The 142,950-nt window shown below is 45.0% G+C and overlaps 9 protein-coding genes across 13 annotated transcripts in view; 6 read left to right on the top strand and 3 right to left on the bottom strand.

Moving 5' to 3' along the window:
• Positions 1 to 912: 912 nt before the first annotated feature.
• LOC311365294 (IgGFc-binding protein-like) lies at positions 913 to 8,902 on the bottom strand (the record flags this gene model as incomplete). The annotated part of the gene is made up of 13 exons (XM_084484812.1): positions 913 to 943; positions 2,818 to 3,107; positions 3,202 to 3,576; positions 4,222 to 4,421; positions 4,542 to 5,109; positions 5,206 to 5,550; positions 5,688 to 5,947; positions 6,042 to 6,609; positions 6,718 to 7,316; positions 7,410 to 7,989; positions 8,128 to 8,414; positions 8,621 to 8,681; positions 8,894 to 8,902. 13 exons carry the CDS (start codon positions 8,900 to 8,902, stop codon positions 913 to 915), a joined length of 4,173 nt encoding a protein of 1,390 aa, XP_084340938.1.
• Positions 8,903 to 36,391: 27,489 nt separating this feature from the next.
• Positions 36,392 to 53,170, bottom strand: LOC311365293 (cytosolic phospholipase A2 gamma-like; the record flags this gene model as incomplete). The annotated part of the gene is made up of 15 exons (XM_084484811.1): positions 36,392 to 36,549; positions 36,638 to 36,803; positions 37,259 to 37,413; positions 37,544 to 37,648; positions 37,756 to 37,902; positions 38,167 to 38,295; positions 39,311 to 39,445; positions 39,540 to 39,605; positions 39,684 to 39,824; positions 40,091 to 40,196; positions 40,306 to 40,504; positions 41,001 to 41,143; positions 41,222 to 41,321; positions 52,134 to 52,601; positions 52,722 to 53,170. 15 exons carry the CDS (start codon positions 53,168 to 53,170, stop codon positions 36,392 to 36,394), a joined length of 2,667 nt encoding a protein of 888 aa, XP_084340937.1.
• A 5,821-nt stretch (positions 53,171 to 58,991) lies between these two features.
• hcn3 (hyperpolarization activated cyclic nucleotide-gated potassium channel 3) lies at positions 58,992 to 65,931 on the top strand (the record flags this gene model as incomplete). Its single annotated transcript, XM_084484810.1, has 7 exons — positions 58,992 to 59,521; positions 61,623 to 62,052; positions 63,036 to 63,197; positions 63,548 to 63,766; positions 64,407 to 64,553; positions 65,059 to 65,299; positions 65,753 to 65,931. 7 exons carry the CDS (start codon positions 58,992 to 58,994, stop codon positions 65,929 to 65,931), a joined length of 1,908 nt encoding a protein of 635 aa, XP_084340936.1.
• Positions 65,932 to 69,416: 3,485 nt separating this feature from the next.
• Positions 69,417 to 74,410, top strand: ndufv1 (NADH:ubiquinone oxidoreductase core subunit V1). 2 transcript variants are annotated; one of them, XM_084484942.1, is made up of 11 exons: positions 69,417 to 69,465; positions 70,213 to 70,322; positions 70,469 to 70,551; positions 70,665 to 70,835; positions 71,201 to 71,384; positions 71,800 to 71,989; positions 72,294 to 72,506; positions 72,721 to 72,887; positions 73,089 to 73,170; positions 73,470 to 73,615; positions 74,143 to 74,410. In XM_084484942.1, exons 2-11 carry the CDS (start codon positions 70,218 to 70,220, stop codon positions 74,218 to 74,220), a joined length of 1,419 nt encoding a protein of 472 aa, XP_084341068.1. In that variant the 5' UTR covers positions 69,417 to 69,465; positions 70,213 to 70,217; the 3' UTR covers positions 74,221 to 74,410. The 2 variants fall into 2 exon arrangements, with proteins under 2 accessions (XP_084341068.1, XP_084341069.1); XM_084484943.1 differs by having other exon boundaries at positions 69,432 to 69,465; positions 70,216 to 70,322.
• Positions 74,411 to 74,634: 224 nt separating this feature from the next.
• LOC311365415 (uncharacterized protein) lies at positions 74,635 to 79,077 on the top strand. The gene is made up of 5 exons (XM_084484944.1): positions 74,635 to 74,662; positions 75,078 to 75,203; positions 75,900 to 76,012; positions 76,212 to 76,355; positions 77,435 to 79,077. The coding sequence occupies exons 2-5, from the start codon at positions 75,185 to 75,187 to the stop codon at positions 78,524 to 78,526; spliced, it is 1,368 nt and encodes a 455-aa protein (XP_084341070.1). The 5' UTR covers positions 74,635 to 74,662; positions 75,078 to 75,184; the 3' UTR covers positions 78,527 to 79,077.
• A 407-nt stretch (positions 79,078 to 79,484) lies between these two features.
• kmt2ba (lysine (K)-specific methyltransferase 2Ba) lies at positions 79,485 to 106,943 on the top strand. Of its 4 annotated transcripts, none has more exons than XM_084485147.1 (36): positions 79,485 to 79,835; positions 81,986 to 83,309; positions 83,853 to 84,022; positions 84,262 to 84,348; positions 84,670 to 84,826; positions 84,983 to 85,199; positions 85,579 to 85,640; positions 85,794 to 86,171; positions 86,544 to 86,656; positions 89,097 to 89,201; positions 89,301 to 89,414; positions 90,327 to 90,473; positions 90,772 to 90,864; positions 91,138 to 91,255; positions 91,528 to 91,638; positions 91,814 to 92,004; positions 92,617 to 92,721; positions 92,848 to 92,958; positions 93,156 to 93,232; positions 93,415 to 93,581; positions 93,805 to 93,890; positions 94,247 to 94,381; positions 94,510 to 94,668; positions 94,769 to 94,886; positions 94,997 to 95,075; positions 95,326 to 95,486; positions 95,875 to 96,027; positions 96,284 to 98,597; positions 100,041 to 100,154; positions 100,433 to 100,578; positions 102,154 to 102,279; positions 102,743 to 102,995; positions 103,231 to 103,341; positions 103,547 to 103,630; positions 103,734 to 103,863; positions 104,692 to 106,943. In XM_084485147.1, exons 1-36 carry the CDS (start codon positions 79,533 to 79,535, stop codon positions 104,965 to 104,967), a joined length of 8,595 nt encoding a protein of 2,864 aa, XP_084341273.1. In that variant the 5' UTR covers positions 79,485 to 79,532; the 3' UTR covers positions 104,968 to 106,943. The 4 variants fall into 4 exon arrangements, with proteins under 4 accessions (XP_084341273.1, XP_084341271.1, XP_084341272.1 ...); XM_084485145.1 differs by having other exon boundaries at positions 88,020 to 89,201; XM_084485146.1 differs by having other exon boundaries at positions 88,002 to 89,201; positions 100,433 to 100,515.
• A 4,607-nt stretch (positions 106,944 to 111,550) lies between these two features.
• Positions 111,551 to 114,062, top strand: LOC311365210 (trypsin-3-like; the record flags this gene model as incomplete). Its single annotated transcript, XM_084484733.1, has 5 exons — positions 111,551 to 111,590; positions 112,401 to 112,551; positions 112,861 to 113,114; positions 113,577 to 113,713; positions 113,913 to 114,062. 5 exons carry the CDS (start codon positions 111,551 to 111,553, stop codon positions 114,060 to 114,062), a joined length of 732 nt encoding a protein of 243 aa, XP_084340859.1.
• A 538-nt stretch (positions 114,063 to 114,600) lies between these two features.
• Positions 114,601 to 123,167, bottom strand: LOC311365554 (small ribosomal subunit protein eS19-like; the record flags this gene model as incomplete). The annotated part of the gene is given in 7 exon segments (XM_084485115.1): positions 114,601 to 114,627; positions 114,807 to 114,861; positions 115,426 to 115,609; positions 116,151 to 116,251; positions 116,631 to 116,701; positions 123,020 to 123,148; positions 123,150 to 123,167. Coding segments are annotated over 7 exon segments (585 nt in total).
• An 18,814-nt stretch (positions 123,168 to 141,981) lies between these two features.
• LOC311365224 (uncharacterized protein) overlaps positions 141,982 to 142,950 on the top strand; it is a 3,022-nt gene continuing 2,053 nt past the window's right edge. The window contains exons 1-2 of the mRNA XM_084484753.1: positions 141,982 to 142,094; positions 142,632 to 142,950. The exon at positions 142,632 to 142,950 is cut by the window's right edge and continues 2,053 nt beyond it. Of these exons, the coding sequence (XP_084340879.1) occupies positions 142,690 to 142,950 (261 nt within the window). The 5' untranslated portion in view covers positions 141,982 to 142,094; positions 142,632 to 142,689. The remainder of the gene's footprint in view (positions 142,095 to 142,631) is intronic.

Here is a 142,950-nt window from a genome sequence, read left to right as displayed (position 1 = left end):
TGGAAGGGAGAATTGAGGTTTGGCCTTTTTTCAAATAATGCAATCCCCCTGAAGCATTTCACTCAAGAAGATCATGCACACTTTGTAGAACCCCATATAGGGAATTTTCTGTCTGAAAATGTTTTTACAATTTTGTTAGAAAATAAGTATGTTTAAAGGGACACTTCACCCATTTGCATTAAGCTTTGTATCATTAGAAACCCAGTCATATTTTTGAATGGTCGTGCATCATTCCCTCATTTTCCCCTGAGACGGGAGAGATCCGTATCTACCTCTAACACTTCCTGCTTTAAGTGACGCAAAATGAAGATTATTGCGTCATTTAAAACAGGAAGTGTAATGGAGGGGGGGGGGGCTCTAAAAAACTACAAGCACTAGTTCAAGTGGGTGGGACTTAGGGGTGTATGGTATAAACGGTATATAGAGAGTACACCGGTGTGAATTTGCGCTACGGTATGGATTTTGACGTTACCGTGTGACCGGTAAATCACACAAAGGCTAAAGAAGCATTGATGTAGTAGCCTACGCAGTCGTTTATTCATAATATGATGCGGCGCACACAGATTTTTGCCGTTGATATTCTAGAACACTCCGGGAGCTCCGGTGGTAGACCAGGAGCTCTATATCTAAATGATATAATATAATATATAGACATCTATAATACATCCAAAAGCTGTGCGCCTCCGGTCCGGATGATATTATGAATAAACGACTGCGTCGGGTTCTCCGACATCTCTGGTCCTTTCACATCAATCTGAAGTCACGGTTCAATCTGGGCTTCATAGAGTCAAAGCCAACGTTTCTTCCCCCAATTCCTTCTCCACCATGGCCGAGAATCAATACACTGGCCTTATTTTGCAAACCCGCACCTGCCCGTACCCGCAAATTACATTCCGCACCTGACCAGACCCGCTATAAATTGATATCGACGCCTGACCCACACCTGAAGGAAAATTAGACACATTAGATGGAACGCCGGGGAATTACACTACCTGGTGTTGGCATGGTGCTTTAGATTGCTGTGCAAAAAAAAAAAGCTAACTGTAGACGGTTTTAGTAGTCTCACTCACAATTGCAAAACCCGCGCTGTTCAGGCGTCCGACCCGACCTGCATCCGTGTCCGACACATTACATTATTTTTCATCAGTTTCATCCAAATTGTGCCGCGGGTCGCGGGTACCCGAGCCCATGCAGGACTCTGGCTGAGATAACCCTCACGAGTCTTTACTTCTTGTGGAAGGACCAGAGACGTCAGAGAACCCGACACAGTCTTTAATTCATAATATCATCCAGAGGCGCACACAGCTTTTGGCTGTGATATTATATATTATATAATATTATATTATAAAGTTACCTATATATTATATAATATTATATTATTTAAATATAGAGCTCCGGGAATCCGCAAACGGCAACAATCACTTCTCCTCCTGCTGCAGTTCTCTGGACTGCAGGGAGTGAACGCTGATTGGCTGTTATGTTACGTCCCTCAGGGAGTGAACGCTGATTGGCATTGTGGGAGTTGTCGTCTTCAACCTACAAGTGCCAAAAAGTCATTGTCTGCCTTTTCTCGGTCAAGAAGGCACCAAATTGGAAATTTATGCTACTATTTGACTACATATATGACCCACTTTCAATACAGATTCATGTCTTCAACGGTGAAATTCCCCTTTAATCTATTCACTTACTGTCATCCATCTCAGGGATGCATTAAAAAAACTGCATCAAAATCTAAAAAAAGACAGGTCTGATTGAAGCAAGTCTGCTATACTTTAACGTCTTCATCCCGAGTGTGCCCCTCCCCGAAATGCGAAAACGTCGTAAGGCACATGACAGAAATCAGTCTTCGAAAATAACACACCCATAGAACATATTAGATTCTCAACTTTTAGTCTATCATAACTATTGCTAAACTAAACAAAATTCAAACCCCAAAGTAAGAAGCATGTCACAACAAGAGATGTATAGTATAACTGTGCACATGCACATGCAGAGTAATAGCATTCTTTTTCACATCATGTGATATACACATCCATTGGATTAACTATTTTTATTTGGGGATTCCGTCTAAAAATACCTCTTCTAAAATCTTTGCTCTACTTTATTTGCATCAAATATTGACCCTGGTGCTCATCAGATATTGTACTATGGCCCTATAGTATTATAGGGCTACCAACTAATAATGCAGTAGGTGATATTGACACACATTTATTTCATTATTGCCCTTGTAGTTTTGGAATCACTTTTGGTATTTTCAGATATTGAAAAAGGGTGATGAGGAGGCTAAGATCCTTCACTTTATTTAAGGCTCTATCCCCAATTCGTTCAAATATATGTTATATTTAACTGCTGTTATACAGCACTGGGACTTTTAAGCAAAAGTAAAAAATGTAAAAACAAACAAACAAACAAGTAAAAATGTTATTAAATACAAACATTGTTTAATGCACCATTTATTGAAGATAACTTATTCCCAAGCAGAAGGTCAATGATATCATATGTTGCACACAGATGCCAAATGTTTCTTTTTTATTATGCTTTAAAAATTAGTTTTTACAATATATAAATAGTTAATTGCACCGGTTAAGGATTTGTGAGGCCTATAATCAATGGACCTCTTCTTCGTTATTGATGAAGGATCTGGATTGGTTGCGGTTGTAGGATTTTGAATGCTGTTCTTTACATTCAACTAAAAAAAAAGATAGTTACAGGTCATAATTAGAACATTGACTTAAGTATTACAATTTTCCCCTTTGGTTCTGAATTGTCCATGATTATGTTTTTTAGATCCACGTCACCATTCATCGTATCACTCACCATTCCGGGAAATCAGGAGCCCTCCATTTGTCAGTGTTCACAGCGATGGTGCCTCCTCCCAGAACCAGCATCCCTACCAGGGACTGTTTGTCTTTTAAAGTCATGAGGCTACCGCATGCGCCACAAACCTGCTCTGCCATGTCACCGCTGATGCTCATCGTGAGCTCATTAAAAGCATTAAAAGACAACTGAAGACTATTGTCCTTGTCGATTGTAACTGTATTGCCAGAGACCGTCAGGGCTATGTTGCTCTTTTTGAAACTGCTTCCAATCATGGCCTTTCCATTTACCTGCACACAAAGATGGTTTGATTACAAATCACCAGTAAGGGAGTGGTATCTATTATCAGTAAAGTTTCTGAATCTGCTCTGTAAAGATACTCACCCAAATGCCATGGTGGTTTGTGATAGTAAACGTTATGTCGGTGAAGTACACATAAACCCCCACAATGGAGTTGACTGCAGGAGTGCCACACATCTCTAACTTTACAACAACCCTAAACCACTGATCTGTCACATTTGGGTCACAGACCTGGATGATCTCAAAGGACCCTGAGTTTAAGAAGATGCCGGTTCCATCAAGCGAGGTGAGAGAACCGTTATCTTCCAAAAGGCATGTTCTGGGGAAGCAGCCTCTGGTTCCATTTTGGATTTGGCAGATCTCGGTGTTCTGACAAAGCATGCTCTGGGACACAACTACTCCTGAGGCTTGGCAGGTATGGATTGTATGACAGTCCTCAGATACAATAGATTCTCCAACCTGCAAGATAAAGTCAACAAAGTTCAAGCATCATGTTCATTGTATGGCTACCAATAACATGTTTTGTTTTTTTAATCAACAAGGTTTTCCAAATGATTGAATAACTCAACAAGGACATTAACAGCAAACAATAAAAGATTAGGAGGCAATGTATTATTCCTTAACGAGACACATGATCTATGTGTGCAGCTCTGTCACCAAACCTAGGATTTCTTAGCCTAGAAACCAGAAGAATATCGCAAGCTCATGTTTCATTTTCCCTGCAGATAAGGTCCAGCTCAGCTCCCATACAAAAAGATTGTTGATTACGCTATCGAGACATTATTAAACGAACTGGACGGTATATTTTCACTTAAAGAAGAACAAAAGAGAAAAAGCTTTTGTTTAGAAGAAAGATGTTTTTGCATCGCTTAGTGCTGCGTAACCCATTTGGCTGCTATGATTGGTTGTCGGAATATCCAATTGTGTCCAGAGGCAATTTGCTCTGAGCCCAGGTTTTGTTTGTTTGCCTTTTTGTTTGTTATACTCTTATTCTTATTAAAAGTCATATAGCATCCTGCTTCATACAGCATCCTGCTTTCGCCATACAAAACGCTAGCCAAATCAACAGTAGCAAAATTGGCTCTACCATGGCACCAGGCCTACCTTGTAGGTCCTCCCTTCAAAATAGCAGCTACATTGGTCCAAGCTAACACAGCCAGTTCCGTTAAAGTTGTAGCCTGCATTGCATGCACAGCCCTCGCTACACTTTTCGGGACAGGCGACGATGCTGGAGAGGCTTGGGCATGGAGTATCACAAGGCTGGCCGCAGACTTGATAGTGGCTGTTTGCAGGGCAGGTGAGGGCTGTATGCAAAGGATATAAATACATAGAAAAATAAACAAAGCTCCCCCTGGTGTCCTCACTGATGAGAATTGATAAATTCACATGAATGAATAGATAAGGCCTATGAATGAAACACTTACGGCAGAAAGTAGGTGTCCTCCAGGTTGGAATCTTCACACCAAAGGTCAAGCAGTCCATCACATAGGCTGAGATGCTGTCACACAGCACTTCCCTGTCCCCATTCACCATGCAGACATCATAGACACAGTCTCTGAAGAAGGAGGCAGGGTCTATGACATTGTGGCACACAGAGAAGGGACCTTTGGGATCGGTGAGGACTTGACAGTCCTTTTCAAACACTTCCTTCTTGCTGTCGTCACACTTGGGACAGAGGTCCCCACTGCATCCATCTTCGCACACCACGCCAGGCACGGCCACCTTCCAGGCAGCCCCGAAGCTCTGCAAGTCTTTGGTCACTTTACCGTCTGGCAGCATGAACTCATCTGCGTTATTGTCGTTGAAGTTCCCGCACAGGCCGCAGGTGTGGTCCCTGTAGTTGCCGGGTACGGTGACGGTGATGTGATAGATCATGTCATAGGTCACCCTCAGGCCAAAGTCAGTTAGGATCACGTAGTTGTAGCCGTCTTGGTAAACCTGTACTTTACCTTCATTAAGATTCAACGGGATGTGAGCTAAGATCCCATTTAGCTGAAGAAGAAGAAGATATTTTACACTTTTTTTTTTACGTCATTTGTATTTATTACATTTTATATTTATCTATACACAAAATTCTAAGTGACATACCATAACCATTCCAATCTGGTTCCGTCGAAGAACTAATAGGCTTCCGTAAACTTTCACTGCGACAAGTTTGGCGACGGAGACCTGTGGGTTGCTGTTCATGGCATACCACTTCTCATTCTCCACGGCCACAGAGAATGGTGGGAGCCTTGTGCCACTCAGATGGCAGGCTTCAGCTGCAGTGTAAGTGCACGTGCCTTGGAAGTCATAGGTGCTGTTGTCAAAGGTGTTGTAATGAGGGTCACCAGAGATGGAGCAGACTCCTGTTCCAACAGGCTGACATGAATGACCACCATCCTTTACCTCACACTTTTCATTGGGCCCGCAGGAAAACTTCTGACATTGTACCTGTACAAATTGGAGTTTAGGTTTTACTTTCTTCAATTTATTAAGTTAATTTGTTGATATGTAAATCAGGGTTTGGGGGAAATAATCTTTAACAAACAATATTTTAGAGAAACTTTTCAGATTTATATACTTCTTACCGTTCCATTACACACACATTCTTGCTGGCACAGCCCATCAGGGTAGAACACTTGGCCATACTTGTAGTATTTTCCATTAAACGGACAACCACACTGAGCAGAAGGCACACACTCGTTTCCACTTAAAACAAAACCGTCATTACAGATGCAACCTTCCATGCACTGAGCCCCACAGTCAGAAGAAGAGAGTGGGTTCTGACAGGACTTCTGACATCCAGCACTGCATATCTCATAGTGGCCATTCACTGGACACTGAGCATCTACAAGCAAAGAGTAATCACTTGCACTGTTAAAAGCGGTTGTATTCACAGTTTTACAGTTGTTCGATAAATATTGGTTCAAAGGTTTTCTTACCACAGAGTGTATCTGACCTCCAGGGGTATACTTTGGCACCTTTGAGTTGGCATGCTGCCGTGTAGGCAGTCATGGTCTTGCACTGCATGCTCCCTCTTCCCTGGTACAGACATACGTCATAAATGCAGTCATTGAGGAACTTGGCAGGGTCAACTACAGAGTGGCAGTCATGGAATGGGCCTGTGGGGTCACTGATGAGTCCACAGAAGGCGTTAGTGTTGTACTGGTCTTTCTGGCTGGCAGTACAGCCAGGACATGGACCTGTGCAGCCATTGACACAACCAGGGGTACTAGCAACTTGCCAGCTCTGGCCAAGTTCCTCTGCAGTGGCAGCCTCTTTCCCATTCTTCATCTGCATGTCATCTTTGGGATTAAGGTTGTAGTTGCCACATAGACCAATCATGGAGCCCTTGTAAGTGCTGGGCACCTGGACAAATGCCACACTATTCCAGTCATAGTAGACTTTCAGACCGAAGTCGGTCTCGAGTACAACAAACCAACCGATTGTGTAGAGCTGGAGTTTGGTGCCATTTAGTGCCATTGGGAGGTAAGAAAGCTCACCATTGACCTTAAAGAGACCAAAAGGAAATACATATTTGTTATTGTTTTTACAAATACTAACCAAAAACTTAACATAGAGTTGGGTTGTTTTTTGTATATATTTTCAAGTCCTTACCGTGACAAAGCCAGGTTGTTCTTTGCTAATGTTGACAGTGTTGCCATAGACCTTCACCTCTACCAGATTAACCACAGAGCCTGTCCTCTTATCTTGCCCACTGTTCTGCAGAATAACACTGAAATTCTCAAGGGTCTTCTGACTGGAGGAGACACTGGCCAATTCATAAGTGCAAGTGCCCTGGAAGTTGTAGAGCTCACCATCAAAGGTCACAATGTGGGGGTCACCAGACACCATGCATGTGGCATAGTTCACAGCATAGCATCCTCTAATGCCCTTCACCACCTGACACTGCTGCCCCGTTGGGCAGCTAGTCTTCTCCATGGTCAGCTTCCCTTCAGACGAGCATGTGAACCACTCAGTGCAAGTATCGCCACCCCAGAAGGAGGCGCCAACTGCCACATACCGGCCATCGTACAGGCAGCCACACTGGGCCTTGGGGATACATTTGCTGCCACTGAGCACTAACCCGTCATTGCAGGTACATGTCTCCACGCAGCTGGCTTTGCAGGTGGAGGGAGCAGTGAGGTCTCCACAGGTGGCAGGACAGCTAGAGCCACAGCGCTCATAGTAGCTGTTCTCTTGGCACTTGGGTGGCGCTAAATATGGATAGCATATTAGCATCAGTTTTTTGTATATGAGAATGCTTAAGAATAAGAATGCTTAAGAATGCTATTCTCTGCATTACTCACAGCATTTGTTGGCCTCCCTCCAGTTCTGGCCCAGGACTCCAGCTCTTTGACAGTAGTCCGAGTACATTTGCAGAGTGTCACAGTAGTACTCCTTCATTGGGACACCATTGCAGAGTTCGACCATGCAGCTTTGGAGAAATTTCTTATGGTCAACGAGACGGGTGCAGGCCTGGAAATCCTTATCCATCACTTGTGACAGAGAGCTACAGATGATATGGTCTTCCAATTGTTCCACAAAGGTGGGCTTGCAGAGTTGACACTGTCCTTTGCAGGTATCCTGACAATTGGAATCACCGACAACACCAGGAACCCTCCAGCCATTTCCCATGTCCTGTGGGTCTTTGACATACGCCCCAGATGGAGTGGTGAGGTCGTCATCCTGCTTGCCGTTAAAGTTGCCACACATGCCACACACCTTGCCTGCAAATTCACTTGGAACTGTGATAGTGAGATACTTCTGCCAGTCATACTGCACCACTAGGCCAAAGTCTGTCTCAACAACTACGGAGAACCCCCTCTGAGACAGAATCACCTTGCCATTGTCCAAGCTGATGGGGAGATTCCAAAGTTGTTTGTTTACCTGAAAAAATTATTCGTACACATGAATAAATTTCATGCATTTTCGAACATCTGCAGCATAATGTACACAAATAATCTAAGGACATCGTGTGATGATGTTGGAGTTACCACAGTATATGTATTAATTGAAATCACCTACCCGCACAAGGCCAAACTCATTATGGACAATATCAATAGTGGTCCCGTAAACACTGATGGTGACCATTCCCACCCCTGTGAGGTTTGTATTGGGGATGTTGACATTTTTTGCGTCCACCTCAAAGGCTGGAATGGATGCGTCTACATCGCAGTTCTTAGCCATGACATAAGTGCAGTTGCCAATGAAGTTGTACGAATAGCCATCAAAGGTACGGTAATTAGTGTTACCGAGAGCCCAGCACATGCCTTTTTGGGTTGCCACAGTTGCTGGTCCTGCATTGCAGAATCCTTAAAGATGTCCAACCATTATAGTTTTAGCATTTGAGAAGCTTCATTGGTCAGAATTGTCTACAACTACATAAAATTGAAGGTAGAAAAGTGTAGTACATGATATAACTATTGTCTAGTATTATGATGTAAATGTAATTCATAGCCTGAACTTGATGTTTTCATTTTCCACAACGCAACAATGTAGATTAGATAAGATTACTTACCACTCAACAGTAGAACTGCAAATATAGTCACATAAATCCCCATGGTTTGAACCGAGAATACCTAAAAAAAAGTCATACACATGTTTGTCAATCATTTTTTAAATTTTTGTTCATTTTATATTAGACAATACAGGACAAATTGTCCTCACCTGAGCTTGACAACAGGCTAGTGGGGACTCAGGAGCTGAATTATATTCAGCTGGACCTCCTTCAAAGAACCAATCAGGTTATAGCATTAAATGTGCTCTCCCAGAAGTTGGTATACACACCTACACATGCCATGGTGTTTCTGATAAATTACTCATACAGTAGATATGGACAATCAAGTCTTTAGTGAACTGATATCAGATCAAAATGTATTCCATGGATATGTTTACTGGATTTTCTGTAATCATTTTCTGACTGCAACTCAAGTTATTATAAACAATAACAGCCATGGCATCGACATTACTGATTCCTAGACAATACGAAATACCTGGAATACGTTTTTAAAATGCCATGCCAAACCTTGAATAATCACAGTACACATGGTTTAAGCCCAGATCTGTGTTGTCCAATCTAAAGCCTTTTGACGGGTTGACCTTTGTTGCTGTGTGGCCACCACCCAAGTGAAAAAGGAAAAGGCGTAGCTTCTTCAAATACAGTATGATTAACGACTATTGGCTATTGTGGTCTGCCAGACAACAGTGTTTTCTCTGGACTGAGCACATCGTGAATATAATCTCTGTGGCCGGTACCTGCCCTGTTTCATGGCAAAAGAAAAAGAATAAAGGAGTACTGATAACTTTGATTTGTAGCCACTTAGTGTCAGAATATATGGAGTCGAGTTTGCACCTGTTGTGTAATTTATGCACGCACCCACATGCACACACACACACACACACACACACACACACAAACATCGATTTCAGTGGACGGGAGAACTTGCCTGGACAGACAACTACGACACAGTCCCAGATAGGCCCGATTACATTGCAATTTCAGGAAATTGATGTGGGCGGCTAGAGGTCCAGACTGACTCTTGTAGCAATACAGAATGTGAGGTTATTGGCACATTTCCACCCCAGGGTGCGGGTCGGTTCAGTCTGCAAAGGTGCGGCACGGGTCGTGTTTCCACCGCCAAAAGTGGGCGTGACCTGGACTGAGCCGTATTGAGTCGTTCTCATCTCGCAGTACTACTCCGTTGAGGTACTGAGACGCCTGAAAGGGTCCCGGCAAGTTTGAGCTACACACGCTGTCCTTTTGATTGGTCGACAGAATCGTCCCTTCCGTGCGACAGGGGGATAATAACAAACAACACAATGAACTTTGTTCATTGTGCGCGTTCTTCTTTTTCCTTGGACTTATTAGCAGGCTACACTGTGTCGGGCTGCTATGAGGTCACGATGCTTATGTAGCTGCCGTGGCTATCGCCATCCGGCTTAAACCCCGCCCATAAGGGTACTGGCAGCGGTGGAAACGTGAGCCATAACTAGGGTTGCCAACTCCCAGAGTTTCAAATAAGGGACACCTCTTGGCCTCGTACCAATTGTTGACGGGGGGGGGGGGGCTATGCAGGATCGCGGGCAGACAAGATTGTTGACGGGGGGGGGGGTCTTGCTTCTTATTGCTTGTGTGTGTGGCCGTGGGAGGTGTGCACGCAGTCCGCAAGTGAGCGAGTGACTGAGAATCACCATAACGAGCTGTCATTCTTCCACGACCCCAAAATACGGAACAAAGTGCGTCCCGTATCAGTTAATTACGGGACAGGTCTTTTAGTTGCCAAATACGGAACGATCCCGTATTTTACGGGACGGTTGGCAACCCTAGCCATAACTGAGCTGGGCTATACCGCACCCTCACTACTGAGCTGAGGCGTGCTGGGTCCGAAGCGTACCCGCCAGTGGAAATGTGCCATTAGTGATCAGGATGGTCTCCAGGCTAGGTCACAATAATGGGAACAGCACGAATCTACAAGCTCACGTTTTATTTGTTCTGCCATGAGGAGCGCCTAACGGGAGTGGCACGAGGCATTTTCATAAACATCGATAATGGCTGCCCCCAATATGTCCCACATTTTAATTGCTCTGATTGGTTGTAGGTCTGTAGGTCTCCAATTGCGTCTAGAGGCATTTTGGTCTGCGAAAGTTGATAGCACAGCTTTGAGAGGGAAAATAAGTTTCTGACGAATATGCATTTGAGAACTGGTCTGCCACAGAGCTATGGCTCTAGGATGGAGATGTTAGGTCAAGGTCCCAATGTTTTTTTAGGAAAGGAATTGGCCCCTTCCACTTTCCTTTGTGTGGACCCTTCTCCAACTCACTCTGCAACATTCACAACACATTTTCAAGCCACCTTTATCACCCTGTCCATAGTTCTTCAGTAGTTCTTCAGGATGTCCGCTAGGATTTGAGAACCAGAAAATGTAATCCCACGCATAAGGGATTACTGTGCATAGAAATGCCTGTGATATTTATGATATTTTTGCATGTTGCTTTGGATAAAGGCATCTGCAAAAAACCATAACCATATTTCAGTTAAATTCAGCTGAGGGTTGTATAGCCAATGCAAAGATTGATAGTTGAGTGTGGATGAGTTGAGTCATGGTTGGACAGAAATCAGACACTGAACATAGAAACCATCAACTTCAGTCTCTTGTCTTCTCTTAATTGCACAACCTTTGAACAATTATCTGTTTTCTGTGGGTAAGATGAGGGAGGTAGTTAGATATGCTTCTTAAAATGTAAATCACAGACACTAGAAAATGCATTTCCTGCAGAAAATGCGGTGAGTGCTGTAGTGCAAAGTGAGGTTGAAAATATGTTTTAATAAAGCCACATAGATTAAGACATTAAATGGCTTAAATCAAGTGAAGGGATTTGAACAGAATCATTTAAAAAAATTAAATGGTTGGAAACAAATAAAGTGACAGCTGAATGAAAAGCGCAAAGCATTGCAAAAAATGCAGAAATGTAAAATGAATTGAACTGAAGAATCTGAAAGGTCAAATGTATTGCCCTGCACTGGTGAAAAATCTGAAAGGTCAAATGTATTGGAGTGCAAGCTGAAATCGAAAACTGACTGACACTGAATTGTATTACCTGAAGAAGCAAAGTGCTGAAATACATTGTTACAAAAGCAAAGTTGGGTTGTGGGCGGACTGGATTGTTGTGTTGGATTGCGGGCGGACAGGATTGTTGACAGGGGGGGGGGGGGGGGGGTACGGGATTATGGGCTGGCGGAGTTGTTGACGGGACATCTCATGTGTGTGTGTGAGAGCGTGAGATATTTATACTTAAAAATCGCTTTAAAATAAAAATAAATTTTAAAAGTGGAATCAATTTGTGGCGCTCGTTGAATCTGTGGCGCTGCGCCACACATTGGTCTATGTATGGGAAACACTGATGTTAGCCATAGCCATCAAGTAGCCTAACTTATCCACGGTTTGCGTTCATACAGTGTTGGGTATTGTGGAGATGACGATAGTGTAGAGCAGGGTTTCTCAACGGGGGCGGCAGCGCCCCCTGGGGGGCGTTCGTAGAACCTAGGGGGGCGCTGGGAACGAACACGGGGCAACTTTGCTTGAGTAGTGGTCATTATTTTGAACTTTTTAAACATGGTTTTCAAATATTTTCGGTGCAAAAATAGGATAACTGAAATAAAAAAGCATATCTTCATATTTTCTAACCCCTCTATCGTCTCATCTACTTTTTACTTTATGCTCAGTGCCGTCATGATCGCCATAGTAACGCCGATAAACAAACCCACCTCATCGCAGCAGCGTGGTGCTTCAGAAACTATTTCGCCCTCCCCTGACTTCCACTGGTTGGTTTGCGGGACATGCAAAGCAAGCGGTGGATGGGGCATTACACTAAGCAACATGAATCTCATCCATATTACACAGTAAGGCAACACAAGACTGAATAAAGCTAACTCCCCTTAGCATGCTAATTGCGCATTACATGTAGACCACTGCAACGTCGCTCATTACGTCTGCGAACCGATAAACACTTACTTTCATAAAGTACGCACACCAACCGGCACATACGCATTTAACACTTATGTTACAGGCGCTTAACTTGTATAGTAACAAACTACTTTAATTACTATTTGGCCGCGAACTTAAACGTGCTACTCGCCAACTCAGAACGGAGCGGATAAAGGCTGCACATGCGCAGCGTTGCTAGGCAACGTCACGTAAACAAAGGGAGTCTTTCGTGCACACATTGAACCCAAGTTCACGGGTTAACAGTTCAATAACCAATACAAATGTACACAAGCACTGTTACGTATTAAACTTCAATAGCTCAATAATAAAACCTTTTAATAAAACTCTGGATACTCGGATATAGCCTACCCACGGGCTATTTTTTAAACAAAATCAACAATAATAATGGGGGGGGGGGGGGGGGGGGGCGCCAGAGGATCAGGGTAAGGTAAGGGGGGCGTTTGCTCAAAAAAGGTTGAGAAACACTGGTGTAGAGTGTAGAGTAATTAGCGGAATAATTGTGGTGGGGAGTGCATGAGTTTTGGTCAGAATGCCTGATGTAGGATATATGCGTGTTGTGAATTGAGAACAGCCAGCTCATGATGTGATACAGCGTTCAGCTGTGCAACAAATATTTTTTTGCTTTTTCAATCTTGACGACATTTGTAGTGCTGTGTGTCGCCACATGTTTGCCTTCACAACTTAAACACGTAGTTAATTTCCTTTCCTAGCTCCTCTTTGTTTGTGTTGGTAGCTTAGTCATGTCACGTTATCTACATTGGGTAGGCCTACATGGTGCACAACGTAGTTGGTCATAGCCTATGTCCAATGCTTTTTGGAAATGCTTTCTTCATAAAACATGTCAGACATCAGTTTTTTGTATACATTTTATTCATTAGTAAGCTACATGGGTATGCCGTCTTTCAGAACCTTTCATTACCTGCACTAAAGAGAAAAAAAGAGTGCATCCTCATTGTACCCAGCACTTCTGAAAATGCACTTTCGAACCGAACTTCCAAGTTCATTGTATTGTCCAAAGGTGCGAGCAGGACTTTATGTATGTATGTATGTAGGAAATGTGTGTAACTAATGTGTGTGGTAAGGGAGACGGTTTTGGCGTCAGTACTCAGACCGTGGTGGTGGACGCGAGACACTTTCTTTGCCACTTTCTGGCAGGTAAGAAGCCCTAAAAGTGTTTCTTTATTCAGGGGCGTGTCCATGGGGGGCCAGGGTAAGTCAAGCTTATGAATAAAACCCACCACTCCCACTGCATTAGTCTGGACACCACTGCTGTTTATCTGTGACGGTCTCTTTTTTTGTATTCCCTAAAAAAATAAATACAAATGTCTTATAACAATTCAAATTAAAGCTGCGAGCAGCATTTTACGGTGCCAAGCATAAGCCGACCAATAAACCATCAAACCTAACCCTACCGACCAATAAACCATCAAACCTAACCCTACCGACCAATAAACCATCAAACCTAACCCTAACCCTACCGACCAATAAACCATCAAACCTAACCCTAACCCTAACCATTAAGACCGACCCTGACAGACTAACCCTAACCCACAGACCTGACAGACTAACCCTAACCATTAAGACCATAGACTAACCATAACCTAACCCTAACCATTAAGACCGTGATGCAGACTAACCCGAACCCAAACCATTAAGTTTGATGATGATTGGGTTAAGTTAACCCTGCCTTTTGGCATTAAGTTAAAATTGGACGATTTTCGACGATTTTTGCATTTTTGGACTGTTGCTATAGTGCCAGCTTTTGGCCGATTTATATACAATTTGGACAGTTTCATCTTGACCAATGTGCCTTGGACTATCCCAAGTTTGATGATGAATGGGTTAAGTTAACCCTGCCTTTTGACGTTAAGTTAAATTTCGACGATTTTTGGCGATTTTTAGCCTCTGGCGGCCATATTATCCGCCAGTTTAAAATTTGGTCCCCAACGGCCACTAAGTCGGTCCCGCTCAAATCAAACATTGTGTCTATGAACTGTGGCGACTTTAGTGACAGGCCACACCCATTTTGATGCCACGCCCTATTTGAAAATAGGTTGAGTTTAACTTGTTCAGAATTTGATTCTGAACAACTTTTATATTGGAGTCAAGATCATAGGCGTCCAACTTGATGTTGATATGAGCATTTAACTCTTTTTGCAGTTTAAACCCCGCCCCTTTTAGAAGTCAATGGCTCATGGGTGCTTTAAACTTTAGTGTACAAACTAATCTTTATGTCAGATTGAAGATAATGGGCCATAGATGATATGGGCTAAAGGATTTTTGTCAAGGTCAAAAAACCTGGGATCAGTAGGCAATTTACTGTTTTAACTAAATTCAAAATGGCGGCAAATCTGGAAACCGGAAGTCATAGGTTCTTGAGGCATATTTGTTCAGCATGTGGATATGCAAACAAAGTTTCATGAGTGTAGGTCAAACCGCTCCCGAGATATGCTTGTGCAAAGTTTGCATTTTTGGACAGTTGGTATAGCGCCACCTTTGGGCCAATCAGTGTAATATTTGCTGTCTGTAAATCTTGGGTCAACCTCTACAGGTCTAGTAAGTTTAATCAAAAGCATGCGAGCAGTTTAGGCTGTGTAAGTCAAACGTGGCGGAATATTAATTAAAACTGCAAGCAGCATTTTACGGGTGCCAAGCCTAAATCCAACCAATAAGACCCTGTTAGGCCATTAAAACCCTGACGCAGACCATGAAGACCCTGATAGACCATTAAGACCGTGACGCAGACCATAAGACCCTGACGAATAAGTACACAAGTTTGGTGATGATTGACTGCTCGGACTTCACATGGAACTGCCGCAACGCAGTCGTTGTTATGTTAAGCCCGAGTTGCTAGACGACCCTGGCTGCAAATTAAATTTGCTGCCGCCAGGGGCATCTAGATTTCTAGGCGGGCAGAATGGTTCTCTGCTCACTAAAAGCAACCAACCTGTCCATCAGGAATCCAGAAGTTATAAATGTAGCAAAAGCAATCATAGGTTGAATGTACAGGTACTTTCCTCGCCACACCTTACAAAGAGCATAACTGACATAACAGCCAAGCAATAATTATGACGTCATGTGGTATACAAAGAAACTCATCTATCTCTCGCACGTGCACAGCTCACAAGGTCTGTGTAAAGAACACACTGACAGCAGCAGAAAATGTGTCTTACACCAATGAGCGGACATTAATACATAGCACACAAATAGGCATGTAAAAGGCCAATGCCCTTTAGGATAAATTAAATGTGGACGATTTTGAGCCTCTGGCGGCCATGTTGTTTTGTCAATCAACTTCATTTTACTTGAGCAGTTGGAACTTTGGTCCCCAACAGCCACTAAGGCCAAGTCCACACGTACCAAAACGATCTTTTTTTTCTCCGTTTTCCCTGGCATCGTATCAAGAACATTTGCGTCCACACGGATCCATCTCAATACGACTCAACACGCTACTTCATGTTCCAGGCGTATAGGTGGCGCTGTTTTAGTTTTAGAAATTCACTGGAAACCGTCACTCAAGTAATAAAGCTTTTGATCGTCTCAATTGGCGCACGCATGGCTGTTGTTTGTTTGTAAAATGTGGCTTATGTGGTTGTCCATCAGTCTTTTTTTCTCAGCGTGGTGGCACAGGAGCATAATATTTTGCGTAGTGGTGGGCCGTTATCGGCGTTAACGTGCTGCGTTAACGCGAGACTCTTATCGGGCGGAAAAAAAAATATTGCCGTTAATCTATTCTCAAAGTTGAACTAACCAGAAGCTGAGTGTTTAATAAAATATACTGTCCATAATCGCGCCATATGCTGGAGACAATGTAGCAATGATAATAGAAACAACTTGGGTGAGCGATGACACGTTTTGGGTTGATCGTGACATCAGAGCGTCGAAATAGTTGGTGTTGTTGTTGTTGTAATAATCCAAATCTTCCTCCGAGCTACCCGCCTTGGTACGGCGGTAGGCGGACGCGTACCAGCCGTCTGCCGTCAACGCCGCCGCCCCGGCTGCCGCGACGCGCACCGGAGACGAGCGTGCCGTGGACCTGTAGCGAGAGCACGTCCCGGTGCCGTTATATTTTCCCGCGTTTGAGTTTGTGATAGTAAGCGTGTAGTAAGTTATACTAGAGTTTGTGATGCATTTTGGAAACAGGAGATGAGCCCCTGGTCTAATGTGCCACCTGGCTTGAGAAACCCGTTCTCAAAGACTTACTTTTAGTCATTATTTAGGTAGCACACACATATTATGAATGCCTTCGGCAGAATTCAAATGAGCCATTTTAATATAAATTAATCTAGATTAATTCCAAGATTAATCAGGTTACAAGAGGTTACGCTCGAGGGGTGTGGCGATGACATCATCGAAACGCAAGTATGCGTTTTGGCCGTCCAGACGAACACTCAAGGGGTGCGTTTGTGAATTTATTCACCCTGGGACCTGGTTTCAGAAAACTCCGTTTTCATGCGATGCGTTTACAGGATTCGTTTGGACGATCGGCCAAAACGATGCAAAACATCTGCGTTTTAACCAAAAAACGGCTCCGTGTGGACGGGCCCTAAGTTAGTCCCGCTCAAATCAAACATTCCCTCTATTAACTGTGCTAATTTTAGTCACAAGCAACGCCCATTTCGATGCCACGCCCTGATTGTAAATATGTGGATTTCATCTTGTTCAGAATTTTATCCTGAACAACTTTTGTATTGGACTCAAGATAGGAGTCCATCTTGATGTTGGTGGGTTAGTCTATAACATTGGGTTGGGGAGTTCAAAGTTTAAAATATTTGCCTACCAGGTAGAGAACAAGCAAAAACACAGAGCTGCCAACTCTCACGGTTTCACCGTGTGACACACACTTTTGCCTGTTTACACACGCACACACGCCACACATCCAATTTCTCACGGCAAACAAAAAAAAGCCAAGATGTGTTCGTTCCTTTCCAAACTCCCAGACGGTAGAGTGAGAGCAGGAGAAACTACCTTTAGACCCCTTGCCCCGTCAACAACTCCGCCAGCCTGTAATCCCGTACAGCCCCCCCCCCCCCGTCAACAATTACACCCGCAGACCCTGCTATAAGGTATGCATTACAAGATTCTACAGAATCTCACTCCGGCCAAAACCCAAAAGTTGGCAGCCCTGTTATCGAAAACAAGCCCGTTAAGGGCGAAGCAAGCTTCGTGTCGGTGTCTGGTTCGCCCTGTCGGGGCTTATTTTCCCGATAATGACTGGCGTTCTATACATTATCCCTTACTTTTTTTGTATGAGCTGCCAGCCTGGCTTGGACAGTGAATGAGGTATTAATACCGATACTCTTTGGCTGGGATGCAATAATGAGGCATCAGACAATCAAGTCATTTTAGCCTGAATACATACGTATAAAGCACCAGAGCAGGTTGCTAGTACCAGCACCGGCGATTGCTATAGGCGACCTAGGCGATTGCCTAGGGCGCCAAAATGTGTTGGGGCGCCCACTAGTGGCGCCCTTAATTCCCACTAATTATACAACACGCCAGCATTGAAGATACAAGTGTCAATTTACCAAGTTACGAAGTCTGTAAGAAGTAAGTGTGAGAGAATGGGCAAACGGTTCCGCCGTCCTCCCATTGACTTCCATTGTAAAAAAATTGTATCTCAAAAAGTATGAAGTTTACAAATATGAAAAGTCATTGGCCAAATGTATGGACCTAGACCTTTGTGACAGATGTTGAATGGAATCTATTGGTTTGGTGGTTTCGGCCATGTTAAATGCACAAGTTTGGTTGGAAGAAGAATAACGGAAAAGGGATATCAAGATTGTGCATTCTGCTAAAAGATCATCAGCAGAACATGGGTTGAGAGGTGGTAGCAAGAAGATGGCCTTTTTTCTTTTTTTAAAGTACATTAGAATGTTCATTGATATACCGTTTTTTGACAGTATTTGATTTTGTCTGTATGTCGGGAATAAAAGATATATTAAAGAAAACACAGAAGTGGTCCGACAGTGAAGGATCAGTCACCGAGAGATCTGAAACATTGAGACCCTTTGTGATAACCAGGTCTAGAGTGTGCCCCTTAGAATGAGTAGCCTCTTTCACATGTTGAGACATTTCAAATGTGTCCAAAATGGTAAAAAGTTTTTGTTGCACACTTATCATTAAAATCATCAGTATGAAAATTGAAGTCACCAGTTATAACTAGACAGTCAAAGTCTGTGGAGATGCTAGACAATAATTCTGTAAAGTCATCGAATAAATTTGCTGAGTATGTGGGTGGCCTGTAAATAATTAATAGAACTGATGGAAAATCACTTAATAACATGTTTCCCCTGAAATACATTTTTAAATATAGCAGCAACCCCGCCACCTCTTTTTCCAGATCTACATACATCAAAAAAAAGTTATAGTTGGGAGGAGCTGTCTCTATCAGAACGGTTGCACTGTTATTTTGTTCTAGCCATGTTTCAGTTAAAAACATAAAATCCAGTTGAGAAGTGGTAATAAAATCATTAACTAAAAAAGATTTGTTATTAAGAGACCTAACATTAAGTAGACCCATCCTGATGGTGTTATTGATAGGCTTTAAGGTTGATTTTGGTTTGGATGGAATAGGTATGAGATTTGTGAGGTTAGCAGTGCGTTTCCCTTTGTTTACTCTTAGTGGTTACAGCAGGAATGCAAAAGTTGCTGTTTTGACATGTTTGAGATGTTTTGACATAGGCAACCTTGGGTTCAGCAGATTATGTGAAACTTCCTTCATACTGTGTCTACGGCTGAACCCTTTTTTGTCTCAATAATAATCAGGACTACTATCAGTACAGGGGGCGGGCTGGGGTACCCTCTGCTTGGGTGTTATCAGCCTGTGGCAATGACGTGGCAATGGTATCATTGACACAGATGCAAGTTTGATGCCAACATTTGACAACATTCTGACAACATCAGTTTCTTAACCTTTGTGTCGTGTTCGTTTCTCCGCCCTTACTTTGGTGCTCCCGGTCAAATTTGACCGGCCTGTTTTAACTGCTCTTACATTAACACACAAAAAAAATTGATCATCACCAAATTGTATTTAACTCCCCTTTAAGCTGTAAACAATGTCTCAGACTACTGGTTTACATGAATAACTGCAGTGAATATACAAAGAATAGACACGAAACCCATAAATTTCCTACAGCGGTCATTTTTGACCGGGAACACCACAGGTTTTACAAAGTTGATTAAGGCTGGCTTTACACGACAACGCTCCCGGGTGAAACCGGCAAAATATTTTATCAGATGTGCCTTCCGTTTAGACGGCGACAGCGTTTTCGGGGCTTAAAAACGCAAAAAAATGAACCCACCCTCCAGAGTGGAAATCTTAAAAACGCTCCACCGTTGCGTTTCCGTCTAAAGGGTTAACAACGCAAAAGTGTGCTCTGAGCTGCTCACGCTGGCTCTCGTCCCGTACGCGTTTACGTCACATCCATGTGCAGTACGGGCAAACCACAACAAACATGTCGGATTTCACACACTTTTGCGTCACCGTATGCACACAGATTTCCACCCAAAGAGGCTCGCCTAAACGCGGAATGAAAAGTGGGAACGCAACGCCACTTTTGCGGTTTGTGTTCAGATCGTTGTTGTGTAAAGCCAGCCTAAACCACTCAAAATTCAATGAAAGTGGTGATCAGCAATTGTATATGTTCAAATGCCTAGTGTGGAGGATATCATAAGGCTGTCATAGCCACAGCTGTTATGCTGTGTTCTCCTTCAGTGTCAGCCACACCCCCTGTCTGTCTCTGGGCTTTGCCTGCCACTCAACTGCTCACACCTGGCCTGCATCAACTAATCAACTCCCCTTTATATACACCTGGTTTCTCTGCAGTCGTCGCCAGATCGTGCTTCGATACATCGTGGTAGATATTTGTACCTGGCTCTAGTCGCTACACTTCTGAGCCTATATTTCTCCTGATGAAATCTTGTGCCTCACCTTTGTTCTCTTACTTATAGTTTTTTGGATCAACACCACCGCCTACCTGCTGCACTCGCTCCAGCCTGATGCGCACCCCGGTCTAACCTGCCACCCTGCCTCATTACAACAAATAAACCTGTTCACCTTCACTTCAACTCCTGTCCTGCCTCTGTGTCTGCTCTTGTGTCCAGCAGCTATCGCTCCCCCTAACAAAGGCCTTGAGACAATAATATGTAAAACACAATATTGATGAAAGTAGGAAATCGTGGAGCTGGAGTTGTTGTGGCTATGGGAGAGATAAGGCTGGAGGTCATCGTCGATGGGGGAGTGCAGAGGAGGGGCGTTGCCGTTCCTCGCCAAGCCAGCATCTGCGATGGGGGAAGGCATGGTGTTGGGCGGGCTGTTGTCTCTCTTCAAGGTATATGGTCTGTCTGCTATCTGTGTCAGATAGTGGCACAGTAGATGTGTGGGGGAGGCTGTAGTCTCGCTTCTTCTCAACCTGTGCTCTGACTGTGGCCTGTGTGTCAGACCGGGGCAGGGTAGATTTGTGGGAGAGTGAGAAGAGAAGATTCCCCTAACAGTTTTAAGCCTAACCTGTTTGGGTGTAGGCCATCTGCTCTGAAAAGGTATTTGCGCCTCCAGAACAAGTTGAAATTGTCACTCTGGAAAGCCATGTATTGAGTGCAAGTAGACGACTGAATCTGTTTATTCCCCTGTCAACTGCTGGTATGGGTCCACTGATGAATGACCTAATGTGTAATTTGTCCAGTATGTCCAATAGTTCAGTGAAATCCCTCTTCAGAAGTTCTGACTGTTCTCTTCGAATATCATTAAGTCCTGCATGCATAATAACCTGTGAGATTTTGGGGTTTTCCAATATAATTGTGGCTAGTTTCTGGTTGACATCACTAACCGTCACATCTGGGAAGTAGCATGTTTTGATCTTCTTACCGGTTATATCCTTTATGGTTGAGTCTCCTACAATCAGAGTGTCTGGTTCATCTGCTTTCTGTGAGGCGGCGGTGGCAGATGCTTGCACAGCTCGCCTCGGTGGCGACTCGTGGTGACTGAAGTTGATGGTTTCTATGTTCAGTGTCTGATTTCTGTCCAACCATGACTCAACTCATCCACACTCAACTATCAATCTTTGCATTGGCTATACAACCCTCAGCTGAATTTAACTGAAATATGGTTATGGTTCAGATTCCTTTATCCAAAGCGACATGCAAAAAACTCAAAGATCACAAGCATTTCTATGCACAGTAATCCCCTATGTGTGGGATTACATTTTCTAGTTTTGTTTGTAATGTGGTTATAAATAATTTTGTAATTGTCACTGTAAATAAAATGATAGTAAATCAAAGTAAATGTATCTTAACCTAGGCTGATGAAAACTTTGTTTGGCCATGTCTCACATTGAAACACAGTTTCAAACACAAACAATTCTTCCCATAATGACAATTAATCAGTTGCATGATTAATTACTAAACAATGACCAAAAAACATTACTATCAACTTTTCAACATCAAATGTCTTCCGTTTTCTTTTAACAGGCCTCAGTTGAATTAAGCAGGCACATCTCAGATGAATTGGCCACACACTAGTAAATATGTGAACGTATCACTGTCTCAGTCAAATCAAAAATGTATTTCATACTCTTCATATTTGTTCACACACTTTAAATGGTTGGCCTACCCATGTTAAATGGAAATCACCACACATCTGGTTTTGGTGACTCACTGCAATTGGAAAAAAAACACATTATATTGTGTGAGGTTGAGAGTGTAATGTTTGTATCCTGCAAGTTATAAAGGTAGCCCTTGCATGACTCATTCACTTAAAATGTTAAGGAGCAACTGGTGCAACCAGTTAGATCAAATCTGGTTCAAGCAAATAGGCCTATGCACTTGCAAAGTTGTCTAACTGGTTAGTCGAATAACGACAACATAGACCTGTGTCGCAGTTTGAAGTCAAACGAAGAAGTAATGGAGTGGAATTGGCTGTGTTTTTCTTTGACCTCCCAGAAACGATTGTAAATGTTTAGGACGCAATTGTCTTTTTCAAGTTTTTTATTCTTGCATTTTTTTCTTTCTTTTTTCTTTTCTTCAGTTAACCCTGACGAGTTTCCTCCATAACTTCATTCAACCAAAGTAGCCTACAAGCGTTCACCATGAAACTATCATGGGCGATGGCTGCCCTGTCCGCCATGGTGTGTACCACAGCATGCATGGTGCTTTTTGGCCAATATGCACTGTGGAACAAGTTATCCGGCGACGAGGAAGAGCAAAGGTTGAGGTACGAGAGCTTTGATGCTAAATTCAATGAAAAGCTGTTCATCAAAAACACGATGCAAAATCAGCTCAAACAGCAGCACAAAAACATGATTGAGATGGAGGGAGAGCGGGAAAAGGCGACTTATGAGCAACAGGAAAAAGCGGCGACCCTTGATGCCTGCAAAGCAGCTAAGGTTAGTGGGTACACTTAAACTTAAAAAAAGAAAAAAAAAAAATTATACACATTTTCTTCAGAGAGGTAAAATAACATCAAACGTTTACTTAAGCTATTTCTTATCCCCTATGTTATTCTTTATTCATGTTAGAAAAAAAAGGAACAAGAGCTTGCAGACACAGAGAAGGAGAAAGCGAGCGCTCAGGGTAACCTACATTCTGACAGTGTGGATGATGTACAGTATAATACACATGTAGGCCTAATGTTAAACCTCAATACATAACACATTTAAGCCTAACGTTAAACCTTTTCCATTACACATGTAAGCCTAATATTTAACCTCTATCAATAACACATGTAGGCCTAATGTTAAACCTCTATCCATTACACTTGTTGGCCAAATGTTAAACCTCTATCCATTACACATAAGCCTAATGTTAAACCTCTATCAATAACATATGTAAGCCTAATGTTAAACCTCTATCCATAACACATGTAGGCCCAATGTTAAACCTCTATTCATAACACATGTAGACCTAATGTTAAACCTCTATCCATTACATATGTAGGCCTAATGTTAAAACTCTATCCATTATACATGTAAGCCTAATGTTAAACTTCCATCCATAACTAGATAACCAGTCCAAAATGAGGGCAGAGTGGGCAAACCAGATTGCTACTCTAAAGCAAGCCCACGGGAAGCCCAGCCAAATATGTGCATTCATAAAGAAGGATACCGTTGGAGCGTGAGTACAGTTAACAAATAGGTTTCCACCGTGATGTATTTTGCACAAATATGAATACACTGTTGTTGGTTTATGAACATAACTAAGCTTCTTTTTGTCATAGAAAACTATGTGCCTGAGGTCGCTGTGGCCGCTGCCCCTGTGGCCGCTGGCTGAAGGACAGTATGGTTTGTGGTATGGGTGGTTTTGTGTGGTTTTATTTTTTTCACTAGGTGCTTTCAATAAGTTCCTTTTAATATCAGTGCGCCATTCATTGCCATTGGTGGTTTAATATTGAGATTTATTTGGTGTGGATTTTTAAAGTGGTTTCTTATATTGTTTAGTTTCTTCTTTTTTTCCTCCCAGCTTTTGCAAAACAACAGGGAGATGAAAAATAGACAAAAATAATAAATGTATATGTAGTATGTATTATCCTGTGTTTGATGTGTTCTGAGTCCATGATTGTCAAAGCACAATAATTATAGATGTTTTTCTGCATAGTTCTCATCCGTTTATTCTAACCGATGCCAGGTTGATTGTAAAAGTCATTATTATATTTGCATATCATATATATCGAAGTATCACGTCTTGCTTGAAACAAAGTGCTTACCCTAAAGTAAACTATCCTGTATGAATAAAAAATAAAATAAGAAATCAAATGAGCATTTAATCCATTGCATCTGTGGTGTATTAGAACTAAACCATCAGGGCAGACCAGGTGGTATCTGGTAGCCTACGCCCCACTTCATCCATGGTGAATTCTACCTCTGCTGCTCCCTACTGGTAAGGCAGCAGAGGCACAACTTATAGTGACCGCACACACCCTGGTACTACTGACTTTACTGAAGATATACACGTTGGTGCGCTTGCTTCCTAAAGTATGACTAAATGGAATACATCAAGCAGCTCTTTCTATCGTCGAACAGCAAGACAAATATGTTCATATAGTACAAATAATTGCTTTATCTGTCATAAGCTTTAACTGTTTTGCCAGTGAGAGGCAGTTTTGCACTATTCCCTAATAGATGGGCAGGTCTACGTCAAGCCCTAGGACAAAATATATATAAATGCTTTTAGACCCGGACTTAAGCTTTGAAACGTCAGCGATATAACAAAAACAGCTCTCTACTCTACCTAGCCGAGTAAACAGCCTATCCAAATTCTGCAGTCCATATTAACCAAGACCAAAAATCCATAACAGACCACCTCTCTGCGTAAAGTTGAGGCCAGGGGGTGACATACTAGTGGTTGGAAGGTTTTAACCTAGTGTCTTTTACAACCAAGTTTGGTTGAATAATCTCTATACTTAAAGCTATATAAGATATATTCCTAAAAAATATTTGTATGTATAAAAATCCCGTACAAAGACACTAAACATATTGCCCACAGAGTGTACAATAATTTCTCTCAAGTCAGACATAGTAGTATTTTCAAAATGAGAACATTTATATATATATATATATATATGTGTGTGTATATGTATATAAGATACAAATAGCACATATTTTTTCCTATCAAATGTTATTCATGGTTGTCAGTCCAGACAGAAGTCTTGCACAGTGCAAAATTTATTGAGGTTCTGATAAAGAAAGCTGCTGAAAATGTCATAAACGACAATGAAAAGAAAACCTGTTGAGAGAGATTGAGTCCATTGTCAAAAAACATCCCTAGTGTTGGTTCCTCTAATAAGTTAAATTGTTTGACATGAAACAATTGAACAAAAATAATGCATTAATGGGTATTCTTGTGTTTCCCTGTTGCACTTAAAATGAAGGCTACTTGCCAATTAACACAAGCTCAAAAGAAAAAGAAAACTAAAAGCTGTGGGAACGAATGTTTTGAACCCTGATTTGAAAGAAGCAAATGTTGAAGCAGACTTCACAGGTTCTGCTTTCTTCATCTTAATTAAAACTTGAGCAGCAGCATTCTGTCTGAGGTGGAGCTGTCTAGTGGCTTTTTAGAGAGACCTGTGAAAACAAAACTATAGCAGATTTGTTTTTCAATGTCATGTTTTCATGATGTTTAGACATCAATCCTTTAATTATTGCTGTTGTTAAGGTGATAGATAGCAAATTTGGATGTGGTCTTTCTGTGGCCATTCTAGGTCCAAGCAAACGGTAAAGCCTCTCTGTGCTTAAAGTGGGTCCTAAACTGGGACCATTTTCAAAGTGAGCCACTCACAATGGGGTTATTTGTGAGGTGCTGTTTACTGGGTGGTAATGGAGCACATACTAACGAAGGTAAGGATACAGGGTGGCTGGTTCCATTTTGGCCCACACTGTTCCACCTCCCTCAAAGGACGCAGACCCCAAATATATTAGTTTATGAATATTTAACGCCCAATGATATTGTAGCAAATTTGGTAGTGCCAAGTCTCTCCATATATGCCTTCCTTATCTGTGGGTTAGTCCTATTCCATATAAAGGCAGATATGGACTTATCTAGCTCCTCAAAAAAGGACATTGGAATGAAAGCAGGAACTGTACTGAAGTGCTGACTAATGCCGCTTTTCCACCGCCAGTACCAACTCGACTCGACTCGACTCGCCTCGACTCAACTCGGTTTGGTTGCGTTTCCATCTAAAAAAGTACCTCTTCAATGTGGGCGGGTCGTAGAAAAGAACCTCTCCACCATGGGCGGGTCGTCATTGGGTTTTAATCACGGGAGACGCGATTCCCGGGAAATCTGAATCTGATCAAGACTATTTCCTGATTCCCGGGAAAGGTTATGATGGGAAATAAAATAAAAAGCGCAATGACTGCGCGTCTATTGTTGTCATACGGTAACGTTGATAGAGGCGAAACTCGAGCCCTAGGAAAGGAACGACACTGAAACGAAACAGCGAAACGCCGGTCCGTGGACTCCAGCCACGCCGGACACACACAACCACGCCCGACACACATAACGACGCGCAGCCTAACTCTAGCCCCGGGAAAGGAGCGACACACACGGCGAAACGCTGATCAGTGTCCCCCTCGGGAGCGGGTTCGTGGACTCCAACCACGCCGGACACAACTTAACTTGAGTGAATATTCCCATTTACAGCCGCTGGCCAATCAGTTACCAGCAGCCTGTTTACGTCACACAAAAGTACCTACTCCGCTGGCATGGAACCTCGACGGAGGTAGTACTAAAAAAAAGTACCCGGTACTAGGTACCAGGTACTTTTTTTGCCAATGGAAACGCAAATAAGGCGTGGCGAGTCGAGTCGAGTCGAGTCGAGTCGAGTAGGTACTGGCGGTGGAAAAGCGGCATAACAGGTCCTGTTTAGCCCTCTCAAGGGCTGGTTTAAAGTTATGTTTGAAAAAATCACTATATGCCAAGATATGTAAAAGTGTCAGGAGTTTATTTTAATGGGAATGCTTCAAATGACATCTGTAGAGCCTGGTCATTGAAAGGGAACGCAAACTCTTAGTAAGTGTAACAGTATAATAAAACAAATGTTTAGTTTATAGTGAACCTCCCCAAATATTTATTTAGTTCCACTCATCATTCATTATTGGTTCAGATGGGGCGCTAATTGAGATCGCACACGCCCAGACTTGTTGGAAGTTTGAAAAGGGGGTAAGTTCGATTTATGAATCCTACATTAAAGTTTTGTTACAGCGGTTATCTCATTGTTTTTATGACATATATATATATATTTTTTTTCATGGTGTACGAATGTCTACTTTAACAGGGCTGCCAACTTTTGGGTTTTTGCTGGCGTGAGATTCTGTAGAATCTTGTAATGCATACCTTATGGCCAACCCGGTCTCCTAGTGGAATTGTCACCACTGTACAAAATACCACGGCCGAGAATGTACGCCTCCTGCATTCTTTCAGCCAATCAGGGCAAGCGATGTGAAAATATCGTTTCTCAAGAGATTTCTCACGAGATTTCTCACGAGATTTTCTCTTGCAATGTAAAGCAAAACACCTACCGCTCTTAAATAAATAAATAAATACATATATAAATATGTAGGCTATGTCAATGGTCAATGGTCAGATACAGATCTTGCTATAACGATAAACTACATAGCTACATCTTATAATATTATGACTAAATAATAGTAGATTTATTTATTTATATATATATTTTTTATTATTTTATTTATTTTAATCAATATTAAACCAATGCATTTCAATCTGGAGATTATTTTCGATAGAATATGGGGCAGGCTGCGCAGGATTCTATGGCGCTATGGTTCCCATCGACCACACGACCTGGCCATTATTTTATTTTCTGTTTTATATATCCTGCATTTAATACATGTACACGTTATACATAAACATTCATCGTAACATAACATTCATTCATAGCTCTGCTCCAAACCACGTTAACGACGTTAAGCGCGGCAACTGAGCTGCCGTCAATTGTGTTGTTTTTGTGGTAATCTAGGGTCCGGTGGCAAGGAAATAGACAACAGATATTCTAAGATATATTCTGATAATCTGTCCTTCAAAATTCACCTTGGAATATCTTTCTATTTTCCACAGTTTAGACTTATAATTAATAAGTTACTTTTGTATTGAACTTGACTTTCTGACCTTTTTTTTTTTTTTATCCCTGTCTGGTGGCTAGTCACCCTGAGAGATGCGCATGGACAGATTTTGTTTTGTGACACAGCCTATAACCTATTCATGAAAGCAAAACATCAAGCTCATTGATTTAACGAGGCATGTTATTTGAAACAATTAATTAAGTTATCATGTGTGAGAGGTCATTCCTCCTCCTGAGTGTGCTTCCTATTTATGTCTAGTGTACCCATACTGTCCACAAGTTTTTGGGATAGGAAGGTCCTACCACCCTGAAACTTGACTACCTTATTCTAGGGCCTAACTGGGACCCCCACACCGAAACTTGGCCTTCTCAGACCCCGAGGGCAGGGATGGGGGGGTCTGAGGTTTTGGGTTAGGGTTAGAGTTAGGGTAAGGGCTGGCTTTTTTCCGGAGACCCACAATTTTCACAGAGTAATCCCAAGATGCACCCTGAAGGTCTAATGGAAAAGATTCTATCTCTTGTCAACTAATTAATGTCCTCGCCTCTGCCACCTATTGCATCACTTCCTTTAGGCCTTTGGCCTCCTAATGAATCACCTAATGAATCACTTTAGTATATTTGAATGCCCTCTTTAATTTATATGACACCACCACCACTGGGACGTGGCAACAATTCTCAATATCCATATTGGGAGGGGGGGGGGGTGCTTGTGGACAGTATGGGTACACTAGACATAAATAGGAAGCACACTCAGGAGGAGGAATGACCTCTCACACATGATAACTTAATTAATTGTTTCAAATAACATTCCTAGTAAAATCAATGAGCTTGATGTTTTGCTTTCACAAATAGGTTATAGGCTGTGTCACAAAACAAAATCTGTCCATGCGCATCTCTCAGGGTGACGTGACTAGCCACCAGACAGGGATTTAAAAAAAAAAAGGTCAGAAAGCCAAGTTCAATACAAAAGTAACTTATTAATTATGAGTCTAAACTGTGGAAAATAGATAGATATTCCAAGGTGAATTTTAAAGGACACCTTAGAATATCTGTTGTCTATTTCCTAGCCACCGGACCCTAGATTACCACAAAAACAACACAATTGACGGCAGCTCAGTTGCCGCACTTAACGTCGTTAACGTGGTTTGGAGCAGAGCTATGAATGAATGTTATGTTACGATGAATGTTTATGTTTGTAACTCATGAAGTCGTTTGCAACGTGAACGGTGCATAGCAGTGGCGATTCTAGACCGGTTTTAATGGGGGGGCCGAGATGGGGCCGGCTTTTCTGTTAGAGGGGCACAAATGAAATTGTTGATGGGGGGTTGGATCGCGGACGAGCACTATTGCGGGCGCGCTTATTGACGGGGGGGGGGAGGGTGGGGGGTGGATCGCGGACGAGTGCTATTGCGGCCACGATTGTTGACGGGCGGGGGGGGTTGGCTCGTTTGGGGGGCCACAGGGGGGGCCAGACTCAGAGTTATGGGGGCACTGGCCCCCCCTGGCCCCCCCCTAGAACCGCCACTGGTGCATACATTGTGTACATTAATGTTCCTCATCACAGCGTCCCGCTCGTATCACAGGAACCTAGAATCAATATGTTTGGGGGTCTGTTCAGAATATTGTGCATATAACGTGTACATGTATGAAATGCAGGATATATAAAAAATAAAATAAAATAATGGCCAGGTCGTGTGGTCGGTCAAACCATAGCGCCATAGAATCCTGTGCAGCCTGCCCCATATTCTATCGAAAATAATCTCCAGATTGAAATGCATTGGTTTAATATTGAATTAATAAAATAAAATAATAAAATATAAATAAATATACAATTATTTAGTTATAATATTATAAGATGTAGCTATGTAGTTTATCGTTATAACAAGATCTGTATCTGACCATTGACCGTTGACATAGCCTACATATTTATATATTTATTTATTTATTTATTTATTTATTTATTTAAGAGCGGTAGGTGTTTTGCTTTACATTGCAAGAGAAAATCTCGTGAGAAACAATATTTTCACATCGCTTGCCCTGATTGGCTAAAAGAATGCAGGAGGCGTACATTCTCGGCCGTGGTATTTTGTACAGCGGTGACAATTCCACTAGGAGACCAGGTTGTATTTTGATAACATCGTCCCCCAACAGTTTATGATGGAGTTAATGTGTTCCAGTGTTCGAATTACGTGGGAGCCAAAGGGAGCCGAGCTCCCATAGGGAGGACTGGCTCCCATAAAGGCAACAAAGTCAAAAATCGGAGGCAGTCACTCATATCTGAAGGTGTCTGCCATATGTGGCATTGTAATTTAATCTACCGATTCCTGTGAGATCAGGTTGCCTTAATTACATCTGTCGCATTATGTCCTGTGAAAACGAAATGTCAAGGGAAAGAGGCGGTGGTTGAAAAAAGTATTTTGATCTCTTGTTAAGTTCACTCGTTGCTTATAATGGTTTATTTGTCTCCCAGTATCACCTTCACCTTCACAATGCCGATGGAGGTTATTATCAGGGCCTCTAAGTGGGTAGTGGGTGGGGAGAAGTTGCAGGGAGGGCCACGCCTCCCCCCAATTAGGACTTTTATGGACGACCATGACGTCAACCGCTCCGTGCACCAGCAGGTTGCTGGATAAGTTAAATAGCAATCTGCAATGGGCTAGAATGAAGGTGAAGCCAAGTAAGTCTTGGAGTCTCTCAATCGTTAAAGGGAAGGTAGTAGATAAGAAGTTTGTTATAAATGAAGAGGTGATGCCTACAGTTCTGGAGAAGCCAGTGAAGAGTCTGGGAAGGTGGTATGATGCAAGCCTTAGTGATAAGGCACAGGTTGAAGAATTGAGACAAGAAAACTAGACACGGTTTTGCAAAGATAGACAAGTCAGGGCTGCCAGGTAAGCTTAAGTTGTGGTGTCTGCAGTTTGGTATATTGCCCCGGCTAATGTGGCCATTGACAGTGTATGAAGTTCCTCTGTCAAAGGTAGAAAGGATGGAAAAAATGATCCACTCTTTTGTCAGAAAGTGGCCCACGTTGCCTAAGCAGCGTAGCCTTGTATGGGAAGGGCATTGTAGAGTTGCCCATATCTAATCTGACAGAAGAATTTAAATGTGCTAAGGTTAGACTGGAAATGACTCTTACTCAGTCCAAGGACCCAGTGGTGAGGAGGGTTGCACCCACAGTTAAAGCAGGGAGGAAATGGAAACCAAAACAAGCGGTCCAGCAATCGGCACTTAGGCATAGGGATATTATGGGCCATGTTCAGCATGGGCGGGGGGGCTTAGGGAGGGACGTAGGTAAACCCTCATGGGGTAAGGCTTCTGGAGGAGAAAGGAGGAAAATGGTAGTGAAGGAAATACATAGACAGGAGGAGATTGTAAGATGTACTAAAGCAGTGTAGCAGGCAAAACAAGGGCAGTGGGTGAATTGGGAGGGAGTGGAGAAGAAGAAGATAAAGTGGAGAGATCTATGGAGCATGGAGGCTAGCAGGATCAGATGTATGATAGGTGCCACTTATGATGTGCTCCCATCTCCCCAGAACTTAAATCAGTGGTTTGGTGAGGATGAGACATGCACACTATGTTCCCGTGTGTGCAGCCTCCGCCATATCTTATCAGGGTGCAAGGTAAGTCTCTCCCAGAAGCGGTATAAGTGGCGTCATAACCAGGTATTGAAATGTTTGGCAGAGGCTGTTGATGATAAATGGAGAGAAGCTAATTCAGCAGCCGCTAGTAAAGAGGGTAGGCAAATTAACTTTGTGTGTCAGGGGGAAAAGGCAGACCATTTGGAGGCAGGCACAGAGTCGGGCAGCTAAGTAATGGAGGAGCCTGGGAATTGAAGGCGGATCTTATTCAGCTGGTTGTTGTCCCTCCACACATCGTTAGCACTCGGCTAAGACCAGATATGCTATTGTGGTCAGACTCAGAGAAGATTGTTTATTTTATTGAACTTACAGTTCCTTGGGAGTTGAAGTAGCCAATGAGCTTAAGAAAGCGAAGTATGCTGAGATGGCTGGAGAGGCAGCACAGCGAGGCTGGAGTACGCGACTAAGGCCTATTGAAATCGGTGCGCGGGGGTTCGTGGCTAGATCTGCAATTAGCTTGCTGACTGAACTGGGTATTTGTAGACAAAGTCTGAGGCAGGCGGTTAGTAACATGTCCGTGGCAGCAGAACGAGCAAGTGAATGGCTGTGGGTAAGGAGAAAACATACTTCCTGGGGTGCAAGCTAAGGTAAGCCAGCTGTGCTAACGTGTGCTATTGTGCTAACGTGTTTGTTTGGTCAGGGTTAGGGGTAGGGCTAGGGGTACGATGCAGGAAATAGAGTGTTTAGATGCATTAAATGTGGCAATGTGGTGGCAGCATTGAGGGGGGTGAATCCAGGACGCTGGTTTCATTGTTAAGCCTTCAGGAGGTGTCGTGGGCCTAACTTAATGAAACATCTGTGAAAGAGGGTGCCCACTTGATAACCCCAATGATATTCTGCTTACTGCATACTGCTGTATTAGTTAGTTGGGCTAGTTGTCTCGTGTTTTTCACCTTTGGTTGGTAGCGTGTTTGGACAGGGGGGCATTGTCACTACCTGGAGCTTGCACTTAAATGGAGCCTGGGTCTGTTGAAGGTGGCATTGCTGTTTTAGGCTGTGATAGCCATAGGATAGGATAGGTACATTGTACTCTTTTTATTTTATTTTATTTATTTTTCTTTTTTCTTTTTTTGTACTTATCTCTATATTAAGTGGGCCTAACTTAACGAAACACCTGTGAAAGAGGGTGCCCACTTGATAACCCCAATGATATTCTGCTTACTGCTTACTGCTGTATTTACTGCTGTTAGTTGGGCTAGTTGTCTCGTGTTTTTCACCTTTGGTTGGTAGCTTGGTAGCCAGCGTGCTTATAAGGTTGGTTTGGACAGGGGCTTCTGAATATGTGTTTTCCTTGGATTTTGGCACAAGGGATTATAACATCTGATCCTGTGTATTAATGAAAAAATATCCTTAATTTAGTTTAATTTAGTGTTCATTTTTGAATTGTAAAATAGATAAAATATTTAGGTTGAAGTTGGAGTTTTTGAAATGATTGGAAGCGAGTCGAGCTGACCTTGCCTGCTGTACCCACGGCCCAAAATAAAGAACAGCCGAGACAATATCCTTAATTCAAACATGCCCTTTCATTTGGCCTCAATTGGCTACGTATGCAAACTTGGAATGAACATGCGCAACGGGGATTTCTAAAGGTTACTGTACAGTGGAGGAGACTGTCGTCAGGAGCTGAAACATCAGAGCTAAGAAGGTTCTACGAGTGCTTCAGACCAACCTTACAAACGAACGACGTACGAAAGAGATTCGTAGCAAAGAACGTTTCAGCAAACACGCAAAATCTTAAGGTAGAAATTAAAGAAGAGGTTACGAATACCAGCGTTTTTGTGCATGGTAAGGCTGTGTGCGCGGTGTGCCATGTATCTAACATTGTCTTGGAGACATGGGGAAGTTTGTAATAACATGCTGTAACGGGAATGCACTTGTAGTGGGACTGCATTGTAATAACACATGAAAACAGAAGTTTCCATGAGACTTTCACACAATGTCAACACGTTCACACAATGTCTGACTCTGGTAGGCCCACGGGGTCAATGTGTTATGTATACGTTGTGTAAGTCTTTTCTGGATCTGAACGTAGTCAGTGCACCTGCCCGCTGATAAAGGAAGGATAGGGCTGCCATCTGCCACAGGGCCCGCGTCTCCTTCACTCAACCCACGCTCTGGCCCCGTGAGCGCTTGCTTCCATTTAAATGAATATAACTGTTAAGTAAGACGAGATATGTTACATAAACAACAACATGTTTTGACCTAATGGAAAAAGCTAACGGATGGTGCATGATGGAGACTGGACAGGGATCTGTGTGAATGCCAGCAGCCATTCAAAAAAAAAAAAAACATTCCTCTGGACCCTCAGCAATCCTTCTGCTACAAGAGTGCTCGTGCTCGTTTTTTTTAATTTAATCTACGTAGCCGACCATAATCCATTGCGTTTCCGAACTCAATAGTGTGAAAATATGAACCACAATCTCTTCAACAAAATGAATAAATGGAAACATAAAAAACATAGCCTAGCCTACTTGAATTAAAACATTAACAATTCTGGGGAAAAGACATACTATCTAACTACTACAAAATTAAAATGTGGAAATCTTTGATGTCGTCTCACTTAGGCCCCGTCCACACGGGCAAAAACGATCCGTTTTCCTTTGATGCGTTTCAGGAATATCTGCGGATTTCTGCGAAAACGCATCGAGCTGTAGAAACGCTCTAGTACATATTCAAGACGACTGTATATAAACATACAGTCGAGGAGGAGAAATCAGTTGTTAAACCTTTTAGATTGAGCAGAAATACTTTATTGCACAGGTAATTACATTTACCAAGGGGCTGTAAAGATACAAAGATAATACAAAAAAAAAAAATCAACGCATCTCTAACGTCCCCAGCTGGTGGGGGGGCGATGACTTCATCGTTTGCGTTTCAGGTGTCCACACGAATCCTTTATCTGAATCCACCCTCGGAGGTGGTTTCAGAAAAGTGCGTTTTCGGGCACCGGATCCACTGGATCCGTCTGGACAGTCGGCCCAAACGCACAAGACTTATGCCGCGGTTTCACCAAAAAATCGGTGTGGACGGGGCCTTAGACTTGGAGTGTCATCCTACACGCCATGTGTGTGTGCCTGTCTGCCACCATCTGTTGGCCTGTGTGTGTGTGTGTGTGTGTGTGCGTGCGTGCGTGCGTGCGTGCGTGCGTGCGTGCGTGCGTGCGTGCGTGCGTGCGTGCGTGCGTGCGTGCGTGCGTGCGTGCGTGCGTGCGTGCGTGCGTGCGTGCGTGCGTGCGTGCGTGCGTGCGTGCGTGCGTGCGTGCGTGCGTGCGTGCGTGCGTGCGTGCGTGCGTGCGTGCGTGCGTGCGTGCGTGCGTGCGTGCGTGCGTGCGTGCGTGCGTGCGTGCGTGCGTGCGTGCGTGCGTGCGTGCGTGCGTGCGTGCGTGCGTGCGTGCGTGCGTGCGTGCGTGCGTGCGCCTGTCTGCCATCTGAGGGCGTGTGACCGGGGGATTTCGGCACATTGAAGGGGCGGGACAAAAGTGGAACTTCAGTTAACTTTATGCAAATTATCACGTATTGCAGCAAGCGTTCGGCCATGTGATTGGACATTCGACATTCGACATTCACGGCTCGTATGCAATTTGCTGTGTTATGCTTTGCTTTCGATAAATGTCCTAATGTTTGGTTGATATGTGTAATAGCAGTGGCACTACCTAACCCAACTACAGCGGCACATTTATACCATGTTCCATCATTTCAAGAGCTTTTTGAGAGCCAGGGGTGTAGAGGTTTGAGGTTTAGTGGGAGACACGCCTTTGTGTGCAGTACAAAGAAAATGTGGCTATGGCTAAGCTTATGATTTTCTAAAGTGCAAGTTGAACATGTGGCAATTGTGTTCATACTATGGTACGACATTTGTGTCAGTGTTTCATACTTGATGCCAAGAAGATGCTTTTTAGTACTGTTAGTAAACGCCAATGACACAATTTGAAAATAACCCAATTGTAACAGGTCCTTGGTACAGAGCGGACGGAGTCAGGGTTGTGCTGGGCAAAAAGGTGGTTTTAATCACAGGAAATCATAACAGTAAACAAGATCATAGCAGTTGCTGCTAGCGATTGTCCATGCAAAAGCTCTCGCTCACGCTGGCCTTGTTCCACTGCAAGACAAAAGCAGGCACATAAATACACAATCCCTGGCAGGTCTGATTGCGTGCAGGTGCCGGCAATCAGACCCAATCAACCAGGCAGACCTGGAGTACTCCACACCTGACTCCCAAGCCCCAACCGCAGGCCAAACGCTGTATGTCCCATTTAGGGCATTTAGCGTCCCCCCACACCAATATTTTCTAATTCAGTTCTAGTGATTAATGTTGGAGCTTGTCTTTATTGGTGATAGATATGAACAAAATACATTTTAAGCACTGAAAATAAAATAGCAGATCACAGAAAACTAAATCACAACTCTCTTATTTCAATTATATTATGTATGTCTACGATTGTTTACGATTCATTACTCAATAGGTATCTTGATTACATTGATTAAGGCATATTTCAACACATTTCAATTTTCAGAAAAACAATTTAAGTAGTTAGAGTAAACAACAAAAGCATTGGAGCTTTTTCACGCAGAAATGGGTCACTTCTGCTTGACAATGGCCTCGATCTCTCTCAACAGGTGCTGCTTGTTGTTTAGGACGTTTTCACCGGCCTTCTTCATCAGATCCTCGATCATCTCTGGGCTGTAAGCGCCCTGGAATGTGGAATACTTCTCTCTGTAAGCCTCCAACTCGCTCCCTGAACACATCAGACAACATTTGACTTGAATTGTACACGCTTATACAGTTTAATATGTTTAGTGTCTGTTTACTTTATTATAACCTACCACAGTTTTCGACGTTGAATAAGGGCATGTGGATTACAGTGGGGGCTTTCTTCACCCCCTTGAATACATAGAAACTCTTTGGTGAGGCAACGTCCCTTTTTGTGAAATTGATCACTGGAAAAGAAATGTCCAAATCCTTACACTCTTGAGCAGTTTCAGTCAAAGTCTGTGAAATGAAAGACATACAATTAAGAAATACATCAAATACAGCTTAACACGAGAGCAAGCCATTTGATATGTCAGAAACAAAGATTTTGACATGGATGTATTACAGTATTAAACTAATATGTTAATATTTCTTCTTGAATGTTCTGCATTATTCAACAGAAAACATAATAAATGCCGTAGGTTGCAACCCTCTAAGCACAATATTTGTTACCCACTGATCTAATCTTTGCATGGAGAGGTTGTCTGTTCAACCAATATTTCACTTCCTCACCGTCAACAGACAGTTCTTAATATTATGATATTCACAGATTATATATTACAAAATGTTGCAATCACAGAGTAACACCCTTTTGCATGTGGGGAGTTTAAGCAAGCAAGTTTGTTTTATCTTGTCCATCCCCTCTGCTATTTTTTGCCAGGGATTTGAGTGTTCTTCAGGTGTAGACTTCTTACCTCCATTGGATTTCCTTCACTGAAGTCAAAGGAGATGATGAGATCTATTTCTCGCTCAGCTCTTAGTGCACTCATGTAGGGAGAGTTGACCAGCAAACCGGCATCCTCAAAGTGAATGTTTTCACTCTTCAGAAGCCTTGGGTCAACATGTGGAGCTTAAGTCAAAACAGGAAATACGTTAATCCATGTCTAAAATACATGAAATAGCTTTTGTCAACAGTGAATGAAAATACAGTTCGCTGTGCATTGATTTCAGAGAACGCAGCATAACATCTGAAGGCCTACCTTTCATGTTATGGAGGTAATTATAATTGGTTCCCCAAGTCCAGAATAAATCCAGCAACCATTTGACAAATTTCAATATTTGCCTGACAATGAAATCCCAGATCACTTTGAAAAACAAAGTAATAGAATATTGAAGTTATTAACTGCAATTAATTGGAATTGAGTCAATGAGGCATACAAGGACAAAATACTTTAATACTTTAAATTTGTACCATTATTCAAGTCTTGAAACCAACTGAAGAACGATCTGCAAATGTCCAATGAGAGTCCAAGTGCCAATTTCTTCCTGGACTTTAGATCTTCTTCGACCCACTCATCTTTGTTGATCCTCAAATCTCTACCGCTCACCGTCTTCTTCCCTACAGCATTTATAAAATAATTAGAATCGTACTAATGCAACAAATAATTTCATCATGCATTTGCTTGAATTGCAAAATGTAATGACAGGTATTCACACATCAAGACGAAATGCTAAGGTGGTTGAGACTAAGGCCTCTATGGCTCACTAATTGTACTTAGTTCAGGAATTAACAAGAACCTGTTATGAGATGCTTCACGTAAAAAAAAATCGTAAGACTAGAAATATGAGTAACTTCTTCGGTGAAGTCACTTGCAGACGGTACCTGTGAGAATGACATTCAACTCATCCACCAAATGAGTCCAGTCCTCTCCTCTGAGGATGCAGTAGTACAGTTCTAACGCCTGGAGAATTAACCTCGGCCCATCATGGTGTTGCAATGCCACTGCCTCTCCTAAAGAAGGGTCAACATCAACATTGTATTTTATGATAACATTATATTATATGTAATGATCTTGCCCGTTCTCCCTTAAAAAACGTGTCTGGTCTCGCACAGAGAAAGAACCAAGAAATACCGGAGTCAGTGAGAGGTGACTCATTTTAGAAGGACTCCATCAAAGCAATACAAAGATGGAACTCATACTGCATGGAAATCAGACTTATATTATTGTATCTCTACTCAGGGATCACAGATGAAAACTAGCTTGAAGCTAATTATGATGTTGTGCATGGCCCCTGATAAATAAACAATAAACAAATGATTGTTTTAATAGATGGAAAACTTACAAATCAGAAAAATAAGTAACACTTACTTTTGACACTGTCAATCAACTTCTTCAAAGGTTCTTCATCATTGCTGGCAGCTGCACCACATATATAGAAAATGAATTGATGGATTGATGGATAGATGGATGGATGGATGTATGGATGGATGGATGGATAGATTACCTCCAACTAGATTATTTGCTGGCTTCTCATTCACATTGTCAAGGGTCTTCACAAAAACAACCAATTCCTCTGAAAACCCACGTTTTTCCAAGTCCTTGTTCCAACCAAAAAAGGACTGGCAGACAGCTGAAGTGATTGTGTAAATCTGTTCGTTTTGGTTTGGAAGGAACGAAGAGGACACCGGGAGGAACGAAGGAACGGGAGGAACGAAGAGGACAGGAGGAAGAGGAAGAGGAAGAGGAAGAGGACAGCTGGTCCTGTTCCTGTCCTCTTCGTTCCTCCCGGACAGGATTGGAAGGAACGAAGAGGACACCGGGGGGAACGAAGGAATGGGAGGAACGAAGAGGACAGGAACAGGACCAGCTTCCTCTTCCTTCCTCCCGGTGAAGTTGAATTGCAGCACACGGCCATCCAAACCCTTCTTTCCTGTTTACAATGGGAAACAGTGAAAACACCAATTCAAATGAATATTACCAATATCAGCAAAACAATGATTGTATTGATTTGTATTTAAATGTCACCTTCAAGCAGTTTGTTTGCGGTCTGAAGCAGAAGAGCAGAGGCACAGCCAGTAAACTGGCAGAGCTGAAGGTCTACTAAAGTAGAAAGAATCTGAACACCCTTGTCGTTCTTTAATGTCATCATGTTTTCCCCACCTAAAGACAAAATATGTTAGTACATACTGATAACATGTTACAAACAGCATGTTAGCTAACGCTGATATAATGTGTGGTATACTTTATGGCATACCTTCAAGCCATTCCTTCAATGTCTTCAGCAGGACCACCTTGTCAGCAAGAGCACTTCCACAAACACCTAAGGAAAGGAAGACTGTTAAAATAACAATGACATTGAAGGTAGCAACGGCAGTTTCTAGTTGTTCTCTTCACGTACCTTGAAGATATGTCATGTCCATCTCAGGTTTTTGCTTTGTCAGAACGCCCTTGTTGAAGATACTTCCAAAACTGGAGGTTTCCACAAAGGCTCCAGCTAGAGTGTACCCGGCCTCATCAGGGGTTAGCTCAAAGAAGGTTTCTGTACAGTCAAACATGTTAGGAACCAAGTCAACTATGATGTTCATTGAATAAAGTGCTCGACAATAATTATCTAACTCTGAAATTACTGCTCTAAAGCTTAAATAACTTGATGAATTGATAAAGGACATTTACATAATTAAAATAAAAATAATTGGGTATTGGATATTGCAAACCCTTGTGATAGTCTCAATATCTATTACTGGACATTTCCAAAACCAATTGCCAAATAGAAATGTATTGACCACACTGCTATTTGATAGTTACCGCGTAGCAAATGTTCGTATTTGCAGTCCTGGTTGATGACTGTAAAGATGGGATATGGATCTTTGTCATGGCACTTTTGGTAGTTTGAGAGGGTAAATTCGTCTATCTGAGGAGAAATATGGATCCAAATTGTTTTTTCTAAATCATTTCCTAAGATAGAAATATATGCTATAGAAATATACTTAAGAATTATATTTTGATTATTGTTTTCCTACTTTCTTGACAATCTCAGGCACTACCAGTGCAGCCCAGCAATCTGTCAGTGAGAAATTTGCATTTGCTCGATGATATTTGATCAGTTGCCCAACTCTGTCGTTTATGCTGACACTGCCGTGCCCAAGTCTTTCCCCAACGACCTTTATCTGCTCCATGTCTGATGACCAATTAGGCTTCTCATAAACAGAAGCCATGCACCTGTAAGGAAGCAGAACACCTTAATGAAAGTAAATTTACAGCTGCTGTATGTCAGAGTCAAGAGTTTAAAATAGAGAAAGCAGAGAAGAACATGAAGAGAGCAAGATACCAGGGAAGAGATGCCCTCATTGGTCACAAACAAGCCGGCAGCAGTCTCAAAATGGAAATCATCTCATACAGAGGCAGGCGCAGTTAACTATAGTTGAACTATAGCTGACAAGTTACCAGAATGATATATCTTAAATCTTACATACAGCATGTTTAAGTACATTACCCGAAAATGTCAGTCTGGCTCTGTCCTTTAGTTGCCATTCTGTCATAACTCTTCCCCTTGCTATACAGATCCTTCTCCCATCTGCCATCTGCAATCACTTAATTCCCCACACCTCCCTTGTCCATCTTCCCAGCTGAACCTCAACCTCATTTTTTGCTATTGCTGTTATTAGAAAAAAATAAGAGCTCCTTGTTTTCCATAGAATCGGGTGTCATGACCTACCATGTTGATCCAGAGACACCACTCATGTAGAGGGCAGCGTCCAGAAGCCCCTGCTCCCCCATCTGGGACAGTGAGCCCAGCATCCCAACCATGGCTCTCGCTCCCCCTCCAGAGCCAAGTATAGCGATGTTGGGTACCTTGCTCTACATGGACAAAGGATGCTTACTGAGTTGCTGCACACATGACAGTATAGACTTAAGTCAGTTCTGCACAACACTCACCAAAGTACAAGGGATGTTGTTCTTCACCAGACATTTCTGAACAGAAAGCTTTCTACCAGAAAGGTAGTTTTTTTCCCCATCACTGAGCGAATGCCCAATCCTGTTTTAGATCATATGCAAGATAATATATACTTTATTAATCCTACAGACATTAAATGGATTCAAAAGTCTAAAATGATAAACCATGTAACTCATTAAAAAGAAAAACAGGGCTAACAATTACATATTTTAATCCATTGGTATTACAAATGTATATCAACCTGACTTGTGCCATCTGGAGACCTGCTTTGCAGAAGGTTTACTAAAAAGAAATGGATTTAAAGAAGAATTAAAGAAGTTGCCCTCTTTTCTTAGTGCCACTGCTTGTTTATAACTATTGATCAAAAAGCCCACTGAAAGTTTAAATAAATAAGAAAAAACTTTAAGGAATTAATGTTGTTGTTTACCTTGACTGAGAAAACACAGCCCGCCAAGTTGAGTTGTTTGTGGTTCTGGGGCTAGGTATAACTCGGAGTGGTAAAGTGAATAAAGTTGCTTTATTAAGAGATACAAGGAAAACTGATGTTCCCTCTGGAGGTGGTTCATAAAGCATCTGTCGAAAAAAGGTAAAAATTCTGTTAAATATTGGTATCGGCGGAATGGTCAGCAACTACCAGCCACGCCTAGAGGGTCTTATTGACCCAAGAAAATCTCAATCTCTGTATTGACATGGGCGGAATGGTAAAGAAACCACGCCTACAGGCTTGTCAGGCTTAAGAGCAGAAACTAGTCAGAACACTAGTAATAATAATAATAATAATAATAATAATAATAATAATAACACTAGTCAGTTATTCTCAATTCTGTAGAATTGTGTTTCGTCAACACATATCTTGGCCAACACACGCCTCCTGCACCCGCATGCTAGTCAAAAGAGGAAGGAGTCCCAACGCTGTGGAAGGGTGTGTGTGTTATACAGTAACAAACTAGTCTGTGTTGTCGGTTTGTAGTAATCAAAAGCAATCAAACTTTTTTTATTTAATCTAATAGTTTAATATAATAGATTAAGATTATTCGTAGGCGACTCTAATCTATTAGGTTTCCAGGTTTAGGTTTTAAAGCAACAGAGTTATTTTTCGTGCTTTCCCAAGCGTGAAAATATAGAGCACAGTCTCTTCCACAAAATGAATATAGGTTAACATAAAAACATACTTGAATTAAAACATGAACCATTCTGAGAAACATAAGACACTGTCTAATACAAAAAATTTAATGTGGAAATTTTTGTTTCACTTAGACTTGGAGTGTCATCCCTAACACCATAAACATTGTTAGCATTGGGACGATGTCTGTATGGATGCCTGAGATTGCATGTGTGTGTGAGCCTGTCTACCATCTGAGGGCCTGTGTGTGTGTGTGTGTGTGTGTGTGTGTGTGTGTGTGTGTGTGTGTGTGTGTGTGTGTGTGTTTGTGGTGAGTGGGCTACCTTTGGTTAGGCGCAACCTCCAACTGTAGAGTAAATGGGCATAATCATAAATAATCGGTGATCCAGTTTCTAGTTCCATGGAAATTCGTGCCTCATGGCCTGTAAACACAGCTAGCATGTGGACAATTAACCCTGCTACTAACCCTAATTCATAGGGATCTTACGAAAGGTTGTGCATTTTGTAAGATATCATATAAACCGTTGTATGAGGACATGTTGCTCGTAAACACATATCTGGGCCAACACATGCCGCAATCAAACGTTTTAGTAATTTAAGTTACGTTCGTAGCCGACCACAATCTATTGCGTTTCCCGAAGCAATAGAGTTTTCAAACATTTCCCAAGCATGAAAATATGAAGCACAATCTCTTCCACAAAATGAATACAGGTAGACATTGAAACATACTTGAATTAAAACATTAACAATTCTTGGAAACATATGACACTATCTAACTAATAAAAAAATTGATATGTGGAAATCTTTGTTGTCTCACTTAGACTTGGAGTGTCATTATGATCCCACACACCATAATCATTGCTGTGTGTGTGTGTGTGTGTGTGTGTGTGTTTGTGGTAAGTGGGCTAAATTTCACTTTATTTCTAACATTAAGTTGAGTTCCCCTAGCCTCCCTATGGTCCCCCAGTAGCTAAAAATTGCATTAGGTGTAAAACGAGAAGTAGCTATCTTACTCCGTCTTTGAAAAAAGGATCGCTGAAACGCTTTGATTTGGCTTCCGGTCCCATATGACGTCATACAGGACCAGGTTACCTCCCCTTTCTCTGCTTGGCCCGCCCAGAGAATTTGGCCCGCCAATGAGACAATGAGCTAGGACCGTGCGAGCGCCACATGTGTGCTGCATAAAGCTCAGACGGACCACTGCCGTGGCAGCGGGGCTGGGCGGGCAGCCCCGGGGGCGGCCAGTGGCCAGCAGGGCTCAGACGGACCACTGCTGCGGCAGCGGGGCTGGGCGGGCAGCCCCGGGGGCGGCCAGTGGCCAGCAGGGCTCAGACGGACCGCTGCTGCGGCAGCGGGGCTGCCCGCCGGTTCAGTCTGTACTTAATATTGACGTGGAAGTGGAAGAACCAGAGGCGTCTGAGAACCCGACACAGTCGTTTGAGATTCATAATATCACCCGGAGGCGCAAACAGCTTTTGACCATGATAATATATATTATATTATATAGATATCTAAATGTAATATGATATTATTTAGATTTAGAGCTCCAGGACTCCCGCCGGAGCACCCGGAGTGTTCAGTGTTCCACTTGTCACGACCCCACTGTTAGTTTCGAACCGGCTCTCTGTCTAGGCAGGAGTCGAGACACATAAGTGGTAAAACCCACAGCTGGCAGGCAACTCGCTTCTGGCCACGTGGGCAGTGACTCACCTGGTTCCTGGCGAGCTCTTGTCCTTCTTTGACGTGTTGAGGGATAGCCCAAGCGTTGGAGCAAACTGTAGCCTTTCCCGGTTGGTTTATAGTTTGACATATAACATAGACAAACACTTGACAAACATACACGACAAAAGGGGCGGTCACGCCCCTCCTTTAGGAACCTAGTCCTGGTACTGTCCTTTTAGAAGGGGAAAACCTTCACCTCTTTCAGAGGGTGTTTAGGGAAAAAAAGTGTGGCACCATGCTGTCGGTTCAGCCATCTTGGATTCCCCAGGTGCCCGTATCAAGGCCAATCAAGGGAGCCACTCCCACAGTTACCATGACAACCAGTTACCCACCAGCTTAACATTACCCAACAGTAGGATCGTGACACACTGTAAACACTAGCGCATGGTACCGTGGCCAAGCTGCTCAGGGCCACACCCCCACCCTCCACCTTGACCCGCCTCTAAAAACGGCACGTTTGTGGAGAGCTCATTGTGGGACTGGCTCGTAGTGGCTGTAACTCTGCACCAAGGCTGAATTTCTTGAACGTCTTCAAGTACTGTATGAGGGGCCCACTAACACCTATATTAAAGCATCCATAAAATAGCATGCCATGGGACCTTTAAGTTCTTAAGTACAGAGTACAGAGGTCGTACGGAGGTCTCCAAAGAAATTTGTCCCGTTATGACCACAGGGGGCGCTATAATAGCATGTTTCCACTGGCGGGTGCGGGTCCGTTCATTCATTCATTCATTCAACCTTTATTTCATACTCGGAAATACAATTGAGGGCAGTCCTCTTTTTCAATGCAGCCGAGATACATAATAAAACAAGACAAAGGCCAGTGTTGGCCACTATAATGTTATGTTGTTTTTAATCCAGGAAAGGCCGCTGAGACAGGATCGCTTTTAACTCGCTTTATTTGATAAAGGTTTTGGTCTATTGTCTATTGTCTATGAAACAAAAGAGAGGAATAGTATATAACACGCGCGGAGCATCTCTAAGCTTTATATCTACGATACGCCGCCCAAGAGATTCTGCCTTCCAAAAGTTTAAGTCGTGTTCATATGGCCGTGTCCCAATTCAGGGGCTGCATCCTTCGAAGGATGCATTTGAAGACTGCTTACGTCACAGCGGCGCGTTAAGTGCTGTCCCATTTCGAAGGGTCCTTCAAATGCGGTCGAGATATGCAGCCTTCAGCCGTTTCTCAATTCGCGTTCTCGTGTGTTCTCGTGTACTTGCGTTCTCGATAAACGTCATCAGTGGTAGCCCAAGCACTGTTCCAATTCCAAGTACGCGAGAATGCGAGTACTGTCGTAAAACCCGGAAGTGTTCTCGATGCGTTCTCGATGAGGCCGTTCCACCGAGGATGCATCGGAGGTGACTCGTGTGGACTCGTGTGGACATCGGAGGTGACTCGTGTCCGCTGCTGTTCCAATTGCAGGTGCGTACTCGCGTTCTCGGAAGTCTGTACTTGAAAGTCCGGACTTGCCAATACGTACTTCCAAGTCCGCGAGAACGTAGTCCGCGTACTTGGTATTGAGAAACGGCTTTCGTTTCCCGGATTTGAAGGACCCACCGGGTGGATCCTTCATGGCCCGACGTATCCCAAGATTCATTGCGCGTTGGATTTTTTTTCAGAAATGGCACAGAGAGAGCGGAAGCGGCAGCTGCAGCGAATACATATTTAATGACAAAACTATGTAAAAACATTTTTTTTATATATATAAAAGTAAGGTTGTGACCATTTTAAATATGTAACTTTATTGTCAAAGTTCAATGACATTAATGCTAGACATATAACGTTAAACTAATTAACGTTAAGTCAACGTCCTCTTTTCCTCTTCACCCGGCGGTGAATCTTCTCCCACTCCTCCAATAAAAGATAAAACATAACAAATAAAATTATGATTTCTGGCTCCATATTTCTCCTCCGCTGTCCGGTTTGAACTGCAGCTGTCAGGGTTGCTAGGAGACAGGAGCGGCGCGTGGTCACGCAAGGTAAAGGACATTAACGGCTGGTTACGCAATCCGGAAATGCTCCGTAGGCTAGACCGTCCCATTCCACAAAGCTCGTTCGGCCTTCGGTGTGGCCTTCGCGGTCTACGATGGCCACACCTTCAAAGGTCGCGTCCTTCGAAGGATGCAGCCCCTGAATTGGGTCTAGCCCGAGAGGTAAAGGTAGGCTACAACGTTTAAACCTGCTCTCTTCATATGTGTGTCCGTTGTTGCCCCCTTGTGGCTATGGGAGCATATTACCTTTTAACTATTGTATGTGCTCGGTGCTGCTCCCTGTGGCTATGGGAGGATATTACCTTTTAACTATTGTATGTGCTTGGTGCTGCTCCCTGTGGCTATGGGAGGATATTACCTTTTAACTATTGTATGTGCTCTGTGCTGCTCCCTGTGGCTATTATATTATGGCTGAAATATGTCACAATAACAAATTCATCTGTTCAAGTGAATTATAAAAATATTAATACAATATACAAAAATAAGATAAATAAATAAAATATAACAATTTAGTTTAATAAATATGGCAAGTGACATACAAAAACGACAGTTAAGAGGGTCAAGTAAAACAATTACAGACTGAGGAGGAGGAGATTTGAAATTAAAACTTTAAACTACCCATAAGAAATGAGTGAACTAATTTGTGAAATTAATGAGTTTAAGGGTCTGTTGGGCTGAGTTCCAAGTTCTAGGGGCGTCAAAACAAAAGGCTGACTTACCCAGTTCAGAGTGAACATTGGGAACTCTGTGCTGGAGATAATGAGAGGAGCGGGTATGGTGTACCCGCAAGGTATTTCTGGACAATGGCAAAAGCTTTGTTGGTTGAAGAAAATGTCGCACAAAAGTGCATTTTGCATTTTCTACATTGTAGCTCTTTGTTCATTGTGTGTCACGCTTCTTGTTCCTTGGATTTATTAGCTGGACACACTGTGTCGGGCTGCTATGAGGTCATGATGCTTACGTAGCTGCCGCGGCTATTGCCATCTGGCTTAAACCCTAAGGGTACTGTCGGTGGTGGAAACGCGAGCCGTAACTGAGCTGGGCCAAACCGCACCTTCACCACTGGGCCAAGGTTTGCTGGGCCGAAGTGCACCCGCAGGTGGAAACACGGCATACTTTGTGGTCAAACCTTTACGGCCACAAACCGCACCCCTGAAACTTGGTATCTGGGCCTTATTTGACATGCTGAATCTTTTTGCCATAAGGAGCCATAACCCAGAAGCAAAACGTACTGCTCAAAGCTTGCCCTTCGACAGCTCGGGAGACAAATATGTGATTATTATCTCAGCCTAATTTATTTTTTGTCTGAAATGTTTCTCATATTTTCCTCCTAAAATTCACTAGGAGAAATAGGTGAGACACAATAATTAGAGGGAGTCACAACTTGCTATTTCTCAATTCAGTGTTTTTAATGGCTCCTTTGTTTATGTTTATACTTAAGTGAGTGAGAGAAGGGGAAAGGGGAGGGGGTGCGGGGGACAGTTCACCTCTGCGTCTCCCAAATGGAACGGACAAGGGGGGGGGAACGGGGGATCCACTGTTAGTGCAGATTGAAATCCTTATTGAAGCCTGCAGGGTTATGTGATGAACATACGGAGGAACGCAATCGCTGAGCTAGAATCGCAGCCCACAACCATCATCCAAAATTTGATGTCAACAGACCAAAAATAGTCTGAAAGCCTACAGAAACTATAGATAGTTAATGTGACAATCACATTATTAAAAATAGACTTGGATTTTTTTTGGGAGCATGCTTTTGCAAGTAGTTAACCACCCCACCCGCCCATATAGACGGCATGCGCCATAGAGCAATACTCTAATGGAATTAGTGGGCTAAAGTCAGTCACATCTCGAATTTCTTGCAATTGAGAAATATAAGTTTATCTTTCACTCATAAACTTATATGGGGGGGGGGGGGTGGGGGAGGGTCTCGCCCGGGGTGTAATTCAATGTAGAACCGCCACTGTATACAGTAGTAGGCTATAAAGCCATAATTTATTTATCATTCAATAGTGACACAGTATTCACATTATCACTGCTGTTTGTCAAGTCAAAGTCATCAATACGAATTTGACACCTGCATGAACTTTTTTAATAAAGGAAGACTGACAATGAAATTTCATCAAATGTAGCCAAACATCATTTTTAGTACCATCCCTATGGCATTTACCACTTGTTTGACAAAAGTTATCTGCCAGACTTTGACAAACGGTTCAAGATTTTTGCTTTAGTCGAGCCCATCGCTAAAAAAAAAGAAATTGACAGCACTGTTTCACCTGACATCTGACCTCTCGTCTGCAGTGGAAGATGAGATTTTGACAGTACAAGCTGATATTGAGCTTCAGTCCAGGGCTCATGGACAATTTGGGAACTTGTAGGAAAAGTATCCAAACATGAGGAAATGTGCTACCTCCTTGACTGCATTATTTGGCTCTACTTATTTATGCCAGTCAGCCTTTTCCTAGATGATAATTAGTAAGTCCAAATACTGTTCCACCATCACTGATGGTCATTTGGAAGCCTGCTTGAGACTAGCTTCCAGCAGCTACTCTCCAGACTATGCAACTCTGGCTGAGGCATCAGAGTATGTATTCAGTATATATAAATAAATATACGTTTAGCATTTTTTAATCTAGGTAGATCATTTTGACCTGAGGGGTATTCCATCAACCAAGCTAAATGCAAAGCCGGGCATATTTTGCTTAGCCTGGCTTCTTTCAGCTAGAGTTGCGTTCCATGAACGTCACTTAAGGGAATTTCCGCTAAGTAACCATGGCAATTTATCCGACCAAACTAACCTGGTCAGGAGCAGGTTAACTGTCAGGCTAACTTGAGCGGTGTTTCAGAGAAATCCATCTGTCAGCAACAATTGTACCATCAGAAGGTTCCGCCAAACCTAGTCCTCACGATTTTGTTATAAATGTACATATATGAAGTACAAACAGCGTATATTTTCACTAAGGGTCTAAGATTAAATGATGCAAATGAAATAATTCAATGAATTGCTATCTATTATTACTGTGGCTATTTTTTCAACACATTTTTACACAAATCTATGTATTATCGCGTAATCAGGAATCAGCGGTTGGGTGAATGGTCTCTAGCACTTGCCCTGTGATACGTGCGACCCGAGTTCGCGTCCGGAATATTTCATAGTATTCTTGGCGTTGGCTTAATTTTGTAATTCCCTTTATTAATTTAATTAATTCCCTAATAAGGATATATATAGGAAAGTTATTTGATCTCATTATTATCTCTAGTAATCCTTCCTATATTACTATAACTTGCATGAGGTTAGAACCCCGGACGACCGGGTGCAAGTCCGACACGTTAACTCGAGACTATCTCCCTGCTTTCAAATCAATGGTCAATATTAAATTTAAATATGTTACGCTTAATACTACTTATGCATTCAACAGATCGCCGATTTTTGTGCCAGGCAGCCTCCCTGTTTCTATTAATGGTTACGGTGTTCCCTTTTTGAGTTATTATATGCGTGTACTCCTCATAGACCTCCACAAGCAGCTTCTGTACGCTGCTGGAAACAATCCCGCTCTGTCCTTTTCGGACATTTGATCCATGATTCGGTTACATATCTCGTGAACACGCGTAATCCAGGATAACGTTAGCCTGGTTTGAACTAACCTGAGCAAAGCGCGGCTGAACTGCGTTGATGGAACGGCTTTAGCCTCAAGTGGAAGTTGGCGCTAGTTCTAACTGGGCTTAATCAACTAAGCGCCGCTTTTGTTAACGACTTTTATGGAATACCCCTCAGGTCATTTTGAAAGTAGCTTGTAGGCAGAAAAAATGTGGGCACCCCTGAGCTAGGACAACGCCCCTTAACTGTGGTATAATGACCGTATACCACAGCCTGTCGTGATCTATTGATTAATTATATTAAAGAAATAGTTCACCGGTGGACATATGAAGGTTTTATGAAGTAAATAATTATATGTATTATAAATGTGCAAAATAAATTGAAATTGGTTCATCATAGCCTGAGAAAAGGCAGAAAGAGTGTTTTTATGGTCTCTCTGGCTCATCCTCCAACTACCACAATGCATTGTGCTCGCTGCCCTGCCCGCCTGTTTCGGTTTGGAGGGGGGAGGACTACGAGTGGTTGCGCGAGTCGTCACGGCTGCGCGCACACGTTGTGTAAACATATCCCTGTGATACGTTGACTAGTTTAGACTTCTGCTATAATAATAGCAGAAGCAGAAATATAATAATATAATACAATAATAATTGTATGTGTATTTCCTCTTGTCTTTATTTTTTATGGACCCTGTAAGGGGACTAGCTGTGAATAAATCAGCCTGATGGGTGGCCGACATGTGTTGGGCGACACCCTAAACTTCCCGAGTGTTTCAAAGAAAACCCATTTCATTTGCATCATCCTGGTGACTCCCAGTCTCAGCATGGAGTGATCAAGGGCCAGACATTTATTGATCCATTTTTTGCGTCTGTGTGTGTGTGTGTGTGTGGGTGTGGGTGTGTGTGTGTGTGTGTGAGACCGACTGAATCTGCGTTGTGTATTTTTTAGTAAGTATAGAAGTATAGACGTGACCCAGGATCTCAGTCTGGACTCGGGAAATCCGACGTCCATTTATTGCTGGCCGCTGAAGATAAACATAAAAACAGCTTCCTTGAGAAAAGTGCCCTTAAACCATCCTCCAAGTTCTCTTCCCAAGAGAATCAGAACAAAAGGGCTTTACGTACTTACACAAAAATGTTCGAAATGAAAGAAATAAAAGACATACCTGAAGATAAACATAAAAACAACAGCTTCCTTGAGAAAAGTGCCCTTAAACCATCCTCCAAGTTCTATACAAAGCAAAGGGGGAGGGGCATTAGCATCATTACACAAAGGTCAGGTGCATACTAGCATATCGTAATAAAAGTATATAAAGTGCTAAAACACAGTTCCAAAACACTGCAATCTAGGCATTGATATTTACATGAAACTTCCATTAAACAATGTATAGCCAAAATAATTAATATAAAGAATGGTTAACTATAAGATGGTTAAAGATTTGACCACTAAATGGGGGGAAATAAATGCACACACCTCTTCCCAAGAGAATCAGAACAAAAGGGAAGAGGGCAGGGGGGGACAGGAAACTTGGGGTTCTCAGAAATGTGGGCGGGAGTACAGAAGGAGGTGGAGCTAAATCAAAGAACAAAATCAAATAGAAAGGGGCACATAAGGCAGCTGTAAAGCTAAACTTCAGGTAATACAACTAAAGGCAATTTTGTGTAATTATAATTAAAGGGATATTACACCCTGTTACACTCACCCCCCAGAATTACACAAACATTGGAACCATAAATAAAACTTGCCCAGACCGGACTGTAAACTGGCCACAAGAAAAACAAGACTTCGGCAATATTTGCCACCCAATAAAGAGTTAAGAGTACCCAGAGGTTAGCTAAGCCCCTGTGAACACTATAGACAACGTGAAGTGCCATTTACACCACACATACTTAGGCCATACTTGGACTGGGCAAATAAAAATAAATAAATAAATAAATTAAATAAATTTAAAAAAATCATCACAATAGTAGTATGTCACACCTGACACACAATGAAAATCCAGCAACAGCTGTCAAGCTAAGTGCTCATTCACTCGCCATGGGTAATACCAGGAGACACCTGTCATAAAAGCTCAAACATGGATGACAGTGGATACTGACCGAACACCCAAAACTGTTTCTAGTTGTGCCATGGACTCTATGAACCTAAAGACTGGCTTGATAACTCTCCCAAACCTCGAAATGTGGCGATCACTTGTTTGAGAACTCTGAGGTTGAGTATCAATTGCCGGAGAGACATGGGGCTCAGAGGAGGGGGATGACAAGGGGATACCAGCACCAGCCACAGCAAGCCCATCCAATGCAGGAGAGATCATCAGAGTAGGTAAGTCATGACTGCCAGTGGCATCCTCATCCCTGACTGGGGACTGTTCTTGGACCCATGAGGCTGTACGGTCATCGTCACCCTCACTGAACCAGCCATAGTGGGATCAACTGCACCACAGTCTGTCTCAATTGCTGACGCCTCAGACACAGGTAAGTTTGACATGGGGCAGCCATCATTCACACTGCCGACGCCCAGGGTATCCAGACTCTCATCCAAGGGGAGGAAGTTGACCTGGAGCAGGAGATTACGGAGGTGCACCACCCTCTCATGTCCGACTCGATCCCTGATCTTGTAGATGTGGAGAGAAGGCTTGGAGGCCACAACCGTATGAACAACTGGCTCCCATTTGTCAGCAAGCTTACACTTTCCTCTGCCACCCTTGTTTGCCACGAGAACCTTGTCACCGACGGAGAGAGGCAGACCCTTGACCTTTTTGTTGTACTGGTCAGACTGGTGTTTCTGCTCAATAGTAGAGTTCTTCTGAGCCAGGAGCATAGCAGAGTGGAGATCGCTCGCCAGAGACTTCATATAGGCATCATAGTCACAGACTGTCTCGTCACGCAGGACATTCTTGAATATGAGGTCAACCGGCAGCCGAGGGACCCTCTCAAACATCAAATAGAATGGCGCAAAGCCAGTTGTCTCATGTGCCGTTCAATTATAGACAAATGTCATTGTCTGGATCATTTGGGGCCACTTCTGTTTGGATCTGGGAGGGAGAGACCGTAGCATGTTGCCCAGAGTGCGGTTGAACCTCTCTGTGCCGCCGATCCCCATGGGATGGTAGGGGGAGGTCCGAGACTTGTTGACACCAGCCAGCTCCAGAAGTTCAGCGATGAGCTCGCTCTCAAAGTTCGCACCCTGGTCAGAGTGGAGACGCTGAGGGAAGCCGTAGATACAGAAGAAATTGTCCCAGAGCTTCTTCGCCACTTTCCTTGCGGTCTGGTCCTGGCAGGGGAAAGCATGTGCCAATTTGGTGAAATGATCAGTGATCACTAGCACATCCACAGACTTGTTGTTACTATCCTCGGCTGACCAGAAGTCAATGCACACAAGCTCCAGAGGGGCAGTGGTCTTAATGCTCTCCAGGGGGGCTCTTGCTGCGGGCTCCGGGGTTTTGCTGAGAACACATCTGTGGCAGTTACGGACATGATTGCGTACATCCTTCTCCATATCATACCAGAAGAACCTTTGACAGGCAAGAGAGAGAGAGCGAGGCTGACCCTGGTGACCAGCCAGGTCATGAACACCAGACAATGCCTGTGACTTCAGGGACTCAGGCAGGATATATTGGAACCTCTTGTGTTTTGTCAGTGGATCCCTGGTGACCCTGTAGAGGACTCCATGCAGTATAGTGAGCTTCTCCCACTGTTTCAGAACCCTTAGAGTGCACTGGCTCTCGTTGCAGCACTCACGCCTGGAAGGTCTGCGCTTCCTATCTACATAGTAGAATACTCTCAAAATGACTGAATCCTGTTGCTGATGGTTTTGCAGGTCTGCCAGTGAGAGCGAGGAGAACAAATCCTGGCCAGGAGGGATCAACAAGCTCAAGCGGTCATTCATAGAAGCAGCCCTCTGCCTCGGTGCTGAGTCCCAGTCATCACAAGAGGAGAGGAGAGAGGAGACGGCGTCCTCTGACATGGACACATCAACGGTAGCACAAGGAACAACGCTTCCTAATGATTGAGGCTGACATGTCAGGCGGAATGAGTCCTGCACACATCCCTCTTCCACTTCACACACCTGTTCCAGCAGCCCGGAGTATGGCTCAGACAGAAGACGTTGGCTCAGAGGCTTCACAAAGGGGTCCCTGCTGAGGGCATCAGTCACCACATTCAGCTTCCCCGGAACATTTTGATCTCGAAGGAGTATGGTGCAAGCTTAGAGACCCAGCGCTGCTCGCAGGCATCTAGCTTCGGCTTGGTCATGATGTACGTGAGAGGATTGTTATCAGTCCAGACAGTGAACTTGTGACCTTTGAGCCAGTGGCTGAACTTGTCACACACAGACCATTTCAGAGCCAAGAATTCCAGTCGGGCAGTATAATTTGCTTGGCTGCGACTGAGGGACTTGCTGGCAAACACTATGGGCCTGGCCTCCTCGCCAGCAGGAACTTGTGAAAGGACTGCACCTAGGCCATCCAATGAAGCATCGGTGGAGAGGATGAATGGCCTATTGAAGTCTGGGTGAGCCAACACCACACAATTGAGGAGCACACTCTTCAAATCATCAAACGCCTTCTCATAGACAGGGGTCCAGTCCTGTGGAGTCAGCTCACGGCTCACCAGTGCCACTTCCCTTGCGTTTCTGGCCCGCTGTCAGGGCAAAGAGGGGCTTTGCGATGGAGGAACACCCAGGGATGAAGTGTTGGTAGTATAGGACCATTCCGAGGAACGATCTCACCCTCTTCTGTGATGGTGTGCAGCCATCAGCTTTCATCAGATCCTCCCTACTGAAGCCAGAGATGACTTTGACTTTCTCTTGGTCAACTGAGACGCCACTGCTGTCCACCATATGGCCAAGAAATTTCACAGACCTCCGTAGAAAGTGACACTTCTTTTGAGCCAGCTTCAGATTGTTAGCCCTCAGTCGGGAGAAGACCACTTCCAGATGTCTCAGGGCCTCGTCTTCAGAGGGAGCAATGACCAGCAGGTCATCCAGGTAACAAAGGAGGCTGGAGAAGTTCAGGTCCCCGAAGATGCTAAGCATCATCCGCATGAAGGACGCTGGACTGTTGCACAGGCCTTGGGGGAGCCTATTGTATTCGTACTGGCCCAGAGGTGTCGTAAAGGCTGTGAATCTCCTGTCAGACTCATGGAGAGGGACGTTGTAGAACCCTGATGTCAGATCCATGGTACTGAAAAAGGCATTTCCCCCAAGGGCGGCAAGGCAGTCAGCCTGATGGGGCAGTGGGTGGGCGTCCTTGACAGTCTTGGCATTGAGCCAGCGAAAGTCAGTGCAGATTCTCAGGTCTCCGTTTTTCTTCCACACCATGACTAGTGGAGAGGCGTACTCACTCAGAGACTTGCTGATGATACCTTTCATCTCCATCTCAGACAGTACTTCTCTCAGGTGGTGGTAATGAGCAGGAGGGACTCTATGGTAGGGCAGTCGGAAGGGGCGGTCATCAGAAAGGTGGATACGGTGTACAAAGTCCTTTGCCTCCCCACAGTCTAGCTTGTACTTGGAAAAGACATCCTGAAACGTTAACAACAGCTCAGCCAGCCCCTTCTTCGTATTAGCAGACACTTCACAGCCATCAATGTCTATGTCTGCTAACCCATGGTCCTTCAGCAGCTGCACAGGATCAGGCATGGATTTCGGAGGAGTAGGAGAACCAGAGACGTCAGTCTGTGTCTCGCACAGACCTTGAGTGATGGGCAGATCCTCAACAGCCAGCCAGCTTGGCATTGCGGCGGAGCGTCACAGGGCTGTGTGTGGGGTTCAGGACCTTGACAGGAACCCAACGATCTCCCCACATGGGTGACACGAGACGTCCCACCAGGATATTCTTAGGGGTTGACCGCGCTGAGGTGAGCTCCACAATCACAGTGCTCCCTGGTGACACAGGAGCGTTGCTCGGCAACTTCCCCCAAACCACATATTCCTGCTGAGGAAGGAGAGTGACAGCCTGCCTCAGTCTCACAGTGCCTATCTTACTTGGCAGCTCGACCACCGTGAAATGCAGCTCAGGAGCTGGAGGAACTGCTCACACTCTGGGACATACTCTGGTGTGTATTGCACTTCATCCTACTCAGACAACACTTCATCATGTCCTCCCATTCATGAATGGAGAATGTATCCGTGTGGTCACCCCTGAAGAATGGTGGTACTTTTTTTAGTACTACCTCCGTCGAGGTTCCAAGCGAGCGGAGTAGGTACTTTTGTGTGACGTAAACAGGCTGCTGGCAACTGATTGGCCAGCGGCTGTAAATGGGAATAATAACTCAAAGTTAAGTTGTGTTCGGCGTGGTTGGAGTCCACAAATCCGCTCCCGAGGGGGACACTTATCAGCGTTTTGGCGTGAGTGTCGCTCCTTTCCCGGGGCTAGAGTTAGGCTGTGCGTAGTTGTGTGTGTCCGGCGTGGCTGGAGTCCACGGACCCGCTCCCGAGGATCAGCGTTTCGCTGTTTCATTTTAGTGTCGTTCCTTTCCCAGGGCTCGAGTTTCGCCTCCATCAACGTTACCGTATGACAACAATAGACGAGCAGTCATTGCGCTTTTTATTTTATTTTATTTCCCCATCATAACCTTTCCCGGAAATCATGAAATAGTTATATATTATAATACATTTGCAGAACTAGTGGTTTGCAGTCCTCTGCCCTTCTAGCGGGCAAGCAAATTTCTCCTGAGATGACGTCAAACGCGTCATTTGACGTCATCTCAGGAGAAATGTAATCAGGACAGCTGGGCGACTGGAGGACTGGGTTAGACTGAGGGAAGAAACACACTAACGCAATTTTATAATGATAGAACGCCAGTTCTGAATCGGTGAACTATCCCTTTAATGTTCAGAATATCATATGTAGCACCTTTAAGGGTTTTGCACTGGAATTGTAATGTGGGTTTAATTACCTAAGAAAACTATTCACAAGTTTGAGATAATTAATACCAAGTCACTTCACACCTCTGTCAGGTGTGCATTTTATACTATGCCACGATCCTGTTTGTGGACTTCAACACCATCATCCCTGAATCCTACATCAGAAGCTCACCCAGTTCGCAGTGCCTGTCACCACCTGTCAGTGGATCATCAGCATCCCGATTGACAGGCAGCAGCATATCAGACTGGGGAGCATTTCATCCAAAACCCGGTCCATCAGTACACCCCTCAGGGGTGTGTCCTCTCCCCGCTGCTCTTCTCCCTCTACATCAATGACTACACCTCAAAGAACCCGTCCGTAAAACTCGTGAAGTTTGCAAACGACACCACTGTCATTGGTTTGATCCAGGATGGTGATGAGTCTGCTTACAGACAGGAGGTTGAACAGCTGGTCCAATGGTGCAGTCAGAACCAGAGTTGACAGTGGACTTTAGGAGAAGTCCCCCCCCCCCCCCCCTTACAATCCAGAACGACACAGTGTCCACTGTAGATTCCTTTAGGTTTGTGGGATCAACCATTTTGCAGGACCTAAAATGGTATCCCCACATTGACTCTGTCCAGAAAAAGGCCCAGCAGAGGTTATACTTCCTGCGACAATTAAGGAAGAGCTGCTGATCACCTTCTACTCAGCCATCATACAGTCTGTCATCTGCACCTCCATCACTGTCTGGTTTGGGTCAGCCACCAAATGGGACAGGGCCAGACTGCAACAGACAATTAGGACTGCGGAGAGGATCATTGGAGCTGACCTTCCCTCCATCCAGGACCTGTACCGGTCCAGGGTCAGGATTTATATTTTAATCTGACTGTACTGATATTGCACCATTTCTTCCCTCTCCTAAATTGTTATTGTATATTCTTTTTTGTAAATTTGTAAATTATATGGTATTGTCATACTGTACACTTAACAGTAGATTTATATATCGTACTGTTCTTTCTGTTTTTTTTATTTTAGTCAAAATCCTTGTTTGTTTACGTACACCTGGCCAATAAAGCTGATTCTGATTCTATGTTTATATCTTTTTTTTTTATTGTTCTACATTTGTATTAACATAGTGCTATCCAATTAATGTGAAGACTGACTCTTTTTCAGTGGAGTGCAATATTCATTGTCTTTTGATGTGAGTACATAGCATTTGCACTAGCCATGGTATGTAAAACAGCATTTGCTAAATAAATGCTTTATGCATGGATGAACACTGGCCTTATACTGTTTTGGTCAGTATTAATAATAACATAATGCTGATGAACGTTGGTTGGAGGGGCCCCCTAGAAATTTTTGGGCCCTAACAGACTCTCAAATTGCCACACAATAAGACAATCGGAATGCATTTCATTGTTGATTTAGTTTATTTTGTTTTCCATGCCGTGATTAGTCCATACTATTTGGCCTACTTTTTCTTCTCTTTTTCCCGCATTACTGAAAGTAAAACCATTGGAAATGTATACAAAAGCTAGGGAGCCACATCCTATTTTTATCATGAAGCTAATTCCAAGAACTCCCTTCTCACTTGCTTCCTCCTTCCAAGTTTACTCAATCAGTTTACTCAATTTAATCAATCAGGAACTAATATGGACATGATTGCTATCGCTTACTATAATAGTTAACTTATACAAGCTGGATGACAGACAATGACAATGGGCACCTGAGACATGGCCATGCTATGACAGTCCTTGATTAGGGTTTTTGACTCCCAGCCCAAAGGTTGTGGGTTCAAACCCCAAACATCCTAATTAATGCCACATTGATAAACATAATATCTGGGCATTTTAGTATATCATTTATCATTTGATAAAATTGGCACACATTTGAAAACACATGTGTATAACACAAGAAGACGAACGGAATGCATTTCATTGTTGGTTTGTTTTATTTCCTTTCCCATTTATGCCTATAGCCTATTGCCCCCTCCCCCTGCCCAACAGCTGAAATGAGTGGTGGCGCTTCATCTGCTGTTCAGGTAAACCTGCTTAGTTCAGGCTGACCTCTTCCTCCATGGCAGGCTTCTACAGTGCGAGTGAGAGGAGTGTGGACGCTTATGTATACCAACAAGCCGATTATTCCGCTGATTAAGCTCTGCTGCTGGTGTTGAGTTGGCCTGATCCAGACCAGGGGACTACGCACTGGACGCACAACCTGCCACCCCGGCTGTTGGAAGGTTTGGTGTGTGTTAAATATTGATGACGGACGTTTTTGATTATTCTTTTTCTAAGAACATGTGTGAACTTCACTGCAACGCATGGACTAAAAACGTTGTCTCCAACGGAACTAGGCAGAACTTTTGAAACGGAAGATGGTCTCTGAACTGTTTCTAACGTGTCAGTGAATTTGGCTGCGATTGAAATGTAGTCTTTTTCTACTTCTTACAACTTTTACATTGTTAAGTAAAAAATGAATAGTCCTAATGAAGGTGTGGACGGACATCAGAGCGCCTTGGAGAACCCCCCTTCTAAGGCGGCGGCGGAGCCAACCAGGCACGGCAGCAGTTGGGGCAGCCTCAAATTCTCCGCCTGGAGGTCGGCCTCCCAGGCCTCCCGTAAAGCGGCAGAACCGGCAGAACCGGCCACCAGTGACGTGACCAAGACGCTGTTTACCCTGGTCCAGACTCACAACGACGAATACACCGCGGACCCCGACGGCCTGCTCACGCCAGAGGAACCGGACATGATTAGCACCAATTTAACCACGCAGAAAGCAGAGGAGACCTCCCCCAGTGTGGACGCCCAGTCCCAGGCAGGTGTGGACGATGAACCATATGTCGACCAGTCCACTTTCTTCCAGCGGCAGTTCGGCTCCATGCTGCAGCCGGGTGTCAACAAATTCTCCCTGCGTATGTTTGGCAGTCAGAGAGGTGTAGCGGCCGAGCAAGCTAGGGTTAGATCCTTTGGAGTGTGGATTATCCACCCCTACAGTGACTTCAGGTAACGGAAATAATGAACTATTTCCCCCACCCCGAAAAGAAACAAACCTAAAGCCTAACCTTCTTAAATTAGGTTTCTCATCGTTGAACTTGTTTAAATGTATCCTTAGAATAAATAGGCCCACAGCATAGAATCAATGCTCTTCCAAGTCCATTCTTAAAACATAGGCTACACATTGCCATCTTTCAAGCATCAAGGAAACTACTTGGACAAGCTCATTTTAAGGACATGTCTGCAATGACAGCTGGTTTTGAACATGTTAATGCGCTGAAGGGATTTGATCAGTGATACAGTATAATCTGGATTAACTGTACCCTTGGAGCACAGTCTTCCATTCAATGAAAAAAAAACATAGATCTTGGCATTAATAACATAACATTACCATTGAAACTATGCTGTTATTAGGACTATTGTTTTTAAAATATGAGCTCCCAACAGATGACTTATTTGCTTATTTTGCTGTCAGTCTGCTGATTGGCTGTCAAAGTAACAGCTGTCACATTTGAACATTATTACATTTGACCAACGGTTTACCCACCAGGAGGGATTACCGCCTCCAGGTGTCCCTGTAATTCCAATCTTGCTGTATTATGTCATAACTGCAGAGGCGGGTGAGGGTGTTATTAATATGGGCCCATTTCCTTCCACCTTATGTTGGAAACTTTCAAGTAGATGAGCAGACGGCCCCTGCATTTCTTCGGGTAGATCCTGGGATTGAAGAGTGAAGAAAGAAAACCACTGACACATATGGCACCACTCCACGGCCATTGATGATTTGAAGTGATTGTGGGATGCAACGTCTTATCTGTTTGGGGGGGGGGGGGGGGATAGAGCTTGTTGCAGGGTTAGAACTCTGGTGACACGGAGCTAGAGATCCTGAGAGACGTGCAGACTTGAGGGGGGAGCATATTGTATGGCAGACAGGTGGAAGTAATTACCCGAAAGGATGGTTTATATCATAACCCTGTCACCAGAGAGAGAGCGGAGGGGAGAGAGAGAGAGAGAGCAGGGGAGAGAGAGAGAGCAGGGGAGAGAGACAGCAGGGATAGAGAGACAGCTGGGGAGAGAGAGAGAGACAGCAGTTGAGAGAAAGACAGCAGTTGAGAGAGAGCAGCGGAGAGAGCTCTAGCGCCATGTAACCCCACTGAGTGAGAGAGAGCAGTAAAGATAGCAGTAGGGAGAGAGAGACAACGGACCACCACCACAATCACAATTGCTTTGTGATTGACACTTAGGTGGAAAGACTGACACCTGTGGAAACCCTGTTAATAATGTATTGCCAGTTATTGGAAACCTAAAGGAGACAATGGGGCTTGTATAACATGAGGGCAGATAATGAGCAATTCAGCAAATTACATGACAGGGGATGTGTGTTATCTGCTTCCTCATATAGTACACACATACACACACACACACACACAAGTCGTGTTTCCCCTAGAATGGTTGTATGAAGAACCAGACATTTAATCTATTTTGGCTTCCTCCCATGCATTTGGTGGTTATGAAAGTTCATGAATAATCAGGAACAGGCTACCTAATTGACTACAGTTTTTGTTTCTGATAAATAGCCTGCTTGCAGAGAACCCATTCTCAAGGGTTGAATTGTTTAGTGTTATGTAAACTGTTTAATTTGGCATTGTACGAGTATATAGACTTGACAATGTTGTGTGAGTGTACCAGTGGTGTAACATCATGGTTGACGGCCCCGGTGCAAATATTTTTGCACCGTTGATGCCATAGCGGAGTTGCGATCGGACGGGATTGTTGACTGGGGGGAGGGGGGGGGGGGGGGGTGATGCCGTGGCTGAGTTGCGTTTGGACGGGATTGTTGACAGGGGGGTGATGCCATAGGAGAGTTACGATCGGGCGGGATTGTTGACGGGGGGGGGTGGGCGGAGTTGCGATCAAATTTTTCTAAAGACAATATTGATATGGGGAAGAAATATAAGGACGGGGCCCAAAAGGCTTCCTCCATGGGCCCCTGACGGCGTCTGAGCCCCGGACAGCTGCACCGGTTGCACCGTCGATATTTACACCACTGGAGTGTACCCTTATAAGTGTAGCCTCAGCCCACCCGGTCAACAGCCCTGCTGCTCCGTAGGTTCTGGTGGGATTTGGTGATGCTGCTGTTGATGATGAGCAACCTGGTGATCCTGCCCTGGGGCATCACCTTCTTCGAGGACCAGAACACTCCACCTTGGATCACCTTCAACGTCATCTCCGACACCCTCTTCCTGCTGGACCTGATCTTCAACTTCCGCACTGGCATCCCGGGGGAGGACGGCCACATCGTCCTGGACCCCAAGGAGATCCGTTCCCAGTACCTGCGCTCCTGGTTCGTGGTGGACTTCATCTCCTCCATCCCCGTCGACTACATCTTCCTCATCGTGGACATCGAGTCCCGGCTGGAGTCGACGGACGTGTACCGCACGGCGCGCGCCCTCCGCATTGTGCGCTTCACCAAGATCCTCAGTCTGCTGCGGCTGCTGCGCCTCTCGCGGCTCATCCGCTACATCCATCAGTGGGAAGAGGTACGGGCAGTGCAGAGCCTCTGTAGACGCAGCCTACAGAACACAGAGTACATCCATCAGTGGGAAGAGGTACGGGCAGTGCAGAGCCTCTGTAGACGCAGCCTACAGAACACAGAGTACATCCATCAGTGGGAGCCATCGACCGGCCGATATTATTGGCCGATATTTGCGTTTTTTTACGTGTATTTTTATTTTATTTTATTTTTTGGAATATTTTTTCCCGGCATGATTTACAGACAGTTCAATAAATGTTCCTTTTTTAAATTGAGACTTGTAACATTTGCTATCATCATTGTGTCATTTTTGTGATGTAAATTGAGGGAAAAAGCAAAAGCTGTATCGGCTCAAGAAAATCGGTATCGGCGTATCGGTCATCGGCTAAGGCTGATGAAAAAAAATCGGTATCGGTATCGGCCCTAAAAAAACGGTAGATCCCGTGAAGTGCAGAGCCTCTGTAGACGCAGCCAGCAGAGAAGAACACAGATCAGAGCAGAGTCTTTATTTTAATTTTATTTTTATTAGTCTTATTTGTCCTAGACAGTTAAAACATTAACAACTGTGACCAAATGACAAACTCTAAATATACAACGGACAATGTTAAGGACAGAAAAACATTAACGATATGATACATTTAAGAAAACAATAAGCAAAGGCTCGGTAGCTTCTCCTTCGTCATTGGAAAGGGAAAGGTAAGGGGGGGTGGGGGGTATTCAGTTGGATGGCAGTCTGCAATCCCAACGCTAGATGCCACTAAATCCTACAAACTGCACCTTTTAGGAAGTCTTGAAGAGAGAGAGAGCCTCTGTTGCTGCTGGGACACATTGGCTTCAATGAAATGGCAATTTTCCCTTGTCTTTACGTCAAAATTAAAGTAAAACAGTCTGACACACTGCCCCTTTGTTTGAGTGCCCACATCATGCTAATCAAACCTTCCTCGCCTGAAATCATAACTCTGTTTTTTCCAACTTGTGATGTTCCGTTAGATTTTCCACATGACCTATGACCTGGCCAGTGCTGTGGTGCGGATAGTGAACCTGATTGGCATGATGCTGCTGCTGTGCCACTGGGACGGCTGTATGGCCTTCATGGTGCCCATGCTGCAGGACTTCCCCCCCGACTGCTGGGTGGCCAAGAACAACCTGGTGGTGAGTGCATGTCCATTCTTCCACATTTGCAGAAGTCCTGCTGGTCACACTCAATTGTAATATTATATTGTTTATGTACAGTTAATTCCATTTGATGATATACGTTTTTTTTTATTGTAGTGTTTCTCAATTGTGTTTAATTTTGTGTTATTTTTTTAGGGAAGGGGAGAGGGGTGAGGAGGTCAGGGGAGAGGAAGTGGTGGGAGGAGGAGTAGGAGGAGGGAGGAAGGAGTGATACTTTATTTGTACCACACCTTCCGTAAATAAAAAGAGCTGCTCCTTTATTTGCCTTTTGGATTTGACACCATTTCCCCTCTTCCATCTCCCTTCTCCCCTCTCCCCTATCCCAGAATTCCACATGGCCCATCCAGTATTCCTATGCATTGTTCATGGCCATGAGCCACATGCTGTGTATAGGATACGGTGCCCATCCTCCCGAGGGTATGAGCGATGTGTGGCTGACCATCATGAGCATGATCGTGGGAGCCACCTGCTACGCCATGTTCCTGGGCCACGCCACCAACCTGGTTCAGTCCTTGGATGCATCTCGCCGACAGTACCAGGATAAGGTGTGCATTATTTATATTCATTTTATTTTAGATTTTAATCTCTTTTGCAAAAGTGTCCTGGCCAAGATTAAACGGCACAGTCAGCTAATAAAACATTACAGTACAAAATAAATTAAGGGGAAGGTTCAACAATCTTCCAAGATTCCAAGAGTGCCTTACCTGGAAAGTCCTTACTAAAAACATTGACAGGCAATTCAGACTAACTCTGGGTCCTTGTCATTGATCAACAGTTGCTTAATGTTGTGAGGTTTTTTTTAAGGTCCTGATTTGATTTCTGGTTGTATTGAAATAGAAATACAGTGCGCAGGTCAAATTCCTAGAACATGAACACTTTCTCATGGATAATGCATATTCATACTCTAATCTCTTTTCAAGGGATTTTCACCATCCAACCAGAGGGATAGATAAGGGGCAGCACTTCTGACTCAACACTAATGCCCAATACAGGGGAATTTTATAATCCCTTTCTATAAGTGCTTTTCTCAAACACATGCTCGATTCATCAATTAAATAAGGATGAAATATATTATTATGCTACACACATGGTGCTTGATGTGACCGAACCGTGTGGGTATTTCTGAACCATGTTTGAATGGAATAAAGAGAGTGAAATAACCATGTTTCTCCCCAATGCTTTCAGTACAAACAGGTGGAACAGTACATGTCCTTTCATAAACTTCCGGCGGATGTGAGACAGAGGATTCACGATTACTACGAACACCGATTCCAAGGGAAAATCTTTAACGAGGACAGCATCCTGGGAGAGCTTAGCGACCCGCTCAAAGAGGTGAGCTTTCTCTAAAGCTTCTTATCAAAAGCGACAATTCAATTACTTTTAATGCACACATATGTACTCTCCCTGCATTTGATACATACAGATCTGTACCAACATACACAATCCCCCAGTATTAGATGTAAAACTATCTGTACCAATGAGTACAGATAGGTACACGTTCGCTTCAATATTACTACACAACTACTACAGGCAGTAAAACTATTATAATACTCTTTGATATTATGATACATTCTGTAACAAGCATTATCCTATAATATTATTTCTTGTTTTCAGCTACATATATTTAGATAACTTCAATTCATACATTTAAATACTGTTTGATTAATCTTGGAATCAAGTTTGGAATCAAATCCATCCAAATATATATTAAAAAATACATAGCATTGCGTCATCTCAATGCTTTAAAAGTACTGATCAAAATCCCAGCTTTTAAATCCACTGCTGCCATCACTTCATCCTAATCTCCTCCTCCTTCTGTTTTTATTCTCACCCCCAGGAGATCGTCAGCTTCAACTGCCGTGGACTAGTGGCCAACATGCCGCTGTTTGCCAATACCGACCCTCACTTTGTGACGGTGATCTTGACCAAGTTGCAGTTTGAGGTCTTTCAACCAGGGGACCTGGTCATACGGGAGGGAACGCTGGGTCGGAAGATGTACTTCGTCCAGCACGGCTGTCTCACCGTGATCCCGCGTGGCGGGAAGCAGCTGCAGCTGAACGACGGGGCGTATTTTGGGGGTAGGTTGACAACCAATATAACGTTGGTCCCTCCCTTCCTTTCAGGAAGTTCATTCTTAAAAAAATTATTTGAAAGAGAGCCAAGTAGCAGTAGGAATGAAAAAGATAAGGTTAGTCATTAAAAAAAGAACTATTAATTACTCAAGTATACCTGAGGGATACAGAGATAACACATCTCAACAAAGTGCATTCTGACTTCAGCATCAAATTAAATCACTTCAATATCAGTAAAGACAAACAAAGATAAGACCTCACAAAGTATGGAACAAAATAATGCATTATAGCAAAATCTAGCTACAAGTAGAGGTACAACAAATACTGTCAGAAATGTTCCCATGGGGGTGGGGAGTATGGAGTAAATGTCCGCAGTGTATGAATGACATAATGCAGGCTTAAGTATTCAACAGTATTTAGCATAAGCGGCCTCCTCTCTCGCCCCGTTCTCTGCTCCAGAGATCTGCCTGCTGACACGGGGCCGGCGGACGGCGAGCGTCCGGGCCGAGACCTACTGCCGCCTGTACTCGCTGAGCGTGGACAGCTTCAACGAGGTGCTGGAGGAGCACCCGCTGATGAGGACCGCCTTCGAGAGCGTGGCCATCGACCGCCTGGACCGGAGGCCGAGCCTCTTCTAGAGAGAGAGAGAGAGAGAGAGAGAGAGAGAGAGAGAGAGAGAGAGAGAGAGAGAGAGAGAGAGAGAGAGAGAGAGAGAGAGAGAGAGAGAGAGAGAGAGAGAGAGAGAGAGAGAGAGAGAGAGAGAGAGAGAGAGAGAGAGAGAGAGAGAGAGAGAGAGAGAGAGAGAGAGAGAGAGAGCAGTAAGGGGGGAACTGCCTGAGAGAGGGAGTTGAGTATTGAATTGAAAAAGGAAACTAGAACTATTTCAATTTCACATTGTGAAATTATTTGTGGTGAACATCTTTCGTGGTGTCCTTGACAAGAGATAACAGAATTCATCAATACAGAATTACTGGACGCATAACTAGTTCCTCTGTTCTGACTGATCTGACCTGTCTGTGCATGTTCATTTATGAATAAGGTGTGGTTCAGAACCCTTTGAAGATACAACAAGTGATCTGGTTCAGATGCAAATAAATGAGTTGCTTTTTGTTCGTTTTTTGTGTATGTTTAAAGGATAGGGGAAATACTAATATATGAAGGGATAAGATGCAGTGATGTCGTGCTGCCAAGCCTGATTAATCTTAACAATACTACATGATAACCTTTTTAAATGCTGGACCTTAATTCATTGATATCAATGGCAATTGTTTGTTACCTACCTACCAAGTCTAGTTCAGGGTATTTCAAGTTCACACTTAATGTCACTCATTAGAGTTAGGATTGTTTAGGCATTTCATCTGACTGATCGTATCTCTGATGTTTTATAATATATGCTTCATAACATCCTTTTTTTTTATTTTATGTTTGTATGTTCATTGACATCAATGACAAATGTTTTCTACCTACCTACCTACGTATTAAGTCTAGTTCAGGGTATTTCAAGTTCACACTTAATGTCACTCATTAGAGTTAGGATTGTTTAGGCATTTCATCTGACTGATCGTATCTCTGATGTTTCATAATATATGATTCATAACATCCTTTTTTTAAATATTTTTTTTATCCTATTTAAATTTTGTAAATATGTATTTTGATTTACCCTTTGACATGTATACACATTATATTTGTCAATGATCAATTGGCTACAAGATTACATTGTTGTTGTTAACCATAAAGGTACACAATATGTTTATGAATAACATGTATTTTAATACTGTTTATCTGATCTTTTAATGCTTGTTTAATTTATTCATGTTTATTCAGCACAAAAGGATCAAATAGGTCTTTCGGGGATTGAACTGTTGTAATGTGTTCTTGAATGTTTGCTATCCTTTTTTAGTAAAAATGTTTCTTTAATACTTGCCTCCCTCTATTACTACTTGCTTATACTACTACTAAAACGACTACTACTATACTGCTACTACTACTCCCACTTCTACGAATAATAATCATAACTAGAAAATGCATTTCCTGCATTCCTGCAATGAGGTGAGTGCTGTAGTGCAAAATTATGTCGAAAATATGTTTTAGTAAAGCCACATAGTTTAAGATGTAAAGAAATGTTAAATGGCTTAAATCAAGTGAAGGGAGTCAAAATGGAGCAAACAATGTAAACCTGCACACCAGGCACAGCAAAGAGTCCTTACTTTGCTAATATTGACCTTGATTTGCACTGACCTCCGTGACCATGACTAGCTGTGAACAGACAAACAGACAAAGCAGAACAGGAGGAACAGGTGTTCCCGGTGGCCGCCCTTATGGGGCACTGTGGGGAACAAATCTATGACCGACGTCATCACCACCTCCAAGCAGAAACAGAAGATGGATCACGTGTTGGTGTCCAGACCCAAGAGAACGATCATAATGAAGAAACACACAGCCCACAGCTGAGGCAGCGGCATCATGGCTATCCCTGAGGATATGCAATGAACACCAGCCATGGGCCTGATGATCATTGTATTAGATACACAATATTTTTTGTGTGAATTTTTCTTGACTTTTCCTTATTTACTGAAACCCTGTTTTCTGCATTTATTTGTACTAATATAAAAAAAGAATATGAAGAATCAGGGATTTTTTCTCTGTGGATGCAGCTTCCTGCAGTACCTGACTCTGCCACTTGCTCAATGGGCGTGTTCTGCATCTCTGCCATGAATCCGAGTACACAGTGATCATTCACAGTGAATCCTGCTAGCTGGTACCGCACTGGGGCAGCAGTTTAGCAAGCAAGTATTTTATTTTCGATAACCACGTAGGCTTAGTACTGTTACTGTTTTATTAATTTCCATCGTTAGGCTACTTTACTTTACTTTACTATTAAAACGCGTGTGCGCGCACGCATGACCATAGACACGCAGCATTTCACTGCCGAGCCGGTACGCGAAATTTTTAATCCTACTATGGCCATGCCAATATCCCGAAAAGACACGCCCGCCTCTATTTCTGATTGGTCCGTCATATGCGCTTTTACTGGCTTGATAATAGCTGTTATGGTTAGGGTTAGGTTTAGAGGTTATGGTTAGGTTTAGGGGTTATGGTTAGGGTTAGGTTTAGGGGTTATGGTTAGGGTTAGGTTTAGGGGTTAGGGTAAGGGTCATGGTTAGGGTTAGGGCTATTTTGTGACGCTCTCCAATGCTTACAGCGAGGGTACCGTAGCATCCCGTTGAGTTGCATGCAACCCGGCCAATCACAGACAGAGTAGGGCGGGTCTTGGCGTGGCGTGGTGTGGCGTAGGAAAAAAAATATCGCCGGTCCGGTCGCGGCTTGGCAAACCCTGCAATTTCACCGTCTTGCCTGTGTAAAACAGTCATCGATGCAAACAATTAGCTTACAACTCTATTTCAAACAGCTTAAATAAATAAAACTAGAAAGCAGCGACTCAAAAAACGTGACCAAACGGGACCATCGCACCATTTGCGATGCGGATTCAGTGCCTCCCTGATATTCCGAGGACAAGCCCTAGATGGAGTAAACAATGTAAACATGCACACCATTTAAAAAAAAAGTAAATGGTTGGAAACAAATAAAGTGACAGCTGAATGAAACGAGCAAAGCATTGCTAAAAATGCAGAAATGTAAAAATAATTTAACTGAAGAATCTGAAAGGTCAAATGTATTGTCCTGCACTTCTAGAATATCTTAAAAAGTATAACATATTTTTTTTAATCTGAAAAGAAGCACGCGATTCCAAGCTAATTCAAGCATTTTAAAATGGAATGGAGTCTCTAGGTGAAAAATTGAGGAAAGAGATAGGTCCCAAATTTTGTAGAGAATAAAAAAGAAGAAGAAGAAGAAGAAGAAGAAGAAGAAAGAAAGGATACTTAAGAAAAACAATAGTTGAGCGCTGCATGCAGCACTCACCTAATAAATAACTCATAATACAAGAACCCAAGTATTTGTTCAAATATAGATGTATTTATATTTCTCGAATTCAGAATAACATGAATTCAATATTTTGAATCTATTCGTTTCCCATTAGATCTTTATGGGCGAAATATGCGTCAACACATGCACAACAGCGACCCCTTCAAACATATATGTTGACTGCATCCGGGGTCTGCTGTCAATTGCTTCCGTCGTTTCCTGTTTCATAAACTCGGGGCACAGTAAAGGTAAGCGCCTGTGTATTTTACTAATATACATCTGAGAAATTCTACAATTGGTGGTTTGGGAGGTGATTTATACCGATTTGTAGTCATGTTATTGCTTTATGTTATTGCTTGATGTCATTTTATTTAATCGGTAGGATTTTGCAGTATGCATTAAACACGGCTTCTAGGTTACGTTAGCATTAGCTCACTGAGCATGGAGGTCATAATAGTCGTCTGTGTTATTCTAGTCTGTGTATTCTAGTTAGTTTGTGTTATTGACCTAATAACGCTTATAAGGTCAATCATATTACATTGCCCGACACTGTAAAGAGACTTTCAATTCCACATCCTAAATAACCTTCAGGAACTCAGAGATGTGTCAACAAAGTAAGACGTAACAACAACCTCCCTCCTCGCCACACTTGCATAACGTAGCCTGTGTAGTTTTCAGCTGCTGATAAGTGATGATTTTTGCAAAGTTATATACTGATTATCAATAAATCACTCCCAATACGTATTTACCAATCGCCTCCTATACGTTTTTCTCATGTTAATGTAACCCAATTTCACCTGGTATCTTGGGATGAGGTGACATTGGACGGATTTCAGTTTTTGTTTGTGTGTTCTTAAAACTATCAGTATTACGACCTGTATTCGGACCTGTTTTAAAGGTGTTCAATCATCTTGTGCTGTAAGGTCATCTGCTTGGTTACAAAAACAGCCTCGACCAACTATGCATGATGTAATTTCTTGTTGACTCATTTCTAGTAGAGATGCTGTCCCTGTCCCGAGCAGTGGTGTGTGGGGTGTCCCGCGCCCCAGCTGCCATTAGTCAGGGTGGAGTGACCGTGATCACTCGATTTAATTCCACAGCGCAGGTGAGATAATGCCAAAAATCCTCTGTTATGAAGTGTGTGTGTGTGTGTGTGTGTGTGTGTGTGTGTGTGTGTGTGTGTGTGTGTGTGTGTGTGTGTGTGTGTGTGTGTGTTTAAGCATTACTGTTCCTTTCTCTTTATCTTTCTAGACCGCACCTAAGAAGACTACATTTGGTCCCTTGGCAGATCAGGACAGAATTTTTACAAATCTGTATGGTCGTCACGACTGGAGGTAACCCTCTGCCTTTTTGTGCTGTTTTTGTTGTTACCATCCCGGTGTGAATAAAGCATTTTCTGCTGGGAATTCCAGTTGTTACATAAATGGTTGGTTTTCTCTGGTGTCAGGCTGAAGGGGGCCCAGAAGCGTGGAGACTGGTATAAGACCAAGGAGATCCTGCTCAAGGGGGTGGACTGGATCCTCAATGAGGTCAAGGGGTCTGGGCTGCGGGGGCGAGGTGGCGCTGGGTTCCCCACCGGCATGAAGTGGAGCTTCATGAATAAGCCTAGCGATGGCAGGTAAGCCAGACAGACGCACACACACACACAATACTATTTCCGGTAAACGTCAACATCTGTAAGTCCCGTCTCTATCTTTGCACCTCTGGTTGTCTACCATTTCTGCCACAAATTGTCTGATTGCCTGTTTTAAAAGCCAGGAGGTTCATAGGTTAATGTGATAACTTAATTTCAAGAATACTTTTTAGTATATATAGCCATTGCAGTTTATCAAAAATGTTATTAAATTTTTTCTGCAAAAACTTTTCAATGCCTCCAGCATGTGAATGTGCCCTTTGTGACTATGTATTCTTCCTTAATCCATCCTATGCTTATAAAATGATAAATAAAATAAAAATCTTCTGTGTAATGTATCCCTTGCTCAGGCCCAAGTATCTAGTGGTCAACGCTGATGAGGGGGAACCGGGCACCTGCAAGGACAGGGAGATCATGCGCCATGACCCCCACAAGCTGGTGGAGGGCTGCCTTGTGGCCGGCCGCGCCATGGGAGCTCGCGCCGCCTACATCTACATCAGGGGAGAGTTCTACAACGAGTCGTCCAACCTGCAGGTGCGCTTGACTCCACCTTCTCACCAGAGATGCATGATGGGGATGTGGGACCTGTAAGGACGGGCGGTGAAAGATTGCGGATATTTGGGAATTGATTCCATGAACCGATGCCATGTAATGGGAATTTTTCCAAATTAATCTCACACCCCAAAAAGATGATATGTATTAATTTACATGCTGGTATAGTATATTCGGGTAATGTGATAAACATGACCACATAGAATACATTGAATTTATTCATTTTATTACAACTCCAAGATTGTCTCATGCTTAAAGGAGGCCCTAATCACATAAGTGTGCATGTAGAATTTACACTCAAAGCCTTTAGTCTGAGTGACGGCTGAGCTGTGGCTTTAGGCTGGTGAGGGGGAGCTCCTCATCTTACCGACCCTCTCCTCCCTCCGCTGCTCCTCAGGTGGCCATTAACGAGGCGTACGCCGCAGGCTTCATCGGGAGGAACGCGTGCGGCTCCGGCTACGACTTTGACGTGTTTGTGATGCGCGGCGCCGGAGCGTACATCTGTGGAGAGGAGACTGCGCTCATAGAGTCCCTGGAGGGCAAGCAGGGGAAGCCCAGACTGAAGCCCCCGTTCCCTGCTGATGTCGGTGAGTGGCCTGGTTAATGAATGTGTGTATGCTTCTGGAGGCAGAACCCGCATTCAGTTTTCCCACCCAGCTTGCGTTAAGAACCAAGATGGCCGCTAGGTGTATAGGGCCGATTCTACCAATTGACGTAAAAGTAGTCAACACTTAATATTATGCTGCAATGCTGGTTTTGACTTGTATTTGAGTTGTATCTAACCCTTTTAATTAATCCTTTGTTAATGATGGAACTATGTTGTCAACCAAAGTTCCTAATCAAACGCAAGGTCCTCCAATACTCAACGACCCTCTTCAACCTTCATGACAGGTGTCTTTGGTTGCCCGACAACCGTTGCAAATGTGGAGACCGTCGCCGTGGCACCTACGATCTGCCGACGCGGGGGCTCGTGGTTCCTGGGCTTTGGCCGGGAGAGGAACTCGGGCACCAAGCTCTTCAACATCTCCGGCCACGTCAACACCCCATGCACAGTGGAGGAGGAGATGTCCATCCCTCTCAAAGAACTCATCGAGCGACATGCAGGTACACCACCTATCCTTTTTACAAAAAAGATTATAATTATTTATGATTTAATTTTTTTTTTTATTTTTTTTTTTTACCAGCCTCACTTACACGGTTTGTCTGCCAGGAAGTGGCCCACATTAGTTAAGCACATTGACTGAAACCTTCTGCCCTTTCACAGTTGTTGGTTTCCCCTTCCATTATTAATGTGCTCTAACAAGCCTCTCACCCTCAGGTGGCGTGCGCGGCGGCTGGGACAACCTGCTGGCCGTGATCCCCGGCGGCTCGTCCACGCCCCTCATCCCTAAGAGCGTGTGCGAGGACGTGCTCATGGACTTTGATGGTCTCCTCCAGGCTCAGACGGGCCTGGGCACCGCCGCCATTATTGTCATGGATAAGTCTGTAAGTTCGGATTGGGGGGATGGGGTTTGAACCTACACATTTAAAATGTCTAAGTCGAGATATGAGCCAGGATCCATGCATAGCACTACCATGTAACCCACTACCTCGCTTTCCATCTAAAATAAGACTGTTTTGGGTTTGGTTTCCATCGAGACAGTACAGATGTGTCATCTTCACTTGTGTGTCATTGCGTCATTGCAGACGGACATCATCAGAGCCATTGCCCGCCTGATTGAGTTCTATAAGCATGAGAGCTGTGGTCAGTGCACACCATGCAGAGAGGGTAAGTAGTCAATGTCATTAACCCCTAACTCTAGGTCTCTACACTTCCTGGTTGGAAGACATCATCGCTAGCTTTCTCAATTAAAATGCATTACTGTTAATGTACGCTATTTTCCCTGTAAGGGAGAATAGTGTTGTTGCGGTTGGTTGCCCATTATTATAAAGGAGAACAAGCTTGATAAATCTGTACCTATTTGATGTAAATAACTTGTGTTTTCAATGTGGTCTTCAATGTAATCTTCTCGACATATGCATACATATCTTCTCATTTATTCGATGTGTTGTTTTTTTTGCCGGTAGGAGTGGACTGGATGAACGACATGATGTGGCGCTTTGTGCGCGGTGATGCCAAGGCAGCGGAGATCGACATGATTTGGGAGATCAGCAAGCAGATTGAAGGGCACACCATCTGTGCGCTGGGAGATGGTGCCGCCTGGCCCGTACAGGTAAGCATCGTCTCGTTGGTTGCAGGCATGGGTGTGGGCCGCTGTGGTTCTTCCATGCTCTGAGTTAGAAGAACCATTCAAGGAATAGCTGGGGATCTATTTAAAGGTACAGTACGCAGGATTTGCGTATTCAAGTTGGCTCCAGGCTAAAAAAAAACAACCTACCACCTCTAAACCCTGCACACCTTGAGGCTCACAAAAGGTTTTCGTCTTACCATGAGATTTCTCTACACACACTGTTATCCGAACAATGAACCAATGTTACTTTTTATTGGCATATTGTACCTTTTTGAAACCTTTTTCAGCTTTGAACTTGTAGAACAAGATAGTTAATTAATCACAGAAAATACATATACTTATACTTTTGTTGTTAGTTGTTTAATTCTTTAAGTGACTTCTGATTTATTTTTGATAAAAGCAACGGCTGCAGGGAAAATGTGACATGGTGCATGTTTTAGCTCACTAGTTGAATCTGAAGAACAAACCACCTGAACGAAGCACAATTCCTTTCTGCTTTCACTCCACAGGGACTCATCAGGCACTTCAGGCCTGTGATGGAGACCCGCATTGCAGAGTTCCAGCAGGCCAAGCAGGCTTCCGCTTAAGGACGCCCCCCCCCCCCCCCCCCCCCTTCCTTGACCTACTGTTCTCCTACACCTCCCAGATGCATTTCTTTGCATTGGCACATTATTTAAATTTTAAAACAATGGGCTGTTTGTCACCTCATGACTTTCCTGCCTTCATATGTCTGCCTTGTTTGAATTTGCCAATAAAGTTCTATGAACCATAACACAACAGTGAACTTTTAGTGTATATATGTTGTATGATTACACATTAAATTGGAAAATTCAACGTGCCCTTTCTGTGATTAATTAACTATCTTGTTCTCTTTTGGGAAGAGTTGTTGGCCCTGGAAATGTATATTTTAAGTCGATATGTTAGGTCATTATAAGATCAGCTCCCTCTGGCGGCGCATACTGTTACTGTTTCTCGGGGCATCCTGGTCACGTGACTAGAGAACGCAGTCGCCATTACCCCGACTACCTGGTAAGGTTGGGTTTTGAACGCATGATTAACAATGCAACCGCATTCGGATATTTACGTAGATAACGGTAGTTTACTTTGTATGTCGTCTAGCTGCATTCTGAGAACCTGCGACATATTTTCCTGCCATATGTATCGATCCTCTATTTCCTTTGTACGTATATATTTTATTCTCATCGGACCTAAAACACTTATTGTGCCGTTTTATTTTTTACCCTGCATGCACAGAAGCTGAGTTTGAACGCAATGATTGTGATTTCTGCACCTTACAATAAATCTACGCTCATTGCACATTTGTTTGTTTACGACTGTTACAGCAGGCCTTTCTCTGTAGTCTGTTCAACTTTACGTTAAATCTATTACGTCTTTAGAAAACACCATGCATGCTTTCATTCTTTGATACTCTTCCAAATGACAGTTTATTCCCTCCACCGTGATGATATCAACTCTACGGAGAGGTTGACAGCCAAAGAGATTCTTGTTGGGACCACCTCGCGGGAGGGTCTTCCTTCTCGGCCGTGTAAGATGAGCGGGAACAAAATAGGTACTTATGTGTAACTCTTCTTTACTTTACTCTTTAGGGTCATCTAATACTATGTCATTACGGTTCCAGCATTAGATGATCAGATGTATGAAATGAAAAACGGACATTTGTAGTTTAGCTGGCAATATATCAACAAATATCGGATGGGGAGGGAATGGGGACGCATTTACATTTTTCCTATTATCATGGTTAATGTAACGTAAGTACTGTTCTAAAGGATTCGGCAGTAATAAGATACTAAATTGACCATGATGAAATAAATGCGTGTTCGCTAATTACGCGCGTACTTATCCCCGCCTCCAGCAACATGATTGGTTGAAACAAAAATGAGGCGAAAATCTGGGTGAAATCCAGATTTTAGCTCGTCTGGCATCTGCCTTTAGATATTAATCTAAAGTCTGATTTGTGAGACTTCGTACAATGCCCCAACCGCACCTAATACAAACAGTTGTACATAAAGCACCAAGACATGGTATAATCAGGGGGGAAATATCTCACTCAAACATACACACTCACACATATTCACACAAAACCTTTCAAGCCGTCAAGCTGTGGTTCTCTGGCTTGTGGTGGGCCCAATACAATATATATTTTTTGTTTTGCCAAATTACCCTGGGTGCCGTTATTATGGTAATAATACAATTGTCAATTGTTACAACTGTCAGCTGTGTAACTGAGGGTCCTCTTGCATTTCAGATAAAGAGCATCATGAGTGTCGGCAATGCTTCATCATATTTTCCAACGAGCGGTCAATGCTTAGGCACAACAGAAAATTCCATAAGGAGGAGTACATGCAGCTTCTCCAAAAGGTGAGTCTCCCCCAAAAGTGGAGTTATACCTATGTCAATATTTATTATCCTGCAATCCTTAAGTGTACTATACTCTAAAAATATTTATTAAATTGCAATCTCCACTCCTGCTCAGTGTCTTTGCTTGCTCATCCCAAACAAATAAAATAAATGTCTTATATTTGTTCATAACGGTCAGCAACAATTTATCTTTCTGCAGAACAATACAGTGTTCCTGTGCTACAAGTGTAACCAGAGATTTCAGACATCCGCGAAGCTCCGTCAACACAATCTCTCCCATGGCACAGACGACAAGCCCTTCTGCTGCGAAATCTGTCGAGAAGGCTACTCAAAATTTGAAGAGGTGATTACACAGGAGGGACGGTCAATGCTGCTCACTTTATTTGGATTGTTTCTCTATAAATAGTTCATAAAGGGTGGCAGTGGCTCACGAGGTAGAGCAGGTCATCTGGGGACCGGAAGGTTGCCAGCTCCTCCTAGCCAAGTGTAGAGGTGTAGGTGCAAGACACCTAACCCTAACTGCTCCCGACGAGCTGGCTGTTGCCTTGCATGGCTGACACCGCTGTTGTTGTGTGAATGTGATATTGTGAGGTGGTAAAGGGCTATGAGTGGCCACCGGTCAGAAAAGTGCCATTTATAGATGCAGTCCTTTAGTATAAAATGTAGGCCTATATTTACGTGTATTAATATGATTCCGTCTGTAATAATGTATTTTAGATTTGAAATGAAACCATAGATATTTTGGTAATTAATTGAAATCAAGGGTTTGGAGTCATTTAACAATATTGACTGCCCCCCACTGGTCATTATTCGTCCTGACATCCTTAACTCCTGGCATCCAGACATCAAAACTGAAAGTGAAATGTATAGAAGCATACTGTGGTGGTGTTTAAAAAAAGCAGGTTAAGCAAGTAAAATGTATTTTTTTATTTTACTAGAAAGACACTGTGAATAAGCGATGTGATGCTGGTAACTAAAGACGTGATCATCGCTAGTCTCAATGTGTCTAGTGATGTAGACAGAGGAGAATCCTGGTGGTCTCTGTTTAAGCATGAGGGGGTGGTTTAAACGACATACTCAGTAGCCTGGCCACATTGTGCCCAGATGCTGTCGACACACCCTATGTAATCAGGTTAGAATGCGAGCCTGACCACCTCAGGATGGGGTCTTCCTCAGAGCAAGATCCGATGTTATGTCTAGACGTGACAGTTAATCTGTCCTGGCATGACCAGAAGATAAATGTGGCATTGAAACCTCAAGTGTAACCGAACCGAAACCTGACCTTGTGGAAAGTGTCGAGATCCTCATTATGAAGCTAATGAATCTATTGTTTTATTTGAAATTAAATCATTTTCAATCAAAATAACAGTATTGTGTCTTGCTTGTGCACGTTTCTCACGGCTGTTCTTTGGTCTCCTACAGTTGCTGACACACCGGCGGGAGGTGTGCCCGAAGCGGAAGTTTCACTGCAAGGTCTGTGGGATGAATTTCCAGAACCTAGACTCCCTCGAGACACACAAGTCCATACATCTCCCAAAGAGACGTGGCCGCCCGGCCAAGAAGAAGGAAACCGAGTGGGGGACCACAGACGAGGAGACCATGTCGCCTGAGAAGGAGGATGAAGAGGAGGAGGAGGAGGAGCTAGACGGCAGAGCAGAGGACAAGACAGCATCGTGGTCCCAAACGTCGTGGACCCCAGACAAAGACACCATGGCGCTGGAGGAGGTGGAGTTAGATGGCAGAGCAGTGGACAAGAGAGCACCGTTGTCCCAAACGTCGTGGATCGCAGACATGAAGACCACGGTGCCCGACGAGAAGAAGGAGCTAGATGGCAGAGCAGAGGACCAGAGAGCACCGGTGTCCCCAGACATGAAGACCCTGCTCCCTGATGAGCAGGCACAGGGACATGCCTCTGAGAGCCAGCAGCCAGGATACAACATCCCATGCTCTGTGGATTACTGTGACCTCACCTTCCCTTCTATGGAAGCCCTGAGGGTGCACAAGAAGGACGATCACAGGCCCCAGCCGGCCACCCAGTCGACGACCCCAGAAAAGAAGACCATTGTGCCGAAGGAGGAGGAGGATGAGGAGCAGGAAGTAGATGGCAGAGCAGAGGACCAGAGGGCATTGAGGGCCCAGACGTCAAGTCCACAGGGAAGTGTCTCCGAGAGCCAGCTCCCCACAAAGCGAGGCCAGCTCACCGTGGAACATGGCTGCCCAGCTAAGAAAATGGCCACTTTGCCGGGGACTGCAGACATGAGGACCACGGTGCCCAAGGAGGAAGAGGAGGAGGAGGAGGTAGACGACAGATCAGACGCCCAGAGGGCGCTGAGGGACCATACATCCAGCCCGCAGGGACGTGCCTCTGAGGACCAGCAGCCAGGGTACAACATCCCATGCTCTGTGGACAATTGTGAGCTCACCTTCCCTTCTGTGGAAGCTCTGAGGGTGCACAAGAAGGATGTTCACAGGCCCCAGCCCGTGCCAGAACTTGCTCCGCTACGCCTTCCCTAGCTGGGGGAAGAACTGTGGTTAGGGAAACAAAGTCACTGCTCACCAGTAGAGGCCACTGAAGTCAATGATTAAATATAAACAAACATAATACAGAGATGGGGGGGGGGGGGGGGAAAGGGCCATTGCCATGTTTTCAATTAAACTTGCTGTGTTTTGTTCAGATACAAAATTCATCAAATTTTCCAAATTTGCAAAACCAATTTCTGCTTCAACAAAGACAAGCTAATATGTGTTTTGCAGTGTGCACTGTAGAAAAACGCATGAAGATTATGGGATTGTATGGTGCAACCTAGTCCTACCCAATAACAATGTATATGGTTATGATACATTGACTCAATACCATATTTATTTTCTAGAAAGTTTTCATTTACTTATAAATACAGCTATAGTGATGTATAAATTATTACAATGTCTACATTTTCCTGTCACCAGGCCTTGTTTTACCTACACAGACCTAGGTATTTGGAGCAATTTCGTTTTTCAATATATATTTTTTATTGTGGGCAAAAAAATAAATAACTTAAATCAGCTGATCATTATTTTAAATGACTTGCGCCATATTATTGTTATTGTTCTATGTGATATGACCAATAGTTACATTTAACAAAAATTATGTTCATTAAACTTTCTTGGTTTTGAATGAATCCTATTGTTTACAAATGTTTACATTTATAGATGGTGGTTCGAGACCACAAAACTACAGTTTCTTACTTTATTCATCTATATAATGCACCGTGTTTCTAGGGTTATGTTTTTTTGTCTCAGAAATACATTTTACGTCCAGGTATTTCACTCATGAAATACTACAAAATGTAGACAGCTAGTGGTTGGTCGTCGGCCTCTGGTTGGCCCCATGCTGTGCTATTCTGAGAGACTCGCTTTCCCATGATGCAATTAAACTTCCCTCCTAGCTCGCGCTTTTCGTCCAGCTTTCCATCTTGCCTCGACTCTACAGCACGGCACAGCCAGCGCTCTGTACTGGTGGTGGTTGTTGTTGTAGAGAATAATGGCGGCATCGGGAGGCGGATTATCATCTCCCACTAATGTCACGGTCCTAAACAACCAGGGCCAGGCACGGGCTCGCTTCCCTGGTCGGCCGTGGTCAACTCGAAATCGGCTTCGGTTCGAGAAACGTCCCCAACGCGGAAGGTTGGGTTCTGAGTGTGGAGATGTGACCCTCGGAGGGCCGAGGCCCGTAAACATCGGACTCACTTTGAGCGAGGATCCTTCGCTACTGCGCCTACTCGGTGTAACTGAGAAGTATGGGCGCCAGAAAGATGCGGGATTTGAGTCGAGCGGGAGTGAAGAGGTGAATGAGCTAATGTTACTCGGTCAACTACAAAGTGTGCAGATACCCAATAGAGATCACGATCTCTATTTCTATTTTTGCACAATATGGGACGGATATTGACGTTTCGCTGCTAGCCCTTCTGCACAGCAGGGGAAGTGAGCGAACACACAAGTGGTTAGTAGTTAGCTAGCTGCTACCAGGGTATGCCCCAGATAGACTGTCTGAACAGCAATCTGCCAACACTGCTGATCAATACTTAAAAATGATACACATTACACAATGTTTGTTTAGACCAAACAGAACCACAGCCTTTGTGAGCTAAGGCTAATCGCCCACCGTCTTGCGTGCTTTGGGCGGAACAATTGGCGGCAGTGAAAGATGGGAAAACACGAATACAAGTTTGTTTTGTTCACTGCTAGTCTTATAATCTGCAACCCCTTCATTAATATAAAGTGGTCTGGATTGCGTCAAAGCCAAAACACAGTCCTTATACGTAGACAGCGTTTTTACCACGTTGCACCTGTCAGCTGAATGCCCTGTTTTGAATGTTACACTGGTTGGGTTTAGATTGTTTAGACGTTTTCAGGTTGAGTATTTTAGCTGTGCATATTTACTTTTTGTCGTTTTTCCACGTTGAGGATGTTTATATCCTGCTTTGTATGATATCTGCATCGCTAAATAGACAGGTTATTTCAATTCCTTTCTCGTTTATTCTATGAAATGGCAACAGCTTTACAAAGTGTGTCTTGTGAACGTAGGAGCAAGAACAATCAGCCTAAACATACATTTGCAATATTCCAACACTCACAGTATTTTTTCAGAATGGGTTTATGATTTCAATAGTGTTTGATAAACTAGTTAATTGGATGGAGCCTGTTCACAAAGCACTTGGATGGACTGAAAATACACAGGGGGCTGTATAGTTTAATTCTAAATCTACAATTGCTAAGGAAATGCAGTGGGCTAGATCAACATGAAGAATGGTATGCATTGTATGCAAAAAAGCATATTATAGCTATATTTTATGTTTCTTGTAAACATAAGTCGATTTAATAGTTGGCAACTATAACCTTACCGGCCACCTGAACCTTTAATGTGGTTAAACCTGCCCATGGCTGGCCAAGAAAGACAACTAGAGAAACCATATACTTGTCAATAAAGTAGACTACTCAATGAAAGTGCATGGACTGATGCAATCTATTTGGATTTGACTGAGATGCAGTCCTCTTAATCCCTCCACTCCAGTTTGCCTCTCATTGGTTAGTGGTGTTCAACAAGTTCTCTCAGGGGTTTGTACTTAAACCAGTGAGCCCCCTTTTAATGCACATATGGATTTTTGAAAGATGCTAGGTGTAGGTTGTTTTGAATTCATGGTTGACTTTTAAATAACATGAGGACTTTGATATGCATTTGTGGGTGAATATATTTATTGGGTGCTTTATTTTCTATTATTGTGGGATAAGTTGGTCTTGTCATTGGTAAAATATATGGTAAAGAGAGAGTGAATAAAGAGTCTTCACAGCTGGTAGAATTATGATAAAGTCCACACTTTTAAGCTTAACTAACTTGTGTGTTCATACATTTTTTATAAGGCCTCCAGCAAGCTACCACCATTTGTTGGCTAGGTTTTGATGGCAACTTTGGCACAATTCAATCAAATCCTTTTCACACAATCAGCTACACGCTTCCTCTAAATACATGAAAAATAAGATAAGACTGGCCCTAAATGCCATTTCACGTTGTCTTTAAGATGTCTAAGGTTAATGTTTCTTGAAGATAACTGATATATATGATGTTGAACCATTCAGAAGCCATGCAGGAGTCATGATTATGGTGTACTGTGTATTTTTGGTTCAGTATGATTATAATCAAGTGTTGAAAATGCTGATGTTTTGTATAGGACTATTATTACACAAACTTAAACGTGTACGAAAGAAGCTCATGACAGTTGTATAGTGATTTTTTTTTTTGTGATCTTAGCCATGGCGACCCAAGCACCTGGTTAACCCATATGTACCCAGTTAACTCATGATTGGCTATTGTAACCAGATCCCTGCAAGCAGTCAAAGGCAGACACAGCTTTGTTTAGCTAGCATCCCACTACAAAGCTGACAATTGATTTTTAAAAACTTTCAAATAAATCTATACTGTTTTTCTTTCTTTTAAAGGAGGAAGATTTCACTGGATTTGGGACCCAAACAGTTTGTTCCCATCAGCTTCCGGGAAGCTCTCCTCTGTCATCACCTACCCAGGCCAAGCCTCCTCCGGCCCCCGACCTGTCCCCACAATCCAAGCCGCTGATTGGAAAAATTGTTCCACGGAGCCCCAAACCCACTCTGATTGGAAAAATTGTACAGAGGCCTCGTAAAGAAGGCCGGGGTGAAACAGTTAGAGTACCCGGTTCTCGGATAGCCATTAAGCTGCCTGCCAAGCAGGTTACCCCAAGTCCGGGCACCGAAAGTACCGGAAGGCAGTCCTCAGGCTCCACAAAGACAAAAGCGGCTTCGGGGTTGCAGCGCAAAGCGGCCACAAAAGAGCACACTACTCAGGGTTCTACCTCAGCCGCTGGCACCAAACAGGATAAGCTTGTGTGTACCCTGACAGTTGTCAAGGGCAAAGGGAGAGGCTCCAGGCTGAAAGGGCCCGGTAAGGGCTCAAAGCACACCCAGGCAGACCAAAGCTCTGGGAAGGGGACCAAGGGGTCTCGACATCAGCAAAATGAGTCTGAAGGAGCCTCGCAATCCCAAGCTCCTACCAAGAGACGGCAGAAGAAGAAGGTGGATTTGGACATCGCGGCTTCCCCCGAGGGTGAAGCCCTTAGTGGACAGGCGGCCCCAACGCTCTCCCAGGGGATCGCAGAAGATTCCCCCAAGAAAAAGCCATTGTTCAGAAAACTCAAAAAAACGCTTTTCGGGCGACGACAACATAAGCATGGCAAACCCACTCAGAAATTGAGCGGTATCAAAATCAAACGTGTGTTTTACACCTACATTCCTGAGCTTGATCCAGCTGCTCTGAAACAGGACGAGGAGTCCCAGCCGCTGCAGGGTCAGAGCTCCAGTAACTCCGCCACACCTGTCGTCAGCGCTAGGTCTTCCCGGGTCATTAAAGCCCCCAAAAGATTCCTGGAAGAGGAGGATGCCGTTCCAAAGAGATCCCTGCTCAAATCGGGGTCCATGTTGGAAGCTGGCGGCTCGGCGCAGAGTCCAAACTCCAGCCACCTGGAGGTCTACAAGAACCTTAAGAAGCTGACGTCCAAACTGGCAGAGAAGAAGAAGGGCCCTTCAGGGGCTAAGGGGGAGGATCTGTGTGCAGGCTCCACCCCTACGGTCCGGAAGCGACGACGATCCAAGATAAAGATGGAGGAGGTGGACACACCCGGTGTTGTCAGGAAGCTTGCTGTGTTGCTGAACAGCAAGCCTAGCACTGTGCACACCCAGGTGCCCTTGAGCGAGCAAGTGGTGGAAGGAGCACTGGATACAGAGTCTCAAAGTAAGAACATTTCCTTTTCTGTTTTCATGGTCAAGTGTATATTTTCAGAAACACTAGCCCTCTTCACAACATTGACACCTATTTGTGATCATTGGAAGTAGGCCTGCTGTGATACTTTGGAAACTGTGATGGTTTGGAAACTTTTAGGCTGTTTTAAAGCTCGAACTCAGAAGTCGAACTCAGACCGAAAACCACTGACGTGATATTGTCCTTTCAACACATTTGTTTTATCCACTTGAACCACTTTAGAAAACGATCAGTTGATTAAAAACTAGTTTCTGCAGCTTTGGTGTCCACCTGCTACGTTTCAAGCAGAGAAAGAAACGCATTATGAATGTACTTTTTTTCTTTATTTTTTTCTTATATTTGCATGTTCGGAAACTTTGGATATTTGCTTGGAAACCTAATGCTTGAAATTATGTATTCGGACCAGCCCTAATGTACTGTTTGAAAGACTGGAGAATCGACCTGAGTCTGTTAACCGTCCCCTGAAGTGTGTAGTGTTTGAAGGACTGATCAGAGTCTGTTAACCATCCCATGCAGTGCTTGAAGGCTACCTTGAGGCTCAGGACAGTGGTGACGTAGCAGAGACCAGTGGTCAGAGCCAGCGGATGAGCCTCACAGGAGCCAATAGGAGGATGCTTCACCTTTTGAAACGAGCCAAGGTCCAGCTCATCAAGATAGACCAGCAGAAGCAGCTGAAGATGGCCCAGGTAATATTCTCCAATCAACCTGGAAAGTATTTCAGGAAAGTCCTTCAGTCATGTTTTTTAATATACACAGACTTAGAATACAGCAAATTGGTCAATTTTATTGTTGTTTAATACAGATTAACAATCTGCATTCCATATATACTCAATCCAAGCTCAAAAGTTTCCTCGGGAAGATGAGGTTAGTAAATTAACACATTGTTAGAGTTTAAGGTTTTCGTTTCCCTTTGTCTCATACATAGTTGGGGTCAAGAGAATCAGGAATGGTGGCAAGTGGTAGGCGGAGAAGGAGGAGAGCAGAGAAATCAACCGATGAAGGCAACACTCAGGTAATTCTACAAAGGTTTTTGCAGACATGCCATACATCCATGTTGAGAATTTCTATTTGACCTTTGTACTGCATTCTATGGGATCCTGGTTGCATGTATCTACAGTCACGGTTTCACCGCAGCCCTCAAAATTATTTGGAATACTGAATATCTTAAGAATAAAACCTATCCCTCAAAGTTCATTGCATTTGATATTCCGTTGCCTGTGTAAACCCCTGGAGACTTTCTCATGTCTCATCATGGCCTGAATGAACCTGTGGAGGCTTATGCTCTACTGCGAGCTCTCACGTCTCCTGCGTCTGCGTGCGTTCCCCCATGCAGGAGCAGCCGCTCGGAGGCCCCAGGATAAAGCACGTGTGCCGGGCCGCTGCGGTGGCCCTGGGCCAGCCCCGGGCCATGGTGCCAGACGACATTCCCAGACTCAGTGCCCTGCCGCTCCACGAGAGAGAGGGCATCGCGCTGTTGCCCGTCGCAAAACGTAGGCCAACACCGACCCTTTCCTCCCCCAAAAATGTGTGTTGAATGTCTTACTTTGCGCATTCATCTGTCGCATCTCACTCACTCCCTTATCTGTCTCCCGGGGTGTCTCTCTGACTCTGTCTCTCCGTTCATTCCTCCACCCCTCCCGTGGTAGTTGAGGACGGCGGAGACGAGGATGGCTCCGACCAGGAGCGCGCCCAGTGGGAGCCCCCAGAGGACCGAGTGCAGAGGCGGTGGAAAAGAGGCCGCATCCGCTCCCGCCGCTGCGGGGTCTGCAGGGGCTGCCGGGTGCAGAAGGACTGCGGCACGTGTATCAACTGCCTGGACAAGCCCAAGTTCGGGGGGCCCAACACCAAGAAGCAGTGTTGCACGTGAGTCGACATTCCCGGGGTGGGGAGGAGCTGACCTTTTAACCATAGGTCACAAAGCGTTTGGTCTGGGCAAAGCCTCTCAGGATGGGTCACATCCACTTGGCTTTATACTGCTATCTTATCATATCACTATTATATATATTTACCATAAAGATGCAACTCTTTTGGAAAAAAATAGGATGTACTGTATAGATTGGATTAAATCATTTCACCTTTTCCTCAAAATAATTTTCGTTCCACATAGACTTGCTCAATTGGTTTTAAGAGGAAAAATAGTGAGCATCTCCTTAATCATAGGTATGCACTGCATATTTTCCAGGAAATTTTAGAAAAAGATGTGAAACTGTGCTCAAAATAACCTGCGTTTCTCCCCCACCAGACACAAGAAGTGTGAACGGATCGAGAAGGGGAAGGAAGGCCGTATCATGAGACCGTTTAAACGTACGTATATGGATGTAATGTAAACGTCTTTTATATCTTTCTTCATCCAACATGATCCCTATGGTAAAACAAAAAGTTCAAACCGTATCCAAGCAACGGATTCAATCATTCCACATTTCCGAACGAAATGATCACGGGACTCTCTTCCCCCAGTTCACGCGAGGCGGTCGTCGTCTGCCCCATCCGGCAGCCGGGTCGAGTCGGGGGAAGGTCTCCCTGCGGACGCCGTCCCCCTTGGCGACAGGAGACACTCGCGGCGCAACATCAAGCCGCGCTCCTACAGCAACCTGCTGAGGTCCGAGTCCGATGACGAGTCCGAGGCGGAGGAGCGGACCGTCAAGCCCGCACACGCCATCAAGCTCGCTCATGCCGCCAAGCTGGCGCGCGCCGCCAAACTAGCTCACGCCGCCAAGCTGTCTCGAGGGGCCAAACCAGGCCGCGCCACCAAGCTAGCTCATGCCACCAAGCTAGCTCACGCCGCCAAGCTAGCTCGAGGCACCAAGCTAGCTTCCGCCGTCCCTAGCAACCAGGGTAGATCTGCTTTTTATTTCTGTGACGCAGTCTTTATTATTTGTATTGACTTTTTTTTATCTTTGTATTTTATGATAAAATGATCATTACCTACTGATATTAGATCCAATTTTGATAGTCAAGTTGTACCGATGGTACTGTTAATTGCAATACTCATTGTATGTAACAACTGTATAATAGCAGTTTCATAATCAATAATGTGCACAATATACTACTTTTACATTTTCATAAAATACATTTCCAGATCGCACAATTCAAGTTAACACAAATCCCCACCAAAATAACGCTACTCCAGAGTAGCATCCATCAGTAACTATAGCAACCTGATTGTGGAGCTGTTCTAACGTCCTGAATGGCGTCTCCTGTGTCCAGGCTTTCCTTCCTCCCAGGACAGCAGAGCGGCCCTCTATGACCTCCCCAGCGAGGCAGGCAGGCACCGGCGGCCCGGCCCCAAGGGATCTGCAGGCCGGTACAGAGCTATGAAGGTAACTCCGCACACCACAACAACACCTGATCACCATCTGTCAGGCTTGTTATTTGTAGTGGTCATGAGGTGGGAGGGGGGGAGGGGGGTTTCTGAAGCGACTCAGTTGGATGTTAATTTGTGCCTGCCTTTTTTTTTTTTTGGTAACTACCTACCACTTAGTAGACTTGGCTTTTCCACTTGGCTTTTCCATAGGATCAGACAGACCAAGGGCTTTGGGCTGTTCCTTTTTACCTGAGGTCACATGTGCTTCAAATCCACTATAGGGGTTTTGCAGCCCCCGCCCCTCCCCCCACTCAAGCCAATTAGGTTCAAACCCTGGTTATAGTTTCACTGGTTTGCTGTGTCAATGTGTCAGATTGGTGGGGCTTGACTAAATAAATGGTTAAATAATGTTCCTGAAAGTAATGCAAACTCTTGTATCGTGATGACCCAAACAGATGAGCGCTAATAACCTCACCTGCCTTGTACTTGTTTAAACAAACTGGCTTGATCACGCTAATTCAATTAAATGTATTTGTGTCATAGATATATGGCCTGTAAGACCCTTTGGGACTGTACCTGTGATTAAGGGTTTTACAAATACAATTTAATTGAATTTAACTCTTGAAATTTCTGGTCCGATTTGGGGCATTCTTTAGCATTTTCCACTGTCTTACAATATTGCACAATTCTCTTCTTTTCCTAGCACTCTCTTAATTAAATCTTTAAGTGTGCTTTGATAAAAAATGTTGGTCTATAAATTGACATCAACACCTTACTAATGCATGATTCAATCCTGTTTCCATGCTCTAACACCAAGCAATTAACAGATACTTCATGCATATCGCTTTCACTTCTATTAAATTGTTTATCTTAATCTCGTTTGCAAACAGCCAGTGAGAGACTGGTTGTTTTACATTTTATCCTCCACTCCTGTTCACTATGCAGTCCTCATGAGCCTGCGGCTCATTCGCTCCAAATATGATATATATATATATTTTCGGATACTTTCTTATCCGTATTTTCTTCAAGAAATACCCAGTGTTGGTTCTGTCATGGATTGATTAAGACATAGATTAACTAAATTTCATATCATTTTGAACAACTGGGATAGCTATTTACTCGGCGGAAACCTTTTTGAGGATCCGTTCATATGCACCTGAGCATCCCTTACTAATCAAATCCCAATCGCATCTCTTTTCAAACACACCACAGTCGACGGCCACATACAACAAATACACAGAGAGAAAAAAGACAGACAATCTGTTATTGTTCACTTCTTTCTTCTTCATCTCTGCGCATCTGCATGTGACCACCGGTAGCTGTCTTAACTGTGGAACAACATATCTTGCTGTTTGGCTTAGGCAGTCCCTCCTCCACAGGAACAGGGGAAGGCAGAAGGGGAGGAGCCCAGAGGAGCCAGCCCGCCCCGGGACCCACTGCCACCCCTGCAGCAACGATGCTTACAAATCTGTTTACACCGCCTGCCCGAGTCCACGCTGCAGTTGGCTCCACCCCCACTGGCTCCGCCCCCATCGGCTCCACCCCCAACCCCGTCAGCTCCATCCCCTGCGCCCTTGCTGGCATCAGCTCCATCCTCGCCCCCACCCATGCTGCCGCCAATTCCACCCCAAACCCAGACCCTATCGGCTCCACCTCCACTCTCGCCCCCAGCGTTGCCAGATAATCCATCGCCCCAGCCCATAATAACCCCGCCCCCATCAGCTCCACCCCCACTCTCGTCCCCAGCGTTGCCAGATAATCCATCGCTCCAGCCCATAATAACCCCGCCCCTATCAGCTCCACCTCCACTCTCGCCCCCAGCGTTGCCAGATAATCCATCGCTCCAGCCCGTAATAACCCCACCTCCCACCACCACTCGCATATCAGCAGCCCCTTCTAAAAAGGAGACACTTCTTAAATTGTCCCAACTTGTAAAAAGCCACACGACTGCCCACCGTATACCCGTACACGCGCTCCCCAAACCGGCACCGTCCATGCAGCTGCTGGTGCCGCGGCTGCTGGTGCTGCGGCTGCCAGACTCTGTGGTCCGCGAAGCGGCAAAAACACACGACTTTGTAGCGCCGGCAGCGCCACGGCCAGACCCTCCGACGGGAGAGTGCACAGCTCAACCACTACCCAGGCAACCAGCACAACTACGCCTGTGTTTACACCGGCTGGCCGAGCCGCTGGTGAAGTCCTTAATGCTGGCACCACAGGGGCATGAGGCTGAAGAGGAAGAGGAGGAGGAGGAGGAGGAGGAGAAGGGAGAGGGGGAGGAGGAGAAGGGAGAGGGGGAGGAGGAGGAGAACAACGAGGAGCTGGAGAATGAGGAGAACGATGGCGGAGAAGGAACGGACAAATGGAGCCATGGGCGTGGAGAAGAGGCGAGCTCCGTTAGTGAGGAGTTTCAGGCACATGCCACACACGGTGACCCTCGCTCTCTGCTTCGTTCCCAGAATGCTGGAGAGTGTGCTCCGGCCAGCGCCCCGGGGGGGTTGCATAACGGATTCGCCCACAAGGGTCTGCTGCAGAGCACACGCAGGATCCGTGTGGACTTCAAGGTCAGTCTCTGTTCGGCTGGTGATGATCCCCTACCGCCCCGTACCGTACGCTCCTCTGAGGGCGAACGCGGCTTGACATCTGGTGTTTTTTTCTTCCAGGAGGACTGCGCTCTGAAGAACGTGTGGCTGCTGGGCGGCCTCAGCGTACTGACCTCCGTACCCACCACGCCACAGCCGGTCTGCCTGCTCTGTGCCAGCAAGGGCCACCACGAGGTACATCATGCCCTCAGACACATGCAGTACGGAGGGGAGAGGCAGAGAAACAAATGTTGCCTCTATATATTGCCGCCTTGATCTATTTTGAATGTATCTGACTGGACCATACTTGGGGTGTAGTTGCAGACACAATAATGCCGCTTTTCCACCGACAGTACCAGCTCGACTCGACTCGCCTCGCCTTTTTTTGCGTTTCCATTGGCAAAAAAAGTACCTGGTACCTAGTACCGGGTACTTTTTTTAGTACTACCTCCGTCGAGGTTCCAAGCGAGCGGAGTAGGTACTTTTGTGTGATGTAAACAGGCTGCTGGTAACTGATTGGCCAGCGGCTGTAAATGGGAGTAATCACTCAAAGTTAAGTTGTGTCCGGCGTGGCTGGAGTCCACGGACCGGCTCCCGAGGATCAGCGTTTCGCTGTTTCTTTTTTGTGTCGTTCCTTTCCCAGGGCTCGAGTTTCGCCTCCATCAACGTTACCGTATGACAACAATAGACACGCAGTCATTGCGCTTTTTATTTTATTTTATTTCCCATCATAACCTTTCCTGGGAATCAGGAAATAATCTTGATCAGATTCAGATTTCCCGGGAATCGCGTCTCTCGTGATTAAAACCTAATGACGACCCGCCCATGTTGGAGAGGTTCTTTTCTACGACCCGCCCACATTGAACAGGTACTTTTTTAGATGGAAACGCGACGTGCCTGGAACCAAACCGAGTCGAGTTGAGCTGGTACTGTCGGTGGAAAAGCGGCATAAATTAATCATTTGCCACCATTTTAAAATGAATGCACAAATATTATCCTGGTTTTACATCAGCCGTGCTTCTATTCTTCTGTTATCTATCAAATGCATTGTAGTTGATATATTTTTGTTTATGCATCAACTGTCCCCTCTCCGTCCATCCACTTCAGTTGATCTACTGCCAGATCTGCTGCGAGCCGTTCCACAGCTTCTGCCTCCTGCCCGAGGAGCGCCCCCAGGAGGAGAACAAGGAGAACTGGTGCTGCAGGCGCTGCAAGTTCTGCCATGTCTGTGGGCGCAAAAGCAAGAGCACCAAGGTGCGTTTCTCATCTGTACAAGTCAGGTGTCTTGTAGTTAAATTAAATCAAAAAGTTTTCGTCTATTTATTTTTTTGATGAAAGATTATTTTCTTTGATACTGGTTCAGCTGTAAATATTAATTTCCATGACTGATATTTGTTTTCTCTGAAGCGGAAATTAAATGGAATAATGTTGCCTTCCAAATCCATAAAGCTTTGATTATAACCTGATTTAAATCTCACGCACCCTGAGGTATTGCATTTGGTCATAGAAAATGTATAAATTCATATTAATACAACCCTTTGTTTCCTTCTAGCCTGTATTGCAGTGCAGGAGATGCCAGAACTCCTACCATCCTTCATGCTTGGGACCAACCTACCCCAAGCCTTTGAACTGCAGCACACCCTGGGTATGTACCCTCTAGGACCAGATCTACCCCAAGCATATGATCTGTAGCACACCCTGGGCAGTACCCTCTAGGACCAGATCTACCCCAAGCCTAAGATCTGTAGCACACCCAGGGTTTGTACCCTCTAGGCCTAGACCTACCCCATGCCAATGAGACAATAGTTGCAAAATATGTAAAAACACTGCAAACTTGTCAACCTTGTGTTTGTATATGAATGGTGTTATCCAGCTATGAAATGAATCTTGAGGTCTGACGACCCTGCTCTGTGTGTAGGTGTGCATGGTGTGCATCCGCTGTAAAAGCTGTGGGGTAACGCCTGGGAAGAACTGGGACATGTCCTGGAACCACGAGCAGGACCTCTGCCCCGACTGCACACCCCTGTACAAGAAAGGTACGCTAAATGTTGTGTCACCCATGCAGACGAATTTTGCTTTAAAAAAATACAGCCTCTCAAACATCCAGTTTCAGAGGGTTTCATCATTCCATAAATTGTATTTTTATCGTCTGAAATCTTATTTCTTTTACTGACTCACTTAATAAAAATAAAAGCATCAGCAGCCTCCACAGTAAACTTCCATGTCAATGACAGCTTGTGCCTGACCTTGAGTGGGAAGCTCTGAGACGTTGAAAGGAAGGATGCATAAAAGAAATGTCTCTCAACAGGGAACTTCTGCACCGTGTGCCACAAGTGCTACGAGACCGGCCCTGAGCAGCCCATGCTGCAGTGCTCCGCGTGCAGCCGCTTTGTGCACTCCAAATGTGAAGGTGTCTCCGGTGAGCCAAGGGGAATAGATTTATGTTTACAAAATGTATGAAAGGCTTTTACTAATGCACCGTGGGAACCAAGGGAACACAAGTTACTGCAAATGGATTGATTTGATTGCCATCTATATAAAATGTATTTGATGTTTATGTGTTTATGTGTATTTCATTTATATAACGTTTCCAGAGGAGCTGTTTGGGCTGTTCTCTAGTCAAGTGGAGCGCGTTGCGTTCACATGCACCGCCTGCAGCGCGGGCGGAGCTGCACACAGCGGGTGGAGGGAGCAGCTTCAAGGTGCGCTCAGGGCCAGGATGGAGCAGGTGCTGACAGAGCTCCTGTCCTCCAGCACCACCCAGCACCTCAACCGCTGCCGAACGGTAGGAGACACCTCCCACTACTTTACAGTTTAAACATTAGGTGACACCACCCACTACTTTACACTTTTAAGATTAGGAGACACCTCCCACTACTTTACACTTTTAAGATTAGGAGACACCTCCCACTACTTTACACTTTTAACATTAGGAGACACCTTCCACTACTTAACAGTTTTAACATTAGGAGACACCACCCACTACTTTACAGTTTTAACATTAGGAGACACCACCCGTACTTTAGCAGTTAGGAACAGTAGGATACACCGCCCCCTTTACAGTCAGAACAGTAGGAGACCCCGCCCCCTTTACAGTCAGAACAGTAGTAAGTCTACTAGATATTATTCTGTGTATGCAGGATGTGCAACAATACCTAAGTCCTTAATACATATTGTCTCATAATATGCATTACATGTTTAGTTAATTACCATAATTATATGTTTCACAAGCAGCATAAGTGCACTTATCACATTTTTTTTTTTTACTTACATTGTAAAGTAAACAATCATTTCTTGATTCATCTAATTTGACTCCTACTTGATGCATTAGTAGCTCCCATGTTTATTAGTGAAGCGCTGATTGAAAAATGCTTCTATGGTGTTTGGGTCTTTACAGTGTGAGGCCAGGGGTGATGTGGAATACGTGGTAGAAGAGCAGAAACCAGTCTGTGACTTTTGCGCCGTGGGCAAGAAGTTTGAAAAGGGCTGCTACACCTCCATAGTAAGTATCTCTTCACCTCGCTCAGCACATCGACCTGAACCATGACCCAGTATAGCCACGCAGCACCTTTTTAATATGTGGAGCCAACTGACAAGTTGTTTCTGTTGAACGTGTTTCACCACTCAGAAAGCATTCCATGCTGACGTTGCCGTGGTGATGCGGAGGTGGCTGAAGCAGGAAGAGCCTTTTCCTGAGGATCAAAGACCCACCACTCAGGCCAAGGAACACTACCTCAATGTACGTCTGCTGTTTAAAGCCTGCAGAAGGTTGCATTGATTGTTAATAAATATGAATAGAATCTGACTTGATCACACGCATTGGTTTCCTTATGAGAGAGGTAAAGTTCCGTCAACAAATTTTCGAGACGATGTCAATTAACAAATGCCACTATTTTCAGTTTGTGAGTTGACCTTTGCCTTTCCCATGTTTCACAGCTGATGAAGCAGGTTTTCACTTGGTTCCATGGAGACGATCTTAAAATGTGGGACCCACTGTCCAAAGAATATCCCGGGTAAGGGCTGCCATAATAAAATATCTCTTGAGTTCCTCTCTCCGGGGTTAATGATCTTAAACCATGAGATTTACATTACGAAAAAAGATGGGGCACAAATGCTCCTCCATGTCTTCCTCTGGTACTTCCTCTCTCATCGCCCTCACTTCCTGCCTTGTGTCTCCTCTTCTTCTACCCCCCAGAGCGATGCTCCCTTATGCAGTGCTGCCTCCCTCCAGGGAACACAGCTACGCCCAGTGGCTGGAGAGGACCTACCATGCCTGCGAGGACAGCCCAGCTCAAGCCCCCTCGCTCCAAGACACCAAGCCCCTCCCTGAGACTGCCACCAGCTCCCTACTCAAGTCCCACGGTGAGAAACCATGTCAGACATTTGCCAATCAGGCTCAGTGTTTCATTTAGCACTGTAACTATAGTATTATTATATATATTTTGGGGAAAAAAAGGCAACCAGCCAAGAAAAGAATCGGACGCAGAGAACAGCAACCTGATCTCTGAAGCTGTGTGTAAGTCAGTGTAAGCGTAACATTGTTTGTGCCACAGCAGTTTCTAATCATCAGTTTTTCTGCCTACAGGTTTGCAGAAGGATGTGTCCTCGTCCAGAAGCAGGGATGGACGGCAGTGCGTACTGTGTCAACACTTTGGAGACGAGCCACCAAACGTAAGCTTCCCTCCTCTAGGTTGCATCGGGTCTAGTCGGCAATCATTATTCACATCAGAACAGAACCAACGTATCTTCCTCTACGGCTGAAGGGGTGGTGGCGACAACTTGTGCAAAGAGGGCTTTGCCTTCAACCAATAATATAAAATCACCAGTGCTTCCAACAAGCTCGCCGGCTGTTTTGTTCTATGCTAATCACTGATTAAATTGCAACTAAATTAAGTTTTATCCCAAAAGCCATTTCATGTTTCCTTCTATTAAACTTGAAATGAGCATAATGGTCATTTTTTCTGTTTTTAGACATGTTGTGTTTTTAGTCTGATGCAGCCATTAAAACGTAGCTCCTGTTCACACAGGCCGAGGGTCGCCTCCTCTACTTGGGGCAGAACGAGTGGGCGCACGTGAACTGCTGCATATGGTCTGCGGAGGTGTACGAGGACAACAGCGCTCTCCTGCAGGTGCACAGTGCTGTCTCTAGGGGGCGCTACCTGGTAAGGAAACTAGGTGTTAAATGGCGCTTGCCGTTGTCGGAGTAATCCAAAAGATTTGCTTAACATTTTGAACATCTTACTTCATGGGCCGATTGTCACCATTTTTCTTTTGTGTGTGTTTTTACCAGCGTTGTGACCACTGTAGCCAATCAGGAGCAACAGTGGGATGCTGTCTGTCCAGCTGCCAGAGTAACTTCCACTTCATGTGCGCCCGGGCTCGGAACTGCATGTTCCAGCTGGACAGGAAGGTGTACTGCTACAAGCACAGGGACCTCGTCACTGAAAAGGTAGGTGTTCTGCGTCTTGACTTGGACTTTTCCCCATCCACCCAAAGAATAATTCTGAGTGGCGTTCAGAGCCTCACACCTCTGTCCTCTCCTTTGCCAGATGGTTTCTGGGAAGGGCTTTGAAGTTCCGAGGCGGATCTACGTAGACTTTGACGGCATCGCGCTCAAGAGGAAGTTCCTCATGGGCCTGGAGCCGGAATCCATCAGGATGACCATAGGTGAGACTTGGAATGGCTTACAATGGCTTCTCTGATAAAGGTACAGTGTTTAGTCATTACCATGTTACCACCTTCACTGTTTGACCCCTGGCCCTGGTCATCCGTTGCAGGTTCTCTGCAGATCCAGAAACTGGGCGTGTTAACCGAACTTTCGTCCAATGGGAAGTTGTTGTACCCCACCGGCTATCAGTAAGTTATGAGTCCCCGTCGATACGCACAAACACACGGCACCCTTTTTTGGATTTCCCTCAATACAGATTTTCAGCCCATTGAGGGGCACACACACTAGCACACGTACACGAATGATTGCGCTCACTTCAAAATGCGGGGCGTCTTTGATGCGTTTCCTGCTTTCATCCATCTCATCACATCCACTGGTCTCATTTCATCTCACAGTGTTGACTGATCTCCATTCCGTCTGTCAATCCCCTTCCTCCAGATGTTCCCGCCTGTACTGGAGCACCGTGGACCCACGCAGGCGCTGCAAGTACACGTGCAGGGTGACGGAGGTGAGCACCCCTCTGCCAGGGCAGGAACACGACCCCAGGTGGGACAAGGATGAGAACCAAACCATCATCCACAGCCCCAATCAGCAGCTCGGTAAGCATAGGATACAATGCTGTGTTTCTGGTTTACTTCTTTACATCGCTTGTCTGTGTAGGGAATCAGTGTAAGGAGTCTACAGCTTTCGGTTTAATGATGGAGAGTTAGTGGAAATGGTGACAATCAAGATGTGCAATAGTAGGCTGACATCACTCTCTCGCCTATTTTGAGGTCCATGCATCTCCTGGTCATTCATTAATGATAATAAAGGGCAGAGATTCTGTTTAAGCTTTGAATAAACTTTGTAGACTGGGCGTAACATGGATTTCCTTCATACTTGTTTCCTGATCAACTGATCAACTACAGGAAAACAAGCAATGGAAGTGTGCCAAGAAGATTTTGTGAATGTCACCCGTTGATTATTTGTACTCCTCCCCTCTAACAGAGATGGAGTCACCAGAACCGTTGAGCACCTCACCCACGGAGGCCAAGTCAAACACTCCGTCTCCAAACTCCAAGCCACCGGGAGCCAGGGTCCCCGGCTACGCCCACGCACGGAAACCAGCCGGGGGCTCCTCAAGACCGCTTCCCTCCCCAGGTAAACACGGTCATCCAGGGAGGGCGCGAGCACCGGTATCCCTGGAAGATGCTCTTTTGGTAGACGGAGGGGCAAAGGCAGGGAAAGATGACACAAAGTGTCAGTTGGTTTGAGAACATGAGTGCAAGTTGTCGCCATTGTGGATACGTTGAGGGTAGCAGCTTATAGCGCATCTCTGTGGACCGGGTCACCCATAACGCCGTCCCCTTATCTTCTCGTTCACATGTGTCTTCCCCTCTGCATTCCCTCCCTGCAGGGTCTGCTCCTCCAAAGTCCCACCCCATCCTGACCCTGCGCGACCTCGACGACACCCGTCGCCCTCGACGCCTCTCGTCGCGGAGCCGCTGCAGCTCCTCCCCCACCGAGAGCGAGCCGCCCCGCTCCGCCGGCCCCGGGTCCAGGACGCCGCTGTTCGGCTCTCCCCCCCGCTCCCACCACGACCTGCCGTCCACGCCGCCGTCTCCGTCGCGGCCGGGGCACAGCTCGGTGTCCCCGCCCACCTCGCCATCGGGCTTCTCCCCCCGGCGAGGCGGCGGTGCCACCACCACCACCACCACCCCCCCCAGCACCACCCACTCCCCGAAGGGCCGGCAGCTGTTTAGGATCACCACGCCGGTGTCGGCCGAGGTGCCCCAGGACTTCATGGCACCCTCGGAGGCCGAGGCGGGGGCCACCACCAACGGCATCGCCCTGGCCCCAGACATCCTGGAGGAGGAGGTGGCGCAGCTCATGGCCCAGGAGCTGCCCTACACCGTGTTCGACGCCGACACGGAGGTCGCCGTGGCGTCCATGCTCAACGCCAAGATCGAGTTTGACGAGGCGCTGCTCACCGAGAACGTGGCACTGCAATTCGGGCCGCAGGGCGGCATCGGGGAGGCCACGGGGGTCGAAGGTCAAGGCGAGGAGGCTCTGCAGGAGGACAGTCAGCGGCCGCCGGCGGGCGGGGCGGAAGACGACTGCAGCCCCTACTTGAAGTTTTCCCGCGTGGTGGTGGTCCGGGAGCCGAGCGAGGAGGGGGAGCGTCCGGGCGGACCCCAGGCCATCCCCCAGCTGGACGGCGCCGACGGAGGCTCCGACAGCGACAGCGAGAGCGAGGCGCCGGGCGGAGACATCGGCTCGCCCACCCAGAGTACCGCCACAAAAAAGCTGACAGTTGCTCTGCAGAGGCTGGAATCCGTCTTCGTCGCCCCGCAGAAAAGGCCGGCGGACCCAGAGCAGTCTCCGGCGAGCCAGTCGACGGCGCCACCGCCCCTCGCCGACGGGCCGGGCCCCCTCGACAGCCACCTGCTGGCCGAGGAGGTGGTCCTGGACGCTGAGTCGGCGGCGCGGGAGAAGGGCCTGTTGGACCCAGCCACCGGTCACTTTATATCCACCGACGACGGCACCATAGTGCGGCTGGCCAACAAACCGGGCCTGGTGCTGGACAACAGCACGTCCTCCACGGACTCCATGGACGACTCGCTCGATGCACCGTTACCCGAGGCGCTGGCTCCGCCCAACCCGCCCAAGCCCACCGTGGTTCCCAAAAGCATGGCCCCGGCGAGCGTCAAGCGCATCTTCCCCAAACCCCGCGTTCCTCAGCACGGCTCGGAGATGAGGCTGCCCATAACCTCCCGCTTCGTGCACACCTCCCAACCCAACCCCCCCGCCGCCGCTGCCACCAGCTCAGCGCCACGGATGGTCACCTCCCCAATCGTCATCAACGGCCTCAACGCCCTGCCCATGCAGACGGGCGTGCCGCGCGGGCGAACCATCGCCATTCGCTTCGACTCCTCCAAGCCAGGAGCGCCGCTGCAGCAGCAGCTGCTGATCCCAGCGCAGGCCGGCGCATCCCACTGGGTCACGTCGGTGCCCCCCGCCCCGCAGGTCCTCTTGGTCAACCGCCAAGGCCAGATCCTGTTGAAAGACCCCCGCTCCAACACTTACCAGACGCTCAACCAGAACTCGCCGGCCTACGGCAGGATCAGCCAGGTGGCCAAGATGCTGCACGGCGGCAACGCCTTGCAGCGCTCCGTCCCCCGCGTCATCGTCAAGCCGCGCGCCGGCTCCTCCCACCTGCCGCCCTCTCCCTCCCTGGCCCCCGGCGTCACCCCTTCCCCCGTCCCTACCGCCGCCCTTGCGGCGCCCCACCCCGCGGCCTTCAGCGGCCGGGTCATCGTGAGGACTTTGCCTGTCAACCACATGGCCAACGCTTCCGTCTCGGCGCCGGCGCCCGGCATCCAAGCCGGCACGGCGCAGGCCATCATCAACCAGGCCATCGCCAACCAGCGGCACACCGCGCACCTCCAGCCCATGATGCTCAAGGCCAGCCGGCGGCCCATGCCGAGGATCCTCACCCCGACGCAGTTCAAGGCCCTGCACGTCTCCGGGAAGGCGGCGTTACCGGACGCGGCGATGACCGTCCAGCCCGACGCCGCCGGTCTCAAGGAGGCGGCGCCGTGGCACCACTCGCAGGCGGGCATCAAGAGGTTGGCCACGCTCTCGGACCGGCCCGGGAGGAAGAGGTGCCGGACGGACTTCATCAGGGATGCGTCCCCCTCCAGGGATGTGGACGGCCCGCAGGAAAACAGGTGGGACAGTCTCTCTCGCTCTCGCTCTCTCTTTGTCACATTGCCACTCAGAACACAACTGCTGCAGATGAATTAATAATATGCAAATCACCATATGCTCTCCAGTCCAATTAGCTCTGTAGCTCCCTCACGTAATGGCTGCTATACCTCTCCAACTGAAAAGGGGGCTCAATCAAAGTACATGGGCTCTATCATAAAGCTAATTGTTGGCACACACACACTGCTAATTATGATTTAAGGTATTTTCCAAACCAATTTTGAAAAAGTGTTAATGGTGATGTGCTTTAATCTCAAGTAGGTTAGGCACTGGCGAGGTCAGAGCGAGTCAAGGGCTTCACAGTGTTTATTGAGTAGAATAGAGCAGAGCACTTAAGGCTTTTAACACGCGCACAAATCCACCTCAAGCACCTAACTCGCACAACCATGCCTCCGATGGGTGGAAGAATTATTTGCCATTTAATACACTTTAGACTGCACTCTATCCCACCTACACAAAGAAAGATCTGCCGAAATTATTGCGTTCACTTGTGTGTATGATGGAAATTCCTACCACCTAATTCATTTGTCTGATTCAAAAAGCAAAAACATTCTCCCTTAGTGTGGAATATACTATACTTTTAACTGTTATCATCTGCATCATAACCTTCCAGATAGCAGCTGAATAGCTATTATTTGAATTTTGTCAGTATTTAGTAGGGATGCACCGAAATGAAAATTCTTGGCCGAAACCGAAAACCGAAAATGAGGAAACCAAGGCCGAAAACCGAAACACCAAAATAAATTATTATGCCAATTATTAGTAGGCCTACCATTGCATTTATAGCTATGACTGTGTACTAACCTCACTAAAATTTATTCTTTGAATTGCAATGCCTTGAGCATTGCAATTCAAAGAATAAATCAATTACAATTATTAAAAGTATAAAAATATTTATTTAGCACTGAAAAAACAACAACACCGTTTTCCGTTTTGCACTTTGCAGACGGTCCCTAAGCTCGCGGATGATAGCAGACAGCTCATAGAAGCTGTCTGCACTTTGCGGACGGTCCCTAAACTCGCGGCTGATAGCCGACAGCTCATAGAAGCGGTCTCATAGCGAGCCGTCGCTAAAGACGGCTCGTTTGGATGAAAACAAGGTTGTAGCTGTTTCTCTAGATTACTACATTTAGCTAGAGGTGTCATTTGTTTCACAATGTTTCACTGATGATCTATGGAACCTATGGATATATGGAAATATTATATATATATTGTATATTATATATATATATATATATATATATATATATATATATTGATGGAACCAAGAGAGAGTGGTCTGTTTTTGTACACAAGGGGCTGTTTGGTTTACAGCATGATTTTAGCCTCAAACTGTTCCCTGTGAGTACTCTCCTCCCGTTTTCTAAAACACTAAGTCCCACAATGCCTTGCACTCTTCCCCACAGATCCAGTGGTGTGAGAATAAAGTCCCCTACATTGAAGGAGGTTCTCGATCTGGACAGGGAGATGGTGCCAGAAAAGCCAAAGAACGCAGATCAAGCCTCTGCAGTACACGCCAGGTTGGTGAAACCTAGCCAATAGACCATAAATTAATAAAAATGAATACACTTTAGTATTTATGTCTGTGTAGAATTATGCAATGCATTTTTATAAATACATTGACATGGCCAGGGTTGACCAAAGTAATGAAAAAGACAATTGAGCGATGTATATCATTGGAACACAAACAGAAACATCGATGCTTACTCCACAGGCTTATACTACATAACAGCCTGATGAACCAACGTTGCTGTTTCTACCTTTCTCTTGTAAAGTAATGCCTCTTCATGTGACCCAGGTCCCAGCAGGCGGACGGCGGGCCAGGCGGGGCCCAACACAGCAGGAGTAGTGTGGGTGGTGGTGGTAGTGGGGACCTTCAGGGTAAGACCAGCATCTGGGTCAGCGCTCACCACGGCGACCTATCCGACTGGGGCCCTTATTCAGGTCGGCTGATCTCCACCCAGAACCCCTTGTCTCCCCTTAGCGGATACATGGTGACGTCACCCCTTAAAGGAGAACCAAGCCCCGGCACCACTTTGAGAGTAGTTTGCATTAGACGTCTCCCTCTCTGGGTGACACGACACGCATTGCTGCAGCATGCAGAACCTCAGCGGTTGCTGGTGAGCCGGTCTTCTGCCGGCAGCCCTGCCCTAGGATGAGAGAGAACCTAAAATTATTATTTTGAGCCTGGTCAGAGGAGTTGGTTCTCCACGGGGACGTTAAAATGTAACTTCCCAAGTAAAGTTGTAAAATATAATTAATGTACAGATTTTGATAACTTTTTTAGTTTGATCTCGTTTTGCTTTTTAGTGTCCACATACAAACAGAATGGACCCACATCTATTACACATGAGTCATTTAATAAGTCAACACTACAAAGGCTGCTAAGAACACCCATGTACATCACAACCGATGTCTGTAACTACAAACCTGTCTGAAAGACCAAGTCTATGACACACAAATACTCTAAAACATTATTTTAGAGAAAGGAAAAAAGAGCACAAATATGTAAATATTCAGGTTATATTTATATTATCAGTCCATGTAAAAAAAATACGAAGACGACAAAATGTGTCATAGTGTGCGCATATAACAGATTACAGGCACAGGGCCAAGAGGGCCAAAGCTAGCAAAATACATAAAGTCATAATGATGCACCAGTGGTGGTTTTGTCGGTTGGCTTAAACTATCATGGTACCTCAGATTCTGACTCCGAATGCTCTAGTGGGTGATATGACTTCAGGTGGTAGAGCCTGTTAGTATGTTCCCGGTGTGAGTCAGCGCCACTCTCTGATCGTGATGAACCGATTGTGAAATTCTGTTGTTTTTTTGGGGGGGGGGGGGGGTTTTACATAAGAAAAGTAATTACCTCGATCTGATGCAGGGTTCTAAGACGCGTTCTCACTAAAGACGAGTCCCGGTGTGTTGAACTGTGTAGACCTGCCGAGGGGTCTTCCAAGCTAAGCCATCGTGCAGCAGCACTCAAAGAGCAATAGTCCAACTTACTGTAAATGCAATTAAACCAGATATGTCTCACGTTTCAAAACGTCCTCTATGGATATATCATTAAAATAAATGTTTAGAAATGTTTTCTGCTAGCTCCTAACAGTTAAAAAAAAATGGTTAAAGAACTGGCCAGTGTAGCTCCGTTGTGGCTGCAGCACACAAAGATTGAGTATAATATAGATTAAACAGACTTTCAATTTGTCCAATGGGGAAAACTATCACGGACAGAAAAAGCACATATAAAACGCACACTATCTGTTGACATTTGGGCCGTGCATTCGATCATTTCTTTTGGGTCATTCTTGCATCCTTAGCCAGTCCATCATCATGCACTGCCGTAACCTATTGTATTCTGCTTAAATCCATTGGGCTGATTCAGTATCTGATGCTGTAAATAATGTCGATTTTATTCCTATTGATTTAAAGATTGTTTCATCATCCACAACAGCAAAAATTGTGTTTCTCCTGATGTGTTGGGAAGAAAAAATACATTGACAATACCTTCATCCACAGGATTCAGCTCAGAAGAGGAGGGCCCGCCTCCCAAACAGGACAACAGGAAGTACATGAACCAGCCCCACCTGCGCTTCGAGATCACCAGCGACGACGGCTTCAGCGTCAAGGCCGACAGCATAGAGGGTATGACGGCCAGCTACTCCTTATGTTCATGCTTTGGACATCAGCGTGGGACCTCTGTCCCAAAAGCTTGGTGCATGTGACACACAATGGCACGCTGTTAACGTAGCAACCATTTAACCTACCCATATGCAGGCACTCCACTGGGCTGGGATTATATAGAGCAGACTTGTGAGAAGACACTCGTACACAAGGTGTGATGAGAGTGGGTGCTCCTCACAGCAATCCAGCTGAACTGCAGCAAGTGCAATGTGGTTTATTTCTTCCCTGCGCCAACGTGCCAAACTCAAATTCCCTATGTGGGCAAACTACTAAATCACTGATCCTCATTGATTGAACCTCAGTTAGCGTCTCCGACGTGCATATCTTGTCATGTTTACAACATCGTCTCTACACACACACACGCACGCACGCACGCACGCACGCACGCGCACGCGTTGATCCCTGTGTGTCCCTCCTTCCTCAGTGGCGTGGCGCGCGGTGACCGACGGCGTGCTGGAGGCGCGGGCCGGCTTCCAGCTGCGGCAGCTGCCGCTGGGCGTGGCGAGCGGGCAGCGCATGCTGGGCCTGCTGCACGACGCCACCATCTTCCTGCTGGAGCAGCTGGAGGGCGCCGGCAGCTGCCGACGTCACCGCTTCCGCTTCCACCGCTGCGACGCCGCCGAGGTGGAGCTGCCGCTCAACCCCAGCGGCTGCGCCCGCGCTGAGGTGTACACACGGTATGGGAGCGCCACTACCGCAAAACACACGCATGCCAACACACACAGTCGAGCGTGTCACCAAGACACACATTTGCACATGTGTGTGTCAGTTTTTGCATTATTTTGCTATAGAAAATGGCTTTTTATCATTGGTTAAGTTGTTGTTATTGTTAAGTTGTTATCACAAGCTGCACAAGAGAGGTGTCCCTGAAGCATCTCCAACACCCTTCTGCTCTCCTCACGCTCCACACAGGAAGTCGACCTTCGACATGTTCAACTTCCTGGCATCGCAGCACCGGCAGCCGCCCGACATGGTGGCACCCTGTGACGAAGAGGATGACGACTTCCCGCTCAAATCGTCCAGGTGAGCTCACCTTGACTGTGCTGTCGGCCTGTGTGTGTCCGCCCCTTTCGCACTGGCAAAGAATTATTAACGGAGGAATGTGCTAATAAAAAATAGGATCCGATGTGTGTATATATGCTGCACTTTCTGTGACCCGTCTGTGTATTGTTTGGTGTTAACCTGTGTACCATTCATGCGTGATTGCTTTGGGGCCCCCTCCCAACAGACGCGCCACCAGCACAGAGCTTCCCATGGCCATGCGTTTCAGACACCTGGAGAGAACCTCCAAGGAGGCTGTCGGGGTTTACAGGTGACTGATCGCCTCACCGACCCTACTAGTATCACTAATACTCATACTTATCCTCCTGCTGATGATGTTGCTCCTGGCTAACCGTCCTGTGCTCTGGCCCTAGGTCTGAGATCCACGGCCGTGGCCTGTTCTGCAAGAGGAACATCGAGGCGGGCGAGATGGTGATCGAGTACGCCGGCAACGTCATCCGAGCCGTGTTGACCGACAAGAGGGAGAAATACTACGACAGCAAGGTCAGCCAAGGGCGCCTCGGAAATATCTTGACTCGCCCTCTCCCGGCGTTAATAAATTCATGTTTTATATTGTATCGTAATGACAGGTAATCTATATCGCAGTGGCCACAATTTTTTACAAGATATGTACGTGGCTGCGGTTTGATTAGAAACTGGACTAGTGTTGCTGTTGTATTGCAGTTAACGGAACAGAAATGCATGTGAAGTGTAATGGTGGGATTTCTGCTTCAACCACAACAGCCCCCTCGGGGGTAGCCCTCAATTGACTTGACATGAAGATAGACATGTTTTAATTTGTTAGTCTTGAGAGTACAGTCTACACAGTGAGTTCTGGCCCGAACCAGTCAGCAATCAGAAAACACTCAGTTGACATTCTTTACATGTTTTGTTATTTGTTGTTATTTGTTATTTTATGATGCAGCTCCAAGTTTATGTGACTCCAAAAACAAACGCCTGTCATTATCCCCAATACCACATACCTTCGTAGGCTCCATAAGATGCACGTCTCCTGTCATTAGAGTCATTATCCTCAGTTGTGTAGACTGTGGGATCGTGGTATTATATGTATAGTGGATCCCTCTGGCTCTCTCTGTCTCTTTCTCTCCGTCTCGGTCTCTTTCTTGTCTGTCTGTGTGTGTTGCGTCACAAATGGGTTGTGTTTGGTATGGACACGTTTTTGATTGCACTTGTGCAGTTTTTGCCCACCCTGTGCCTCTGCACAACTAAATCCCCCTCGGAGGAGGGGGGGAAACAAAGTCCCGTTCTCGACGCCCCTCGTAACGCCCCCCCCCCGTGTGTCTCGCCTCCCCTGTTTCTCACCTCCCGCAGGGCATCGGCTGCTACATGTTCCGCATCGACGACTTTGACGTGGTGGACGCCACCATGCACGGCAACGCGGCGCGCTTCATCAACCACTCGTGCGAGCCCAACTGCCACTCGCGCGTCATCAACGTGGACGGCCACAAGCACATCGTCATCCTGGCGCTGAGGAAGATCTACCGCGGTGAGGAGCTCACCTACGACTACAAGTTCCCCATCGAGGACGAGAACAGCAAGCTGCACTGCAACTGCTCCACCCGCCGCTGCCGCCGCTTCCTCAACTGAGGGGGGGGGGGGGGGGGGGGGGCGCCTGTCCTCCCTCCTCTCTCTCACACACACACACACACACACGCACAAACATGTTGGCCATCTTGTTGTTAGTACTTGAATCTCAATGTTAAGACCTCAGGGGGACAGTAGGGACACAGCCGTGAGGTCACGACCCTCACATTAACAGAACAATGCGCTGGTGGACTGAGCGGGCCCGTTCTCCCGAGGGGCTCGGTCTCAGATGTTTCTTTCAGGGATGGCGGCGCCTGGGTTTTTCTACCCCTGCTGTCCTCTCTGAGGTCTCGGCTGTGAAGCAGTGAGGCTGTGACACCGTGGCCGTGCGTCACTTCCCGGGGGGGGGCGGGAGAGAGTTTGATCACAAGGACTCAACCGTCCGGACCGTTGCTGATGATGACGCCCAGATGTGTTTAAACGCTGCGCGGTGTGCCCCCGATCGAGGCCCTCTCCCTGGGAAATGCAAACATGCACCCGGCTGGCTTTGAGGAGATAACCGTGGCGAGAGGCGGACGGTTCCGGCAGGGCCGTGGGCGTGGCCACAGAGCTGTGGCCGTGGCGCCATGTGGGCGTGCCCACAGGGCTGTGAGTGTTCCCGAGCAGTCCAGTCTGCCGTGTCATTTTCTCAGTACTGCTCCGTTGTCCTCAAAGGGAGGCCAAGAGAGCGCGTGTTGGGATACACAAGGAGGACAAGACGAGTCCTTAGCACCTTACCCCCGCACCTCCCCCTCCCCCCATGTCCACTGCTAGCATGGCTGTACATAGCAGACGGGAAGGAGCTTTGGGTTGGGGTGAAAGCCCATTTTCATTTTGATCACCTTGTGTACATTATCGAAGCGGCAATGTTTTTAAGTTTTAACAGTCCCGGAAATACAACTCTTGCGAATGGAGAGCTGCACATATATATTTTTTCTTTTACTGTTACGAAGGTAATGGTGATTTTGGTTGTTTTTTTTTGCCCATATGTAGTTTAAGGTTGATTTTGAAATCTCCAACCTCCCCGCATCTCCCTTTTAGTCACTGTTGGGATGTTTCTATGTGTACAACAGAGCTTCTGTGACCAAAATGATCTTGTTTTTGTTAGTTTTTTTGCATTTTATCCTTGAATTGCTTTCCCCCCATTTCTTTTGGTGCTGTCTAGTTTTATGGAGGAGGGTTTGTTAAAAATCTAAAATAGTGATGAAACTCTCTGTCATGTCTTCTTTTGTATATTTGAACAAGGGTTAATGAATATTCCACATGCTTACAATAAATGTGTTATCAACTATTATCTTTGTACTTGCTACTGAAGAGCTCTCTTTCCTCCAAACGATAAGTAGATGTGATTATTACCTATGTACATCTCCGGTGTCACTCCCCTCGTGTTCATCAAGCCTCAGTCCCACCACACCGCGGTCTCGGACCCTTATTGTAGAGTGTTCTACCTCAGAGACACAGCCCACTGGCAGCAGGTTCATCATTTATAACATTGCACTCAATGTGTTCATATTTCGGGCCAGGATGAAGGATATGTCTTCATGATTTGTATACATCTGTATACATCTAACCTGGTCAGCAAATGTATTGATAAATGCTATTGGTCTTGTCTGGAGCATTTTAAGTGACAAAACTGTGTTTCTATCCGATATGGAGGTGTTTTATGTCAGGTTAATTTGTGTGGACTGAACGCTCAACGTTTTTTCCATTTGCTGATTGGTGAAAATGTAGCCAGTGGGTCACTCAGTTTTAATGTTTTTATTGCAGGTTTGGCACAGTCCTATGAGCACTCAATGAAGTACATGTGTGTATTTATGTCTTATTTTTGTTTTCCGTTTACTTCAGTTTGCAACGTACGTCATGCTTTTTGATTTGCCACCATTTTGTTTCCCAGTTGGCTCCGCCTTGTACATAGTTGTATACAAAATTTCTAAATCTGTTTAACATTTTCTACATGTTTTTATTTATAATGTTTTTGCCCAATAAAAAATCTTGACAAGTTACAAAATGGTTACATTTTCTTCCATAGAGTAGTAGTTCATATGTTTTATATGATATTGTCACGGATCTACGTGTACTAAGAACAACAGGAGAGCATTTGCATTTCCACCATGCTGATATGTAAAACGTACAGCCTAATGAATGGTAATTTTTTTATTTTAGCTAATGAATTATTATACCTGTAGCACAAATGTGTGCTTTAAATTAATTGAGAGCAAATGCATTCGTGCAGTTATTCAAGAAGGCAGCATTTGACTTACTTGCCAAATAGGTGTGCGTGCCGCATATTACGTTATGTTTTGTATTGCTACTTATAGTAGGGTCGGATGCATGTGTAATTTTTCCGTCATTTCAAATTGGTGTTAAAGTTTGGTTTTCACTTCTAAGTTGAAGTTAAGGGTCTATAGAACAATTTGAGTCAGTGTCAAACACAGATAAAAAATGGCCTCTAGGGGGCGCCGCAAAATATGTAAACTGCTACAACTTTTGATTAGATTAACCAAATTTAACATATGAGGTAAGTATGGATTCAGAATCAAAAGGAGAAACTGGTATGCTAAGCATTTGGCAACCAGATTAAAAATAAATACCCTTTTATCCCAAAATATTAAATGGACACAAGCAAAATTATGCTTTTTAAAGATAAAGTCAGAAAATATCCTCACAGTTGCTAAGGAATTTTACTTTTTAATGTTATTTCATTAAGTCAAGACTGTGTGGTGATTAAACTGAAATTGAAATGCTCCTCACTCTTCTATTCTATGCCCTAGTGGGTGCCGCAAAATGTAGTAACAGCCATAATCTTTGTATGTATGGATTTAGGATCAGGAGTCCCAACTTTTTTCAATCACTCAATCAATCAATCAATCAAGCCATCAAGCCATCATTTTATTCGCAATACATTTTCACTAAAGAACTTTATATCTGGAAGAAAGTAAATCAATAACAATAAGAAGAGAAACAATAGTTTTTCTGGCATTCAAAAAATGAACAGAGGACCACAGGGCTAGCATTTATTCTGAGAACTTCACTCTACAATGATAACTATGGTTTACTTCTTTGATTTATTCTATGTCAGTCTTAGAAGTTCTGACATGTGCACTTGCACAGACGTGTGCACTTTAACTTCGCCTTCATGCACTTGCACCGAGAACTGGCAGGTTGACTTGTACAAGTACTTGTACAACCGCACTTCACATCTAGTTGGAATACGTCTTTGGCAAGTGGTAGCGTAGTCCAAATGGGAAGAAGTTTGCTGTTCTCTTCTTTCCATCCATGGTCAGTGAGGTTGTTGACAGGCATTGTTGACCTAAATGAATGAATAAATAAATGCATGATTTTTTTTGTGATTATATAGTACAATACTCAAATCCATACAGGTGCATACTTACATGTGGGCTGTCGTCCAGATGCTTGCTTGGAAGACACTCCTTTTGAGATGTAGATCCAAAGCATCAATTGTTGGGATTCTTTCAACATCCCTCGTCTTCTGTGAGAATAGCCTCATTCGAAGAAGATCAACATAATTTTCCTCATTTGATTCACTGGAGTACAGCCTACAGACAAAGTGTATTGCAACTTCTTTCAGCCTTGGAGAGGTTTGGAATGGAGTCTCAACGATAGTTGCGAACTCCTCTGTCAAGTGTGGATCAATTTGCAGCAGGATCGCTTACCCCTGAACTTGAAAGAAGATGTGCTGTCTGATCCAGTGAATGCGTGGAAGCCATGGCTTTACATGTTTCTGTGCCCAGTTTTGTGGCGAGAGTGTTCAGGGAGATCATAATTGATGTCTTTCCAGTTTTGAAGGAGATCCAGATTTCTGCAGTTGCATTCAAAGCCTTGATATGATGGAAATTACTCAGCAGGATTACGACAACATCTGTGTCTCCAGTATAGACCATCCCAACTGATGATGTTTGGAGGGCATGGAGAAGATGCACTAGGACACGAGTGTCAGCTTCCTCGTGGTTGCAGCGATCCATTGGAGGACTGTTTCCAGCATGGTGGACGCAATCATCTGCTGTTATGAAGACGTCTTTGTCATCTGGGAACTGTCCATTTGTTACAAGCGCAGTTGACAGGAATGAAAACAGTTCTGTCTTATTATCCTCATTTGCCAGAAATGCCTGCCAATCTCTTGGGACTTTGGCAGTGCCAGAGATGCGTTGTCGGGTGCCTGATCCTCATTTTGTTCCTCCTTTGATTGTCAAAGCACGATACTGGTCCCAGACGATGTCCACTCGTGTTGATCTTTTCAAGTCACGTTGAACTCTTGGGCAGAAGACCTTGTCAAAGTAGGACTCAAAGGTCTTCCCTTGGACAGTCGTGCCAGGCAGTGAATGGATAAGTGCTCCACCATCAATAACAATGAAATCATAAAGATCTGGTGCAACTATCTCCTCATTGTCAGATATACCTCCACTCATAGGATTTACCATGATGTAAAACAACAAATCTGACTTGGTACAGGAGTTGAGGGATCCTTCACATTATAATGCAGGTGGGTATAAAGAAGACTTGTGGCGAAAAAACTCTTCCAAATTCCCACTCCGGCTTTCCAGCACAATGAAAGCTTTCCCATAATGTTGTTCCCATGACATCATGTTCCCATGATGTCTGAAGTGCTGCATTCTCAGTTTAGCTGCTGCCTTCTTGCGTGTTTTCTTCTCATGGAACAACATCAAGTTGTTTCGCTTGATCGGAGCTGTCAGTGGTGTGTCATGTGAGTCCAGCACATTCTTTTTGAAGTTGTTGTACTGCTGTTGTCCCATTGACTCAACTTTAAGGACCGATGCTGCAGTGGCTGCAGACTCGCACACCTCGGTATCTAATGTAACCAGGTCTTTACTGCTCTCCTCAAAGGGATTCCCATTGCTGAGCAACAGCTCCATCAGGTCTTTGGTGTGACGTTGAAAACACTGCTGTGATGCTGATCCTTCCTCATGATGAGGATGACATTCAGAGTCATCACTGTCATTTATAGTGGTAAACTCCTCCAGGACACGGCTGATTTCCTGGGCCAGTCACAATCCAGCGTTCCAACATGTCCGGGTTCTCTGTGAGGCCAATTATGCCACCCACTCCTTTAACCCTTTTGTTGGCTTGCTTGTGTGCTTGGTCAATCGGCATATCTGAAAAACACAGATTGCTGCAAATTACCGTCCAATGTCCCTTTTCAAACTCTGCCCGGATGCTATCTGGGAGACAGTCCATGTCCTTTAAAGACTGGACGCCACCGGGCATAGTTATGATGGTCGAGAGCAAAGAACAGAGGAACAAGCTTCTGCAGGGTTGTGACCATGAGTTTGATCTTCCGTTCGCAATGTGCAGATGGCATAACTCTACCATAACCTTATTTTTCATAAATCACAGTATTATGTATATGGATGAAAGCAGCAAAATAATTAAGAAGTGCAACAATAACAAAAGGCCTGCAAGTTGGGTGCTTCATATCACGTAGGCTATATGCAGCCATATTTGTGTATGGGTATCCTAGCTATCGTTGTGCTATAGGGATATTCTGAACACCAATTTTAAACAACAACAATTACAATAACTTTAAAAATCTTGTTTCATAGCAACTTTGAGGACATTTCCAGACTTTATCTTCAAAAAAAGCACAATTTTGCTTGTGTCCATTTAATATATTGGGCTAAAAGTGTATTTATTTTTAATCTGGTCACCAATGCTTGGCATACCTGTTTCTCCTTTTAATTCTGAACCCATACATACCTCATATGTTAAAATTGGATAATCGAATCAAAAGTTGTAGCAGTTTACATATTTTACGGCGCCCCCCTAGAGGCCATTTGTGTTTGACACTCGGACTCAAATTGTTCTATAGACCCTAAACTTGGAAGTGAAAACCAAACTTTAACACCAATTTAAAATGACTGAGCCTTAAATGACCGCACTATTATAGATAATTTCCTAAAAGCGCTGTGATAAAGACTAAACCTCTGGCTCTTAAATTAGATTCCAGTTTGAACTATTGAGACACATGCTGAATATTTGATCATTCAGAGTTAAAGTAGTCTTGCTCTATAGAATACCCTTTTCAATTATTAGAATTAATCCATTCATATATCGGTGTTTTAGCATACATGTATTAAATGCCCTCCCTGCCAAGAACAATGCCATGAGTAATGTCATACATTTCAAAGATATATATATTTTTCTATAACCACCCACCAGCTAAGATCTTTTATCTGCCATGTGTTCCTCAGCAGCTTAAAATGTTATCAAACAGTACTGAACCAAACAGCTGACCTAAAAGCTGGCTGAGCTGGCTGAAAGTTGCGTCTGTAAAACAGTAATGGGTTCTCCGCCAATGAGATGGGGGACATGACGCTCATGTCAACAGTACATGGAGTGAAATCTTTTGATCAGATACTGTGTACTATGTAGTATCCCTCTGCTTCTATTAATAATACATGGACTGGGGCGTTATCCTTTTAGTTTATCCATATCAGCCAAGGTCATGGCCGCTTATCTCCCACCATATGACTGTTTCCCATAGTAATGTAAGCAGACCATGGCCTGAAGCTGTACATGTATATATACATTAAAATGATTGTTTTGGCAGTCATTGATTCACCAACTAACCATGAAGGCCCTGGTTTTCCTTGCTTTACTCGGAGCAGCACGTAAGAGACAAAACGACTACCTCTTAACATTTTCTTGTTTATCGTCTTTTATTTCCACAGTTTACTTGGGCTGGGTATTGCCAGGTACCTCACAATTCAATTAAATTCCGATTCTTTAGGTCACGATTCGATTCGATATTGATCCAATTGCTTCGATATTGATTCAATAATACGTGCAGATGACAAAAATACCTTAATAATGTGTGGATTATTTGTATTGGTTTAGAACAAAGTGACCCCAAAATGAATTAACCATTTCATTGTGCTTTAATTAGCAAAAAGGGAATACAACATTATATAGTATTGGAATAAAACATTGTATAGTATTGTTCCTGAGCTAAACTTTTTTTTTTTTATAAACAGCATAAAAGTAATAAACATAACATGGACAAACAAAAAAAGTGCATGTAAATTAAGGCATACTCAGTTCTAGATTACAGTGACTGTGAGTGTGCTTTTAAAATAGAAAATGTCCCTCTTATTTTAGGTTGAAATGTAAACACTGTCAAGCTCATAATGTGCTTACTTTTAAAGTAGTGCAATTATAATTAGGCTTAGAAAGTGCCATCGTTTTTGACAACAAAATAACTCACATCGGACTGCTGGGCATAATGAACGACCAGTGAAATATTTAGCTTATTATCATGAACAATTTTTTTTTTTTTTTAAATTATAGATTTCAAAAGAATTCTGAATCGAAATTGAATCGAGACCAAATAAATTGCAGTGCATTGATGAATCGATATTTTTACCCAGCCCTATTGTTTACGTGTGTACGCCTTCACTAAACATCTCACCGTCGTCTGCTAGTGGCTGCGGACGATGACAGGATCGTTGGAGGTAACGAGTGCCCCAGACACTCTGTGCCCTACCAAGCCTCGCTGAACGCCGGGTATCACTTCTGTGGTGGATCCCTCATCTCCAGCCAGTGGGTTGTGTCAGCGGCTCATTGCTACAAGTCGTAAGTCCCCGAACTCCCACCGCAGCGCGCCGGTGAGAACTTAAAAAACAGACCAGCATTTAATGTCTTATGAAAATCTGTTCACTAAAAACGCAGCAGGCGCTATAATACGAAAGAGGTTGTTTTTTACGCATAATTATAAATCAATAATCTGGTTAGTGGTTGGGCCGCCCAGGGATGCCTACAGGTGCTGACACTGGGATGAAACCAGAACCTTTTCCGTCTGGGCGAACCAAAAAAATAAAAAATAAAAGATCAGTTGTTACTAATTTCTCCACCGTTCATCCTTTTACGTCTTCCTGCCGCCAGTCGCATCCAGGTGCGCCTTGGTGAGCACGACCTTACCGTGAACGAGGGCACGGAGCAGTGGATGAACTCGGCCAGGGTGATCAAGCACCCGCAGTACAACGGCAACACCCTGGACAACGACATCATGCTCATCAAGCTCAGCAGCCCCGCCACGCTCAACAGCTACGTCCAGACGGTGGCGCTGCCCTCCCGCTGCCCCGTGGCGGACGAGAACTGCCTGGTGTCCGGCTGGGGAAACATGGCCGCCCCCGGAAGTATGCTTATATTTAGAACTGGAAAGTTGCATGAAATATCCACATAAACAACGAGGTGTCATATGTGCAATTTCATGAGTTATATGCTGGTGTTGTTTATGTTTTGATGTAATTCAAGCGGAAATCCATCCCAAGAAGGGGTTAACACCACACTCATATATGTATTATTGTTGAAAACGATTGTATATTTCAGCGTAAAAAAAAAATTGACTGTAGGATACTACTTGTGAAATAGGAGTAGGCCTACTGTACTATTAATGAGAATTTGATGTGATTTATTGATATTAAGATAATTCCTCCTCTATATAAATGATAACACATTTTTGTGCATGTCTCTTTTGTCTTTAGTTTGCAGATTCAATTTTATTCAACACATAGTTCCCTGAATGAGCTGCAATTCAACACGGTGACCAAGTCTGCGGTTTTCCTTCCCGTTTCCTTTGTTTCCCCTGCAACCTGCAGACAACTTCCCTGATAGGCTGCAGTGTCTGAGACAGCCAATGATTGATGACAGAATCTGCCAGAACGCCTACCCCCACCTGTTCACCCAGAACATGCTCTGCTCTGGATTCATGCACGGAGGAGCCAGCAGCTGCCAGGTAAGCAAGCAAGGCCCAAGATAAGCTGGTGTCGATGGTTCTTATCTACAATCACTCTTTACTCCATTAAAACAATATGTGAACTAGAAAGCAGGAACCAAAATAAACCCTCAATCCATGAAACAATCCATACAGGGGTTTATTTCTCTCTGAATCATCTCATTCTGCTCCGCCCTTCCCCCTACCCCTTTGTGTGTAGGGCGACTCCGGCGGACCCCTGGTGTGTGGCGGTCAGCTGCAGGGAGTGGTCTCCTGGGGGTACGACTGTGCCATGAGGGACCACCCCAGTGTCTACGCGCGTGTGTGTCGCTACAACGGCTGGATCGGTAGTGTGATGAGCAGCAACTAAGCGTCGACTGTGCGCACACTCCAGCACACACAGGCGTGTGTACACACTCTTCTCTACATGTCTATGTGGGACCCATTTTTTAAACGTGCTTGGGTGCATAAGCCAAACTGTTTATTACTTCTCAATGTATTATTTTGCAATCAACAGAATCTTGTGGACAGCATGGGTAGTGTGTACAGTTACAAGCCCTTACCGTGAAGTGTAAATAGCAGGGTTTGGGATGCATGAATAAAGTGAGTGGCATTTAAGCTCTGTTTTTTTCATTCAAAGGTACAACGTACATTATTCAGTGTCCTTTCAACATGCTGAGCATACGGGATAACATTGACCTTATGTCCTCAGTGTTCAGAATTTCTTTCCGAAGTCAAGGGCATATCTTTCCCGACAATTTCTTTATATTAAAACCACTCACCGGCATAAGATTCCACATGGAACCTCAAACTGTGACTTCTAAAAGTCTAAAAGTCAAGTGCACAGGCATTCAAGCAATTCACTTGGCTATGATGTTAGCATGCTTTTCTTGTCGCCTTCAGGAACATCACTGTTTCTTATTCGCTAAAGCAACCTTGATATACAGAGCAAGAAACAGAGAGAAAGAGAGGGGAAGGGAGAGAGAGAGGTGATACATGGGTGGTTAAGTACAGGTGCGTCAGTTGACGGACAGATACATAGAGAAAATGGTGATAATAATTCTATTAATGTGTGTGTTCTTTGTGTATCTGGCTCGAAGACAAAACCACCCACCTGACCAGCAATCCTGTCGAGATCTCGCTGGCCTTGAGGTGTTAGCCTCCGGCCACTGTGAGCGTAAACACATTTAGCAATAAAATTACATTTAAGAAAAAGTCCAATGTGGTTCTGTAAAGCTAAATAGACACATCATGGCATTGAAACATTACAATGGACACAAAACATGCATTTGGGGGGAAAATGCAGTTATCATAAAATACTTAAAAATATTTTTCCAAATAAGAAAACAAACACATTGTTGTTTCTATCAAGCTATGTAGGCACAGCATGTCCCTGAAATATCCACACATATTGCATTGGGTGAGAGAATATTGTATCACAATGACCTAAAGATGATGTGATTATAAATCAACATCATGCACTTGTTTTTAACTGCATATCCTGCCTTTATGGGGAGTAAAAGCGTTCAATAAAAAACATTTTCTCTCCTTCATAGATATCTAGCAAAAAGGAAAAAATCAATGAAAACCCATCAAACCCATTCTCATCAAAAGTGATGTCAACATCTGTCAATCCAATCATAACCCAATAAGCCAGAATAAATAAAAGTAAAAAAAATCCAAATAATAATGACATAATAATGTTTTCATCAAACACCGACGGCCAGACTCACCCGTTGGGATCCTTCTCCGCCATCTTGAGGGCCTCCAACGCCTGCAGGACCTTCCTGGCCACGTTCCTGGAGCCCACACTGAAGTGGGCGGGGCACACGCCGTTCCTCTGCCGTCCGCCATAGACCTTGATCATAGCGCCCACCCCCACCCCACCCCTCAGATACAGGTGACGTGCCGTGGAGGCTGATGTTTGGAACAACGTAGAGAGAAAACCTCTGCATTTACCCTGGTTCACCTCTGAACATATCTGATCATCATTATTATAAGTATTATAACCGCTGTGTATAATATTACGACTACTATGGTACTGTAATTCTGTAACTCAGTTGCAGATTTTTCATTAATGTTATGTTTAATTAATTCCAAAGTTGAAAAGCAATTTGTAGATGAAAAGTAAAGTGAGGCAAGAGAGACCACGGCTATGTTGGATTTGGATACTTGGTTCTTTCATTCCCTATTCCCTACATAGTGAACACTATGTAGGGAATAGGTAAGGGGAACTCATTTGGATTTAGAACCAGTGTGTGCCTATTAGATTGGTCTATTGGATGAATCTGATGACAATGGAATCGGTAATATATCATGGGAAATAGTGAAGAAATAAGTGTGCGGACAACACTAAAAAACGGTGACGTGACGCCTTAAAAAGTGGCCTAGGTGGACTAACTTAAACACAGCCCATCATTAGAAATGTTGCCCTGGTTATGATGGCCATCCAACTCACCGACTCTGGTGTAGAACCAGTTGTCATCGCAGGGAGCCAGCTCTTTATGGCTGGCCAGTTTCACTGTGTCCACCCATTCAGGGACCTTCAGTTTACCAGACCTGATGAAATATTATCCAACAAATCCCAAAGCTACAGTGAGTGTTTGTCCAATCAGCCATCTGCCATGGACCCAGAGTCAGTATTATTGAACATCATTGAACCTTTTAATAACAGTAGCATTAAAAACAAGAAAAATGAATTTATGTTACAAACAAACTGATGTATACTTTCCTTTTCTTTCTGTAAAAAGCAGTAAAACATGTTCGTTAGTAAGTTGATTGTAAAAACAAATGTAGTTTACATTGTTAAACCATGTGCTTACGACATATACGTGTGTTGTCCAATCACATGACTTAATTCGAATGTATGATTGACAGGTGTCTCTCCATGTTGGTAACAAAATGCGCAAATACAGATGAGCAGCACGAAACCACTTACTTTTTAAGGAAAGCCGACAATGCCTTTACGAAGTCCTGCTGGTTGACGTCCTTCACTGTGACAGCTGGCATCTGAGGCGTAAAAGTAAAGGTGGGTTTGAAACAAGAGACAGATGTCGCACTGGTGGTGGCGAAATGCACCACACAATTAGCCACTATTATTCCTTCTGCTAGCTACCTCAGAAGTGTACACAACAAAACGTTTACCTCCCACTGTCAATAACAAGCAACATTGTTGCTATTGTTTACCTTGCATCACAGACAAACGGGCCTATGTGATGAATATGTTGCTCTTCGTAGAATGCCGTGATAAACGCAGTTACACACTGGGCTAGGGAGGACGCCCAAGTCAGCATGGCAAACTAACTACGTTTCAGTGACGTGCCTTTTCACTTTATTTGCTTTTTTAGGGTATTATTCAAAATATACATTTATGTCTAAAATAATTTCTCTCTTAACGTGTTGTCTTCAATAGAGATGTGTGTACTTGTTATAACCTTTACGGATGCTTATGAAATGCAGCGGCCACTACCTCCTGATTCCAGCAGAGGGCGTGCTTGCGGCAGCTATCTATGAAACATCTGTCTTGTGTCCCGGATTGTTTCAGACTCATGACAACGCTGCTGCTGCAGTGGCTCCAGTCCAGACAGACAGAATGCACCCTTGCAGACACAAATTGAGCACTAGTGTTACACACTATTCTTTCAGGGTAACCAAAAAGCATGGGGAACACATAAATCCTAGCCGAAAGGGCTGTACGAAAACTGAGAAATAGATAAATAAGCTATATCTATAAAAACGACACTAAATCGCCCATAACCCCCATATTCCTATCAACAAACATCTTGTCCTACATCATGTGTTTGATATTCCTTTTTTAATACGGTCTCCGACAAGTCATTTGACATTTGTGCATAGGTAAGTATTGTCCTTGGGAAAGGAAGGACGTTTATTTATTAATTTTAAATTGAAGGATGTCATTCCTAATGGAAATGCAGCTAGGCAGTGATGAAGGTTGCCGAATCAGCTCCGTTTACACAAGGTGACAGAGTTACCAGCATGTTTTCTTTAACTCTCTGTTCGCCACTGCATCCATCGTTGGCCTCTCTCTATTCATATCCATATGCCTCCGCCTGCACTGTTTTAATGTTGTTAAAATATTGTTTGTTGCCATTGAGTACAATATATATATGGTTTATTTACACATACATACTAATTGTTGTTCAGAGGCCACTGTCGAAGAGCTTAATAAGTGTAATACCGACCTTTTCAAAGTGGATCATATTTCATCTTCTGTTTACCCTCTTTTCAATCCAAGAATACAGTTTCAGGTCTCCCATATCCCCCTAATAATCAGAGTATGAGAGCTCACTGAGCCTTAATCTGATAATGTCGGTTTTAGGTTGTTTTAGTGAAACAATTGATTAGATGATTGTGTTTGAATTAGTTGATGTTGTCTTTTGTGTACCTTGTTACACTGTAGGTTGCTGTATTAACATGCATAACATGGCTGTGGGTCAGCGCCACTTTAAAAGATACACCTCTTGCTGCTTGATTTCTTACTTTTATTTTCAATAACTGCTTTCAGCCAACATGCTGCTTATTAGAATCAAAAGTATGATTTCTTGAAAGACATAATTATTAAGTCGGGGTCAGTTGCCTACTGTAGATGGACTGCACACAGTTAAACTATGCTAGTTATTGTACGTTCGTAACACAAGCCTGATGATCGGCTTGTTTTCAAAAGAACTAGGTAATTAGGCTCCATCCGGTAATCATCAATGCAGTAACCACTCTAACGTTGGCAGCTGTTTTGACTACTTCTTTCCTGGCTCAAATAATCCATTCATAATATGTGTTGTAATGATGTTGGCCAACACCACATGTGGCAGTAATGTGCAGAACATGCCTTTAGTACAAACACCGAGCGATCTGAAGAAAAGTGAAAGCATACAGTGCAGGGGCGGCCAGACACACACAGCAACTCTGTGCTCCCAGTATCAGCTCCGGCAGGCTTCTTCCCCTCCCCCCATTCTCAACATCTCTCCCTCGCTCTGTCTATCTCTCCTGCGCGCTCTCTCCCCTTTTTGTCCCCCTCGCCCTCTCCTTTTTCCTTCCCTTGTGCTCTCTCTATTTCAAGCCTCTGTCTCGAAGAGCAGGAAGGGAGAGGGGAGAGTGAGGCAGACACAGCGATAAAGAGAGAGGGGGGGGGACTGGGAGGGGGGGGAGCAGACAGGATTTAGAGTTCAAGTGCACGTGCAGAAAATAGCCTGGCTAGAGCAGGAACGACGGAGAGGAAACCAGGAAAAGGGACGGCAGGGGTAAGAGACAAAGCCACACAGCAGCTCTCTCTCTCTCTCTCTCTCTCTCTCTCTCCCGCTCCCTCTCTCTCACTCTCCTTCACTCTCTCTTTTGCTTTCTCTCATTCCCTCTCGCTCAGAGAAGGTATTAGCCATGGAATGAAGTGGGTGGGGGGGGGGGCAGTTGTTGAGGTTGGATGGAGGCACAGAATCGCATAAGAAAAAAAAAAAAGGTATTCCAGCCCCCTCCCCTTTCCTCTCCCCACCAGCACACTCCTCCTCTCATTTCTCCACGAGACCACGTTCTCTCCCTCTCTTTCTCGCTAGCTCTCCTTTCTCTCCCCTCCCACCTCGCAGACTTGCACACACCCAGAGCGTTTCCCTCACTCACTCTTCCCTTACGATCCACTTTCACCAGAGACCACAGGCAGCTCAGGGCTCCGGGCTTTTAGCTCTTTCGGCGCTTTTTCCCTTTTTAAGTTTGCTTTTAATTCCGCTTTATCTTTCCTCCGTACTGCATCCTGCCCCCCGCCCCCCGCCCCCCCCCCCCCCCCCCCCACCACCTGCATTTTCTCCTCCTTTACGCGGGAGGCGTGTACTCGCGGCGGTGCCTCTGCCCGGCGCAGCTCCCCTCCCCAGCAGCCCTCCGTCCCCTTTCCTAGCTCCCCCAGGAGACATGCCGGTCATGGATGGCTCCCTGGCTTAGACTGCACGCCACAAAGCGCGTTCACCCTTTCGCTTTTCCCTTTTTCGCTTGTGTTTCGTGTTGTTAGTTTTTCAAACTCGTCGTCCCCCCCTTCTCGCCCCCACCTCGCCCCCCTACCCCCTGGCTGCGTTCAGGTTCTTTGTCTTTTTCGTGTGTTCTTTTCACCTTCGTTATCCTTCTTTTTTGGTTCTTGCACTTGTTTTGCGTTCTGAACCCCCGTATGGCGCATGGGTGGAGGAATAGGAGGAGAGAGAGAGAGGGAGAGTTGGCGCTGAATGGACAGATGGGACAGAGGAGACAAGCAAAGAATCTGAGGAAAATGGAGAGCGAGAGAGAGAGAGAGAGGTATGAAGGAGATAGAGTACCGGCACTAGCTGGGGGGTTGGAGGGGGTGAGATGGTGGACTGGGGGGGAGGGCGGGGGGGGGGGGTAGAGGAGGTGGGTGTAGGGGATAGAGTAGGACGGAGGGATGGCCGAATTGGAAATGTGAAAAATCGCGGGAAATAGGGAGGGAGAAAAAACATTGAAAAAGTGCAGCAGAACTGGAAGAAACTGGACTCCTCTTCAAACTCTGACACTTCCTGTGTTTTTTAGTTTTTCGGTGTGAGAGGCGTTTTTTTCAGCTTTTTTCTTCATCACCCCTCCAGTCATCCTCCCTGTTTTCATCTGTGAGTATAAGTACACGTCCTTTACCTCTTCATGCAGTCATGCTGTCTGACTCCCCCCTCCCGCCCGTTACCCTCTAATTTATGTTGACTGCCTGTCTCACCTTTACAACTCTTCATATAGACTTTAAAACACCGTTGTCTCTCTGAAAGCACTCCTTCCCCTCCATACGGCTCGTCTATCCAAGCTTTATTTCTCCTAATTTCTTTGCCAGTCTCTCTCACCCTCGCTCTCATTATGTCTACCTCTCTCGACCACCCCCCCCCCCCCTCCCCCTGTATTGCGGGTTACTGGGATGGTGTCTCTTGTGGAAGCATTAAGCCTGCTCACATTAGATTTCTCACACCGGCACTCAGGGGCCCATGCACGTGAGGCTAACTTAAGAGAGAGACAGGGAGAGAGAGAGAGAGAGAGAGACAGGTTCTGTGTGTTTCTGTGTGTGTGTCAGAATGTGTTCTGGACTCGAGCCGGCGGTGGTGGGCGCGGGTCGGTCCCCGTGCGCATGCGCCACTTTTTTATTTATTTATTTCGGTTTTCTTTCGGTTGCACGACCATGTTTGATACGGCCGTGGTGTGATGCCGCGACGGCGTTTGTTTACAAAGCTGCCGGAGACGAAGGGGGTCGCCAGGCTGCAGACAGAGATTGTGTTAAGGCACTGCGGAGGGCCGCAGGAAAGTGTTTTTTTTTTTACGGGTTTGTCCGCTCTTCCTCCTCTCTTTTCATTCTTCGCTCCTCCCATCCTATCCCCCTCTTCATCCCGTCTTCCATCCGTTCATCCGGGTACCCCCCCGATCTATCCGCTGGTCCGCTCGCAAGGACAAAACCCATGGTCGGGCTGTGACTTAGCGATCGACAATGGATTGACATCCGTAGAGCAGCAAAGTGTCTGCCCCACTGAGAAGGCTGAGGCCTTGAACAGAGGCGTACGAATCAAATGTTATAACTGTTTTAGGCCAGCGCATCTGAAAAGATGACCAGTGTTAAATGTGGCTAAAGTTACAGGTAAAGTTGATCAGGTTACAGATATTTGCATCAATGTGCTTTTGATCGAATTAATCGGACTACAGACGCAAAGGCTTTACTGGTGGGCCTGTCCACGGCTTACTCGATAGTGAGGAGTTTAACCGGCAGAGGCTTGATTATTCACCTTGGGCTGATTCAGTAAACGCCGTTCATTCTCTAGTGTTCCAGTGTTCTCTTTATTCTGACGTTATCCGATGAAATGTAGGCCTTGATTCTCTTTCAATCTTTCTTTTGTGTGTTATCTATTGGCCTATTGTGCACATTATTTATTTTACCTTGCGCTACCTCTACCAATAATAATCTCTCTCTATGTATATAGTTCTGAATATGTCTTTATACGGTTTTATCTCTAACGGATTTCTTACTGGTATCCTAGCAAGAGTAATGCATGCATTCTGTGCAAACTTTTTTTTCCTTTTGTGTTTTATTTGCGACAGACTGAACCCTGCACTGAAATACCTTTAGATTACATGTGCTGTATTGTGACGTCTTTGCCACTGCTATATGGTTTTACTCCCGTCTGAGTCCTATACTCTAAACGTGAAGCAAATCATCAAACGATAATTATAACTATTATCTCATAACCACATTGCCGTAATGTAATGTACTGTTTTGATGATATGCTGCATATTAAAAAGCGCTGGCTGTTAGATAACAGAGCCTGTCCTGGTTTTCTAATAACGTTCCCGGCCTAGATGTCCGTGTAATTAATTCCCATGCTGTGATTCCACTAATTCCCGTTGATATGACGTTTATTAGATAGGGGTGATCGTTGTGCTCCGCGATAACTCGTGGGGGTGAAGATCCCTTTTGTTTGCTTGGCGTCTCCCCCACCCCGACCACCACCCCACCCCTACCCCCCCTCTCAGACTCGACCTTTCCACAACCTCTTCCGCAGCTCGCAAAAGGAAGGAAAGGGGGGGGGGGGGGGGGGGGGGAAGACTTTGATGTTGAAACGTGTGTTCGCCGAGCGTCTGGGACACCGGGGCTGGACACACAGGAAGGGTAGAGCCGGCCCCTTCCTCGCCGCCCGCTCCCCGGTCCTCTCCTTACTTTGTGTGCTTTCACCCCCCCCCCACCCCCCTTTTTTTGGTTTTCATATTTCTGAACCCCGATGTCCGAAAACCCTCTCACCTCTGATTCCCCCAGGGTCGGTGGATGACGGGAGCCCAGGGGGTAGTGAGTGATGGAGGGGGTCGGTTGTATGGTTAATGTCAGTGGGTTTCGACCCCCAGGTTATGAAGCATTGCTCGGCCAGACCTGCTGTGTTATATAACATTACATAACAGTAGTGGCCGCTCTGTAGACTCGTGATGGGAGGGGGAGGGGGAGGCGAGGAGGGCCTCACACTGTGCTCATGCTATGTGAACTCACTGCTGGGGTCAACACACTCCAGAGGAGTCTTAAAGTGGAAGAGAGATCCCCCCTACAGCCCCGCCCCCTGGGGGACCGGGGCTGACAGCAGGCATAGTGGCTGACGCACGGTGCTTTAGGAGGACCTGCTGGAATGGGCCCGCATGAGGACCTTATTATGACTTTATTAGGATGTCGGCATCTTGAGTCACTAAACGTTGTGGTTGTTGATTTTCCATACAAGGTCATATCCTGTGGTAGTTGCCTTTCTAGTGTTGGGCTTCAAGCTACTGTATAATAATCAGTTAAATAGTAATTCCTGCCTCAACAGCATGGCTAACCTTTGGAGAATTGCACATGACTGGCTCAGTGTGGTCTTGCCCGGGGTTCATCTCCGTCAATGTATGCGAAGAGGCCCCAGGGTTGTACAGATTCTTCAGGTTCTTATCCCCCTCCGTTCTGCGGACCTCGGGTGTTTATCTTATTCATAATGGATAACGTCCATTCCCGGCCGACATTAGTGGAGGAATTCCCATGCAAGGCTTCGTTGACTGTAGCAGGACCGACTCATTTCATCCAGGGAAACTGCTCTTTCTGTGGCACTGTTAATGTAAAAGGAGGAATTGAAGTGAAGGGCCAAAAACGTCAGAAGCACTGCTGTGTGTCGACAGGGACAGCCCTGCTTTGATAATACATATATATACACGGGAAATATCGGACCGTTTAGGGTTCAAACTCTTCACTTAAATTATGCATTATGTGATCTGGATGGAATAAAAATGCAAATGGGTCAATAACCTTTCTATACTATACTAATCTATACAATGCTATTCAATGCTATGCTATGTTATTAATCCTCGACTAAATGATACTATTATTTTTGTATTTTGTATTTGTATTTTGTATTTGAATCAAAGTATGAGCTGTACCGTGTCTATCCACTCAGGCTACTGTTCTTTGGGTATACAGAAGACAATACAGGCTGTCCTTTTCTTTTTTCAGGTTAAACCAGAACTTCCTCAAACACCTGAACCACAAAACACGAGATGGTAAGGATATATTTCTTCTTTTCTTTGAAGGCTCAATAAAGTTAAGCTACCGCTGAATACTTAAAAAACTATGTATTCCACTGAAAGTCATCGAGCACTTCAACGGCGATACAAAAGAAAGTCATTGAGTTTACTTGTTGGTACTTGTTATGTATATAGATATAGAAATATAGGAATGTACTGAGAGTACTACACCACGCTGGCCGGCCTTGTCACTACTTCACTCTCAGACCCATGGCTGCAGTTAGTGTCGCTCCGTTTGATAAGAAAAAGAGTGAAAAGGAGTTTCACGGTGTAAGTATGTAACCGTTGAGTCATTTTGCTGTAACACAGTTGGCCGTGACTTCTCCTAATAAGCAGCGAGCGGAGAGGTCATCTGCTGGTCACAAGTAGGTCATTAGGCATTGTTTTAAAGAGAGAGAGAGCAGGGGAGAGAGCATAAAGAGCAGCCTGTGGTCTAGCCTGGAAGCTGGCTTTGGAGAAGCTTCACATTACATTTTTGTCTTTGTGTTGATGTCAGCCCCGTGCCCCCAGTTTAGCAGCCAGGGAATGAGAGGCTGCATTCTGCCACAGCAACACAATGGACTCTTCTTGTTCTCATATTTTCACAATGTGTATTTACACCCCTCCTGCCCTCAATATTGGATATGCCCATTCTGCTTCAATGGCTTGTGTTACATTGCAGCCGTTCACCTCCATTGCAAGAAGCATATTGTAAGCAGTGACAAAAATCGTTAGAGATAAGAGATTCCCAACGACACTGTATTAATACAGTATCCATCAAACAAGGGCGACATAAGAGCTGGAAAGATTCTCACCGCCAGGGTGGCTGTTAACCGGGCCTCCATTTTTTGGGTTATCTTATCTTGGAAACGTGACACAGTTTTCTATCTTCTTGGGACTTTGAAACGGTTACATCCTTTTGCGCCAAACTGACTCTTTTTCGTTCTATATTTAACAGCTGCCAGCAGGGTCGTTTGAACCCAAAATGTTTATTTGACCGAAAAGGGGGAATCCAACCAGCTGCTTCTGCCCCTTAGAGGCTGAGCAGTGCTAGTGCTGATATTGCGGTTGAAGACGACCTCACCTATGGCTATGAGCGCCGGCCGCTCGCAGTGTTCCACGCTCGTAGCGGCGGTCTAGCGAGGCGGTGTTGCACGGGTTAACATCTGGGGACTGCTGGAATGTGTCGGGGGTCGAGAGGGAGAATTCCTCAGTCCTGCATGTGTAGGTCACTACACTGACAGGCGCCTCTTATTTTAGCAAGAGCACCCCCCCCCCCCCCTCTTGTGCCTCTCTCGTTCTTTATCTTATCCTCCCTCCCTCTCCCACTCTCTCTCTCTCTCTCTCGTCCTCTAAACCCTCCTCTTAACTTCCCTTTTCTCTGTGTCAGCTTTTTTTCCTGGTTCCATTCCAGCTTTTTCTTTCTCTGTCAGCTCTGCCACTTTCAGTGTATCTCCTATCCGTCATCCTGTCTACTCTCTCTCTCTCTCTCTCTCTCTCTCTCGCTCATTCACTCACTCACTCATTCACTCACTCACTCACTCACTCTCACTCTTTGTTTCTCTGTCTTTCTCTCTCTCTCTCTCACACACACACACACACACACACACACACACACACACACACACACACTGTCTGGCTGTCTCGTTCTCTCCTTGTGTATCAATGTTTCTCCCTCTTAATCTCTCCCTCATTCTGTCGCTCTCTCTCACCCCGTCTCTCGCCCACTCTCTCCCTCTCTCTCTGTCCTACTTCGCCACATGTTTCTCTCGTGGCGGTTCCATCGTTCTTTGTCCTCTCCAATTCGCCTCCACCATGTTTTCTCCTGTCGTTGTTTTTTTTATGGAAGCTCAGCGTCGGGTGCTTCCCTTTCGAGCTGCTCTTCCTCCACTCTTCCCTCGCTCCTCTGTGTTTTCAACTCCTCTAAAACCTCTCCTCTTTTGCCGTCTCCTTGAAACCATTTTATCGTTGCCTCACTTAGCTTTGGCACACGATGTTCCGTAGCGGAGATGATGGCTGTGTGACAGGAAAGGGGAGGGGGGGGTGGGGGGGGGGAGGTGGTGTGTGGAGAGACAACTGTGTACATATCATGTCATATGCATGCTAACCTCGAGCTAGCGCTGGCACGCGCCGCATTAGCATGTGTTAGCGCTTGGCGGCGGCGGTGGCAGCGGCGGCGGCGGGTGGGCGCAGTGTGATCTCCTCAGAACAAGCCTCACAGTTCTCGTGAGAGAGTTGGGAGTTGTCCGTCGTCGTCGGTACTGCTTGGCCTCAGATGTACACAGCCTCATGTCGGGCGTGGCGGGGACCCCTCGAGGGCCTCGCCTCAGAACGCTGAAGGGCTTGAGGTGGCTGTGAACACATGATAGATGATTGTTTTTAATGAATTAATAAACCTGTGCGGTTGCAGGGAGGGACGAGCTGAGCTTGCCAAATGGGCTGCGATAAGGCGTGGAGGAGGTCACACCTCTGAGATTCTTTACGGATGACAGAGCAGGCATCCATCACCGTTTTGCCATTACACATACCCGTTCCATGTTGTACTCAGACCTTTTGTCAACACACGCACATCGTTTTGAAGGGTGGAGTGATGACTTGCATCTGAGCGGTTTTCTTTTTTCTTTTTTGCTAATATCCAAATGCAGAAAAATTTATTTCTTAAAAACCTTTTTTCATTGGTCTAATTCAACACATTTTTTGTACACCGGAGAGTGTGTGGGTGTATATGTGGTACGTGTGTGTGTGTGTGTGTTCGTTGTTTGCGTACATGTCTTTGTGTGTGTGTGTGTGTGTGTGTGTGTGTGTGTGTGTGTGTGTGTGTGTGTGTGTGTGGACCTGGCTGGATTTCCAGACAGCGAGGGGAGGTGTGACGTGAGTAGCCGCGGCGGCTGATGATGTCAGAGACGATGACGCCCTGCACCCCTCTCCCCCCCCACCCGCCCGACCCAGCTTTAGGGTGGCGGCGACGGCGGTGGGCGCAGACCCGTGGGTTAACACACGCCACAGCATATTAGAGCCAGGGAGCTGGCATAGAACACGGCTCAGGGGGACGTAGGGCGAGTGAGGATGAGGGAGGACGAGGGAGGCTGAGAGAGACATGAAGTGAAAGAGAGAGAGAGATGGAGAGAGAATGAGAGTGGAGGGATTGTCAGATTAAAAAACAGAAATGGGAGGGGGGAGAGGGAGGGGGAGGAGAGGTGACTGTGCAGTTTTAGCGAAGCAGACTGTCTGGTGGAGGTCGGAGTTCTATATTACTGCCTGGGGTAGGTTTCCTCTCTCGTTCTCTCTCTCGCTCTCTCTCTCGCGCGCGCTCTCTGTCTCCCTCCCATTTTCTATCCGTGGTCACCATCTCAGATCCGATGCTCTCAGTGATGTTCGGGAATCAGAGGGGATCCAAGTGCGATTGGTACTACAGGCTGAAGAAGTGTGTGAGGGACTCAGCTATAGACTGGCTCAGCACAGCAGCATGAGATGGGGTCACAGGGCACGCACCCCTCACACCAGCTACACCCACCACTCCATGAACAGTGAGCCTCCAATCAGAGCGTTGCACTTCAACAAGGAGAATGAAATAAAACATTCTCCCTGTGTATAGTAATTACTGTTGAGTGTGCGGAATGACGTTAAGTTGTTTGTTTTTGTAATCACAGTTAGCCAAAATGTTAATTGGGTTGGAAGGATTTGAGATTTTGCATTATTTTGCCTCACTTGTGGTTGAGAGATAGGCATGGGCCTATCCAATTAGCATTGTGTTGACTCAAGTACACTAATAACAAACCTTTTGGACTTGCATCAAGGAATGTCTTAATGAGCACCACTAGAACTGTAACAAAGTGTGTGAGCCTTTACAATCAATTAATTGTTCAGTCCTGGAAGCATTTAAATCCCTTTGAAAAATTATTATTATTTAATAATTTTATTATTTATAACATTATTCATTCCAATCACCACTATTGAGAGCAAATTATAGTCTAAAATAAATTTGATACTGTACGTTTGAGTAATAAACTGCTAATTTCGAGAATGATTCACATTTTACGTATATTATATTTTATTTATTTATTTGTATATATATATATTTCATTTGGAGTGCCTCATTCCAAGTACACAACACATTTCTTAAGTATGTAATTAAATGAACCAACCCAGCTCATTATTGATATTATTGTGCTCATACTAATGTGTGCATGCTGATAATATTGGTGTTTTCAGTGCTTCTGAGCCGTATCATTAGTATTTCTAAAGATGAAGAGCCCAAGCATTGAAAGGACAGAGATTATAACAGATGATGGGCTTCAGGCCTCTTCATCGCATCTCTCCAGACTCTTCAAACAAGGTCACATTTATTATAATTTTCTTGTCATGGGAGAAAACCCATGGCCACCGTTCTCTCTACTTCAATGAAAGCCAATCCCATCGTCTGCTTTCTTTTCCTTCTCCTCCTCTTGAGACTAAAGCAACTTGACATGGCACTCCAGTTTACCCAAGGCAGAGCGAAAGAATCACCTCTTCTTTTTTTCTTTTCTTTGGCCCCAGATGAAATTCACAGCCTTGGAATGATACACCCAGCCCATTTATAGGCGTCGTACTGATAATTGCGAGCAGAGATAACGGACAAAATAAAAACACAGCGATTCTTGAAAAAACAGGCAATATTTGTAGAAATACCAGGAATAGTTTCCTCTCACTCGCGGCCGATAACAGTCTGTAATGTATGGTGGATATAATGCACTGCCTGTGCATTCCCCGGTTTAAAATAACATTCTCGGGAATCGGATACTGTGGTTATTGTGCATTCAACAGTTCTAGACAGTCTGGACTTCTATAGATCCATGTGTCATGTATCACATGTTGTAAGATAAACAGATGGTGCACAGCCCAGCTCTGTACTCCACCACCCACCGCCGCCACCCCCATGTCTGATCCCAACCAGAAACATTTACATCCAAACTGTTCCCCAGGAATAACGCTGTGCTGCACAAATGAAAAGACACAACAGTGTTTACAATAAAATAATACTGTTTTCAACAAAGTCACTTTAACATGTGTAAGGTAAATGTGGTTGTTTTAAACAAAGCAAAACCTGGAAGTGATACTCTTGCCTACTGGCACCGTTGCGGTCTTGTCTGGACCGTTGCGGTCTTGCCTGGACTCTCAAGGCTAAACGGGAGGTGAGCCGTGGCAGGCCAGAGTCGGCCGGGCTTCGGCAAGCCCGCGGAGGTAGCATCTTAGGGGTCAAAGTTTGCCTTGCCCGCTGCTCTCAGACAGTGCCAGATGGCTTCTGCAACAAGGTCAAAGGTCGAGGATGGGCAACCTGGTCTCTCAGATTGTCACTGCATTGCTTTCCTGTTGGAAGCCTTTAATAAAGAGAAGAACCCATTCTCTCTCTTTAATATAATCCATTACCAAAATATACCTGTTGAGATGTATACCTTCTCTCTCTTTATTATTATCCATTACCACCCAATACCTGTTGAGATGTATACCTCGTCTCTCTTTAATATTATCCATTACTGCCAAATACCTGTGCAGTTGACAATTGTCAACTGCTGTCAACACAACCAAATATTATTTACTATTTATTAAACAATGCAAGAATATATTAGCTGAATATCTCTCTCTATCTCTCTTTCTTTCTCTCTCTCTCTCACTATCTCTCTCACACGCTCTCTCTCTCTCTCTCTCTCTCTCTCTCTCTCTCTCTCTCTCACTATATCTCGCTCTCACTATCTATCTATCTCTTTCGCTCTCTCTCACTATCTCTCTCGCTCTCTCTCTCACTTACTATCTCTCCCTCTCGCTCTCACTAGCCCTGTTTCTCTCAAACCTGCGTTTCAGCAATCACTGACCTTAGAGCCCCGGCGTTTTTGCCCGTAAAAACAAGTGGTTTTCCCTCAGTGAACAGTTAGCCGCCATGAAACTGGTAACGCATCAGTCTCCCAGCCCGCCGCACCTCACCCCGCCCTCTGGTGCACCAGTCCCCCCTAGCCCCGGCTCTGCCTCTCTCTGGTCCTCTCTTGCTTTCCCGCTCCCTGGCTCCGTATTGATCTGAATTCATTTGTTTCCTATTGATCCGCCACTCCACCCCTTCTGCCGCATTGAACAAACACGTGCACAAAAACACACCAAACATGGATGCGCCCCTACCCCTGGGCGCACCAGAGAGATATGCAGTGATGGTGGGCAGTCCTAGAGATATGTTTATAGCATTGGAATACACAAGACTTTATACACACGGCAAAAATCAATATAGTCACACACATTTATTGCGTGGATGCACACGCGTGGGTGCATGCACACACGTGCACGGTGTCTGTCCTCTGAAAGAGAGTGACAGGGGCCTTCCATGTCACTTTGATGGATGCCCGACACGGCACAACGTCGACAGGGAGATGAGACAGTAGGGGTCAGTAGTGACACAATTAGAGCACTGTTTCTCATCCTCATCTCTCAGGTCTCGTCGGAGAGACACTTTGGCGCTTTGGAAGCACAAGGGTCGTCGGGGGCGCAGCAAGGGTACGGTGAGTGTAGCCGCGTCCGGCAATGCTCTCATCTGTACAGACGCCGGTGCGTTGTTGTGCTCTATGAATACGAAAACGTGCGCCTCCACAAAACCGAATGTGTAATTGGATCAGAACCCCCAGTGAAGCCCCCTCACCTTATGACCTAGCCCCCCCCCCCCTGCCTGCGGTGGGGTGGCATGGGAGTTGCCATGCCACCAGACTGTCTGGCCTGCCCTCATGACCTGGTTTTAGGACAAGTGGCCCTCCGCCAGACTGCATCTCCTGCGAGGGCCTCAGTTCAAAGGGTTTGGGAGAGGAGAGGAGAGGAGAGGAGAGGAGAGGAGCCGGGGTGCAGGGGGGGGAGTGTGGAGCTCCGCCTGCCTCTCAGTAATATTGTTAGATAAGGTGCAACGCAGGGCCGCGCTCCCTCCCCCCCTCCCTCCCTCCCCGAGCGATGGCAGACGGGAACAGAGAGACCCACATACGCACAGTATGTGGGTCTCTCTGTTTTCATGGCGCCGCAGTGTCATAATTATTGCATATGGTTTGGCTTGCCGCTGTTTAATTTATGACGGCGTATTGTGTTCTCCAGCGTTATTAATGTATTATTCATCGCCGTTGTCTTTAACCACCTATCGTTGCCTTTCCGATTGTTGCTCCCGTTGTCCTTTGTTGTCTTTTGCGCCTGCCTCCCTCTTTCTCGCTTGTTCGCTTGCTGTCGACGGTCCAACGGATGACATTCAACCACTCGCCCAGTGTTAGGTGGATCCAATCAATGGTGATCTTTCCCGAAAAGTCGAAAGTGTTTTCACAGCCATCCTCTCCCCTACTGACGTTCTCTCCATTCGACCGTGACTCCCATCAGGGCCGGTCGTGCTCGTTCGTGGTGCCCATCATCATCATCATCATTAACACAGAGACCCTGCCTCGGCTGCTTTAGAAGTGGACTTTAAGGGGGCGGGTCACACCCTGAAGCAGGAGCCCGGATCATGTCTGATCTCTTTACGTACTCCATTTTAAAGTTGAGCGTGTTTGCCGATGTGCTGCCTCGCTGCGCTGCGTCGTGCTGATAATCTGCATGGTGCTGTGTGAGGAACACTGCGGTCCAGCCTGGAAAATCCCCACCGGGTGAGAGAGAGAGAGAGAGAGAGAGAGAGAGAGAGAGAGAGAGAGAGAGAGAGAGAGAGAGAGAGAGAGAGAGAGAGAGAGAGAGAGAGAGAGAGAGAGAGAGAGAGAGAGAGAGAGAGAGAGAGAGAGAGAGAGAGAGAGAGAGAGAGAGAGAGAGAGAGAGAGAGAGAGAGAGAGAGAGAGGACTCTGGGAAATGTCTCCTTCCAGAGGCAGATGGTGAGGAAAACGCTCCGGCCACTAACTTGGGCTTCTTTTGGAGCTCTTCACAGAGACAGAAATAAAGGATGAAAGAAGGATGGTAATGTTGTAATGAAAGGGAGTGAGAGAGACGTAGTGATGTGATGTAGTGCCGTGTGTGGAAGCAGAGGCAATGGCGCCATCAACTGCCTTTTTTGGTTTTCAGTTTTTTTTTGTGGACATATGTGTTCAGGGAACATTTTTGATACAAAAGACAAAGAGACTAGTCCCTATTAACGTTCCAACAAGGAATCCATTATATGTAGTCAATGTCATTCTGTACTTGGCTGCAGATAATGGCATCCGCAAAGACTCCTGTAATGACATACTGTTTCGTTACTTTTTTGCTGTTTACTTTTCATGTACTACATAAGCATGACATGAAAACACATGCTCACTGCGCTCACTCTAGTGCTTTTACGGACAAAAAAACATCACTTAAGTGAACAGAATGCTCTATCTGTTGCCAGTCACACCCTCAATCACAGCATTGGCAAAAAGACCAATTTGATGAAAATGTTAAACGCACTTAAGGATAATCGCACATGGAAAGTACATAGGAACAGAGAGTGCAATCAGAGTGTGCTATTCAGGGTCTATCCTTAACCTTTTATGAACGGTACCTGTTGTACAGATCCAGCCATACTAAATATATTTTGTACACTTTCCCCTGTCTTGCTCTTTTTGTATCTCTCTCTCTCTCTCTCTCTCTCTCTCTCTCTCTCTCTCTCTCTCTCTCTCTCTCTCTATCACTCTTTCTCTCTCTCACTCTTTCTCTCTTGTCTCTCTCACACACACAAACACACACACACACACACACACACACACACACACACACATACACATGCACATACAACTGAACAGGATCAGTGCACACAAACCAATAGCCACTAAGAACAGTGCCCTAGCAACCATTGGGCGTCTTGCCAAGCCATTGAGGTTGCCCGGCAGTGTGTTCCCATGGTAACATTTTCTGCCTTTGTGAGTAAGACACAGGGAGAACGAAAGGGTGAGATTGGGTAGAGATTGCACTGTGGCATCTTGTTTTATCTTGGGAAGACTAATAATTTATGCTGGGTGTGTAGGGAGTGCTTATCTCGGCCTTGGATCCAGCTGCCACTGGACCGCAGGGGTGGGGGGGGGCATCCAGACATCAGGAGCCACAGACACTCCTCCATACGTCGGTGTTCACCCTGAACCCATAGCGGCCCAAAGGAATGTAACCCTCTGTCAAAGTCTACGTATGAACAGTGGTTGGCTTTGGTTCTTGTTAACCAAAGCCATTGATCAATGAATTTGACGTATTCATTTCTGACAATATATGGTTTATTACTGTTCAACCCAACGGTCAACCCATGAATTGGTTTATGGGATGTTGCTTAGTGAGCTTACTTCATCCTTGATGCTTGATGTTTTTGCCGCTGTAGCACACAGGGCCGCTGGTTCTGAGTGTATCTTTCTACAGTTTTTCAGTTGGTTGGTGGCGTTTGTAGTCATAATTAGCACTGGGAATTGCATTAACTGCAGCTTTTTGGCATATTTTCAATATTAACACATTTACCTTCACCTCAATGAATTAGAGGGGAGGATTTCGACTAGTAGTAGTAAAAAAAGTTTTTCTTGTATCAGAGAGTTATTTATGGATTGTGTATAGACAACGAAACCTAATAAATGTTGTTCAAACTTGAATCCCATTTATCACATACAATTATTTTCCTTCATATCCTTTTCCCTTTGACACGTGTTCAAGTAAGTGTGTGTGGCCCAAGCAACATCTATCCCTTTGCCAAACCATTTAAAGTGTTATTACGTGGAATCGTAATTCGAACGGTCCTCCATTATTTCTAAAACGACCAGACTTTTAACGTGTCTGACCAACGCCAGTATTTCAAAAAACGTTTGGTCCACCCGGCCATTTGGACCCTCACCGGGGAACGTTTTGTTTGAACGCCGTTCACTTGTTTTCGCTCACTTTGAGGAGGTTGAAGAGCACTCCTCGCTGAGCTATACCTGACCCCCCCCCAAACCCCCCAAACCTCCCAAACCCACCACCACTCATACGTGCTCTGGCATGCACTCTCCTCACCAGGCACCGGCCGCCCCACCCCCCCCCTCCCACTGGCACACAAACACAGCCGGGCAGACTGGCAAAGAGGACGGCGTTGGCACAACCGATGCCGCATTCATGCGTGAGGCGACTGCAAATGAGAAGGCGAGAGAGAGAGAGAGAGAGAGAGAGAGAGAGAGAGAGAGAGAGAGAGAGAGAGAGAGAGAGAGAGAGAGAGAGAGAGAGAGAGACTTAATAGGGGAGAAAGAAAGAGAAAGAGGGAGAGAGAGAGAGAGAGACTTAATAGGGGAGAAAGAAAGAGAGAAAGAGAGGGAGGGAGAGAGAGAGGCAGAGGGGGTTGGAGGGACGGAAAGAATTAACGGATGAAGGGTGTTTGTGAGAGAGAAAAGTTATTAAAGATATGGAGGCCGGGCATTCTTGGGTAACAAGGACAAACAACAACCATTTAGGCAGAAGGGGAAGGGGAATGGCTAGACGGACGATGGGGTTAGAGTCACACAGGTAATGCAGAATGAAGACTGTCATTGTCAAGATGAACATTGTCCTTTGTATATAAAACCCATCATATACGACTCATACTAAGTATATGAGTCTTTATAAGACAGCCTGTAATCAAGTATAACCCCAGGATTGGCATACTGTGCATAATGTTAAAAAACGGCATAGATATTACACCAAGATATTTTATTAAGGGGATTTTTTATTATGCATTCTGTTCTTTCTAATAACCCACTGGTCAATAGCTAAAAAGGTGTGGTGTCCATTATTGAATATAAAGCTATTAAACATTCTGTTAACTGAGTTCAATATCAATTATTATTGTTATCCAACACATTGTTTTTAACATTTATTACCACAATCATTGAGAATTGTACACAGCAAAAAATCAAATCCACTTCTAAATAGTCCAGCAGAGGTGTTTCACAATTTACAATAGAAACTCATTTTGATTAAATTTTAATATTTTACTCTGCATTTTATTTTGTCTTTGCGCCTCATGTAAGCACTATCTCATCATGCTGTGTTTCTGAGGCAGCGCCTTTGTGTTGCGCCGCCGTAATGGAGTCTGTCTTTCTCTCTGGCGTCTGATTAAACACAAATCCACCAATCCAAGGTCGCTAAAGCCTCATTAAACCGTGACTGGTGTCATATCACTTGTTATTTCACCGCCAGATGTAATTGATGTATCAATGGAACTGCGAAAGGTGTAGTCACCAGAGCAACAACGTCTTTTAGATACGTGTGCATGCCTGTGTGTGTGTGTGTAATCTTGAGTGTACCTCTGAAGATGCACACACACACACACACACACACACACACACACACACACACACACACACACACACACACACACACACACACACACACACACACACACACACACACAGATAGAGCGTTGGGTTCTACAGGCTCCTCCGGTGCTGTGGAAGTGGGTCAGGCAGACGCCCACTGCAAGCCACTGCAGGTTAAGTGCTCTCGTTTGTGGGCAGGCGCCATAAAGGTCCTGCGTCGGCCTGTCGTGGGTGTGGGTGTAGGGCGAGTAGGCGGAGGCACGGGGTGGCCACCCGCTAGGGGGAGACAGTCACGATCAAGTCGAATAAGTGTATTTAAAGAATATATAAATTGCAAAAAAAGAACAACGTATGATGTTGAGTCTAGGATGCTGGTACTCTTACATACATGACAATAAATGGAAAGAAAACGTGTGACTATATCCGTACAACTGCTCTACCGCTACTGGTTAATAAAGGGTCAATGAGACGGACAGACAGAGGGAGAGGATCGACAGGTTCACTGACCAAAAAAGGGCAGGCAGGCAAGGCCGACAGACAGACGGACAGACAGACGGCCAGACGGAGAGGAGGAGAAGCCAGCGGTGGTCTGCGGCTCCGGAGCTCTGCGGCGTGAGGTAGTTGGTTGTATGGTTTCGCATAATAAACAGCATGGAGATAACTGTACAACCTTCTAGCTTTCCCCGCGGTGCCCCCTACTCGTCACTCCCAGCGGCCGGCCAGCCCTCCCCGTGTCCCGCGGTGAGTATGAGGAGCAGCGCACGAGGAAAAGGCACAACGGAAAACCACCATCGCTCTCTGATAGGACGGTTTTCTTAGCCACACTCCTACCGCATTGGTAGGTGGTCCGGGGTAATGGGTGGAAATGTTTTTTTTTTCTTTGTTAGCAGACTTGTCTACATTCAAGGACAAATGAAGTGTGTTGTTATGTGACTGTGTGTTCCATGTGTATAGATAGATGGATATATATAGATGTATTTATTTATAGCAGATCTTGAGATGTGTATTTATAGCAGCAATGACCAGGATAGATCTTTCTCCCTTTAAAGTAAGTTACAAAATCCCTATATCTGTGGTGAGAGCGAACTCAAAATGGGCGGGGGGGGGGCGATGCTGTCATGGTCTAGCCCTCCAAGCCCCCCCCTGTCTCTGCAGTGCGGGTCGGGTCTCGTGTCGGACGCGACCAGGCTGGACAGACGACGGCCTGCATGGTCCCACATAGCATTGCCGGCGACCGCGCTTGTGAAACACGGGAAACTGCACCTATTTTGGAGCCATTTGTTCACCGGGGCGTTTCGGGGGGGGTGGGGGAACAACTGTCGTAGGAGAGAAGGACTGCACGCCGGGTTTACTGGTGGCATTATACATGTGTTGTGTTGAACATCTTGCGTCACCACGCTCGAAGCTACGGGCATTCCTCAAACTTCCTCACCCAGTCTGCTTCCTCTCGCTCTCTTCCTCCCATTTCCTACCGGCACGTACCATCTCCTCTACCCCCCCCCCCCCCAGCAGGATCACCCAGCCCCCTGCACACCCCCTACCGCCCCCCCCCCCCCCCCCCTCCACCCCCCACCCCCAGTCCCCCCAGTGTGTCTGGCTAGTGCCTCAGACAGTCGGTATCCGCATTGCGTTGCAGTGAGGAGGGGGAGAGAGTGAGAGGGAAAAAAAGAGCGTATATCAGCAATCGGAGCCTGGCGCTGCTCTTTTCTTAACGCACACAAAGAGAAGACTCCCGGCAGGGTTCACAACACACTAGAGATAATGCGAGCGCGGGAATAGAGCGCACAGGGTTTTGAGGAATATTTGGGGACAGTGAATGCTTGGTTTTTCTGCACATTCAGTCCCGGTGTGTCTTATTTTAAATGCGTCATCGGCAACCATTGCGGTGAAAGTAAAGCGTAATTTTGAACGGGTCTCCGTGTGTTTTTTGTTTTTCGGGGAGGGTTTAATTCAATTTCCTTGTTGTTGTGTTGGAGTCACAGCTGCATATGTTTCAAACAAAGATACATCAGATTCTCAGATTTGTAGAAAAACAAAACCTGTCAAGTTGAATGGGATAGTTCTTCCAAGACTGAACAGTTAATTTCCTGCCTTGGTCCTTTATGCTGTGCTTTATTTTATTCTTTAAAAGATCCCATCGATGTGTGAATAAATCATGCTGTTCCAGCCACTCAATAGTAGTATAATAGTACTAGGTCGTTTTGTGGACACGGGATTATTCATATTTTAGGCTTGCTGTGGCTTTGATCCCCATACTGTGTGAAAACCACAGTCTCTGTCTGCATACTACATCAGCACACCCTCCCTCCATCCCCCTCCCCACACACACACACACACACACACACACACACACACACCCACACACACACACAGGAGGAGCTCAGCATCACAAGGACACGTGCACATGCAAACTGCAGCGCAGACGCACATGCATGGGTTTGTGCACAGGCGCACTCGATTGTGGAGCTGCACACGTGGGCATGGACACAGAGACAGGCATGCACATAAAGAATCTGGTTCAGCACAATGCACGCACGCACACGCACACACACACACACACACTGGCCGGCTGGCGTGAGTGCTGACTGCAAGATGGTCGAGACGGAGCATAGTGCTTGGAGACATCTTAAGGATTAAGGGAGAGGGAGGGGAGAGAGAGAGAGAGAGAGGGAGAGAGAGGAAAGGAGAGAGGGGAGGAGAGATGATGGGGGCACAGGGCTGAGAGAGCAGGGGAAAGCAGGGACAGAGAGATGGAGTGAAAGAAAGAGCAATGGAGAAGGCTCCTGCACTCGGTGTGTGTGTGTGTGTGTGTGTGTGTGTGTGTGTGTGTGTGTGTGCGCTTGTGATGTATGTAGGTGACACAGATTTATGGGGGGAGAGGGCCAGAGTGGCTGGTGGTGGTTAGAGTAGCTGGGGGAATTGAAGGTGTTGGTACAGTACCAGAAAATTGAATCGATGCAATTGTCTGCCTGTGCTGCTGTTGCTCGTGTCGGTGTGTGTGTGTGTGTGTGTGTGTGTGTGTGCATGCATGTAAGCTGTGTATGTGTGCATGTGTGTGTGTGTGTGCACACACATGCCTCTAGCTACTGTCTATGTTTGTGTGTGTGTGTGTGTGTGTGTGCGCCGAATACCTGCCTCCCAGTCTGTGGCTGCCTGGACCCTAATCGCCTGTAGATTTAGCACTGGGACTTGGCAGAGACACAGCATCACTGCACAGAGCTGGGAACAGCGGCAGCGAGAGGGGTACAAGAGGAGGAGAGGAGAGACAGAGAGAAAGAGGAGAGCGAGAGATGGAGCATTTTTTCGCTGTTTTTGACTGTTTTCACTGCCTCGGTGTGAGGGAGACCATAGACCTCGCAGGGTAGCGTCAGAAAATGTGTGATGGCGCTGGAATAATCGCCATATTTTCTCCTGGGGAAATTTAAGCAATAAGTCTGGAGAAGAGCGCGTAAGTGTGCGTGTGTGTGTGTGTGTGTGTGTGTGTGCTTGTGCTCTGGTGATATCTGCATTCACATGGCTCAGGAGTGAATGCCTGTGTGTGTGCCTGTCTGGCTGGTGTGTGCATACGTGTGTGAATGGGTCTGTGTTTGTTTGAGGTTGTGCGTTAACATAAGGGAGCCCTCTTCACGAGGCAAACCGCAAATGGTGAGTTCCAAATGACTTGAGCCGTTTGGCAAATATCACGACAAGCAATCTCACCGTCTTTCCTCTTTTGACTCCTACACGTTCATTTGTTTCGGCATGGGCTTCGATTAATGTTATTTTATTTTCCCCAATCGAATGCTTTTTTTCCCCAGTTCTCCTTTGCCCCTCTTTGTGTCTCGAATAGCTGTCGAGAGCAGTGGAGCCGCACACAAAACTGGGACAGAGAGAAATATTTGCCAGCTAGGGGGACAAAGAAGAGACACACAGAGAGGCAGCCGTAATTCCTTGCAACAGGCATTGGTGCTATCGCCACACTGGCCGCATGCTCTGTGTGCCTTTGTTTAGTGCGTGAGGCTGCAATGTGCATGCACCTGTGCCCACACATATTGTTGCCACATTTTTCAAGTTTTACTCTTTTTTTTGTACTCTTTTTTTTTTTTTCTCGGTAGGGGAACAAGAAGGTCCTTCTCTCCATTGTGACTCCTCCCTGTGTGCTCCTTGGCTGTATGCCTGTAGTTCAAACCGCCGGGTGCCTGTCTGCCGCACCAGGACATTGAGTTCGTCTGGGGGGGGGGTTGGGGGGAATCACGTCAACATCGCTTTCCTTAATGGCGAGGCGTCTTCCATCACGGCGGTGTGATTGCACAGGTTAGAGGGGTGAGGGGGATGGGGGGGCGGGGATGCAGGACACAAACAGGGCCCGTAGGAAATGTAAGAAGACAGCTTTGTCTGCGTCAAGGGGAACCGACGTCCACAGATGTTGCAGGCATCAGACAGTGGTCTGGTGTGTCAGCACCAGAGACCCACGCTGCTTTTTGTGGGGATCGGGTTACGCCTGATTTGTGTGCATCGGTCAAATAAAACAACGATGTTTGCGGGTCTTTAGGTCATCTGTCGCGGGGGCACGTTGTGCGACTTTGTCCCTCTTTTCGGAAGAAATCCAATCTTTACGTCGAAACCCGTTCAGACTTGTCTTCGCTCACGAAAATAATCAAATGCTCGCCTTACGTTGTTTCTTTCTGTTGCCGCAGGTCGCCGGTCCGTTCTGCTATGCGCACACGTCTGAGGAACCACATGTTGGCGAGACTCTTGACAACATTCCTACCACAGCCCTGCTGGAGAGGACCACAAAGCCTTGATTCATTTCCTTCACAGATATCTGTATTAAAAGCGGCTTCACTCATGTACATACCATACTATACAGTGTGTGCATTTGATGTTTGGACCTGGTTCTGGCACGCTGGTTAGCAGAACATTCTGGATCCGCCCGCGTGCATCATTGTCCCTGAGACCCTTAACCTGTGATGATGTAAAGGTCACAGGTGAGGTCCTTGGGAACAAGGCTGCATGTGAAACCCGTCTGAAAGCAGCTCTTATTAGAGGACAGGAAGTAACATGTGACAGGCAGGCGGCCTGCCACCCCTTAATAACCGATAGGTCTTAAAATATCCAGTCACATATATATATAAACCGTCTCAAGTTTTCTTCTGATCGGCGTGCGCTCCGGGCAGGATTGTGGAAGATGAGAGAATTGAATGAGGGCTTGCTGATTGTCTGTGTTTATACAATAGCGACAGGGCTCTTTGAATTTAACACACTTCATCAAATGCCAATGACACTATAGCTATGGCTGGAGGGGGCAGTTCCTGTCAGCTGGCTTTGTGGTCCCAAATGTGACGAGTATAATGAGAAGTCAGCCAAAGGTTGTGACCCCGATGTAGATTGCAACTGGGTTCTTGTTATTTATTTTCGTTATTTATTTTATAAAGGTTTTTAAATGTATTTAATAAATGTATGTAAATATATATTAATATAAATGTTTTGTGTCATTTGAGCCCTGTCATATTGATATATTGCCCAATAATAGGTTTTGTAATTTGATTTTACTCAATAATTTGGATATAACTTGTATATAAAATGTACATGTTCGTATATCAAATGCAACAGTTGAAATATTGCTATAAAGGTTTGTTACAAAGGTGTGTTAATAAAATAATGAATATTAAAACGGTTTAGGCTATACATATATTAATACAACTACAAATTTTGATAAAATGTGTTTTTATTCATTACAAATGACTTATTTACTTATTAATAAACCACACAAAACCTTTCATACCCAAGAATACAAATAATAATAAAACCTATTAGTACTACAACCACTGTGTCATCATTGCAGAATGGTCCGTCTACATTTGTGTAAAAACCATGAGGGGCATAATGTGGTGCTGGCTGCGGCTCAGTGTCCCCCTACTATCCGCCTCCATGTGTTTGTTCATCCCAGGACAGTTGACATCGATTGTGCAGGAAGCAGACTGAGACACATTAGTACCCAGCTCACCCCTGTCGCTGAAAAACACATTAACCGGCTGCATCGGCAGTCCTGTCTGGTAACCATGGCGAAGAGCACAAGGAGGGAGTGGAGGAGGGGTGGGCTGATCTGGGGCAGCGGGTTCAGAGCTCGGTGTCTCAGAGGGGCTGTTGCTCAGACACTCTGTTCCTTTCCTCCGGCCACGTCTGCCATTCTCCTTCTGCCTCACTCTTTCTCTCTCGCTCTCGCTCTCTCTTCAAACTGGCGACCCCTTGTTTTTTTTCATTTCTGTTCCTCAACCATTTACTTCTTATACGATGAAAGTTGCATATTTCCTTCTCCCTAAACTTATTATGGCTTATAGGCCTATGCCTATGTTACCTTATCAGTGCTGAATAGATCATACGCTGTATAAAATATGTCAACCGACTGTTTTTAAATGTAATTATGATATTAAGTCTGCAGTGAAAGACGTTATTTGTTGAGAGCAGAGTATGGGCATGTCCACACAAGACAAAACAAAACAGATCATTGTTGAATTGGCAAAGCTGCCAATTTAACCGTCTAGGTCTTCAATGCAATACCTTGGCCTAAGGGAGAATGATTCAACGCCAATCATGATCTCACTTCTCATACGATATTAACATACTATTAAGTGAATAATCAGAAAATGAATTATGTTAATTGTATCATCCACATGGCAAAGTATGGTAGAATAAATTATCTCAAATGTTAAGCCATGTCTTGTGCTGTTTTGTACAGTAACAGCCTTATACTAATTAATAACCAATATGGGGCAGTGCAGAACACACACAACCCGTCGGCGTTGACGGTCTACTCTAGAGATAACAGAGTAGTTTCACAACTTTAGTGTTGCCTGCTTTTATAGTAATCGATCTCCACTCCGGGTATGTATAAGGTTGTCTATGGTTTCTTGATGTACGGAATGTCAATGGATCATGTATGCATAATAAGCAACGGGTGGGGATTCTGTTGTCGACGGTCATGTGGGGCCGGAACCATGTGCAGCAATCTCAGTTTCAATCCCCCTAAATCTTACGGACCACAGGAAGCTCTTACAATTCAAACAATCACGACGATAAAATGGGAATATCTGGTATTTCTTCCGATAATTTAACGTGACGCAGTGAGTGACATCGCACAGTGGAAATTTTGAAGGTGAGATGCTAAACCGTTAAAGTTAGTAACTAAAGTATTGATCACGCTGCTAGCATAACCTATCGTAGACTATAGACTGTAGACTATTTTCTGGGGCACAGTCTTTGCTCCATCACTCGTGGGTGATTGCCGCCTTTTCGTACTTATTATTTAATATGCATTCGGTTTATCTGTTATTTTGTGGAGTTATTTTTTAATTCTGAACTTCTATATACACCTTTACAACGACGAGATTGCATTTCGACCGGACAGATATATTTGGAGTCGTTTAGATTGATACCAGCACCCCCCGCCCCCCCTAGCGAAAAAGCTACTAAACGTCAACACACGCGCTATTACAAAATGGCAGTCCAGGAAATAAACAGATTCATATACATTACACCTTTATTCGTCATCGTGGCCCTTTTTTGTATTTGGGTTTCAATTAATGGTAAACAATAATGTTGTTTGGTGAGCTGTGCCTTTTTCTTGTCACATATTTCACTTGAATATATTTTAATTTCATCACCACTCACTCTTTTTGTGTATGCTTCACAGGTGCCCATCGGTTTCTTTGTAAAAAAAAAATAATAATAATAATTGATAGCTGTCAAGTATGGAAGAGGAAATGACGATGACAGTGGAAGGACAGGGGGACCCTGGAGGCATTGAGGGGGAGTCAGGAGTAGACATGCCCACCAGTAACCACAACAAGAGCGCACGGAGTAGACCAAAAGGATCTAAGAAGCTGCAGGTGTGGGTAACGCATGTGGACCTATCAGAGTTTGGTTTAGGCCTTTCAAATGGTGGACCTGCACAGCCGCTAAGGAGCAGAGGGAGTCCTGTAAACTCCCCTCCAAAGCGCCGGGGCCGGCCC

Source organism: Micromesistius poutassou, assembly GCF_964030765.1.
Source record: "Micromesistius poutassou genome assembly, chromosome: 20".
Lineage (NCBI taxonomy): Eukaryota > Metazoa > Chordata > Actinopteri > Gadiformes > Gadidae > Micromesistius > Micromesistius poutassou.
Note: the sequence above shows the minus strand (reverse complement) of the source record. Positions and strands in the feature narration are given on the sequence as shown.

Bases quoted from the DNA above. Each gene is read 5' to 3' on its own strand.
- ndufv1 (XM_084484942.1), top strand. From the start codon at position 70,218: ATGCTGTCCCTGTCCCGAGCAGTGGTGTGTGGGGTGTCCCGCGCCCCA. The intron at 70,323-70,468 runs GTGAGATAATGC...TTATCTTTCTAG, and splicing joins GATTTAATTCCACAGCGCAG to ACCGCACCTAAGAAGACTAC. The intron at 70,836-71,200 runs GTAAGCCAGACA...TCCCTTGCTCAG, and splicing joins AATAAGCCTAGCGATGGCAG to GCCCAAGTATCTAGTGGTCA.
- LOC311365415 (XM_084484944.1), top strand. The intron at 76,013-76,211 runs GTGAGTCTCCCC...ATCTTTCTGCAG, and splicing joins ACATGCAGCTTCTCCAAAAG to AACAATACAGTGTTCCTGTG. The intron at 76,356-77,434 runs GTGATTACACAG...GGTCTCCTACAG, and splicing joins GCTACTCAAAATTTGAAGAG to TTGCTGACACACCGGCGGGA.
- kmt2ba (XM_084485144.1), top strand. From the start codon at position 79,533: ATGGCGGCATCGGGAGGCGGATTATCATCTCCCACTAATGTCACGGTC. The intron at 84,349-84,669 runs GTAATTCTACAA...TCCCCCATGCAG, and splicing joins CCGATGAAGGCAACACTCAG to GAGCAGCCGCTCGGAGGCCC. The intron at 102,996-103,230 runs GTATGGGAGCGC...CGCTCCACACAG, and splicing joins CGCGCTGAGGTGTACACACG to GAAGTCGACCTTCGACATGT.